This window comes from Oncorhynchus mykiss, chromosome 17 (assembly GCF_013265735.2).
Source record: "Oncorhynchus mykiss isolate Arlee chromosome 17, USDA_OmykA_1.1, whole genome shotgun sequence".
NCBI lineage: Eukaryota > Metazoa > Chordata > Actinopteri > Salmoniformes > Salmonidae > Oncorhynchus > Oncorhynchus mykiss.
In genome coordinates, this window is record NC_048581.1 from 28,945,266 (window position 1) to 29,067,161 (window position 121,896).

The 121,896-nt window shown below is 42.2% G+C and overlaps 7 protein-coding genes across 12 annotated transcripts; 2 read left to right on the forward strand and 5 right to left on the reverse strand.

Annotated features, from left to right (window-relative positions):
- Nucleotides 1-25,838: 25,838 nt before the first annotated feature.
- Nucleotides 25,839-42,197, reverse strand: LOC110493651 (nicotinate-nucleotide pyrophosphorylase [carboxylating]-like). 4 transcript variants are annotated; one of them, XM_021568047.2, is made up of 5 exons: nt 42,041-42,197; nt 27,307-27,598; nt 26,731-27,041; nt 26,341-26,472; nt 25,839-26,101 (listed from the first exon to the last, which is right to left on the reverse strand). In XM_021568047.2, the coding sequence occupies exons 2-5, from the start codon at nt 27,557-27,559 to the stop codon at nt 25,886-25,888; spliced, it is 912 nt and encodes a 303-aa protein (XP_021423722.2). In that variant the 5' UTR covers nt 27,560-27,598; nt 42,041-42,197; the 3' UTR covers nt 25,839-25,885. The 4 variants fall into 4 exon arrangements, with proteins under 4 accessions (XP_021423722.2, XP_036805542.1, XP_036805540.1 ...); XM_036949647.1 differs by having other exon boundaries at nt 42,094-42,173; XM_036949645.1 differs by lacking the exon at nt 42,041-42,197 and adding an exon at nt 41,531-41,659.
- A 310-nt stretch (nt 42,198-42,507) lies between these two features.
- On the forward strand, nt 42,508-54,566 carry LOC110493652 (protein phosphatase 1 regulatory subunit 12C). 2 transcript variants are annotated; one of them, XM_036949643.1, is made up of 20 exons: nt 42,508-42,994; nt 43,515-43,689; nt 43,800-43,930; nt 44,217-44,335; nt 44,621-44,780; nt 45,002-45,146; nt 45,517-45,591; nt 45,911-45,990; nt 47,006-47,115; nt 47,222-47,286; nt 47,469-47,602; nt 49,205-49,292; nt 49,418-49,535; nt 50,924-51,033; nt 51,560-51,624; nt 51,718-51,757; nt 51,977-52,081; nt 52,562-52,612; nt 52,807-52,857; nt 53,310-54,566. In XM_036949643.1, the coding sequence occupies exons 1-20, from the start codon at nt 42,771-42,773 to the stop codon at nt 53,394-53,396; spliced, it is 2,133 nt and encodes a 710-aa protein (XP_036805538.1). In that variant the 5' UTR covers nt 42,508-42,770; the 3' UTR covers nt 53,397-54,566. The 2 variants fall into 2 exon arrangements, with proteins under 2 accessions (XP_036805538.1, XP_036805539.1); XM_036949644.1 differs by having other exon boundaries at nt 42,511-42,994; nt 47,472-47,602.
- A 5,937-nt stretch (nt 54,567-60,503) lies between these two features.
- LOC110493655 (rho GDP-dissociation inhibitor 1) lies at nt 60,504-74,420 on the reverse strand. Its single transcript, XM_021568054.2, has 6 exons — nt 74,265-74,420; nt 67,391-67,582; nt 66,644-66,727; nt 65,725-65,801; nt 64,722-64,785; nt 60,504-63,370 (listed from the first exon to the last, which is right to left on the reverse strand). Exons 2-6 carry the CDS (start codon nt 67,578-67,580, stop codon nt 63,171-63,173), a joined length of 615 nt encoding a protein of 204 aa, XP_021423729.2. The 5' UTR covers nt 67,581-67,582; nt 74,265-74,420; the 3' UTR covers nt 60,504-63,170.
- Nucleotides 74,421-75,438: 1,018 nt separating this feature from the next.
- Nucleotides 75,439-78,395, reverse strand: LOC110493654 (THO complex subunit 4). The gene is made up of 6 exons (XM_021568052.2): nt 77,989-78,395; nt 76,658-76,816; nt 76,394-76,541; nt 76,218-76,287; nt 75,911-76,106; nt 75,439-75,745 (listed from the first exon to the last, which is right to left on the reverse strand). The coding sequence occupies exons 1-6, from the start codon at nt 78,220-78,222 to the stop codon at nt 75,731-75,733; spliced, it is 822 nt and encodes a 273-aa protein (XP_021423727.2). The 5' UTR covers nt 78,223-78,395; the 3' UTR covers nt 75,439-75,730.
- LOC110493657 (anaphase-promoting complex subunit 11) lies at nt 77,170-81,228 on the forward strand. Of its 2 annotated transcripts, XM_021568056.2 has the most exons (4): nt 77,170-77,886; nt 78,805-78,899; nt 79,106-79,225; nt 80,882-81,228. In XM_021568056.2, the coding sequence occupies exons 3-4, from the start codon at nt 79,117-79,119 to the stop codon at nt 81,025-81,027; spliced, it is 255 nt and encodes an 84-aa protein (XP_021423731.1). In that variant the 5' UTR covers nt 77,170-77,886; nt 78,805-78,899; nt 79,106-79,116; the 3' UTR covers nt 81,028-81,228. The 2 variants fall into 2 exon arrangements, with proteins under 2 accessions (XP_021423731.1, XP_036805544.1); XM_036949649.1 differs by lacking the exon at nt 77,170-77,886 and having other exon boundaries at nt 78,839-79,225.
- Nucleotides 81,229-82,128: 900 nt separating this feature from the next.
- On the reverse strand, nt 82,129-85,254 carry LOC110493656 (protein phosphatase 1 regulatory subunit 27). The gene is made up of 3 exons (XM_021568055.2): nt 84,118-85,254; nt 83,696-83,846; nt 82,129-83,198 (listed from the first exon to the last, which is right to left on the reverse strand). The coding sequence occupies exons 1-3, from the start codon at nt 84,347-84,349 to the stop codon at nt 83,057-83,059; spliced, it is 525 nt and encodes a 174-aa protein (XP_021423730.1). The 5' UTR covers nt 84,350-85,254; the 3' UTR covers nt 82,129-83,056.
- A 160-nt stretch (nt 85,255-85,414) lies between these two features.
- Nucleotides 85,415-100,644, reverse strand: LOC110493653 (protein disulfide-isomerase). Its single transcript, XM_036949648.1, has 11 exons — nt 100,316-100,644; nt 98,131-98,337; nt 96,224-96,357; nt 95,775-95,912; nt 94,168-94,272; nt 93,760-93,885; nt 93,296-93,496; nt 92,470-92,590; nt 91,490-91,671; nt 89,677-89,793; nt 85,415-87,038 (listed from the first exon to the last, which is right to left on the reverse strand). Exons 1-11 carry the CDS (start codon nt 100,452-100,454, stop codon nt 86,970-86,972), a joined length of 1,539 nt encoding a protein of 512 aa, XP_036805543.1. The 5' UTR covers nt 100,455-100,644; the 3' UTR covers nt 85,415-86,969.
- Nucleotides 100,645-121,896: the final 21,252 nt, after the last annotated feature.

Consider the following 121,896-nt stretch of genomic DNA (forward strand, 5'->3'; position numbering starts at 1 on the left):
ATAGGTACACTTCAACTATGAGAAGAAAAAAATCCAGAAAATCACATTGTAGGATTTTTAATGAATTTATTTGCAAATGATGGTGGAAAATAAGTATTTGATCAATAACAAAAGTTTATCTCAATACTTTGTTATATACCCTTTGTTGGCAATGACAGAGGTCAAATGTTTTCTGTAAGTCTTCACAAGGTTTTCACACACTGTTGCTGGTATTTTGGCCCATTCCTCCATGCAGATCTCCTCTAGAGCAGTGATGTTTTGGGGCTGTTGCTGGGCAACACGGACTTTCAACTCCCTCCAAAGATTTTCTATGGGGTTGAGATCTGGAGACTGGCTAGGCCACTCCAGGACCTTGAAATGCTTCTTACGAAGCCACTCCTTCGTTGCCCGCGCGGTGTGTTTGGGATCATTGTCATGCTGAAAGACCTAGCCACGTTTCATCTTCAATGCCCTTGCTGATGGAAGGAGGTTTTCACTCAAAATCTCACGATACATGGCCCCATTCATTCTTTCCTTTACACGGATCAGTCGTCCTGGTCCCTTTGCAGAAAACAGCCCCAAAGCATGATGTTTCCACCCCCATGCTTCACAGTAGGTATGGTGTTCTTTGGATGCAACTCAGCATTCTTTGTCCTCCAAACACGACAAGTTGAGTTTTTACCAAAAAGTTATATTTTGGTTTCATCTGACCATATGACATTCTCCCAATCTTCTTCTGGATTATCCAAATGCTCTCTAGCAAACTTCAGACGGGCCTGGACATGTACTGGCTTAAGCAGGGGGACACGTCTGGCACTACAGGATTTGAGTCCCTGGCGGCGTAGTGTGTTACTGATGGTAGGCTTTGTTACTTTGGTCCCAGCTCTCTGCAGGTCATTCACTAGGTCCTCCCGTGTGGTTCTGGGATTTTTGCTCACCGTTCTTGTGAATTTTTTGACCCCACGGGGTGAGATCTTGCGTGGAGCCCCAGATCAAGGGAGATTATCAGTGGTCTTTTATTTCTTCCATTTCCTAAACATTCCTCCCACAGTTGATTTCTTTAAACCAAGCTGCTTACCTATTGCAGATTCAGTCTTCCCAGCCTGGTGCAGGTCTACAATTTTGTTTCTGGTGTCCTTTGACAGCTCTTTGGTCTTGGCCATAGTGGAGTTTGGAGTGTGACTGTTTGAGGTTGTGGATAGGTGTCGTTTATACTGATAACATGTTCAAACAGGTGCCATTAATACAGGTAACGAGTGGAGGACAGAGGAGCCTCTTAAAGAAGAAGTTACAGGTCTGTGAGAGCCAGAAATCTTGCTTGTTTGTAGGTGACCACATACTTATTTTCCATCATAATTTGCAAATAAATTCATTAAAAATCCTACAATGTGATTTTCTGGAGAAAAAAAATCTCATTTTGTCTGTCATAGTTGAAGTGTACCTATGATGAAAATCACAGGCCTCTCATCTTTTTAAGTGGGAGAACTTGCACAATTGGGGGCTGACTAAATACTTTTTTGCCCCAATGTATATAAACGCAACAATTTCAAAGATTTTACTGAGTTAAAGTTAATGGAAGGAAATCAGTAACTTGAAATGCATTCATTAGGCCATAATCTATGGATTTCACGACTGGGCAGGGGCACAGCCATATTTTTGTTCAGTATATATTTTTGAAAATATATACAGCACCAGTCAAACGTTTGGAAACACCTACTCATGCCAGGGTTTTTATTTTTTACTATTTTCTACATTGTAGAATAGTATTAAAGATATCAAAACTATGAAATTACACATGGAATCATGTAGTAACCAAAAAAGTGTTAAACCAAAATACATTTAATATTTGAGATTCTTCAAAGTAGCCAACCTTTGCCTTGATGACAGCTTTGTACACTGTTGGCATTCACTAAACCAGCTTCATGAAGAATGCTTTTCCAACAGTCTTGAATGAGTTCCACATGCTGAGCAATTGAGGTTGGGTGATTGTGGAGGCCAGGTCATCTGATGCAGCACTCCATCTCTCTCCTTCTTGGTCAAATAGTCCTTACACAGCCTGGAGGTGTGTTTTGGGTCATTGTCCTGTTGAAAAACAAATGATAGTCCCACTAAGCGCAAACCAGATGTGATGGTGTATTGCTGCAGAATGCTGTGGTAGCCATGTTGGTTAAGTGTACTTTGAATTCTAAATAAATCACTGACAGTGTCACCAGCAAAGCATCCCCACCTCCTCCTCCATGCTTCACGGAGGGAACCACACATGAGGAGATCATCCGTTCACCTACTCTGTGTCTCACAAAGACGCGGCAGTTGGAACCAAAAATCTCAATTTTGGACTCATCATAACAAAGAACAGATTTTCACCGGTCTAATGTCCATTGCTCGTGTTTCCTGGCCCAAGCAAGTCTCTTCTTATTGGTGTCGTTTTAGTAGTGGTTTCTTTGCAGCAATTTGACCACGAAGGCCTGATTCACGCAGTCTACTCTGAACAGTTGATGTTGAGATATGTCTGCTACTTGAACTCTGTGAGGTGCAGTTAATTGCCGATTTCTGAGGCTGGGTTTATGAACTTATCCTGAGATTGCAGAGGTAACTCTGTGTCTTCCTTTCCTGTGGCGGTCCTCATGAGAGCCAGTTTCATCATAGCGCTTCATGGTTTTTGCGACTGCACTTGAAGAAACTTTCAAAGTTGTTAATGTTCCAGATAGACTGACCTTCATGTCTTAAAGTAATGATGCACTGTAATTTCTCTTTGCTTGTTTGAGCTGTTCTTGCCATAATATGGACTTTGTCTTTTACCAAATAGCGCTATCTTCTGTATACCACCCCTGCCTTGATTGGCTGACTGATTGGCTCAAACGCATTAAGAAGGAAAGAAATTCCACAAAGTAACTTTTAACAAGGCACACCTTAATTGACTACCTCATGAAACTGGTTGAGAGAATGCCAAGAGTGTGCAAAGCTGTCATCAAGGCAAAGGGTGGCTACTTTGTAAAATATATTTGGATTTGTTTAACATGATTCCATTTGTGTTATTTCATCGTTTTGATGTCTTCACTATTATTCTACGATGTAAAAAATTAAGAAAAACCCTGGAATGAGTAGGTGTGTCAACTTTTGACTGGTACTAGAGTTGAAGTCGGAAGTTTACATACACTTAGGTTGGAGTCATTAACTCGTTTTTGCAAGCTGAAGAACACCATCCCAACCGTGAAGCACGGGTGTGGCAGCATCATGTTGTGGGGGTGCTTTGCTGCAGGAGGGACAGGTGCACTTCACAAAATAGATGGCTTCATGAGAAGGAAAATTATGTGGATATATTGAAGCAAAATCTCAAGACATCAGTCAGGAAGTTAAAGCTTGGTCACAAATGGGTCTTCCAAATGGACAATGACCCCAATCATACTTCCAAAGTTGTGGCAAAATGGCTTAAGAACAACAAAGTCAAGGTATTGGAGTGGCCATCACAAAGCCCTGACCTCAATCCTATAGGAAATTTGTTGGCAGAACTGAAAAAGTGCGTGCGAGCAAAGAGGCCTACAAACCAGACTCAGTTACACCAGCTCTGTCTGGAGGAATGGGACAACTTATTGTGGGAAGCTTGTGGAAGGCTACCCGAAATGTTTGACCCAAGTTAAAGAATTTAAAGACAATGCTACCAAATACTAATTGAGTGTATGTAAACTTATGACCCACTGGCAATGTGATGAAAGAAATAAAAGCTGAAAAAAATCATTGTCTCTATTATTCTGACATTTCACATTCTTAAAATAAAGTGGGGATCCTAACTGATCTAAGACAGGGCATTTTTTACTAGGCTTAAATGATGAAAAACTGTACACGTCGATCCAGAGCTTTCCAAACATGTTCAATGGGTGACATGTCTGGTGAGTATGCAGCTTAGAGGAATTGTGTACAGATCCTTGCGACATGGGGTAATACATTATCATGCTGAAACATGCTTCAGGATCTCGTTAGTATCTCTGTGCATTCAAATTCCCGTCAATTAAATACAATTATCTTATGCCTGCCCATACCATAACCAAACTGCCACCATGTGGCACTCTGTTCACAACATTGACGACAGTAAACCACTCGCCCACATGACGCCATACACGTGGTCTGCGCTTGTGAGGCCGGTTAGAAGTACTGCCAAATTCTCTAAAACAACAGAGGTGGCTTATGGTAGAGAGATGAACATTGAATTATCTAGAAACCACTTTGTTGGACATTCCTTCAGTCAGCATGCCAATTGCACACTCCCTCAACTTGAGACATCTGTGGCATTGTGTTGTGTGACAAAACTCTGCATTTTAGAGTGGCTTTTTATTGTCCCCAGCACAAGATGCACCTATGTAATGATCATGCTGTTTAAACAGCTTCTTGTTATGCCACACCTGTCAGGTGGATGGATTATCTTGGCAAAGGGGAAATGCTCACAAACAGGGAGGAAACACATTTGTGCGCAAAATGTGAGTAAAATAAACTTTTTGTGCGTACTGAAGATTTCTGGGATATTTTATTCCAGCCCATTAAACACAGGACTAGTTTTGTCCCAACAATTTTGTTGGGTGTGACAACTCCACCAGTCCTATTTGTGATATTTTACAAGGTTATGCCGTTCTCTTATTTTTTTTAATCATTTTGTTTTCATAAAACCATTAGTATATTTGAAATAACCATAATGTTGCAATATTTGTTGTATTTTCTGGTAGATTAAACTAAAATTGCAACCAGCTTTCTGTGGTTTGTTTTAAAAATAGCAATAGCAACCATTTTATTAGTAAACTACACAGCAATGTAAAGTTGTATTTCTTAGCGATCCAATACGTAATATGGTGCATTTATCATAATTCTGTTGTGATCCAGAGAGGTTAGAAAAATTATCTAGATCCTCTGAGGCCATGTAGCGATCCAAATTGCGAACTTAAAAGAAAACGTGAAGGTTCAGCATATAATGACACCTTTGATTTTAAACCCTGGATTTCTAGCCCATTGATATTATTGTTACATCTGATTTTAATAGCTAACATTTAGATCTCCATAATAAATAGATATGGCGATAGTGGACAACCTTGTTTTATTCCTCTTGACAGTTGAATACTTTCTTAGAAGTAGCCATTATTTACTATTTTACACCTGGGGTTACTATACATAACTGTAACCCATTGTATAAGAGATTCTCCTAAATTAAAAAGTCCAGGCATTTATATATAAATTCCAGTAGTACTTTATCAAAGGCCTTTTCAAAGTCTGATATGAATACCAGGCCTGGTTTCCCAGATATTTCATAGTGTTCTAGTGTTTCCAGTACTTGTCTTTTATTATCTCCAATGGGCTAACATGTTGCAGAAAATAGTCGATTTGCGTGTCTTCACAGATCTCATCAAGCAATCCAAACTTTTGCGTCTGGAGAGAAAGAGAAGATGATGAGGCCTAAAAGGTGTCAACTGGATGGATGGTCATCAAAACATCTTAGCATTAAGGCCAGGAAATTGGTGCACAACGCAGCTGCATTTTGCACCTCCACCCAGTACAGCCAGAAGAGGACTGGCCACCCCCCGGAGCCTGGTTCCCCTCTAGGTTTCTTCCTAGGTCCCTGCCTTCTAGGGAATTTTTCCTAGCCATTGTACGTGCTTGTGCATTTGCTTGCTCTTTGGGGTTTTAGGCTGGGTATCTGTAAAGTACTTTGTGACAACTCCTAATGTAAAAAGGGCTTTATAAAATGTATTTGATGGATGCACACTGACTTCAAGTCAGGTGTCGATAGCGTATAGTATGATTCTTCCAAGGTCTTTGGCGGTCACATTGAAATGTAGAAATATGTTGTTTTGTGTTTTATTTTTCCACTCATCTATGATTTATTGGCCGAGAGCACAAATGAACACTGGAGGAGCTGGTGCTTTGTTGAAAATGTTGTCTTGTTGCCCATTTGAGCCACCTTTACTGCACTAATTTCTTATGGTGGGAGGGATGTCATTCGTGGCTGTTTAGGGCCGCCGGCGATGAAGATTGGTAGAGAGGGGGAGCAAGGGAATGAGATTAGATAGGGACATGGTGTTAGGAGTACTAGCCCTCTCCCCTAATTTATGTTTGAAGCTCATCTGGAAAATCTGCCAAGTACACTGTTACTTGATTTCTAACCAAAAGGTGAACTCTGCATTCATTTAAAAGATTGTATAATAAAGTTTTTTTTTTTGTTCATACCATGGTTGTGTCTTGACCACTGACGGACCATAGCGATTCATTTAAAGGTGGTGGCAGCTTGCACACTACTTTACTCAGTCCAGTATTTTGGCTCCACGATCTTGGTTTAGGTTTATTACGGTTTATTATCAGTGGACTGGTTAGTTTTCACTTTGTAACCTGAGAAGAAACAAATAAGCATTGAAATAAGTCCTCCTCAGGGTATAGTTTAAGGGAGAACTGGTTTGAGCTAGCTGAAACATGCATTCAAGTGAAACTTTACATAAAGGTGTACAGGGGTGGATTGCCATCTGGCAATCCTGTCAGATGCCAGATGGGCTGGACCATTTTTTTTAGTTAGGTGGGCTAGCCAAAATTGACACACTCGAAAATATACATTTAAAAAAAATAATATAATGTAAAAAGTGACATGGCAATTATAATATATACTTAGTGTACAAAACATTAGGAACACCTGCTCTTTCCATGACATAGACTGACCAGGTGAAAACTATGATCCCTTATTGATGTCACTTGTTAAATCCATTTTAATCAGTGTAGATGAAGGGGAGGAGACATCTTAAAGAAGGATTTTTAAGTCTTGAGACAAATGAGACATGGATTGTGTATGAACGGGGTATGGTAGTAAGTGCCAGGTGCCTCGGTTTGAGTGTGTCAAGAACTGCAATGCTGCTGTATTTTTCAGGCTCAACAGTTTCTTGTGTGTATTAAGAGTGGTCCCCAACCAAATGACATCCAGCTAACTTGACACAGCCGTGGAAAGCATTGGCGTCAACATGGGCCAGCATCCCTGTGGAACGCTTTCAACACCTTGGAACTCTGGGGGCGCTATTTCATTATTGGATAAAAAAACGTTCCCGTTTTAAGCGCAATATTTTGTCACAAAAAGATGCTCGACTATGCATATAATTGACAGCTTTGGAAAGAAAACACTCTGACGTTTCCAAATCTGCAAAGATATTGTCTGTGAGTGCCCCAGAACTGATGCTACAGGCAAAACCAAGATGAAACTTCAAACAGGAAGTGAGCAACATTTTTGAGGCGCTGTTTTCCATTGTCTCTTATATGGCTGTGAATGCGCCCTGAACGAGCCTACACTTTCTGCCGTTTCCTGAGGGTGTCTGCAGCATTGTGACGTATTTGTAGGCATATCATTGGAAGATTGACCATAAGAGACTACATTTACCAGGTGTCCGCCTGGTGTCCTGCGTCGAAATTGGTGCGTAATCTCCAGCTGCAAGTATTCTTCCATGTGATTCAGAGGAGAAACCAGACTTCCACGAACGATATATCATCGAAGAGATATGTGAAAAACACCTTGAGGATTGATTCTAAACAATGTTTGCCATGTTTCAGTCGATATTATGGAGTTAATTTGGAAAAAAGTTTGGTGTTTTGATGACTGAATTTCTTTTTTTTTTTTTGGTAGCCAAACGTGATGAACAAAACGGAGCGATTTCTCCTACACAAAGAATCTTTTTGGAAAAACTGAACATTTGCTATCTAAATGAGAGTCTCCTCATTGAAAACATCCGAAGTTCTTCAAAGGTAAATGATTTTATTTGAATGCTTTTCTTGTTTTTGTGAAAATGTTGCCCGCTGAATGCTACGCTAAATGCTAAGCTAGCTATCAATACTCTTACACAAATGCTTGTTTTGCTATGGTTGAAAAGTATATTTTGAAAATCTGAGATGACCGTGTTAACCTTTCTGATCTCCCCATCCCGGATCCGGGATCGTGAATACAGACTCAAGCTCATTACCATAACGCAACGTTAACTATTCATGAAAATCGCAAATGAAATGAAATAAATATGCTAGCTCTCAAGCTTAGCCTTTTGTTAACAACACTGTCATCTCAGATTTTCAAAATATGCTTCTCAACCATTGCAAAACAAGCATTTGTGTAACAGTATTGATGGCTAACGTAGCATTTAGCATTAGCATTCAGCTGGCAACATTTACACAAAAAAACAGAAAAGCATTCAAATAAAATCATTTACCTTTGAAGAACTTCAGATGTTTTCAATGAGGAGACTCTCAGATAGCAAATGTTCAGTTTTTCCTGAAAGATTATTTGTTTAGGACAAATCGCTCCGTTTTCTGCGTCACGTTTAGCTATGAAAAAACCCCTGTATCCAGGATTGTGTAAATCTATCAGCAAGCTCATTAGCATAACACAACGTTAACTATTCATGAAAATCGCAAATGAAATGAAATAAATATGCCATCTCTCAAGCTTAGCCTTTTGTAAACAACACTGTCATCTCAGATTTTCAAAATATGCTTCTCAACCATAGGAAAACAATCATTTGTGTAAAAGTAGCTAGCTAGCGTTAGCATTTAGCGTTAGCATTTAGCGTTAGCATTAGCGTTAGCATTAGCGTTAGCATCCAGCACGCAACATTTCAACAAAAACATAAAAGCCTTCAAATAAAATCATTTACCTTTGAAGAACTTCTGATGTATTCAATGAGGATACTCTCAGTTAGATAGCAGATGCTCAGTTTTTCCAAAAAGATTCTTTGTGTATTAGAAATAGCTCCGTTTTATACATCACATTTGGCTACCAAAAAAAATCTGAAAATTCAGTCCTCAAAACGCGAACTTTTTTCCAAATTAACTCCATAATATCGACTGAAAACATGGCAAACGTTGTTTAGAATCAATCATCAAGGTGTTTTTCACATATCTCTTCATTGATACATCGTTCTTGGACACATGGTTTCTCCCCTATATCAAATGGAAAAGTACGAGCAGCTGGCAATTGCGCACCGAATTCCACGCAGGACACCAGGCGGACACTTGGAAAATGTAGTTTCTTATGGTCAATCTTCCAATGATATGCCTACAAATACGTCACAATGCTGCTAAGACCTTGGGCGAACGACAGAAAGTGTAGGCTCATTCCTTGCGCAATCACAGCCATATAAGGAGACAATGGAAAACAGAGCTTCAGAAATTCTGCTAATTCCTGGTTGATGCATCATCTTGGTTTCGCCTGTAGAATGAGTTCTGGGGCACTTACAGACAAAATCTTTGCAGATTCTGAAACTTCAGAGTGTTTTCTTTCCAAAACTGTCAAGAATATGCATAGTCGAGCATCTTTTCGTGACAAAATATCGCGCTTAAAACGGGAACGTTTTTTATCCAAAAATGAAATAGCGCCCCTAGAGATCTAACAGGTTAACAAAAGGCTAAGCTTGAGAGCTAGCATATTTATTTCATTTCATTTGCGATTTTCATGAATAGTTAACGTTGCGTTATGGTAATGGGCTTGAGGCTGTATTTACGATCCCGGATCCGGGATGGCTAGTATCAAGAGGTTTTAAACAGCATGATCATTACACAGGTGCATCTTGTGCTGGGGACAATAAAAAGCCACTCTAAAATGCAGAGTTTTGTCACACAACACAATGCCACAGATGTCTCAAGTTGAGGGAGTGTGCAATTGGCATGCTGACTGAAGTAATGTCCAACAAAGTGATTTCTAGATAATTCAATTTTCATCTCTCTACCATAAGCCACCTCCGTTGTTTTAGAGAATTTGGCAGTACTTCTAACCGGCCTCACAAGCGCAGACCACGTGTATGGGGTCATGTGGGCGAGCGGTTTACTGTTAAGGGAATTTTCATCAATGATGACTAATTATGTATACATTTCAATCAGGACTGACTAATCAGAATACTATTATGTTACTGTATATGTACTATTCCGAATACTATTATGTTACTGTATATGTACTAATCAGAATACTATTCTGTATATGTATGAGTTTTCTTTCTTGATCCCAGTACTGAATATAATGTTTGTGAATGTGGTCAAGAGTTAGAACAATGACTATCTGTTCCTTGGTAGGAATGAATGAACGATATCTTCAGACTGGCTAGAATGCTTATCTACACGAGAAGACCTTGGCTCGTAAATTATATTAAATTGGTAGTGAGACAGATGTGGGAAGGCTTGAGATACAGCCTTTGTACTGGAAGGGAGATGGCACGGGTTGGTGCTGAAACTAATGACGGCATTTTCAGTTTATAACCTGTGGTAAACTGTATCGTATTCAGTACTCTCGTGAATAAACTCTGCTGATTGACTTTAAGACTGGGCTCTGTCCATTATTATAGAATAAGGGTCTTACAAATCCTTATGAATTGACAGAGTGTTTAATTTTAATTGGGTATTAAAACATAGAGCAATTTAATTCCTTTAACAAATTGGTCCTTTGAGCCGGATCTAAATATCCGTCCCTGCCATCTGGAGGTCGTACGCCGGATAAATCGTACACGAACGGGTCTGGTCCCGTTAGTTAAAGACCTGGCCTCTGAATTGAGGTTTTAAAAAAACAGGCCGGTAAACATCCCAGACCACAGGGACGGTGACCAGATCAAACGAACAGTGCTTTTCCCAGTCGGCAGCAGGTCAGTAGCCTTTATTTTCGAATCTGGGAGGGATTATTTGAGATATTTTTGATTAAATGTTATAAAGGAGTTTGGATTTAATCAATGATAGGTGCTTGAATATTCTGAACACATACAACGGGTTTCTACCTTGGGTTTTAACCAAAATCGATAGGAAGGAAACAGGTCTGAAATTGACCTGTGGTAAGGTGCACTACCATAAATAAACTAGAGCTTAATAAATCCTGGTTTTGCAAGCCGGAAGGTTATTAAGGAGGGATATAGTACGCATTGGGGAATTAGGACGCTTGTTCCGTGCAAATAGGACAGCCATTAATTCAAAAAACATACCTAAATAAAGTTTGAACCTGAGTAGTCTATCTGTATATGGGAAGTAGTCTGACTATGAAGAAGTAGCAGATAGATATATATAAAACAGGTGAGGATAAATTAGGCTTGGTGAGAAGGCAGGGTAATTCTAGGTGAACAGAATTATTTAAACCTGTACAATGCTGAAAGAAATTAATATCTACGAGATGAGGTTAACTTAGTCTAGAGTAGTGAGATATGAGATATTAACGTTGAAAGTCCCAAGGAGAATATCCTACGGGTGAAATGTAATGTCCGATCAAAAGTCATCTATAGACGTGGTTTCCAGGAAGGAGAAATACATACTGATTATCATTAAAGAGACACACACATAGTCAGACAGAAAAGCAACTAAAGTAACTAAGTAACGGTAAATAGCAGATTTTTAGAAATACACTCACATAGAAGGTAAAATTAAATATAGAAAGGCATAGATAAGTGATTAAATACCATAGCTACTAGTAACGGTAAGGATTAAGAATGGGTGGAAATTCCTCAAAGGAAGTGCCGGAACTAACGGGAGACGAGCGTTATATGGAACAGAGAGACAAGAGAAACATTGATTTCGGTCTAAGATGGAGAAAGAAATATGATTTTGATGGCCGTCTAAATGTAGAAAAGCTGGAATCACTTATGAAACAGATACATAAGGAATGTGGAAAAAAAATGTGAAAAAGCAGAATAAACAGGGGTTATGCACAGCCAGAGTTTGGCTTTCAGAAGCAAAAAAGAGAGTTGGGGGCGCAGAAAATGTTAAATCTAACAAGAGTCAAGATGCGCTGCCCTCCGCTCCCGCAGATGAAAAAGTTAACCAATTGGGTGGAGGTGAGGGTAACAAACTATATCCTTCTCGATTATACCAAGAATACAGAGGTAATCCAGTCAATGAAATAGTGGTTGTGAGAATACGGCTGCAGGAGCTACTTGCGAAATTACCAGCCATATATATGAATCCTGCTGAAGCCGAGGGAGGTATAATGGAGTTAGAGAAGGGAATAAAGTCGAGAAAAGTGGATAAGGTAAGTCAAAAGAAAAAGAGAAAATGTTTTAATTGTAACGAAATTTGACATTTCGCCCGGGAGTGTAACACTCCCTGCAAACGTCGTCACCAATGTTGTAATTTAACTGAGGGGAAGGTCAGAGGCGACAATCGGGTAAAAAAAGAAGGGTCAGATACAAAGAGAATGAGATTAATGAGAATCCTAACTGAGGGAAAACTTTGGGTCGTTAAATTAGGGCTATTTCCTGTTGTCCAGAGGCCGGAGTTACAAATTTAAACAGAGAAAATGGGTCTATTTGCAGAGTATCTCAGTCAGTTCCAGTGTTGGTGGTATAGTGGTGAGCGTAGCAGTCTTACAAACTGCAATCCACGGTTCGGTTCCCAGCCGAGGCGGTTAACTAAAATTGATTTTAGATTGTAATTCATCTATTTGTATGTTTTGCCTGAAAAAATATGGTCGCTAGTGTTTGTAAAAGATATGAACTGAACGTTTAATATGTGTTTTAGATTGAATTGAAAAAAGAAGTCATTAAAAATAATGGCGAGACAATTTCGTTGTAATACACTATTTTGCCCAAAATGATCTGCTAGAATAATGTATTGAGATGGGAGTCGCATCTAAATAAATGTATTATAGAAGAGAAAGTCACCAAAAGTTAAATGTAGGGAGTAACGGAGAGATACGATAACCAGAATGTTATATTTTGATGAATCGACGGACATACGATAAATTTAAACAGAGAAAATGGGTTGTGGCATTTAGAGGGAAAATGCGTGCATTATAGCTTAGAGTTACTTTTCAAAAGTGGCTAAAAGTTACAAATACATTTTTTTTTAAAAGGAGCTAAATATCGTAAGGATAGTCTGAAAAGATGCTACAGCTAGCAACGGAATTGCTAGGCATTCAATGGGGCTATATAGTGCAACGCTTTGGACTATAAAATAGGTAAGAATAGTTTAATCGTAAAAAGTTGTGATTGTTTTCCCGAGTATTGATTTTTGGTTAGGTAACGCCAGTGAATTCGAACAAGAAGTTAACGTATTCTAAAAACGCTATCTGTTTTCATTACGGGGAACAAGTAAATGTCTTATCTTAAAGGGACAGTGCACGTTTATCACAGTGGTTTGAGTGTATGGCAGTGTATAAAATATTTTGGGATGACAATTTGAAGATAGACTGAATGAGTTACATGAAACATCGAGAGATTTAAAACAAATGATGTGAAGGGATTATCATAATTATTAGGTTTCGTTGTTGTAGTAAAAGTTTGTGTTAAAGGGGATTTCCCTGTTACCAGAGACAAGATATCTTAAAGGGGTACACTCACATATGGATTATTAGGAGTTTTAATTAGAGTGTGAATAACGTATTGGGAATAGAGTCGTAATTAAAATGCTAAGTCAAAGACGAGACAGTTACTTAAATCAAAATGAATTCTAAATAATAACGAAGAGACAATTACGATTTATGCCCATCGAAATGATTTTATAAAATTAGCGAATTTAGAGATATTGGTTGGTGTTGTAAATTATAATTCAAGATTTGAACAGATGTGATAAATTAGGTTTGGTTTATCGAACAATTATTTACAATTCATTGAAAGTCGTTACGGATTGGGTCGAGGTTGAGCGCTTGTTGATGACATCACTCGCAAGGCACTTTTGTCGCCACGGAAATTATGTTGTGACTAGGGGTAACGGAGAAAATGTTTGTCTTTTAGAAGGAAAATGCGTGCATTATTGTTTTGAGTCACTTTTCAGAAGTTGATAAAAATGTCCAAAAACATTTTTAAAAGTAGTTTGTGAGTCGTCAGGATAGTCAGGAAAGATGCTAAAAACGAGCAGCTGATTCGCTAGGTGGGCATCATAGATTTGTGGCGTTTATTTGAACTGTATTAGGCTATGAGAAAGGGAGACTGGATGTCTGAATCGTAAAACATCGGGATAATGGATTGTTGTTGATTCCGGGTTTGATTGTTTATGTAACACCAGTGAATTTGAGCACTGTTTCCATTGTTCCCAAAGAACAAACATTCCCAAAGATTGGAAAGCAGCTGCGGTCATCCCCCTCTTCAAAGGGGGTGACACTCTTGACCCAAACTGCTACAGACCTATATCTATCCTACCATGCCTTTCTAAGGTCTTCGAAAGCCAAGTCAACAAACAGATTACCGACCATTTCGAATCTCACCATACCTTCTCTGCTATGCAATCTGGTTTCAGAGCTGGTCATGGGTGCACCTCAGCCACGCTCAAGGTCCTAAATGATGTCTTAACCGCCATCGATAAGAAACATTACTTTGCAGCCGTATTCATTGATCTGGCCAAGGCTTTCGACTCTGTCAATCACCACATCCTCATTGGCAGACTCGACAGCCTTGGTTTCTCAAATGATTGCCTCGCCTGGTTCACCAACTACTTCTCTGATAGAGTTCAGTGTGTCAAATCGGAGGGTCTGCTGTCCGGACCTCTGGCAGTCTCTACACCCACCATTGCATCTCCCACCTGTAGCACACGCTCCAGCAGGTATATCTCTCTAGTCACCCCCAAAACCAATTCTTTCTTTGGCCGCCTCTCCTTCCAGTTCTCTGCTGCCAATGACTGGAACGAACTACAAAAATCTCTGAAACTGGAAACACTTATCTCCCTCACTAGCTTTAAGCACCAACTGTCAGAGCAGCTCACAGATTACTGCACCTGTACATAACCCACCTATAATTTAGCCCAAACAACTACCTCTTTCCCTACTGTATTTTATTTATTTATTTATTTTGCTCCTTTGCACCCATTATTTTTATTTCTGCTTTGCACATTCTCCCATTGCAAATCTACCATTCCAGTGTTTTACTTGCTATATTGTATTTACTTTGCCACCATGGCCTTTTTGCCTTTAGCTCCCTTATCTCACCTCATTTGCTCACATCGTATATAGACTTCTTTATACTGTATTATTGACTGTATGTTTGTTTTACTCCATGTGTAACTCTGTGTCGTTGTATGTGTCGAACTGCTTTGCTTTATCTTGGCCAGGTCGCAATTGTAAATGAGAACTTGTTCTCAACTTGCCTACCTGGTTAAATAAAGGTGAAATAAAATCAAAATAAATAAATTGTGTGGAACCATGTTAGGGTATTTATGTTGAAAAGCAACCTCTATAGAAAAACATAATTGCATATGTTTCGGGAAATTAGCTAGGTTGAATTTGGTTATTTGAGCTTTTCCCCTGATACGTAGACATCTGTAACAGGGGCAAGCAGATGATGATTTGTTTTATTGAGATGTAAACGTGAGTCTTTGGGTAATTTTGTCATCTGAAGCATTATAGTAGTGAGTTTTTGTATAGTTTGTTTTTTGCTGATAAAAGTGGTTTGTTTATTTGGTTACTGGTTATGGTCAATTTTAGGGTTTGATTTAACTTAGTTAAATATTGTATTCTGGTGCGTTTAAGTAGGATTCCTTATTCCGGGACGGATGGAAGTTATCTAAAATATGTAAGTTGAAGGAGCCATGGGAGAATGCGATTGCATTTTTATTAAATATCTGGGATTAAATTACGGATTTCTTACACTGAGAAATGTACGACATTTGCGGCAGAGGGAAAAAGTAATACATTGGATAATAATGTTATCAGGTTAATTGTATCTAAGGATAGCATGTTCATTTAAGTAAACATATACATAGACGATGTTTAAAACTTATGATTAATGATTTGAGTCAAAGGGGAATTATCATTAGGTTTAGTTTATAGTTTACACTTTTGAGTTTCTGAATCGAAGTAGCATAGTGAATGCTAGTTAGGCGTGTTGTGTTCTTCTGGGAAAATTGAGGTTTAGGTGTCTCACTCTTAGATGTTTCCTGGGATTATAATCTTGGGGAGAGTGGGTGAGATAGCGGCCATAAACGACCAAATTGAAAAAGGCCTGGAAGTTTTGATTATCTTAAGGTTTGCAAATATATACACATAAAACTTTTGTTAGGACTATTTGTTTTAGTGCAAAGGTATTTTAAAGAGGCACGCTCACATATGGAACTTTATGAGTTTTTATTTTATGAGTTTTAATTACACAAGTGATTTTTTTTATTTTAAGGATAAAGGGTTCTTTAATATGTCTAAGGTAGTATGAAACATGACTATAAAAGGGTGGTACGACCTATTGACCTTATCATGGCTATCTTTTGGGGTCTGATCATCCCCGGGGGAGAGCCATTTGTATAATGAATTGTGGTCAGTTGGGTTACTAATTTTAAGGTAAATTAATTATAATGGAGGTTTAGTTTGGGGTTTAGAATTATTGTTTGAATCACTGAAGAGAAAGTGTTTCAGGCTTCTGTTTTACAATATTAGCTGTGAAGTTTTTGAATAGGCTATTATGGATTTGATATTACAACAGAAAATAATTATATTTATCATTGAGAATAAATAGGGGTGATAAATTACTGTAGATAAGGTATTCCACACTATGCAACATATATTAAATTCATGTTATTGTCAGATAGAATACTGAGGATCCCTGAAGGAAAGAGCTTGTAAGTGTAGGAAGGATTTTGATATGGTTAGCATTTGTTTTGGCTCTGTTTAACTATTAGTAGTTTTTTTAAATAGTATTAAATTTAACAGGAATATAGGACATCTGTGGTGATTTAGGATCATTGTAAGGATTAAGATAGATTGATTAGAGATTGCCACTTATAGACATGTTTTTTCTAAAATCTATGATTTTAGATAGTCAAACAGTGAGACGCTTAGTGGCATTTTGAGAGATAGGAGAGAAAGGAATTACTGTTTAAATCGGTAAATATATTTAAGAACATATATAAATAGCACAGATACTTCTTAAACTAGATAAGACATTTGACAGAGAATTGATACAGGATTGAGATGAATGGATGCGCAAGGGAGAATTGGACATACATGATAATGTCAGAATATAAGGATAATTTACTAATCCTACCTAAGTCATTATTTAGGGTATATAAGGTTGTTACCTGGGCAGAGTCAGGTATCAAAAGGGGTGGGTAAGTTAGTGACCTATTGGATAAGAAACTAATAATTAAAATTTAATTTAAAATTAGCTAACAAATAGGCATAGAAGTTAAAGATATAATCAGATAAAACATATGAGAAACTGTTTGTTAACCAAGCCTGTATGTCCAGGATTTTATGCATTACAGGTGAACTACAGGTGAAGTCACTCAATCCAGTCCCAGAGGCTTGTTGGGGGGACCATACCAAGGACTCCTGATGACAGCTAGCTGAAAGAGCTAAGAGCTATATCGCACGGCAGGAGGGTAAGACACATTGACACTGTCGAACAATAAACAGTGTTCGAGAGGAGAACTGGAATTAACAGAATTCCGGGGGCCATCTCTCGAATGAAGTAATCCTTCCTGTCCTATCACCGCTGTTTTTGTTCATAGAAGTGAAGGTGTGTCTGGCTCTTGCTAGTGATGTGTTTTCGGGGAGAGGGTGGGGCTTCACATGGAAGCTGTTCGTCTGAGCTGTCTTATCGTGGGTGACATATTCCTGATACAGCACGTCCTACCTGAGTATGCGGAGAGTGGTAATTTGACCCATGGTTTAGACGATGAGGATTTTGTTCCAAACCAAGCATAAGAGATCCCTAGATCTGGGTAGACAGGGAGTTAGAGTAGAGGTTGGGAAGGATCTCTCAATGGAGTTTTATGTAGACCAAATGGGGTCTCTAAATACATGGCAGTCTAGGACTCTGAGCCATTATGGTATATATCGGTGCAGGTTCCCATATTGATCGTGGACACAGGTCATAGCTCATTTGGAGAGAGAGGGCTATATGAATCCACTCACCCAGTATGGAAGGAGGTGGAGTATAGTGAAGGTGAGAGTTTTTGATTGTAATCCGGAGAGAGGGATGTATTGCATAAAGATACGCCTAACCCTTTAAACAGTAATGAAGGAGGATCTAGGGTTGTGGTATGATGGATATGACCAGGTCTTGGTCGACACCCTAGTACGGTTCTGGGTAGAGGAGTTTAGGCCAGTATGGTAAAGCTGTTCACGAAAGCAGGAATGCCAGATAATGACAGTTGCATTGACTTGCACTATTTATATCCACAGGTTCCTCCCTTTACAGTGACCGGAGGAGATTATTACCGTTTGGCCCGGTACAGTACTCTTGGGAAATGATGTCAGGGCGAGGTGTCACCGGCAGATTGGACAGGATTATGCTCCCTTGTACATTTGGGAATGCCTTTCACACTCATTCAACACCGTGACATGAAGTTTAGCCAAATGGGAGAAAAAAGCTATTCCATCCGGGTCTCTTGATGACAAAGTATACATTGATAACATTGGGGTTCCACGGGGGGTGCCAGATGAGTTCAAAGCAAGAAATCAGATCCTAGCAGGATTAGAGTTAAGCATTTCCGGGTGGTCTACTCTCAATAAGAATGTGGACTGGATTAATTATATTTATTATAATCAACAGAGCTTTAACAATTATACCAGAGATGCTATTAAAGGTTTTGCAGAACAGACTGAAGCAACCAGCCTGATGGCTTGGCAGAATAGAATTGCATTAGATATGTTATTGGCTGAAAAGGGAGAAGTATGCGTGATTATCGGGACCATGTTTGTGCTTACATCCCAAATAACACAGCTCCGGACGAGTCAGTGCCCGAAGCCTCTGCTGATTTGACCACCCTGGCTCACGGTTTGGCAGAAAACTCTGGGGTGGATACTTCTCTGACTAATTGGTTTGATAGTATGTTCGGAAAATTGAAAAAATATTATGATCACTGTATTATGGGCTGCATTCACCTGTGTGACTGTTTTAGTTTTATGGGGCTGTTGTCTAATTCCCTGTGTACGAGGCCTTATTTCCAGGACTCTGGAGAAATCGATGACAATAGATGGTGAGGTACCAGTGGATTCCAGGTTCTGACCCGTGGAGTGAATGCATGTCTACAGAACAAGCGGACGAATCTGGATCCTTCATTTGCGGGGAATTTATGTTTGAGGAGACCATTTTTGATGTGTAGGGAGGCTAGGTTGTATCCTGTTTCAATATTAGACTGTTTTTTTATGAAGATTGTAACGAAAATCCTGATAAGAAGAGATATGATTCTGATGTAGGCCTAAAAAACAGTCATGGCGAATGCAAGTAGTGGGTTATGTTTAGGTGATGTTTTGATGACAAGAAATATCTCTAATAAAAATAGAAAAAAATAGGCTTTTTAATATTACAATACAATACATGTGTGATTGGATGTATAATATTTAATCAAAGGGTGGATATGTTAAGGGAATTTTCATCAATGATGACTAATTATGTATACATTTCAATCAGGACTGACTAATCAGAATACTATTATGTTACTGTATATGTACTAATCCGAATACTATTATGTTACTGTATATGTACTAATCAGAATACTATTCTGTATATGTATGAGTTTTCTTTCTTGATCCCAGTACTGAATATAATGTGTGTGAATGTGGTCAAGAGTTAGAACAATGACTATCTGTTCCTTGGTAGGAATGAATGAACGATATCTTCAGACTGACTAGAATGCTTCTCTACACGAGAAGACCTTGGCTCGTAAATTATATTAAATTGGTAGTGAGACGGATGTGGGAAGGCTTGAGATACAGCCTTTGTACTGGAAGGGAGATGGCACGGGTTGGTGCTGAAACTAATGACGTCATTTTCAGTTTATAACCTGTGGTAAACTGTATCGTATTCAGTACTCTCGTGAATAAACTCTGCTGATTGACTTTAAGACTGGGCTCTGTCCATTATTATAGAATAAGGGTCTTACAAATCCTTATGAATTGACAGTGTTTAATTTTAATTGGGTATTAAAACATAGAGCAATTTAATTCCTTTAACATTTACTGTTGTCAATGTTGTGAACAGAGTGCCACATGGTGGCAGTTTGGTTTATGGTATGGGCAGGCATAAGATAATTGTATTTAATTGACAGGAATTTGAATGCACAGAGATACTGTGACGAAATCCTGAAGCCTATTGTCGTGCCATTCATTCGCCGCCATCACCTCATGTTTCAGCATGATAATGTATGACCCCATGTCGCAAGGATCTGTACACAATTCCTCTAAGCTGCATACTCACCAGACATGTCACCCATTGAACATGTTTGGGATGCTCTGGATCGACGTGTACGACGGCGTGTTCCAGTTCCCGCCAATATCCAGCAACTTCGCACAGCCATTGAAGAGGTGTGGAACAACATTCCACAAGCAACAGCCTGATCAATTCTATGAAACGGAAATGTGTTGCGCTACATGTGGCAAATGGTGGTCACACCAGATACTGACTGGTTTTCTGATCCACGGCCCTACCTTTTTTTTAAGGTATCTGACCAACAGATGCATATCTGTATTCTCGGTCATGTGAAATCCATAAATGAGGGCCTAATGAATTTATGTCAATTGACAGATTTTCTTATATGAACTGTAACTCAGTCAAATCTTAGAAATTGTTGCATGTTGCGTTTATATCTTTGTTTAGTATAGTATGTATAAGCTAGAAGCAGACGCCTAAGTATTGTTGTCCATTAGTTTACTCCAATTAGGGGAGGGGTGGTACAGATAAGGGCAAATAAAGGAAAACATATTTCTTTATTAAGATATATACAGTTGAAGTCGGAAGTTTACATACACCTTGGCCAAATACATTTAAACTCAGTTTTTCACAATTTCTGACATTTAATCCTAGTAAAAAATGCCCTGTCTTAGATCAGTTAGGATCCCCACTTTATTTTAAGAATGTGAAATGTCAGAATAATAGAGACAATGATTTATTTCAGCTTTTATTTCTTTCATCACATTACCAGTGGGTCATAAGTTTACATACACTCAATTAGTATTTGGTAGCATTGTCTTTAAATTCTTTAACTTGGGTCAAACATTTCAGGTAGCCTTCCACAAGCTTCCCACAATAAGTTGTCCCATTCCTCCAGACAGAGCTGGTGTAACTGAGTCTGGTTTGTAGGCCTCCTTGCTCGCACATGCTTTTTCAGTTCTGCCAACAAATTTCCTATAGGATTGAGGTCAGGGCTTTGTGATGGCCACTCCAATACCTTGACTTTGTTGTTCTTAAGCCATTTTGCCACAACTTTGGAAGTATGATTGGGGTCATTGTCCATTTGGAAGACCCATTTGTGACCAAGCTTTAACTTCCTGACTGATGTCTTGAGATTTTGCTTCAATATATCCACATAATTTTCCTTCTCATGAAGCCATCTATTTTGTGAAGTGCACCTGTCCCTCCTGCAGCAAAGCACCCCCACAACATGATGCTGCCACCCCCGTGCTTCACAGTTGGGATAGTGTTCTTCAGCTTGCAAAAACGAGTTAATGACTCCAACCTAAGTGTATGTAAACTTCCGACTTCAACTGTAGTACCAGTCAAAAGTTGACACACCTACTCATTCCAGGGTTTTTCTTATTTTTTTACATCGTAGAATAATAGTGAAGACATCAAAACTATGAAATAACACACATGGAATCATGTTAAACAAATCCAAATATATTATATATATTTATTTATTTATTTTACCTTTATTTAACCAGGCAAGTCAGTTAAGAACAAATTCTTATTTTCAATGACGGCGTAGGAACAGTGGGTTAACTGCCTGTTCGGGGGCAGAACGACAGATTTGTACCTTGTCAGCTCGGGGGTTTTGAACTCGCAACCTTCCGGTTACTAGTCCAACGCTCTAACCACTAGGCCACCCTGCCGCCCCAAAGTAGCCACCCTTTGCCTTGATGACAGCTTTACACACTCTTGGCATTCTCTCAACGAGTTTCATGAGGTAGTCAATTAAGGTGTGCCTTGTTAAAAGTTAATTTGTGGAATTTCCTTCCTTCTTAATGCGTTTGAGCCAATCAGTTGTGTTGTGAAAAGGCAGGGGTGGTATACAGAAGATAGCGCTATTTGGTAAAAGACAAAGTCCATATTATGGCAAGAACAGCTCAAACAAGCAAAGAGAAATTACAGTGCATCATTACTTTAAGACATGAAGGTCAGTCTATCTGGAAACCATCAAGCGCTATGATGAAACTGGCTCTCATGAGGACCGCCACAGGAAAGGAAGACCCAGAGTTACCTCTGCAATCTCAGGATAAGTTCATAAGCCCAGCCTCAGAAATCGGCAATTAACTGCACCTCACAGAGTTCAAGTAACAGACACATCTCAACATCAACTGTTCAGAGTAGACTGCGTGAATCAGGCCTTCGTGGTCAAATTGCTGCAAAGAAACCACTACTAAAACGACACCAATAAGAAGAAGAGACTTGCTTGGGCCAGGAAACACAAGCAATGGACATTAGACCGGTGAAAATCTGTCCTTTGTTATGATGAGTCCAAAATTGAGATTTTTGGTTCCAACTGCCGCGTCTTTGTGAGACACAGAGTAGGTGAACAGATGATCTCCTCATGTGTGGTTCCCTCCGTGAAGCATGGAGGAGGAGGTGGGGATGCTTTGCTGGTGACACGGTCAGTGATTTATTTAGAATTCAAAGTACACTTAACCCACATGGCTACCACAGCATTCTGCAGCAATACACCATCACATCTGGTTTGCGCTTAGTGGGACTATCATTTGTTTTTCAACAGGACAATGACCCAAAACACACCTCTAGGCGGTGTAAGGACTATTTGACCAAGAAGGAGAGTGATGGAGTGCTGCATCAGATGACCTGGCCTCCACAATCACCCAACCTCAACCCAATTGAGATGAGTTGGACCGTAGAGTGAACGAAAAGCAGCCGTCAATTGCTCGGCATATGTGGGAACTCATTCAAGACTGTTGGAAAAGCATTCTTCATGAAGCTGGTTTAGTGAATGCCAACAGTGTGCAAAGCTGTCAAGGCAAAGGTTGGTTACTTTGAAGAATCTCAAATATAGAATATATTTTGGTTGAACACTTTTTTGGTTACTACATGATTCCATGTGTTATTTCATAGTTTTGACATCTTCTATATTATTCTACAATGTAGAAAATAGTAAAAATAAAGAACAACCCTGGAATGAGTAGGTGTTTCCAAACGTTTGACTGGTGCTGTATATATTTACAAAAAATATATACTGAACAAAAATATGGCTGTGCCCCTGCCCAGTCGTGAAATCCATAGATTATGGCCTAATGAATGCATTTCAAGTTACTGATTTCCTTCCATTAACTTTAACTCAGTAAAATCTTTGAAATTGTTGCATTTATATATTTGTGTTCAGTATATATGGGGGATTGGAAATGATGCAGACAAATGTGTCATCATCATAACCAGTCCATTTCCTCATTGTGTTCCTCTTCCTGGCAGCAGGTCACTCCCATTTCTTGATCAATCTGTTTTAACAGAAAAAGCCATTTCATGTCCTGTCCATTCCACCCTGTGTGTGTGTGTGTGTGTGTGTATATACACACTTCTGGTGACTGCCCATACCCAGTCCATCTCCTCTCCTCCACAGGTGTAGATGTTGGAATTTTGCAATGAGATCGATAAATCGATAAATACCGCTACAAGGTCATGCATGAAAAAGATGGCCAAGACCAGCCTTTATACTAGCTGATTTACAAATATTTCTGTACTCTCTCTTTCATGTTGTATTGAATGCTAGGGTAACAACCAGGGACCATGCTATTTTGAATGACTAGTCTGGGTGATTTTAACATAGGCCATAGTTGTTGAATAGGCTAGGGTCAGTTGATATGGTGACGAGGTGTATCATGACCTAGTCTAACTTACCCTGTTCTTCTTCTCCATTGTCCCTGGGAAAGTGGAGTGGACATGGTTTCTCAAATTAATTGGTTGTAGACTTTTGGCCCAAATGTTTTGATGCATGAAGTTATCCTGTCATTAAAATTAAATGACTGATTATGACTGTCTGACATAAAAGCACCATCTTCTTTGCGTGAAAATTAATGAAAGTATACTTGACAGAAGATGACTTATCTGACAGTGGCACTCGAGCCGGTCATCCGTGGCTTTTCAGCCGATAGTGTAATTTCAATCCCTATCGCGTAAATTCAGTGTTACATCAAATTTAAAAGCATTGTTCCCGTGTTGGCGTAGACTGCATTTATGGTAAATGCTGCAGATGCCATCACAATAGGAAATTACTCTATTTGTAACACTTCAGCGATACAGATTGAATAGAGCCTTGAGTATTATTCACATAACACTTCCTGTATTTTCGTTTTGAACCGTTCATTTTACATCTGCTAGCCGTCTCAGATTACCATAGCACGCTTTCCTCTAGGTCTAGTCAATTGGAGCTTCTTGGTGTTTCTGTAATGAAGCTGGCTGCAATAGAGGAGAAAAATAATCTACTTTGACTTTTTTTCTTCTATCAGTTTAAGGATTAAATGCAGCTCTCCTTTATGGTCCTGCCACTCCTGGTGGTTAGGAACCAGAAAAGCACCACCTTTAGGTAGACTGAGCCCAAAATATCTTCCTGTTTGCAAAATGTATCATCCTATTTAGCACCTCACCATAGATAAATACTCGTCACTTTTGACATTTATGGAGCCAAAATCAACTTTGAGTTTCTAAAGTCAAAAGCAGATTGAAGCAATGTTTAAAATGTAGTTAAATGTAGTTCTATATGCCAAAATGTATGGTTACTTCATAGTTTGTTACTTTAATAATTACAAATGTGAGAAAAAGCAACAAATAGCTAACAAAATCTAATTTACCAACAAGCAACATGTCTTGAAAGAACTCTGGTTATAAATGCCAGATAATCTCTACCTAAATGAACTGATTTCCTGAAACCCTCCCATCTTTTATGCCCTAGCCACCCACGTCATATCAGGGAAATGGTACAGGTTAACCATAATCTAAACTGAAACTTGTTTTACAGTTACATGCTGACCACCCCGCGTTGCAAAATAAATTGACATGCATGTTACTCAATCATTGCGCCAACAAGCGTCTGCGTTGCCAAACGCTAAAATAGAAATCCGTGCTATTAGTGACGCTGAACACGGTGCAAGTCCTACCTCTCCCATCTCCTCATTGGTTTATAGAAGCAGAAATCCACGTGCAACCTCCTCATTGGTTATACCCCCGTGGGTGATTGAAAGATGACCTGAGGTCAGTTGGTCAGTCAGCTGGTCAGTCAGCTGTGGTAATACACCTTATGAAAGTTAGACGCCAATTGCCATATAAAGTCCAAAGAAAAAGAAGCCTGGAAGGAGGAGAGATGACTAGAAATGAGTCGGTTGACCGTTTTATCTGTGGATTAATTGTCGGAGTAGAGGACCTTGTCCATTTCAAGTAAAATAACAACCCAGGACAAATTAGCTAGCAACAGAATGCTATCTACCTAAATTGCCATAAATGTTTGCTTTTTGACCTGTCGCCAAATTAAAATAATTTGTTCAGAGTTTGTTTTTATACTTCAACCTGCATGTCGGGATTGCGTTTGGTGTGGGGGGACAAAATCAATTTGAGGACGCGGTTTGGGCATGATATTATTAGGCCTAAATAATGTCTACTCAAAGATGGTGATTTTATGCATGTTTAACTTCAGTGTTTTGAAAACTGATATCTGATTTATTAATTTGACAGGTGATGGACTTTTAGTGGTGGAAGTGCAGTGTGTTTTAATCCATACGAAGCTTTAACAGTATAGTGACTTAGTTACTAATTTGTCATCTTTTCTCCTGGTGGATCAAAGATTAAGGATTTTAAAGAATATCCCATATAATAGATGATCACTATGGGACAAAATAAACTAAGGGAACTGTCTTCACAGTTTTAATAATGATTTCTAAATTAGTTGTACGCAGCATAGAAATTATACAGTCACCTCTGAATGTTATAATGGATTTTTTTCTTGATCATCTCCTGGATGAAAAGTGAGGAAATTGACCGTTGCTTTTTATTTTCACTTTATTAACAAAAATCCTGAATTGCCACAGTTACTTTGATTGGAAAATAATTGGAAAGGGAACAGGCTTTTGAACCTTGAGGGAGAAGTCTACCACTGGGCAGCCCTGGGTGATGCAGCCCAGAGAGATGATGTCCACATGGGGGGAGAGATACTGGGGCAGGGAGTCTGGGGTCACCCCTCCACTGGCCTCGATTAGCACAGAAGGGAACTCCTCCTTCAGAAGCTTGGCTGCCGCATGGAGTTCCTGAGTGAGGAAGGGACAGAGGAGGAATCGAGGCCGGAAGAAACGAGTGCGGGAAGAGACCGTGAAGGAAAGAGATTGAACTAAATGCACAGCACTGGAAGAAGAATATTACATTGATAGTCCAATGTACATGAATGTCCAACGGAATTATGTCTTCTGCTGTATCACAAGCCCTCCAGTACATCTCTACCTCTTCTACATTACTTCCCTGATGCCTTTGGGAAGTCCATCAGTCTCACCTGTGGCTTAAAGTTGTCCAGCATGACGATGTCGGCGCCTGCCGTGGCCGCCTCACTGCCCTCCTCCCGGCTGCCGCACTCCACCTCAATCTTACTGCTGAAGCCACACACCGAGCGGGCGTCCCTCACCGCCTGGAAGACCCACAGGTAGGAATTACATCAAATCAGTTCTCTATCAGAATGCTAAATTAATTTATATTCAAAATGCACAGAGGGAAAACTTCAGCTCTCATATTAGAAAAAGGACAGATCTAATGGTACATCTTGGAATATGAAAGACATACATGTATTCTTGCACTCTGATTTTCATGCATTTCAGAGGAATCGACAACCACAACATAGTATAGGTTGATGTCAAATGTACAGTTTGAGACATCCACCCTTGCCTACCTGTGTGATACTCCCTGATGCCCATATATGATTGTCTTTCAGCATCACCATCCCACTCAGGTCCTGTCTGTGTATGGACACGCCGCCCACCAGCATGGCATACTTCTCCACCAGCCGGAACCCAGGGGTGGTTTTACGCGTGCCAGCCACATGGCCATGCCAGCCTGCCTCCCTGGCGATGCTCTGTAGCTGGGAGCAGCGGGTGGCTATCCCAGAGGCCCGGGCCAGGCAGTTGAGGGCCGGTCTCTCCCCGAGGAGGATACACCTTGCTGGGCCTCTGACCACAGCAGTCTGGGTCACCGCATTTGGACCTGGTGGAGGTGAGGTCAAAGAAGAGTTTACCCAAAAACACGTGAGTGATCTGCATCTAAAATAGTTAGATGGTCATCAGTTGGAATCTATTCCAATGGAATTTTGTGAATGCCAAACTCGAAGCTCGTTTCCACAATACCTTCTCCAAATGAATTTGGCAGTGTGATCAGAGTTGGTGTATTGTCATCACATTTGTGAGGCATCTGTGTATTCTCTTAAACCTCCACAGCATGCTTTTGACCAGGTTCATAGTTGGTCTCTTACCGAGCTGTGCTCCCTCTTTGTGCGCCCATTCAACAGTGCAGCTGAGCTCAGTGAAGACAGCAGTGAAGAAAGGCCTGCCTGCCAGCATGCTGCACGGCGTTTTACACAACAACCTGGCCTCGACCTCATGTGACCCCACACACAGCCCTGCAGGGTCAAAGTTTGGTGTGTCCTCTGCCAGCCACTCCCGTGCCAGTCGGGTCAGTGTGTGGGGAGGGAGCGTGTTTGACAGGTCATACTGAGGAGTCGTCATCTTGAGAGGGGAGGTAAAACGTGATGCCGGAAATTTGTTCTGTTAAGAATGGAGAAAGGGGTTAGTTCCAGTGCTTTAAATCTGGCTATCCACTGATAGTTAAGTTTGTAGTTTAAATTGTACCCTACAAAATGTCCTGAGTTCTGGTATGAATGAATCCCTGCTCTCAATGTGCTTTTTCGACCACTTGCTTTGTAACAGTGTCAGTCTTCAGGTTAAGATTCACCACAAACAAAGAACGCTGGTGTGGTGACCTCAAGGGGGCCAATGTGTTAGAAATGGCAGAGACGATTTCTGATCCCAGTCTGCTCCTGCGGGTGTGGTAATATAACTGGAGTACAAATAACGAGTGCAGATTTCAAAGAGCGCTCTGTAAGCCACACCCTAGTGGGCGGAGCTAGGCATGTTTGTGCACATTGTAGTAAGGAGATATCATACGGAGATAGAATCTAATTTTACAATGGGTCTGCGGTGGTTCTGTGTAGTTATGCTTAATATATGAGTCAAGTACATTGCAGTCAATTTTATCTATGACCTAATAAGTAAGATCTTAGGGATGCGCTCCCTAACCCCTCTTTTCTATTTCTCTGAGGACAACGGCTGAGGGCACCCTAGCCGACACGGGGGGGGGGGGGGGGGGGGGGGGGGGGGGGGCAGGCACGTCCATCTGCCTGTTGCTGCCTTCACTGTTTGTCTCCCCCTCAAGTCACTGTGTCAAGTGTATGAAATGCAAATTACAATGAACTAACAGCGGTCTTGATTGTATGTTTTGTACAGTCCGATTTGGGAATTCTGCTCATTGACAAGACAGCCCTGGTTTTTAAATTTAAAAAAATAATAATTTCACCTTTATTTAATGAATGAGGTAAGGTCAGTAAAGGCAATAAATAGGCCATGGTGGCAAAGTAATTACAATATAGCAATTAAACACTGGAATGGTAGATGTGCAAGTAGAGATACTGGGGTGCAAAGGAGCAAGATAAATAAATAACAGTATGGAAGTCTTCATTGTTGTCAATAAGACCTTATCGTGAACCTTGTCCTGTCTCTGTACATTACATACAATCATCCAAGTTGGGAAGAATAAATTACTACTACTAGGGTTGAGGTCAAGTCCATGGAAAAGCAATGCAGAATCATTTGAACCTTGCCCATCATAACCCAAGAGCTAAAGCTGTATTAGACCCTCTAGAAATCTGTTTCATGACTTTGAATGGTTATATTTTTTCCATATGTTGCAATAACGGAATAAACATCCTTTATTCTGTTGGTGTGTGTACCTTTGTGCGCTTGTGTGATGGATGGGTCAATGTTTATAATAAATTGCTAATAATTGAATGACAATTCAGCCCAGTGGATCTTTATATTCTACAGATTCTGAACAGTCATGTAACAATTGGAAGTGTTTTTGTTGCCATGTAGGCCTAGTATTTGGTCTTTGTTGGGGTTAACCAAGGGGACTGTAATTCCTTAGGTGCTGGTAGCTGAAGATGTGTTAGCTCCCAGGTGATGAGGCAGTGAGTGACTCTGGACACACATGTACACTGTGTTCAACACAAAGTGTCAATAAAATAGATAATTAAAGTATCAAAATTCCTAAATACTAAAAGTAAGTCAACTGTGATTTACACGGTCTAGCATCTGTGCAGTCCCGTGTGGCTCACTTGCAACGTTGTGGATCTGATTGTCATGGGTGGACCAGTATGAAAAGGTATGCACTCACTACGTCGTTCCCATAGCTCCCCCCAACAGACTGGGTAAAGGGGTCAGCATGCTTCGGTTCGGCTTGCTCCTAGCTGTACAGAACGAGTGTGCTTGAAAAACAAGAAAAAAATACCTGCAAGAGTACGGTTTGTCCATTTTGAGATGCCGTAGCCAGTATACACTTCCTTATAATTAATCTAAAATAACTCAAAATCAGTCATAGATTCAGTCAAAAAAGTCAAAATTGTACATGTAACTAATATGCTTGGTGCAGTATTTCTCAATGAAAAAAATGCATGAAAACTAGTAGTCTCTTGTTGAATGACAGACTTTGAATAATCCTTATTGTTGACCCATCACCGATCAAGGGGCGTAGACGTCGGTGAGGGTTTTCAGCTGTTCGGGCACACAAAACCAAGGTCCAAAACAAACGTCACAAAATGCCATCATAATATACGCACAAACTCTTCCGAACTGTTTCGGCTGGGAAGCATGTGGACGCCTTAAGGCACATCTCTGATATCAAGAGATCTCAACCTTTAGTCACACTTCCAGTTAAATCAGTTTACATAGTCTTTATTTTACTTGCTCTACAACAGAACAAAATGTCCAAATCAGACTGTACAAAACATACAATGAAATCACAATGGCTTTTTTGTTGTGAAAAAGTACAGTGTGTCTATAACAAGGGCCAATTACAATAATGCGAATTTCATGTCAACCAGATCTGTCTTGTGAACAAGCAATTTATTCCGAGCACTGGTGGTCATTAGATAATCCAAATAATTGTTAAACAGCGCCCCCCTGAGGCAGAACATTTTCTATTGAGAAGTGTTTGGGACTTGTTTCCGTTTGCTACTCAAAATATATTTTACATAAGTCAGACAAAATTAACTGCAATACATATGTTCTGAAATATTAGATTAACTAAACACAACCACCGCAGACCCATTGCAAAACGACAGGCCTCTCTCAGTAATAAAATGTGTCCCAGTGCACAATCAACATGCCTAGCTCTGGTTTACAGAGGTTTACAGAGGACTCTTGGCAATGGCAGTGTTCGATTAAGGATTAAGCTGAAGCGAGGTGCACCAGTCTATGGCCTGCGTGGTGAACGGGCAAAAGTGGTGAGGGAGAAGCGCTCTTCTCAAATCGAACCGTAATCTGCGCTGTTCTGGTCATGTTGTCAACAAGGCAGCATGGTCTATCGTTCAGAAATATACATCTCTTTTCCATAAAAGGCAGATAAAGCGTTTATCAAAGACAATCACTTTTGCACGTGAAAACCCAGAATCCTACTCATTACAGGGCTGCCAACATTTGAACAAAGTTTGGAGTGAGATTTTCAATTTGAATTTCATTGCCGCAACCCCTAGTTGGGGGACTGGGGGTCCTCCCCCCAAAAAATGGTACTGTTTTAAAGCTAATCCCTGCAATTTGACATATTTTGACATGGTTTAGGCCTATGACCAGGGATTTTTTTTAACAGGTCAAGTGTATTCAGAATGCTTTGAACATTAAATGAAAATGAACACTCAAAATTCAACAACTTTGTTACTTTGAGATTTTTGGGGAGATGAAATGTAAAGAACACTAATAACAAAAAAATCGTACATATTTTTGGGGTGGTTTGACACTATTCAGACAGTAATTAAATGAGATCGGGAGACAGGCAAATGCTAGAAACCGTGCACCAAAGGCTCTGCACAGTAAATTGTAATATTAATGGTTGGTGGCAGTGGTTAACCAAATCATAGATTGCAGTCTCATTGTCCATAGAATGCTTTCAAGGTAGGGACACAAACATTTTGTATCTTAGGTGAACTCGTTCTTGAAAATAGGTCTGGAAGAAAATCCTGCTTGCTCTCCAGAAGGGTTGGCCACCCCTGATCTATGTTTCCCAAGTGCTGGTTGTTTGAAAATGTTATAACAATCGTTTCTCCAAATCACCCACAATCTTCCCCCCCCCAAAAAATCTAATGAATATCAATATTCAGGTTGTTTATGTCTACTAGTTGAAGATCCTTGCCATCGTCTGACTATATATACAAAATTATGCATTTTAGGAGTTGAGTCCCCTTGTCATCTCTGCCTAGCACAATACTAAAATCTCAAATCATATTGGCTTCATGGAGCATTTAATATCAAATGCTTATTTGTATGACTTATTCAAAACTGTCCATGAAGGGCAGCAATAATGTATAGCCTAATATAATTCATTTTCAAAGACAAGTAGGCATATCATATTTTAAATATGGGATTTTTTAAATAAATAAATAAATAAATAAATAAATAAATAAATAAATAAATAAATAAATAAATAAATAAATAAATAAATAAATAAATAAATAAATAAATAAATAAATATATATATATAGATATATAGGCCAGTTGAGAACAAGTTCTCATTTACAACTGTGACCTGGCCAAGATAAAGCAAAGCAGTGCAACAAAAACAGTTACAAATGGGATAAACAAACATACAGTCAATAACACAATATAAAAATCTATGTAGTAAGGTTTGGGAGGTAAGGCAATAAATAGGCCAATAGTGGCAAAATAATTACAATTTAGCATTAACACTGGAGTGATAGATGTGCAAGTAGAGATACTGGGGTGCAAAAGAGCAAAAAAAATATGTTGGGGATGAGGTAATTGTTGGGTGTGCTATTTACAGATGGGCTGTGTACAGGTACACGGATCGGTAAGCTGCTCTGACAGCTAATGCTTAAAGTTAGTGAGGGTGAGATACAAGACTCCGGCTTCAGTGATTATTGCAATTTGTTCCAGTCATTGGCAGCAGAGAACTGGAAGGAAAGGCGGCCAAAGGAGGAATTGACTTTGAGGGTGACCAGTGAATATACCTGCTGGAGCGCTGCTACAGTGACCAGTGAGCTGAGATAAGGCGGGGCTTTACCTAGTAAAGACTTAAAGATTACCTGGAGCCAGTGGGTTTGGCAATGAATATGTAGCGAGGGCCAGCCAACAAGAGCATTCAGGTTGCAGTGGTGGGTAGTATATGGGGCTTTGGTGGCAAAATGGATGGCACTGTGATAGACTACATACAATTTGCTGAGTAGAGTGTTGGAGGCAATTTTGTAAATGACATCGCCGAAGTCAAGGATCGGTAAGACAGTCAGTTTTACGAGGGTATGTTCGGCAGCATAAGTGAAGAAGGCTGTTGCGAAATAGGAAGCCGATTCTAGATTTAATTTTGGATTGGAGATGCTTTATGCGAGTTTGGAAGAATGGTATACAGAATGTTGTCGTCTGTGTAGAGGTGGATCAGAGAATCACCAGCAGCAAGAGGTGGCCCAAGAATTGAACCCTGTGGCAACCCCATAGAGACTGCCAGAGGTCTGGACAACAGGACCTCCGATTTGACACACTGAACTATCTGAGAAGTGGTTGGTGAACCTGGAGAGGGCAGTCATTTGAGAAACAAAGTTCCTGCAAGTTCCTGCGGGAGCTGTTGGCCGTGGTAGGGGTAGCCAGGTGGAAAGCATGGCCAACCGTAGAAAAATGCTTAATGAAATTCAATTATCGCAGGTTATTCGGTGGTGACAGTATTTCCTTGCCTCAGTGCAGTGGGCAGCTGGGAGGAGGTGTCTTATTATCCATGGACTTTATGATGACAAAACTTTTCGGAATTAGTGCAGTGTATATTGGTTCCCGACTTCCCCTACCTGAGCGTTTTTTCCCCTTCATATTTTAAAACATTCATAAAAGGAATTGGTTAAAGGTAAATTAATCCATGAACACATTATTTAACATTTCTTAAAAATGACCCAATTTTCATCAATTTGATTATATAAGCTGAAAGCCCATTCAAAAACAGTACTGGACTTGGACCAGGAAGTAGGCGGGTATGTGCTCATGACCTTTCAGTTCGCACACATTTTGTTGCATATGCGAGTAAAATGGTTGCACTGTAGAGCCCTGCAAGTGTCAAAATATGAAGTGTTAAGCATTTGCATAATGGATCATCAGGTGCAATAAGAACATGGAAAAGTCTAATGGTGCATTCAAAGCTAGTGGGAACTAGGAACGCCAAAATGTCCGACTTACTAACTGGTTGCACATTCTGGCTGTTTTGTCCCGCCTATTTCCTGGTCCAAGTCCTGTATAACAACCCCCAGTTAGTAAGTCAGAAATGTCAGTTTCCAAGATCAGACTAATACGTTTAGGTTAAAGGTTAGGTTACTCTTAGCTATTTTACAGTTCAATACAGCCAAGGGTGCCTCCATCCAATGAAATTACACTTCCCGAGTTACGCTTACACAGGTGTTCGCAGTTGTGTAAAGTACTTAAGTAAAAATACTTTAAAGTACTACTTCAGTAGTTTAAGTATCTGTACTTTACTATTTATGACAACTTTTAGAAAATGTACTTACATTTCCCCAGACACCCAAAAGTACATTTTGAATGCTTAGCAGAACAGGAAAACTGTCCAATTCACACACTTAAAGAGAACATCCCTGGTCATCGACTGTCTCTGATCTGACGGAGTCACTAAACACAAATGCTTTGTTTGTAAATGATATGAATGTTGGAGTGTGCCCCTGGCTATCCATCAAAAAAATGCTGCTGTCTGGTTTGCTTAATGAGGAATTTTCAATCATTTATACTTTTGATACTTAAGTATTCTTAAAAACCAAACTACTGGGTGACTTTCACTTTGGGGTAATTTTCTATTAAAAAAAAAGGTATCTTTACTTTTACTCAAGTACAAGAATGGAGTACTTCTTCCACAACTGGGTGTTCCTAGTCTTCGGTCTGTTTTCGTAAACAAGCGCTGTAACATTGAGATATGGCCATGTGGGAACATTAACCCTATCAAGGTGTGTATCAATTTAACCATATACACATACACAGTGCCTTGCGAAAGTATTCGGCCCCCTTGAACTTTGCGACCTTTTGCCACATTTCAGGCTTCAAACATAAAGATATAAAACTGTATTTTTTTGTGAAGAATCAACAACAAGTGGGACACAATCATGAAGTGGAACGACATTTATTGGATATTTCAAACTTTTTTAACAAATCAAAAACTGAAAAATTGGGCGTACAAAATTATTCAGCCCCTTTACTTTCAGTGCAGCAAACTCTCTCCATAAGTTCAGTGAGGATCTCTGAATGATCCAATGTTGACCTAAATGACTAATGATGATAAATACAATCCACCTGTGTGTAATCAAGTCTCCGTATAAATGCACCTGCACTGTGATAGTCTCAGAGGTCCGTTAAAAGCGCAGAGAGCATCATGAAGAACAAGGAACACACCAGGCAGGTCCGAGATACTGTTGTGAAGAAGTTTAAAGCCGGATTTGGATACAAAAAGATTTCCCAAGCGGCACTGTGCAAGCGATAATATTGAAATGGAAGGAGTATCAGACCACTGCAAATCTACCAAGACCTGGCCGTCCCTCTAAACTTTCAGCTCATACAAGGAGAAGACTGATCAGAGATGCAGCCAAGAGGCCCATGATCACTCTGGATGAACTGCAGAGATCTACAGCTGAGGTGGGAGACTCTGTCCATAGGACAACAATCAGTCGTATATTGCACAAATCTGGCCTTTATGGAAGAGTGGCAAGAAGAAAGCCATTTCTTAAAGATATCCATAAAAAGTGTTGTTTAAAGTTTGCCACAAGCCACCTGGGAGACACACCAAACATGTGGAAGAAGGTGCTCTGGTCAGATGAAACCAAAATTGAACTTTTTGGCAACAATGCAAAACGTTATGTTTGGCGTAAAAGCAACACAGCTGAACACACAATCCCCACTGTCAAACATGGTGGTGGCAGCATCATGGTTTGGGCCTGCTTTTCTTCAGCAGGGACAGGGAAGATGGTTAAAATTGATGGGAAGATGGATGGAGCCAAATACAGGACCATTCTGGAAGAAAACCTGATGGAGTCTGCAAAAGACCTGAGACTGGGACAGAGATTTGTCTTCCAACAAGACAATGATCCAAATCATAAAGCAAAATCTACAATGGAATGGTTCAAAAATAAACATATCCAGGTGTTAGAATGGCCAAGTCAAAGTCCAGACCTGAATCCAATCGAGAATCTGTGGAAAGAACTGAAAACTGCTGTTCACAAATGCTCTCCATCCAACCTCACTGAGCTCGAGCTGTTTTGCAAGGAGGAATGGGAAAAAATGTCAGTCTCTCGATGTGCAAAACTGATAGAGACATACCCCAAGCGACTTACAGCTGTAATCACAGCAAAAGGTGGCGCTACAAAGTATTAACTTAAGGGGGCTGAATAATTTTGCACGCCCAATTTTTCAGTTTTTGATTTGTTAAAAAAGTTTGAAATATCCAATAAATGTCGTTCCACTTCATGATTGTGTCCCACTTGTTGTTGATTCTTCACAAAAAAATACAGTTTTATATCTTTATGTTTGAAGCCTGAAATGTGGCAAAAGGTCGCAAAGTTCAAGGGGGCCGAATACTTTCGCAAGGCACTGTGTGTGTGTGTGTGTGTGTGTGTGTGTGTGTGTGTGTGTGTGTGTGTGTATATATATATATATGAAATATAAGGTCCTTATAATTCCAAAACAGTACCAAAAGCGATGCATGTTAAGGTTCAGACCGAGCATCTTGGATCTTAAATCCCCACCCCATGATCAAGGGCTAGGTTGTTCTGAACCACAGCTGTTTGCATCCTATTGCACCTGTTGCATCAAAGGCCTGTTTGCATCCTCAAATGGCAGCCATGATGTGCTTATCAACTGAAGACTATTTTAGAGACTTGCAAAAATGATTTTGATAAAAAGTATTGTACAGTAAAAAGTAATTTTGTCTGCAGCAATTATCCATTGTAATACCATTTGGGCCACAGCAATGGTTGTGTATAACAGTGGTTCGCAAACCTTTGAGTTGTATCTCCAATCACATTTAGCTCCGATCCAAAATACCCCCTTATGTGCAAGTTCTTACGCATCTCAGGACCTACCGCAACAAATGTTATAGTAATGTCTACAATTTGTGTACTTAAACACTATTCAACAATACAAATACAATCAATCAAATATCCAAATGAAATTATGAATATGGATACACAATGGGCTACAGAGGAATGTTTACTCACCACAAAAGTAACAAAGTTCCTCTTTTCTTTATTGATTTGATTCATCGATTGTTTTTGACATTCAAAGCCGACGACACCAGAAAAGTGGAATTTGCTCCTTTGCTCATGATGTAATGTTTACAAGCTAAGCGAAGAATGTGAAAATCAGTCACATTGAGTTACAGCTTTGAAAGAACTATTATTCTTCTTGTTTGTTTTTTTTTAAACCAGACAATCGGCGTAACACAACAGTTCTCTGACATTTCGAGTTTGGGATGTCAAACGTCAAACAAAAATACAAAAAGTAATGTTAATTTACTGATATATATATATATATATATATATAAAATTCTGTTGGAATATTTTTCATTCAGACAAAGATCTTCACTGACATGTCAATTTAATTTCAGAGTCCACCTTATCGGTCCCAAAGCCTTAAAAGTTGCAATCTTACTTCTGGAACTATAAGTTATTCTAAAGCACAGCAGATGTCACTTTCCTAAATGCAAAGTGGTGGTTTGGTTTCGGACATATTCACCTGAGTGTAGTGCAATATGCCGTTCTGACAAGAAGTGAAAGGGATGCAGGGCTGCCTTAAACCTACAACTTATAACACTGCACAATATAAACAGAGATCGTTTATGATGATGTCAGACCACTCTTGCGCAGCACTGCACAGACGGGATGCTTTCAAACATCCCGTAGGTTCACTAGAGATGGAAGAGCAAGCAAAACATCACACGCTCCATTTTTGCCCCCCGTTTCATATGCTGTATAGTCAATTAACTAGCTGAGCAGACCAGACCATCTTGGCACTCACCCACCATTGTAAAAAATATTTGGGAACCTATAGAAATTCATTAATGTCTACATTTGTTTTGCCAAGTTTATTCTATTACAGACACCTTAATGCACTTTTCAATTATATTATCTGAGCTACATAAATGTAATTCTGTCCTTGATCCATTTCATTCAAAACGGCTTCTTCTGAGGAGTGCCATTATGGCTGACTGGTGCTTTCAAAGCCTCTCATTGGCCAATACATAGCATCAGCCCTTGATCATGACTCTCAGTTCCATACAATACCCATAACAACTGGGATCTCAGACTTACAACTTCAGTGTGTTCAAGACAGCTGGGAAGTGGAGAAAAAAATAAACTAGCTCCGTCTGTGAAAAATCTTTTTGAACAGACATCCAACTCGGAATTCCAACTCAAGATCTCTGGTCTCTTTCTAGAGCTTGGACTTTGACCTGAAGATCACTGACGTCATGATTTAATCTCGTATTTTTTCCAGAGTTCCCAGTTGTCTTGAACGCACTATAATGCATTGGTCTACAATAGTAGAAGTCATAATACCCATAAAACCTAGCGGTCGAAACACAGAAATGGTTGCAATCATTTTTACACCATTCAGTCATAAATAAGGTTACATAACATTGCCCATACGAATGATCTGCAGTCCAGAGGGTAACAGCAAACACTGTTTTCCCAAAGTAAACACACTTGACTCGAGAGGATGAATCAGTCCATCTCTGAAACCTCAAAGCCAGACTAAAATAATTCAGCTAGCTAGGGTAGCTACAAGTCAAGTAGTCCTTGAAGTAGGCTACCCACCCCTCACCTACAGACACAAACATTACGAGTCAAGGATCATATCACCTCCACCTTACCGGCCACCCTAGACCCACTTCAGTTTGCATACCATCCCAACAGGTCCACAGACGACGCAATCGCCTGCACACTGCCCTATCCCATCTGGACAAAAGGAATACCTATGTAAGAATGCTGTTCATTGACTACAGCTCAGCTTTCAACACCATAGTATCCTCCAAGCTCATCATCAAGCTGGAGGCCCTGGGTCTCAACCCCGCCCTGTGCAATTGGGTCCTGGACTTTGACGGGCCACCCCAAGGTGGTAAAGGTAGGAAACAACATCTCCACTTCGCTGACCCTCAACACTGGGGCCCCACAGGGGTGGGTGCTCAGCCCCCTCCTGTAATCCCTGTTCACCCACGACTTTGGCCATTCACGCCCCCAACTTAACCATCAAGTTTGCAGACAACAGTAGTGGGCTTGATTACCAACAACGAGACAGCCTACAGGGAGGTGGTGAGGGCACTCGGTATGTGACAACGTCAACAAAACAAAGGAGATGATAGTGGACTTCAGGAAACAGACCCCTATCCACATGGAAGGGACAGCAGTGGAGAAGATGGAAAGTTTTAAGTTCCTCGGCGTACACATCACAAACAAACTGAAATGGTCCACCCACACAGACAGTGTGGTGAAGGCGGCGCAACAGTGCCTCTTGAACCTCAGGAGGCTGAAGAAATAAGGCTTGTCACCCAAAACCCTGACAAACGTTAACAGATGCACAATTGAGAGCATTCTGTCGGGCTGCATCACAGCCTGGTACGCCAAATGCACCGCCCTCAACCGCAAGGTTCTCCAGAGGGTGGTGCAGTCTGCACAACGCATCACCAGGGGCAAACTACCTGCCCTCCATGACACAGGAAGGCCAAAAAGATAATTAAGGACATCAACCACCCGAGCCACTGCCTGTTCACACCGCTTACCATCCAGAAGGCAAGGTCAGTACAGGTGCATCAAAGCTGGGACCGAGAGACTGAAGAACAGCTTCTATCTCAAGGCCATCAGACTGCTAAACAGCAATCACTAACTCAAGAGGCCGCTGCCTACATTGAGACCCAATCACTGGCCCCTTTAATAAATGGATCACTAGTCACTTCATACAATCCACTCTAAATAATGCAATTTTAATAATGTTTACATATCTTACATTACTCATCACATGTATATACTATATTTTATACTATCTATTGCACCTTGCCTATGCCACTTGGCCATCACTCATCCATATACATATTCTCATTCTCCCCTGTAGATTTGTGTGTATTAGGTAGTTGTTGGGGATATGTTAGATATTACTGCACTGTCAGAACTAGAAGCACAAGCATTTCGCTACACTCGCATTAACATCTGCTAAACACGTGTATGTGACAAATAAAATTGTTTTTGATTATCAAGAATACCTAGCCATAGCTTCCAAGTTAGCTACCATGCTAGACTGTTGGTTTAGAAAAGCCAAAGAAATAAACTTGTTTTTATGAATTTCTCATGCATTTAAATGGCTAGGCAAATAGCCTGGCTAGATGGCGAATAGTAGTCTAATGTTGCTAACTAACTGACCAACCATGAGCTACCTAGCTAGATAACAGGCATTTTTAATTAAAAACTTGCCCAAGACAGTTCAAAGAATTGTCCATTTAAACAATTTGAACCAATTTATGAATTACTAAATTTAGCAGTTAATCCAGAGATTCTTAACTTTGCCTCAATTTCCCTGGGGCACAGTGGAGTTGTCATAATACCCATAAAACCTAGTGGTCACACAGGGAAATGGTTCCAACTGTTTTTTCACCCTTAATTTTATCCATTGTGGATTTTCATGAGTAAAGTTTGATTTGATTGATGACATTACAGCTGTAGAATATTTAACTGTCATTTTCACATGAGGGCAAGTGCAGTTTTTCATTAAACATTTAATTGATAACACTTGACACACTAATCAAATAGTGGGAAGGATCCTATAAATCAAGACTGTGAATGCATGTACCACTGAATAAATAAAGCCTTTCAAGATTGGTTATGAAACTACAATACACACTACACTGGATGCCTAAACAATTCAATTCTGGATGTCAATAGATTTTTTAGATTCAGTCTCATGACAACATTCTAGGACAGAGTAATCACTCACTCATCTAAGTCTTTCATCCGGGGTAATCTGATGAGTGATACAGTGCATTCAGAACGTATTTCAGAGCCCGTGATTTACCCCCACATTTTGTTACGTTATAGCCTTATTATAAAATTGATTAAATTGTTTCTTCCTCTCATCAAGCTATGACAAAGCAAAAAACACATTTTCTGCAAATGTATATTAAAAGAAAAACGATCACATTCAGACCCCTTACTTAGTACTTTGTTGAAGCACCTTTGGCAGAGATTAGTCTCAAGTGTTCTTGAGTTTGAGGCTACAATCTTGACACACCTGTATTTTGAGAGTTTCTCCCATTCTTCTCTGCAGATCCTCTCAAGCTCTGTCAGGTTGGATGGGGTGCGTCGCTGTACAGCTTTTTTCAGGTCTCTCCAGAGCTGTTTGATAGGGTTCAAGGCCAGGCTCTGACTAGGCCACTCAAGGACATTGAGACTTGTCCCGAAGCCACTCCTGCGCCATCTTGGCTGGGTCGTTGTTTTGTTGAAAGGTGAACCTGAGCGCTTTGGAGCAGGTTTTCATCAAGGATCTCTCTGTACTTTGCTCTGTTCATCTTTCCCTCGATCCTGACTAGTCTCCCAGTCCCTGCCGCTGAAAACCATCCCCACAGCATGATCCTGCCACCACCATGCTTCACCCTAGGGATGCTGCCAGGTTTCCTTCAGACGTGACACTTGGCATTCAGGATAAAGAGTCCAATCTTGGTTTCATCCGAATAGAGAATCTTGTGATCAGTCTTTAGGCGCCTTTTGGCAAACTCCAAGCGGGCTGTCATGTGCCTTTTACTGAGGAGTGACTTCCGTCTGGCCACTACCATAAAGGCCTGATTGGTGGAGTGTTGCAGAGATGGTTGTCCTTCTGGAAGGTTCTCCCATCACCACAGAAGAACTCTGGAGCTCTGTCCCTTCTCCCCCGATTGCTCAGCTTGGCCGGGGCGGCCAGCTCTAGGACATGCACTGGCAACTGTGGGACCTTAGACAGGCGTGTACCTTTCCAAATCATGTCCATCAATCAATTTAATTTACCACAGGTGGACTCCAATCAAGTTGAAGAAACATGTCAAAGATGATCAATGGAACAGGATGCACCTGAGATACATTTCTAGTCTCTTAGCAAAGGGTCTGAATACTTATGTAAATAAGGTTTCTGTTTTATAAATGTGCCAAAATGTCTAAACCTGTTTTCACTTTGTCATTGTGGGGTAGTGTGTAGATTGATGAGGAAAAACATGGATTAAATTCATTTTAGAATAAGGCTGTAATGTTAAAAAATGTGGAAAAAGTCGAGAGGTCTGAATACTTTCCAAATGCACTGTGTAATTGATAAAGTAGCTCTTCCCTGTAGAATGTTGACAGCAGTATAAAACATGTTTTTTTTTTTACTCACTGACACAGGATAAACTTTATCCCTCATGGCCCTGACCAAACCGGTAAATTGCCCGTCACTCTGGCTGTACTTCTCCACATGGCCAGGCTTATAGTGGTCTTCTCCCTTTTTAATGCTCTTATGCTTATCCTTTAAAAATGCCATAAAAGGTCTGAAATAGACACCACAGTCGACATACTGTACAGACAATTATCTAGGCTAAGTAATACAAAATGATTTTATGATCTACTGCTCTGCTAGCTGAACAATTATCTAGGCAAAGTAATACAAACATATGTTCTAATCTACTGCTTTGCTAACTAGCTAGCTAAAGTGTAGTCAGTGGTTAACTAAGACAGAGAAAGGGGACAGAATAATGTCTACACTTTATTAAATGAATTTAAATACAGCACATGGAATCATCTTCGATTGGATACATGTCTCTGATTGCGCTTGCTGAGTTCTTCTATGCTGGTAATTAGCGTTTCGAATGTGAGAGTAAATTGAGGCAAATATATTGATAAAACTCACCTTATCTGAGAGAGAATTAAACGGTTGTCAAAACCTACACCAAACACACTTACTTTAAAGTGTTTGTAAAATTCCCAACGTGAAAAATGTATGGAATTATTTCCATGTTTTACCGCTAGGTTTTATAGGTGTTATGACCCGCCCACTGTGGCTGACTATTGGGCAAAACAGACAGGGTTGGCTTTGATTGTGGACAACATGTAAACTATATTTTGTCTCCAATGTTTATTGATGTTTATTGAAAACATAAATACATTTGCCCAATGAGCACTTGTCTCTCAAATACATAGTTACATTGTTCGTTAATTAGCTAGTAAATTTTTGTCACATTAGCATAGACATTGCATCAGTCTAAACACCCCAACACAATACATGGTATCAATAACAAGATTAAACTAGCTGAAATGAGCCACCTACGATGCCCCAACATGGCAGCTTCTTGTCATTGTTGCTATCTGGCCATCCAGAATCACAACAACACACAGACTTCTGCCTCCATTGAAGCGTGAAGCGTTTTCGTTGCCATCTACGGGAGAGCCACTCCTTAAGCAGACCGGAACTGTGACACATTTTTTCAATGGTTAACGGCCTGAGTGGGACATCTTCATTTATGCACCATCTTTGGCTTCACACCCAGTGTTTTGAATAAGGAAGTGAAACTATACACATGGAGGGTGTGTCTTTTCTATCGAATATATATTTTATTGAATAAAGTCCTTGTCGGATAATAATGGGGGACACAGCAAAGGATAAACGGCAGGAACAATTGAAGCGCTGGTCCGGTTCAAGCACCGAAAGAGAACCGGCTGTGCCCAGGCGAAGGTGGCGGGGCGATGTCGAGGATGTAGGCGGCTCGGAGGCCGTGAACAACGCCGTTTCAAAGGACCATTCTCAGGATGTGGAGGGAAGCGGATCGACCACCGGGGAAGCCCATAGTATTCTACTCAAACGAAGGTACTGTATTGTCAGATTGATGCATTACTACACAGCCAGCTAGCTAGGTTCTCGCTAGCTAGCTAGTACTATACCGGATGCTATTCAGGAATGCTGTGCGTGGGCTAGGCACTTGCTAGCTAGCTTTACTGATACTTGAATGTTTATCTCGCTAACTAGCTATGTCTGTAATCACAACAATGGCACTTTCGTGTGTGCTTGTCTACTAGTAGATTTAGAACAGTTCTCTACAGTATTCGACGGGATACTATGTAGCTAACACACCTACATTGGCTGGCTAGTCATTTTGGAAAGCTAGCAGGCAGTTAACTAGTCAGCCAGCATACATATCTAGTTATCTACAGACTGCCACTGTTGTTGACAACCTCTGGTTTTAACATGGACTATTTGGAAGAGGGGAATATTATCTGCCTTCCATGTATGCAAATAATGAGGTTTGAGTAGCTGCCATGGAGTGCTGGTAAAATATAAACTTTTTAATATCCTGAGTATTGTCACTAAATGATGACCTCGACTGTAGGAGGCGAGTGCGGTTTGATACTGCTGCAGAGTTCCTGGCAGCTTGTGCCAGTGGTGACACAGATGAGGCCCAGGAGATGCTGAAAGATGCAAGAGAGACGGAAGGCAAAAATGGAGACTATCAGGGAGAGGTTGTGAATTGTGCCAATGCTGACGGAATCACAGCTCTTCACCAGGTAAGGACTTGTGGTAAATGAGTAGAATCTAGTGTCTGTGGATTGACTCTACAACCTATAATCATACTGGAGCTATGAATATCATCATCCTCTCTCCTCATTCACTGTAGGCTTGTATAGATGGGAGCATGGAGGTGATGGTCTTTCTCCTGGCTCAGGGTGCCAACATAAACCAGGTGGACAGTGAGGGCTGGACTCCGCTGCATGTGGCAGCCACCTGTGGGAATCTGGAGATTACTGAGTATGTACAGTATAGTATATCACTTCAACATCAGGCAATAGAATAGGGGCTACATATGAAAGCTTTCTACATTCCTCTGTTATAATGTTGGGCAGTCGTTGCAATTGAGTTAACCCGATTTGGTAGCCTTAGCCTCCCTGTGCCAATGTTTCTCCATTCAACAATGCTGTATTGTTGTCTGGTATAGCAGGGCCTGTAATGCTGGCCAACTGCATTTAGTTTACTCTTGGTTATGTGGCCTGTTTCTCTCTTGTGGATGGTTTCAAACTCTCTTTCTATATCTCAGTTTCCTTTTGCAGCAGGGTGCATCTCTCACTGCTGTGAACTGCGATGGCGACGTCCCCCTAGATATAGCTGAAGACGAGGCCACTGAGTCGCTCCTGCACCAATACATGGTGAGACAAGGTGAGTACGGTGCTACCAACACAGGGAGGAAACAAAGGAGAGATTCAGGGTGATAAGTGTTGTGGTGTCTGATTTATAAAGACTTACTTAGGTACAGAGAAGGAAGCGAAGCCAGGGCACACTCTTAGCCAATTTTTGGCTTGTGACGCTGTCACGTTTTATATCGAGCTAAACAAGAATAAGGCTCCCCCATTTTCAATGGAGTTGAGAGAGGAAAAAGCTTCGACTACCACTTTTTCAACATTCTTGTTCAGTTATTGATTATACATTTCATTCCTGTGTCAGGTGTGGATGTAGAGGCAGCTAAGCGGGTGGAGGAGGAGGAGATCATGAAAGATGCCAGAGCCTGGCTGACAGAGGGGCTTCCCTCAGAACTACGGCATCCCAAAACTGGGGCCACTCCCCTGCATGTGGCTGCAGCCAAGGGCTACCTGGAAGCCATCAAGTGAGTGTCCATGACCGTGTCCCAATTCTCTCAAAACCCCTATTTTTCTTGTGTCTCCCTCACAGTCTCCCTCACAGCCACTCTGACAAGCTCAATAACTCTTGAGTTTATGGAAAAGTAGGGCATTGTTAAAAAACGAAGAGACAAAATGAATTAACTCAATTGCATAGGCTTTCTGCTTTGCTCTCTGTGCTAAGCCACTCTGTGTTGTTGTGGTTCAGACTGCTATGCCAGTGTGGTCTGGACGTGTCAGAGATGGACTGTGATGGCTGGACACCTCTCCACGCAGCGTCACACTGGGGGCAGGGAGATGCCTGCAGGATACTGGCTGAACAGCTCTGTGACATGGAGGCCTGCAGCAATGGGGTGAGACCGACAGACCGACTAGAGCCATACACATGTATACCAGTGGAGGCTGGTGGGAGGAGCTATAGGAGGACGAGCTCATTGTAATGAATGGAATTAATGGAACGGAGACAAACGTGATTTCAATATGTTTGTTGTGTTTGATTACTGTTCCATTTATTCTATTCCAGCTAATTACAGTGAGCCCATACTCCTCAAGACACTCAATGTACTGGGAAATATTGTCGACTGCTTGTATACCAGGTCTCTGTAGTATTTGTTACTACTTTATGAAATGCTAGGCTGATATAGCTTCGCCATGTGTTAGGAAGTGTGATACCACATAATGTCTTTGTGCTCTATTTTCATTTTTGTAACGTCAACCCTGCAGGGTCAGACTCCGTTTGATGTCGCTGATGAGAGTGTTGTGTCGCTGCTGGAGGAGCTGTCACAGAAACAAGCCAACGTGAGACTTCCCTTTTTTGTCACTGTTCATGTGTGCAAAATATTTATCTAGATGGCCAATACAAAACTGCCTGATTTGAGAAATATTAATTGTAGATTTCACATCTTTTCAGAATAGTATAATTTGACTAGTTGCCATATTTGCCATGTAATATTAGGCTGTTCTGCAAAAGGCAGTCTTCCTATGTTTCTCTTACTGATGAGTGATGCTGTCATGACACTTGCTACTATATTTGCCTTGCAATATTATTATTATTATGTGCGTTATCTAATGACAGTGGTCATATTTTTGTCACTGATGACCGGGTGTCCCTTCACAGTGGCGTAATGAGCAGTCCATAATGGACAGACAGAACCCTGCAGGCTCTACTGCTGCGAAAGCTGATAACAAACGACGGAGGTCAGTAAATGCCTTATTATTACTGCATCTGATAACAAATGACGGAGGTCAGTATATGTCTTATTATTACTGCATCTGATAACAAACGACGGAGGTCAGTATATGCCTTATTATTACTGCATCTGATAACAAACAACGGAGGTCAGTATATGCCTTATTATTACTGCATCTGATAACAAACGACGGAGGCCAGTATATGCCTTATTATTACTGCATCTGATAACAAACGACGGAGGCCAGTATATGCCTTATTATTACTGCATCTGATAACAAACGACGGAGGCCAGTATATGCCTTATTATTACTGCATCTGATAACAAACGACGGAGGCCAGTATATGCCTTATTATTACCGCATCTTATTTTCTCCTGTTTCTTTTCCTCTTCTGATCTGTAGTAGTTATTTTGCAGTTAGACTGTAGTTGGAATAAATTTGCACCTTAGTTGGAGTAAATGTGGTGTGCTTGGCCTCATGCAGAAGGATGGTTTTGTCTTCCTTAGAAATGTAGATGAGATACAATTGGATAGTTCTTCACTTGACTGTTATTTTACAAAGATGGCTGACTATAAAAATGTTATTGTTTTTTTTTTACCTTTTTAACTAGGCAGGTCAGTTAAGAACAAATTCTTATTTTCAATGACGGCCTAGGAACAGTGGGTTAACTGCCTGTTCAGGGGCAGAACGACAGATTTGTACCTTGTCAGCTCGGGGATTTGAACTTGCAACCTTCCGGTTACTAGTCCAACGCTTTAACCACTAGGCTACCCTGCCGCCCCAGGGCGGCCTAAATAATAGCAGGGAGGATTGTGTTGGACAGTGTCAGAACTGGATGCGTTCCTGCAATGAATTTCATGGCTACATTCCGATCATTATCTCCTCCCATGTAAGCACCAATCCAAAGCTTTTCAATGCACGGAGGGGAGTGAACGAGAGCACACTTTGGGAGAAGGGTAAAGAATATTAATGCAGCCTATTTCTGTGAAACGCTGATAGTAATCATCTCCGTGTGTTTCAGGACCTCCGTGTGCAGGATGAGCAGTAAGGAAAAGATGAACGTGCAGGACCAGTCTAAAGAGAGGAGGTCTGAAGGCCTGGAGCTCAGCGAGGAGAAAGAGAGCAGCCCTGGTATAAAATATGGCTGATCTCTCTCTCTCACACACACACAGGCATTTTGAATACCCATACATGATTACCCACTGACCAGAGTACACCTCCTGTCTGTCTTTCTTAGAAGGCTCCACTCTATCCAGTCCAGACACAGAGAGTGCCACCTCCACCGTCAGCCCCGCTGAAAAGGTAAGACATGCCTCAATGCATCTTAAGCTGTACTGTAGATGTTGTGTAGTCTACCTGGGCCTGTCGTGCTTTACACACAGAAAAATGTGAATCATCAGCCTGGCAACAGTGACTCGATTACTGTCAAGAGGAATGTTATTATTTCTCTGTATCAACGTGGTCCTGTTTTGCCTGTGGTCCAGCAGACTCCAGAGGAGAAGGATGTGGAGGAGCGAGACCAGGACAGAGCCAGTCGTACAGCCCGGGTCCAGCCCACCCCCCAGAGGAAAGACCCCCTGGCTGATAGTCCCAACAACACCAACCCAGACAGACGGAAGTAAGAGCCACATGACACACAGTAAACACACATTAAAGCTTAGTGGCCTGGCACAACTACCGGAAAGATACGTGAATAGTTGGCAGGAGGCAGGGTGTGGCACATAAGAAGGAAGTGATGATGAGAGCTAATGAATGAAAGACTCAACACACAGGCAGTTGTTTAAGTACTATCAATGTGTTTTAGTAGTGGAGTGTGTGTCTTCTGCTGTAAATTAAGGGGATGTGCTTTTATGGAGGTGTTCTTATGGAGCATTCTGAATATACATCTTCTAGTGGAGCTGTGTGGATGTGTTTGAGCATTCAGAATATACATCTTCTAGTGGAGCTGTGTGGATGTGTTGGAGCATTCTGAATATACATCTTCTAGTGGAGCTGTGTGGATGTGTTGGAGCATTCTGAATATACATCTTCTAGTGGAGCTGTGTGGATGTGTTGGAGCATTCTGAATATACATCTTCTAGTGGAGCTGTGTGGATGTGTTGGAGCATTCTGAATATACATCTTCTAGTGGAGCTGTGTGGATGTGTTGGAGCATTCTGAATATACATCTTCTAGTGGAGCTGTGTGGATGTGTTGGAGCATTCTGAATATACATCTTCTAGTGGAGCTGTGTGGATGTGTTGGAGCATTCTGAATATACATCTTCTAGTGGAGCTGTGTGGATGTGTTGGAGCATTCTGAATATACATCTTCTAGTGGAGCTTAGTGGATGTGTTGGAACATTCTGAATATACATCTTCTAGTGGAGCTGTGTGGATGTGTTGGAGCATTCTGAATATACATCTTCTAGTGGAGCTGTGTGGATGTGTTGGAGCATTCTGAATATACATCTTCTAGTGGAGCTGTGTGGATGTGTTGGAGCATTCTGAATATACATCTTCTAGTGGAGCTGTGTGGATGTGTTGGAGCATTCTGAATATACATCTTCTAGTGGAGCTGTGTGGATGTTGGAGCATTCTGAATATACATCTTCTAGTAGAGCTGTGTGGATGTGTTGGAGCATTCTGAATATACATCTTCTAGTGGAGCTGTGTGGATGTGTTTGAGCATTCTGAATATACATATTCTAATGGAGCTGTGTGGATGTGTTGGAGCATTCTGAATATACATCTTCTAGTGGAGCTGTGTGGATGTGTTTGAGCATTCAGAATATACATATTCTAATGGAGCTGTGTGGATGTGTTGGAACATTCTGAATATACATCTTCTAGTGGAGCTGTGTGGATGTGTTGGAGCATTCTGAATATACATCTTCTAGTGGAGCTGTGTGGATGTGTTGGAGCATTCTGAATTTAAGGGTTCTAATGGAGCTGTGTGGATCTGTTCATCGAACCAGCGACATTTCGGTTACTGACCCAACGCTCTTGTTAGTCTTGATCGCCAAGGTGATAATGGCTGGGGTCGTTTTTGCTGTTTTCCAAATAGCTTTTTAAACTTTATTTAATTGTATATAAATGCGAGAAAAAAATCCTCACTAAAACCCCCAATCCTGGTTACGGCTCTGAATCTAAGAGTTCTAATGGAGCTGAATGGATGTGCTCTTTTGGAGCATTGTGAATCTAAGGGTTCTAATGGAGCTGTGTGGATGTTTGCCCCTCAGGTTCCAGGCCCCTGTAAGAGACGAGGAGTCTGAGTCTCAGAGGAAGGCACGATCACGCCTCATGCGCCAGTCTCGCCGCTCCACACAGGTACTGGTCACAATAAACCATCTCTTTACGTCTCTTACAGAGGACTTAAAATGGATCTGGTCACCTTAACTGACCACCTTTCAGCATAAATAATAAACATGATTTTTGCTTGTTTCCTGTGACAGGGTGTGACGCTCACTGACTTGAAGGAGGCAGAGAAGAGCGTAGCCAAACCGGCTGATCCACCGCCTAGCAACATCCTGCATGTCAGCCCTATAGTCACCATAACACCTGCTGAGAGAGGTGAGTGGGACTGTGGTGGGAAAAAATGTGCTGTTTTCATGTATTAATAGTAATGCCATTCAGGAAGACAGGATTATGAATCCTAGTTTTAAAAGTTTAGTGTCAGGAAAACATCAAGATGGCAATATCAAATGCATCCTCTAGGCTCTAGCCTTAGTGTCTGTTAAGGGCTCAAAATTGCAACCAAAACTCGTATTTGCAACCGTTTGACTTGGCAGTGCAACACACATTTTTAATTGGACTCTAGGGTGCCAGTTGTTTTTTTTTTTCACGTTACTTTTTGGTTCACAATTTTCAGCTTTTTAAAAATGTATTATAAAGGTATGCAACAATGGGTATGCAGGTATTCATAAAGTTTGGTCCGAAGTCTTGGTTTAATCTTTGCAAAGCCAAATTGAGTCATGAGCTGTTTGAATGAACATTCCTAAAGGCTTTCCCAAAAACAAAAAAACTTGCCAATTAAATACCTGGCTGAATGATATCTTGATGATTTGTAACAATTGCAAGGCATTTGTTTATAAAACTGTGCCATCACATGTAGCCTACATTGTACAGAACAAAAAAAAACACTAGCCGAACACAATGGCCTCTTGCTAGGCGCACAATTGATTTGAAGGGCAACTACACCCTCCAATTTAGTTTTTTATTGTTCCCAGATCTCAAAAGTGTTCTCCCGATGTGGTTTAAGCATTGTTGTGGACAGGGAACATCAAATTTGAGGAGTTTTTCAACCCCCAAAATATGATTTTTGCGAGTGAAATCCTGAGGGAAAACTAAAACGTATATTTTTATCAGGCCCTACAATCGCTAGCGATAACACCCTTTTTAAGATTGCTCAAAGATTATTCTTTTTTTTATGGAGGGTAGGTCATTATAGGCCAGGGCTTTCCAACCCGGTTCCTGGAGATTTTCATTTCAACCCCAGTTGTAACTTTCCCGATTCAACTTATCAACCAGCTAATTATTAGAATCGGGTGCGCTAGATTAGTGTTGGCGCGAAAACCTACAGGACGGTATCTCACTAGGAACAGGGTTGGAGAGCCCTGCTATAGGCTACTTACGCAGCCTGCAAATGAAACATTTTAATAGATGCGCACATCATCAGTGTGCCACTGGCAAATTCATCTGAATGTCAAACCCTGCAAGGGCATGCTAATGTAAAAGATGACTAGTCATTATTAGCCTGGTTCTGTATGGAATGCAGGCACACTATGAGACACCGGTCAGGTCGTTATCAGCACGCAGCGGCAAAAAATGGGTGCGACCATATCATGTGCTGGTGCCGTCAACAGGAAGAATTGTGCCACCGGTGGAAAAAGTTAGTTTAGAGCCCTGCTGTTGAATGCCTTTTGATCTATCAATGTCGTTCTGTTCCAATTGTATTGTAGACACCGACCCAGTGAAGGAGGTCGGGTCCGAGGGAGAGACGCGGCTAGGAGTGCGGGACCGACGGAAGGGAAGGAGAGAGAGACGCTCCACCGGGGTGGTTCAACTAGGGGTAAGCAGAGGAACCCCTTCATACATATTCATAGTATTCGTGCTAGAGCTATTGTTGTCTTTGTTCTAATCGTTTGACCATTTCCTCTTTGTATAAACTGATTGAACTTTAATTTGACTATCAACCAATATCACTCTTTCTTGTCCACTTCCAACATGCCACAAGTACAACGTAAATGTTATGTCCTACAAAGACAAAGAGGAAATGCAACAGTATGTTGTAACCTTGTACTCAGAACAGGAACTCCATACCCCACCTGAAATGTTCTTCCCCCCCCCCCCCCCCCCCCCTCCTTTTTTCAGTTGTGTAATTGCTACATTTCTGCATTTTGACTGCTTAATAGTGTAGACCTGAAATATAGGACTCCCCCTCCTCCCCCAAAATGTTGGAATCTGATGGTTTGTCACAAAAGTGGTCTTGTATTACAATGCCTGGTCAAATCTTAGTGGTCAATGTCAAACGTGCTATTGTCAACGTGGTCTTTGTTACAATGTTCATTGTACACTGTATCTATTTTTCTTACAAGAATGAACATTTGGATGCAATGGATGAAGCCCAACAGGATGAAAACCATCGTCATAGTTCACCCAGGTAACTGTTTTTTCATTTCTATACTACAGTATACTGAATTACTAAACCTCTTTTGTATTGCATAAATCATGTACTCTATGTCTATCTTTGCAGTGAGCCTCAGTTGGGAGATTCTTCACCAGAGTACAAAATGGTATTGTTGACAACTCCCAGTGATTTTTAAATACACACATTCTTCAGGCACTTGAAAGATTGAAGCTAAGGTTTTAATAAGTGAGAGAATAACATGCTCTGTTGGGAATGAATGGATGCAGCTAACTAGCTGGGAAATAGGAGTTTAAACCGCTTAAACGGAATGTATTTAGAACTGCAGAGGCTATGACCGGATCCCTGTATTTGTGTCGCCCCCTAGCTGTACATGTCGGTGCTGCAGGAGAACAGCCTGCTCAGAGACAAGCTGCAGGAGACCGCGCTGCTGCTCAGCCAGAGCAAAGTGGAGCTGGAGAGACTCCGACAGGTGAGGATATGATCCGGTCTAGATTTTGATGACCATGGTTCAAGATCCATGGCGTATAGCAAAGCCATGTGCCATGACTCTTTTCCTTGTCTTCTCTCGCTCATAACTACAGATAGGGAACTACAGATAAGTCTGGATATGATTATCAGGTATTCCATTTCAATATATTAGATCCACATAGCAGTGGAAAGGAGGGAGACGAAGAGTATTGGGACATTGTCAGTCTGTCAGGGAGGCAGATCCTAGAAGTGCTGTCGCTGGTCATGTGGCGGGACCTGACAGTGTTCTGTGTCCGCCTCTGGCAATGTGGAGAGAAGTTACGTTGTGTAAGACAAACAGTACACAGTATTGTTAGGAACACAAAGATGGATTCCAGATAGCACACAGAATGTGTTGGAATTTATCCTGCTCGGCTTCTGTGTTGAGCTGTGCATGTCAATCACTGGCCCTGTTGTAACTGTGTCCGTGTCTCCATTGCAGAGTCAAGAGAGCAACACCGAGAGGCCGGCCCTGCTGGAACTGGAGAGATTTGTGAGTCCCCTCTTAAACTGTCTGTGTTCATGTTTTAGGGTCCATTTCACTGTTAGCTTCCCAATTCAGGAAATTATTTATTTATTGGATCAATTGAGGTCAAATGGAATATAACCTAATGTCATTAGCTGTAAAGGCTGCATACCTATGTGGGAGTGAGTTAAAAAAAAATCTGTGTCTGTTTTTACTCGCAGGAGAAGAGAGCACTCCAGAGAAAAGCAGTGGAACTGGAGGATGAGCTGAAGGTATAAGGGAATTGTTCAGTCACCGGGGCTAGCCTATTCAACTTGTCTGTTCAGACTTGAATTAACCTGCATAATTGTTAGCATTGATGATGTGCTTTGGGATCCTACTGACTACCCAAAACAACCTCAAACAACCCAACATACTGACCCCCCCCCCCCCCCCCCCCCCCCAAAAAAAAAAAATAAATAAACTACTGAAAACATTAACCACATAAAAGTACTCAAACCAACTCCAAATTACACAAACATTAATGACAATCTACCCCAAACACTATGTAAAACAACCTAAAAACTGTGTTTTGAGAATATGGTTTTATTCTGTACTGTTCTACATTGCATTATCTGTAACATACAATAACCAATAGATTTCCATCAACTGATCACGATGATAAAAAAAAACATCTATTTGTCCCTGATGTTGTCTGTCCTCCCTGGTTATCGTGTATTTCCAGGTGCTGGTGGATCTCCGAGCAGACAACCAGAGGCTAAAGGATGAGAATGCCGCTCTCATCCGTGTCATCAGCAAACTTTCCAAATGAGCCTCATCTCCCAAACCTCTAGACGGAGAAAAGTGTTAAAAGGTTCCTGTCTCTTGCCCAACTCACAAGGCACATACCGGGAACAAAACCCAGCACCAAGAAAGACTGTGTTCTGCTCTGATAGAAGACCAACGATGCATTTGTTCAATGACATTTTTGGATTTATAACTGGAAAGAATAGTTTTTGCAGGGTTATCATGCGCCTTTGGTTTGTCTTCACTCATTACTCGATCTACTGTATAACAAGCTGAACTGCACCTCCTATGGATTCACAGGGTACTGTACGGTGTTCCTGTTCAAATTCTTTAAACGTTTTTTGGTTGTGTTTTTCTGACCTAAATATTTTGTGCTTTGCTTCTGAATTACCATGTTTAAGGATACATGTGTTTTTTAAGATATTTTAATAACCATGCAAAGTGAGCGCTTACGATAACGACATGATCTTACTTCAGAGTACATACCACTAGACACCTAAACAGGACTGGGGGGAGCGATGCAAACGGAAGGTGCTTCGGTTCTGAGGAGAGGCGGAGAAGGTTGTTATTAGGTTTTGACATGCATATTCCACAAAAATGTGCCAAAACACCCCCCATTTACGGCTTGTTTGGCATGTTGTTTGGGGGAAAGGTGAAGTGATTGGTTTGTCTCTCTCAGGACGAGTCTGGGTCAATACTGTACTTGAGCTGACTACTGTTAAAGTTGGACCAAACTGTATGTGCATGTTAAGTGTTTTTTGAATGTATATTTATGTGTATATTTATGTACAGGGGCCCTCTCCTCATCCAGTGATGTAGTAGTAATGGTCTCTTTGATTTAGGAAAGGACGGAGATGCTGGGTGCTCATACTGTGACGGAGACCTGTTAGTTAGTAGACAGGCAAGATGGGTCAAGTCTTTTGAATGTTTACTCTGTTTTTTAATGCATGCCAAATTGTATTTTGACAATGTGCCTTTCTATATATATTTGTAATTAATATTTACACAACGTCAAATAAAATACAGTATGGTAAATTAAGCTCGCCATCTCCCGCCACAGTCCCTGTGTGGCGAAGAGAATAAAACTCATGATCAACACCTTACCTAATGGAGACATTAGGGAAGCACTGCATGTGGAAGTCGATGCTCATTTTATTTATATTGTGCTTTTCATTAAAGGTCCAATGCAGCTGTTTTTATCTCAATATCAAATCATTTTGGGGTAACAATTTAAGTACCTTACTGTGGGGGAGTGTGGAGAGGGCAACTGAAAACTAAATGTTTAGAACTCTTTCTTGTTGGTCTATTAACTAATTGAACCACCTGGTGACGTCACCAGGCAGACCAAAACTCCATCCCACCAAAACAGGTTGCAATTTTAGGCGGTCTTTTCAAACAGCTCTTACACTAAAAGGGCATTATCATATTTGCAATTTCACTGTATTATTCCAACCTCAGTGTGGAGATATAACACAGGAAAATCACGTTTTTGACTGCACTGGGCTTTTCAAGAGGAATCTTAGTCGGTAAAAAGACAAAGTCAAGACCAGGATACATTAATAATTACATCACAATCAGTAATGACTCCACAGCTGAGTTCTGAATTTCCTCTTTTTCTGCAACACTTGCAAGTGTATCATTTTACAACAGACAAAATATCCACTAGGTCAAGGCTCTCCAACCCTGTTCCTGGAGAACTACAGTCCTGTAGGTTTTCACTCCAACCCTAATCTAGCGCACCTGATTCTAATTAGCTAGTTGATAAGCTCAATCAGGTTAGTTACAACTGGGGAAAACCTACAGGCGGGTTGCTTGGTCGGAAAGTCCTGCACTAGATCAATATATCCACTTTCATAAAGTAGTCACATATCCACTATACAGCTTCACATGGAATAAAGCATATAGAGCTTCATTTTATAGAAAATGTTGCTTGAATGTGTTACCAAATCTAAGTTCTTAACTAAAGTAACTGTTAAAGGGATTATTTGAAATAAATAACAAATAAACAGTTTCTTTTAATACCCTTCGGTTCTTTCATTTATATCATGGTACTACTATGGTACTTTCACTTATACCATGGAAATGTACCATGGTTTTAGCCTTGAAGTATGAGGGTCTACCATGGTACTGCACAAACTGTCAGAGTTTCTGCACAAATTGTCAGAAACTGTCTCAGGGAAGCTCATCTGCGTGCTCGTCCTCACCAGGGTCTTGATATGACTGCGGTTCGGCGTCGTAACCGACTTGTGGGCCAATGCTCAGCTTCGATGGCCGCACGCTGGAGAAGTATACTCTTCATGGTTGAATCCTGGCTTTAAATGTACCGGGCAGATGGCAGTCAGCGTGTAGGGCATTGTCTAGGCTAGTAGTTTGCTCATGTCAACGTGGCGGTGGGGTTATGGAATAGGCAGGCATAAGCTACGAACAGAGAAAACAATTGCATTTTATTGATGGAAATTTGAATGCACAGAGATACCGTGACAAGATCCTGAGGTCCACTGTCGTGCCATTCATCCTCCACCATCACCTCATGTTTCAGCATGATAACGCAGAGCCATGTCGCAAGGATCTGTACACAATTCCTGGGAGCTGAAATTACCTGCATACTCACCAGACATGTCACCCATTGAACATGTTTTGGAGTGCTCTGGATTGACGTGTACGACAGCGTGTACCAGTTCCCGACAATATCCAATTAACTTCACAAAGCCATTGAATCAGCCATCATTCCACAACATTCCACATGCTTACAAGCAACAGCCTGATCAACTCTATGCGAAGGAGATGTGTGGTCACACAGATACTGATACTCCTGTCATGACGTTGCCCTCTTTGGGTACAGCAAGCTCATCCCCCTCTCTCTGTCTCCTACACTCAGGCTGCTGCGTGCCCAGGTCGTAAATTCCTGGAGGAGATTATCTCCTCATGGCCACAGTATAGAGAGAGAGTGAAGTTTTCATAGAGAGAACAAAGGAATTTCTTCCACCTCACAGAACTTGAGGTCCGAACAACATTTATGTTCTGGAGAAGGTATAAAAGATCGGTGAAGAATCCAGCTACGAACTGGTCCGTTTGGTACAATTTTGTGAAACTCATGAGAGGCAATATGGCCACATTACCATAACGCTGTTTATAGAATAGCCTCAGTTATGAGGCTTGCATCTAATTGCTGTACAGGATGAATGAGGAAAGATTACACTATTTGTGAAATGATGGGATGCTATGTAATGATGTAATGTGAGAGAATTGTATTTCTGTGTAAAATTTCACTTAAGTCACTGGCACGCCCCCATGAACACAGCCAGGACCTGGCTTCATGAGACAGCCTTTTTCTGCTCTTCAGAATAAAACCCCCACCTTGAGAATTTCTCAACAGACCATGTTTCTCTCAATTACGAGAGGACAAAGGTTGCAGACCAGCTTACCTCGATAACGAGAGGGCCAAGGTTTGAGACGATTGCTGAACTATCGATACCGACAGAATAAGAACAAGTCTTTGATATTAATTACTAGTCTGCAGCTAGGAATTCGGTATCATTGAACGCGAAGACCGCTATTCTATAACAACATGAATGAATGTCACTCTGAAGTACCCATTCTAACCACGACAGAGAGAGAGGACAGACAGACTCTCCAACAGAAACAAACTTTTCAACAGGGATCCCGACGACACACTGAGCGTAAATATATATATTGATTGCAATTATTCGCGAAAGAGTGAGCGTTCATGTGCGAAGGATTAGCATTTCAATTGTTATACTTATCAATTGTGTGTTGTCTTATCTCAGTCGACCCCCACTTCCCATTTGTACACCAAGCCGCGATACCAGTTTATCCTACTAGGGAAACTCCGTTATCATTTCCTTGTACAGTCGTATGAAAAAGTTTGGGCACCCATCTGAGGCTGCATAATAATTTACTCTGTCGTCACAAAAAATTATCACAGTGGCATGCCATTCATTTTCTAATAAAAGCTGAGTACTGGGGTATTGTCCAGACAAAGATTTTTAGTGTAGCAATATTAAGTTGTATGAAATTAAATCAGATGTGAAAAATAAGCTATGCAAAAATGTGGGCACCCTTGTCATTCTGTTGATTTGAATACCTGTAACTACTTAGCACTGATTAATTGGAACACACAATTGGTTTGGTGAGCGCATTAAGCCTTGAAATTCATAGACAAGTGCATCCAATCATGAGAAAAGGTATTTAAGGTGGCCAATTGCAAGTTGTTGTTCTCTTTGACTCTCCTCTGAAGAGTGGCAACATGGGGGCCTCAAAACAACTCTCAAATGACCTGAAAACAAAGATTGTTCAACATTATGGTTTAGAGGAAGGCTACAAAAAGCTATCGCAGAGATTTTAAGCTGTCAGTGTCCACTGTGAGGAACATAGTGAGGAAATGGAAGACCACAGGCACAGTTCTTGTTAAGGCCAGAAGTGGCAGGCCAAGTAAAATATCGGCGAGGCAAAGGCGAAGGATGGTGACAACGGTCAAAAACAGCTCACAGACCACCTCCAAAGACCTACAAAATCATCTTGCTGCAGATGGTGTCACTGTGCATCATTCAATAATTCAGCGCACTTTGCACAAGGAGAAGCTGTATGGGAGAGTGATGCGGAAGAAGCCTTTTCTGGGGATAGAGGGAGGTTGTTAGAGTCCAGGATTCTCTTTCCTTTAGTTTGAGCCTCCCAAATGCCTCATTGATCCCCAAAGAGGCTCATGACTTGGAATACTTTGAGGTGCCATGACAAGCAGTCTGCTGCCTTTAAAAAATATATATACACTGCTCAAAAAAATAAAGGGAACACTTAAAGAACACAATGTAACTCCAAGTCAATCACACTTCTGTGAAATCAAACTGTCCACTTAGGAAGCAACACTGATTGACAATAAATTTCACATGCTGTTGTGCAAATGGAATAGACAACAGGTGGAAATTATAGGCAATTAGTAAGACACCCCCAATAAAGGAGTGGTTCTGCAGGTGGTGACCACAGACCACTTCTCAGTTCCTATGCTTCCTGGCTGATGTTTTGTTCACTTTTGAATGCTGGCGGTGCTTTCACTCTAGTGGTAGCATGAGACAGAGTCTACAACCCACACAGGTGGCTCAGGTAGTGCAGCTCATCCAGGATGGCACATCAATGTGAGCTGTGGCAAGAAGGTTTGCTGTGTCTGTCAGCGTAGTGTCCAGAGCATGGAGGCGCTACCAGGAGACAGGCCAGTACATCAGGAGACGTGGAGGAGGCCGTAGGAGGGCAACAACCCAGCAGCAGGACCGCTACCTCTGCCTTTGTGCAAGGAGGAGCAGGAGGAGCACTGCCAGAGCCCTGCAAAATGACCTCCAGCAGGCCACAAATGTGCATGTGTCTGCTCAAACGGTCAGAAACAGACTCCATGAGGGTGGTATGAGGGCCCGACGTCCACAGTTGGGGGTTGTGCTTACAGCCCAACACCGTGCAGGACGTTTGGCATTTGCCAGAGAACACCAAGATTGGCAAATTCGCCACTGGCGCCCTGTGCTCTTCACAGATGAAAGCAGGTTCACACTGAGCACATGACAGACGTGACAAGAGTCTGTAGATGCCGTGGAGAACGTTCTGCTTCCTGCAACATCCTCCAGCTTGACCAGTTTTGCGGTGGGTCAGTCATGGTGTGGCATTTCTTTGGGGGGCCGCACAGCCCTCCATGTGCTCGCCAGAGGTAGCCTGACTGCCATTAGATACCGAGATGAGGTCCTCAGACCCCTTGTGAGACCATATGCTGGTGCGGTTGGCCCTGGATTCCTCCTAATGCAAGACAATGCTAGACCTCATGTGGCTGGAGTGTGTCAGCAGTTCCTGCAAGAGGAAGGCATTGATGCTATGGACTGGCCTGCCCGTTCCCTAGACCTGAATCCAATTGAGCACATCTGGGACATCATGTCTCGCTCCATCCACCAACTCCACGTTGCACCACAGACTGTCCAGGAGTTGGCGGATGCTTTAGTCCAGGTCTGGGAGGAGATCCCTCAGGAGACCATCCGCCACCTCATCAGGAGCATGCCCAGTCGTTGTAGGGAGGTCATACAGGCACGTGGAGGCCACACACACTACTGAGCCTCATTTTGACTTGTTTTAAGGACATTACATCAAAGTTGGATCAGCCTGTAGTGTGGTTTTCCACTTCAATTTTGAGTGTGACTCCAAATCCAGACTTCCATGGGTGGATAAATTTGATTTCCATTTATCATTTTTGTGTGATTTTGTTGTCAGCACATTCAACTATGTAAAGAAAAAAGTATTTAATAAGAATATTTCATTCATTCAGATCTAGGATGTGTTATTTTAGTGTTCCCTTTAAAAATTGTCTTGAGTACAGGTCATAAGCACAGCACAAAAAAATAATGTAATACATGTACATATAATTGTAATAAAACCACCATTTAATGGTAATGTGGCAGCCATATTGGATTTGGAGTCAAATCTAGGGGGACCCCCCTAACGTAATTGCAAGAGTAGTGGCTAAACATGTGAAATTCACAGAGGGACCTTTGACTGGAAATAAATTCTAGCTACCAAAAAAGTGAAGTTTAATCAGCATAAATATTCATGATTGACATGTCGCCCTATTGTATCTGTGTGCTTACATACCTTACATGCTTTAAGATATCCTAATGCCCTTGATGTGTCTATGTAGAGCAGACCATTGATTACTTGTATACCAAATTATAGCAATATCAGAGCTTGCAATTTTGGGTTACATGAGCTTAGGTAGCTCACTCCCCCTCCAGCCAGACATTATTCTGCACTGTTTGAGTTAAGGTTGTGTGTCACCATATCTTTCAATTTAACCACTTTCGCAATAGGATTATTGTATATAACCATCCATATATGGGAGAACTTAAGAGACATGGAAAAACATGGTTGTGCTTTGTTATACCTCAGGTAGCGTTCTCTAAAAAAATGTAAGCCTGTTTTTGAAGATTAGCAACTAGCCTAAAAAGATCATGTGTCTAGTAAAAATATTTTGAGAAGTTGTCAAATGTGATTGCTGAATAGATCAGTACTGGAAATAATGGTTTCACTTATTTTACCCACAAATAAACTTTGCTACTTTGAAAACCAGAGACACTCTGTACACAACAGGCCAAGTTGAGCAACATCTTTATTGTCCAAGAAGAGCAATCACAAATGATCAAATATTTATACAACCCCACCAGCATGCCAGCATCTTCATTGAAACTGTACAATGTGTGAAGGAATGTATGGGAAAGCATAAGATCATTCACAATATCTGAAACACTTTTACATCCATATGCTTAGGGTACAGTACATGTCAATTCCACTTTCTGATCCAAAATCCCTCCCTCTTAACATACTCAAACAGTATCACGCATTTTCTGCTAGCACATCCTACTCTGTGCAAACGCTACAATTTTTCCATCAACGTCTCTTTCCGTCAATATGTCATTGGGCAAAGGCTGGGGCCTGACTGTGGAGGTGTACATCTTAACCCTACCAGCTCCTGTTCCTAATGAGAGTTGAAACACCGTCAATGTCTCCAGCAGCAGACGGTGAGTCATTCTCTACTCCTGTGCTTTCTCTGGTACTTGTCATCTCATTTGACCTCCGACAGCAGGCTCTAAGGGTCGTAACAAAATGTGAGTGAGGGGGGAGGAGGGAAATTGGATTTGGGATTGATGTACATTAAGGCAAAAAAAAATACAAAATCGTGGTCTTTCTTTTTCACGCGATCAAAGTCGACGATAAGGCCTCATGGCTAAGGAACACAAGTGTGTTATCAATAATGATGACGTGGCCTGCTGGGGTGGGCAAGGAAAAAAACACATTGGTAAATTCTAGGTGGTGTATTCTATTCTCATTCTAACTACCATGTTTACTTGTGTTTAGCGGAGGTTGAGTTTAGACAAAACAGGCCAGGAGCAGCATGTGTGTAAACTTTACAGGGAGAATCACAACTAGCAAAGAGATTAAGATGGTGAACAGTTGATAGTACAATATGCCCTTGAGTGAGTCTACCTGATGGCAAGCACCACATGAAATATACAACATACAGCCCAAGTCATGCACCATCTGTTAGTGCACCACCATGATAACTGCGCAAGAGTAGTAAACTGATTATTGGTGAGTTAAACTGATTATTTTGATATTTCGGTATAAGGCAGCACTAGGGCTTACGCCCTTTTTTTTCATCCAATGTTATGATATCTTTCACTTCCTTGGCCCTAGCCTCTGCCGAGTCCCCAACAACTGGAAGTTCCTGTTTTCAGGGTAAATGGACTTCCGCTTTTGGACATTAACAAGGCTGCGGACCTCGTAGGGTAAGAGTTGAATACCCCTTATGTAGGAGATCTAGTTTCAGATGTTTTTTTTTACACCTGCTACATTAGGTGACCGTGGCCCAAATCCCCATGTAAGAGGAAATGGTTAATACATTTAAGGGGGGTTGGAGGAGCTGAAGTAAAGTAGCTCATTATTAATTCACTGTATGTTTAAAAGACATGCTCCAGAACTTTTCTCCCTATATTCACCCCCACTTGGGCAAGCCCCTTAGTAATTCAAGTTTCAGCCAATGAGCTTCAGCCCCTCACCAGTGACGGCTAGCAAGACGCACACACAATAGAGCGAGAGAGAAATGACGTAGTGCACATATCTGCACATTTGTGACACATGCAATTTTGGGGATTACTTTTGGCTCATGGGTGCTACTTTCAGAACCACTGGCAAAAAAATAATACAAAAGTTCAGGAGAATATCTTTAACAAGGCAGGTCTTGGTAAAATATATAAAAAAAACAACTAGCAAGGAGGCAAGCAAAGGAATGCTAAAAGGGGGCAGAACAAGATGGCGGGGAAGGAATGACCATAAAAGCTGATTAATATCAACAGTGACATGAACAAAGCCACAGTATACTAGTATTCATATATATATATATATATAAAAAAGGCTAAAGTAAAGGTGATTGTACACTTGCTTTTCCACGTGTACTTCTTACTGACAGGAAGACCATTTAGGGAGCAAAGGGGTGTTTAATCTCTTCAAGCAGGACAAACCATGAGGGGTGGGGGGTTGGAGGACAGATCCTGGGCAGTACAGCTATGAGAGACTTAAAAAGGTCCAATTCAGCCGTTTTTATATATCTATTCATTTCTGGGTAACAATTAAGTACCTTACTGTGATTTTAATTGAAAACAATGGCCAAAAAAACCAAAAATAGCTTCTTAGCAAAGAGCAATTTCTCAAGCAAGAATTTGGCTAGGGCTGTCTGGGAGTGGCCTCAGTGGGGAAGGCAAAACTAGCTGTTATTGGCAGAGAGGTTTGGAACTCTTCTTTATTGGTCTATTAACTAATTTACTGACTGGTGAAGTCACCAGGGGGCCAAAACTCCATCCCACCAAGGCAGTCTTTTCAAACAGCTCCAACACTGAAAGGGCATTATCATAATTTTAACAATATTATTCCAAACTCATAGTGTGGATATATATGTATATACAAAACACGGCAAAATCACATTACTGACTGCACTGGCAGGTTGAGGACAGTGAATCAATTATGGTGGACTTTGTGCAACCAATGAAAGCAGAGGGGGGGGATGGACGGACAGAGGGGGCCGTTGCTTCTGCTGCTGCTACTAATGCAGACGGATAAATGGGGAGAAACGTGGGAGAGACGAGAGAGGGATGGAAGGGTCGGAATGAAGATTGAAGACACGAGGATGGGATGAAGTAGAAGAAAATAAACTCATGGAGAAATGGGGACATGGTTGTGGGGTTTGGTTTTGAAGGCCTCTTTCTTAGTCTTTCCAGTCTTTCTTGATGTTGAGGTTCCACTCCCAGGAAAGGTGGTCGTGCTTATCGTCGTCGGTGAACTTGGACTTGATGTTGTAGGTGCCGCGGGCCAGCATGCCTTTAGGAGCCTCCTCCAGCGGGGTCAGGAAGTCGTACTCATTTGGCCTCGGCCCATAGCTCCCCACCATGTAGTCTGACTTGTCAACTACAGAGACAAGAGAGAAAAGAAGGGCTGTTTGAATCACCAGGGAGGACAAAAAAATACAGGGTGGTGTTCATTAGGCACTAAACAGAAAACTGAATGAAACAAGGAGTAACTAGTAACTACTATACTAGCTCTCTGGGAAGAAAGTTATCAATAAACAAGACTAATGAAAAAAATGACTAATGACTATTTTGCGACAACTTATTGATTTTTTTGGTACTTTTACCCCTTTTTCTCCCCAATTTCATGATATCCAATTGGTAGTTACAGTCTTGCCCCATCGCTGTAACTCCCCTACAGACTCGGGAGAGGTGAAGGTCGAGAGCCATGCATCCTCCGAAACACGACCCTGCCAAGCCGCACTGCTTCTTGACACAGCTCGCTTAACCCGGAAGCCAGCCGCACCAATGTGTCGGAGGACACACTGTCCAGCTGGGGACTAAAGTCAGCTTGCAGGTGCCCAGCCCACCAGAAGGAGTCACTAGAGCGCAATGGGATAATGGAATCCCAGTCGGCCAAACCCTTCCCTAACAACACCGGGCCAATTTCGCGCCGCCTCATGGGTCTCCCGGTCACGGCCGGCTGTGACATAGCCTTGGATTGAAGGCGTCTGTAGTGACGCCTCAAGCACTGCATAGCAGTGCCGTAGACCGCTGCGCCACTCAGGAGGCCTGCTCTAATTTATTTTTAATCTGTCGATTTCTCAATAAGCCTCTCAAACACGACTCACTAATAAAGCAATTGACACAACAGGCTGTTTTGTGCCTCAACTTGCATCCAGTTTCAAACAAACCTGCCCTTTTCTGCTCAGGAAAAATCTAAACAATCTCTCAATAATATCCTTATTGACAGTGTTGAGTCTGTTTTTCAGCCTTGACTTGTGCATCCGGTTTGAAACAATATCTCAATTTCAGTCCCTGGCCCTTCTGCCGGTTTCTCTTGGCAGATTAAAAAGGGAAGGCAGTGTGTGGGCCGGGGCCGTCTGTCAACGTCATTAAACAATGGTAGTCTCCACAGGCCATAAGTGTTTACAGCTCTTCATTGAACTAATTCATTTAAACTGATTCCCTTATTGTCTAAAGAAAAGGCATTGATGTGGCATTATGCCACTTATCTCTTCAATTCTGTTAGGACCAACATTTGGAAACCATGACAATGTATCACCTAGTACATTCCCATAACAGAGAAATCTGTAGAAACTGATGGCGGTGGGAAACTTCAACGTTGATGTCAACATTCGCTTGAGTCTAGGGCATAATTTCCCACATTTAGTATGGGAGGAAGGCCTGTGAGGTTGAGATGGAGGTCAGGAGGGAACAAACAAGAGGGATAGGAAGCAGCAAGCACTCACTTCTCACTCCTTTCCTGTGGGTCTGCTGGACATACTTGAGTCCCGAAACAATCTCCTTGTTCACCTGCAGAGAACAATAAATTGTTAGTGGCATGGAAAATCAATCTAGCTTATCGCAAGCGCATCTGACAGAAATAGGCCATTTAAAGAACTATTGAACCATGAAATCTGAAAAATACAATACCTACAGCTAAGCCAAGTTCATTAACAGCACAACCTGAGTGTTTGATTTCTAGTGGGGGAGAAAAGTATAGCCACCACCTTTTTATGGGGAAAGTGAAAGGAGGATACCTGGCCAGTTGAACAACAATGCATTCAACTGAAATGCGTCTTCTGCATTTATTAACTGATGGGGTCTTCATACAAAAAGCTTTCTATTCTAGTAAATTTAACTACATTGATTCTCTTTTGAGAGAATCAATGTAGTTCCATTTAATTGTTTTGTGCAATATCTTACATATTGTACAGGTAACTGCCAAAATAATGGAAACACTTCAGTAAATGAGGGATACAAAGTATATTGAAAGCAGGTGCTTACACACAGGTGTGGCTCCTGGTTTCAATAAGAAATAAACATCCCATCATGCTTCGAGTCTTGCATAAAAATGCTGGGTGGCGATTATTTTGGCTACCATGGCTATGCCCTATAGGATAACAATGCCCCCCCATCCACAGGCCACGAGTGGTCACTGAATGGTTTTGATGAGCATGAAAACAATGTAAACTATATGCCATGGCTGTCTCAGTCACCAGATCTCAAACCAAAAGAAAACTTATGGGAGATTCAGGAGCGGCGCCTGAGACAGCGTTTTCCTTCACCATCAACAAAACATAAAATTATGGAATTTATCATGGAAGATTGGTGTCACATCCCTCCAACCGAGTTCCAGACATTTGTAGAATCTATGCAAAGGTGCATTGAAGCTGTTCTGCCTCGTGGTGGCCCAACGCCATATTAAGGCACTTTATGTTGGTGCTTCCTTTATTTTGGCTGTGCTCTCACTTTGAAGCTGATCTTTATTCTGTACTCCACTCCCTCCTTCAGGATAAAGGACTGCTTCTTAAAGGCCTCCAGATCTCCTGTTAGAAAGACAACGAGGGAAAAAAACAGTAAGGTTTCTCCAACACACACACTAACTAACTAGGGCATGCAGCAGGGGACTGCCATCCACAAGGCCCCAGTGTGGAGTGTGAAAGCAGGATGTCTTTAACAGTCATGTAGAGTCCTAGGCAGCTCTGACAACTCAGCGAGGGTCATTATCTCAGCTCAGCGGTGGCACTGCCTCATTAGCACACTTAATCAGGGGTTTTAATACTGCCTTCTAGCTGTGCTGCAGCACAATCCCTCAACATCTAGCAGTGTAACAAACTGGACTGGGGAAACAGAAGCAATACAGCATTCTCCACATTATTCCCCCCACGAGGAATGGGTCGAACCAGTTTTTACCCCAGAATTTGCCATACGTGCTGTACATGGAAAGACCATGAGGTAAGGCTTTGAAATGTTCAAAAGACACCCAATTTATTCCTATTCATTCACTGTTTAGTGCATGTTACCGCTGACACGAGTGTCTGTGTTATACTGTTCCTCAGGAACCCTTTCTGTGTTAGTTTATGACCGACCAATAATCACTACAAGTACATACGAGTATGATGCACGCATTCTTTTACTGGCACTGGCCTGCGTCATTCAGGATAACTCAGGTCATTCTGTTCAGCAGCACAAGGTCTCCTGCTCACCTCAAGAGAGTCAGGTGACAGTAGCAGGTATTTTCTTAGAACACGGGGTAACATATCAGTTTGTCAGCTCCAGTTAGTTACACACTCGGAACCATTTCCCCCATGTTTTGGAGACACTCGTACGATAAGATGTCAATTTCTGGGGATTACAGTAAACAAAGTACTACAGTATTATGGCTCACCTTGGAGGTCCAGGGTCAGTGGGTTCGGGGCAGTCTCACACATCAGTGTCAACCGTGTCACCTGGACGTTGGGAACGCTGGGATCTGTAACAAGACCAGACAAAGAACATCCATAAGGATCACGTAACTGGCCCACAGCAACCTCACACCCTACTTACTTAACCATAGGTTTGTATGATATGTAATGTTTGTAAATGGTTGGTTTCAGACCTTTAAACTTAATAGGCCATTCAGTGTGAAAATACAAACATATTTTATAATCTGACATTTAGCACAAAGACATCACTTAAATGTATTTTTATATAATTCTGCATTTGTGTCTGAATGACAACTGAACTGAATACATCCAAGTGTTGATATATGTGAACTTCTGGCCCTTACCTAGGCTTCCATTTAAACATTACAACTTTTAATCGATTGTACAGACCAAGACTTCTTAGAGGCCCTTTTCTTAGAGGCAACATTGAGGAACGAGGACTGCATGTATACTATCAGTAATAACCAGCTGTCCAACGGTCTCACCCAGATGAGAGCTGAAATCATGACAGCTATCCATTATTTGGAAGGGCCCCAAACATTAAAGAAGCATTAGTTTATTCTGAGATAAACAGTCTCTGGGCATTAGCTATAGCCTTTTCCCAGATCTAAGCAGTGTCTTATTGACCCGTAAAGATACTAAGCAGGCGCCAGGCAGACACGCATTCAAACACAAACACAAGTATTGAGAGAGAAATGACACACACTCACCAGCGACAGCAGCAGCTCCGGCTCCTAGCAGAACCTCCTTGTACTTCCGGAGGCTCTCGTCATCCTGGTCCAGCTCCTGGATCTCCTGCAGGGTCTTCTGGGCCGGGGGCTTGTAGTTGACCGTCTCGCCCACGTCATTTTCCGCAGCGATGGCTGCAAGCTGCTCCGGAGTCAAATCATCCTCAGCCATGTCTGTGGCGAGAGTGAGAGCGAGGGGAAGAGGAAGAAGAGAGGGAGAGAGAGGAGGAATGGTACGACCAATATTGTTGGCAAATAAATAGTTCCATTAAATCGCTACTCCTCGCATGTGGTTTCTTCTCAGATGTAGTATATTCTACTCAAATAAAAGGATGACAGCATCTCATCAATTACTATGAAATGCTGCTATGACATCACACAAGGCAACAAACAATGAACTAAAATGCAAGAAAGGTTCCCTGATCGGAAGAACCAAAAAAGGTGCAGAACTAAAAAAAAAAAAAACACCTTTTTTAAAAAATTTTAAAATAAAGTGTTGATCATTGAGTGAGAAGTCCACTTTTACTACCAATGACTTAATCCTGGGACAAATGTGAAAAATCTGGGCACACTGAAACAGCGTCAGCACTGGTGGGAGACCATCACCATCGAATGAGGTCATGTGTGAAAAGTCGCATGACACGGGCCCCTAACACACACACACGATTGAAGTCAGAGGAGCAGGGGCTGTGTTCCTTAGCATTAAGGGAACCACCAGAGGGGTTGTTCTAAATACAGACCAATCAAACACAGTCAGTTTCTCAGAACCATTGGTCTCCAGTAGAGGTCGACCGATTATGATTTTTCAACGCCGATACCGATTATTGGAGGACCAAAAAAGCCGATACCGATTGATCGGACTATTTTTTTTTCCTTTTCTAATAATGACAATTACAACAATAGTGAATTATTTTAACTTTATATAATAGATCAATAAAATCAATTTAGCCTCAAGTAAATAATGAATGTTCAATTTGGTTTAAATAATGCAAAAACAAAGTGTTGGAGAAGAAAGTAAAAGTGCAATATGTGCCATGTAAGAAAGCTAATGTTTCAGTTCCTTGCCCAGAACATGAGAACAAATGAAAGCTGGTGGTTCCTTTTAACATGAGTTTTCAATATTCCCAGGTAAGAAGTTTTAGGTTGTAGTTATTATAGGAATTATAGGACTATTTCCCTCTATACCATTTGTATTTCACTAACCTTTGACTATTGGATGTTCTTATAGGCACTTTAGTATTGCCAGTGTAACAGTATAGCTTCCGTCCCTCTCCTCCCTGGGCTCGAACCAGCAACACAACGACAACAGCCACCATCGAATCAGCGTTACCCATGCAGAGCAAGGGGAACAACTACTAGAAGGCTCAGAACGAGTGCCGTTTGAAACGCTATTAGCGTGCGCTAACTAGCTAGCCATTTCACTTCGGTTACACCAGCCTCATCTCGGGAGTTGGTAGGCTTGAAGTCATAAACAGCGCAATGCTTGACACACAACGAAGAGCTGCTGGCAAAACACACGAAAGTGCTGTTTGAATTAATGTTTACGCGCCTGCTTCTTCCTACCATCGCTCAGTCAGATACTTAGATACTTGTATGCTTGCTCAGTCAGATTATATGCAACGCAGGACACGCTAGATAATATCTAGTAATATCATCAACCATGTGTAGTTAACTAGTGATTATGATTGATTGTTTTTTATAAGATAAGTTTAATGCTAGCTAGCAACTTACCTTGGCTTACTGCATTCACGTAACAGGCAGTCTCCGTGTGGGGTGCAACGAGAGAGAGGCAGGTCGTTATAGCGTTGGACTAGTTAACTGTAAGGTTGCAAGATTGGATCCCCCGAGCTGACAAGGTGAAAATCTGTCATTCTGCCCTGAACGAGGCAGTTAACTCACCGTTCCTAGGCCGTCATTGAAAATAAGAATATGTTCTTAACTGACTTGCCTAGTTAAATAAAGGTATAATAAATAAATAAAAACGTCAAATCGGCGCCCAAAAATACCGATTTTCGATTGTTATGAAAACTTGAACTCGGCCCTAATTAAATCGGCCATTCCGATTAATCTGTCGACCTCTAGTCTCCAGGGGCCTCTTAGCCTGACTTATCAAAACAAGCTCACACCAATCTACTTACACCGACTGTCATATGTTAAATAATGAAAGCAAGACGTCACTGTATCAAGTGAGTTCAACTACGCTGACAGATGTGGTCAAAACGATGTTGACATACAGAATTCACATGCTCCTAAAATAGACCACATGTAGGCTACATTCTTTAGATCAATGCAATCAATGAACAAGGTCCTTAGATGTTGTTGTTGCCTGTTTGCCCCAGATCTGTAATGGCCAACTCCTAAGGTGGTTGTAATGACAAAACTTATGTTTGGATCTGGGACAACTTCCAGGCTTAATTTGTGGGGCTTTCCTCAAGTAAAATCTGAATGAAACGGTTCTTGAAATTGCTTCTCAAAACTCAACCTGTCCACCTCTGTCCTTTGAACTCATGCCGACTTCATTTGATGCCAACTAAAAACTGTTTGACAGCAAGCCTAATGGCATTCACAACAAACAAGATGGCCAATAAAACACACTCCAGATGCGTCATTGCTATCCAGGGGTTATAATTGGAATGAGAGGCCTCTCCTCAAAATACTCGAGTCACGACAACTGGAGGGGCTCACAAAAGCAGGAAGAGTTGTGTTTATGCCAAGAAGAGTCCAACATTCCCAATAAGGCGTTCTCTCCCACAATAGCTTAATCATGAATCCTCTGTCTGTGTCTGCCACTACTACTGCAGAGCCAGTGCTCGGAATGGAGCTTCAGTTCCATCAACGACCATGTGTTTTAGGCTAATAAAGTTATTTTCCACTTGATGTTGGTGACCTATCATTCTTTGCTGGGGCTTGGGAGAGGGAAAGTATTTCAATGTTGGCGTTTAGTTTTAAGAGTTAAATACACACCTGTATCCTTGTTAATCAAAGAGTGTAAGACTTAAAAATCTGACTAGCAGCCTGGTGTGGGACTTTGATTTGGAGGAAAATGGAGCAGGGAGAAAGAATGATGCAGTTCGTTTTGGAGTTTTGTATGGTGTACAGTGCATAGTACAAGTATTAGGAAACTAATCCCTCACTAAAGCCAATCTACAGGGGAACAAAGATAAAGACAAAAAATACACCATAAAACAAAAGAAAAATGGGAAAAAAATAAGTACTGCTGCGTCAGCGTTTCCGGCTTTTGGGAAATACATGTTTTCTTTGAAAAGCCAATGAATACAATTGGCACTGGCCAATTGCCCAGAAGGAGGAAATAAAATCCCATTGCGAAATAATGCTTTTTAGCCTATTCATTGATGGAAATACCAGTCAATTTAAATACATTTTACTGGTCACGCTTATCGGTCAAAAAGGTTAATTGACATTTTCTGTTAAAATGAATTACCATAACCTAAACGGGATTTGTGTCTTACTGAGTTATGTGGGTGGACGCGCTAATTAGGTTACGCATCCGATGCATATGGGTCCAGTAAATCAAAATACACTTTCCTAACGGAAACCGTGTACTGAATTTAGAGTTGTTTCTAATGTGTTTATGTGAGCTGGCCTCAAGAGTTTCACAGAAGCCCACCCTCTGTGTGACAGCGTCATAGTTCCACCATTGACCTAATGCCAGTACTTTACCACCGCCCATATACAAGAGCAAAACAACAAGCTGTTAGAAGAGGCTAAAGGGCCGGTACGACGGCGAGGCAAACCGCCCGAATCTGCAAGTATGATTCCGGCCTAATATGAAAGGCGTGTCATCTCATCGTGACGACAACTTGGAACCTTGACGGCAAACACTCCAACTAATTGGACGAATGCATTCTACTTTTGTATTTAAAAAAAAGCCCTTCGACGCATCTATATTAACAATCTATTTGATGTTAGATTACTGTGAGAGTTTGTAACATGAAAACTGTAGCCTATTTCACAAAAGGCTAGTTTGCCTTGGAAACAACTGCTCACAAAACATCTCTCATTGTGCTAGGGGCAATAAAAGGCACCTAAAATGTGCAGTGTTGTCACAACACAGATGTCTCAAGTTGAGGGAGCGTGCAATTGGCATGCTGACTGCAGGATTGTCCAACAGAGCTGTTGCCAGATAAGAGAAATAGACATTCAATTATCATAAGCCGCCCCCAACGTTGTTTGGCAGTACGTCCAACCGGCCTCACAAACGCAGACCACGTGTACCCACGCCAGCCCAGGACCTCCACTTACGGCTTCTTCGCCTGCGGGATGGTCCGAGACGAGCCACCCGGACAGCTAATGAAACTGTGGGTTTGCACAAGTGAAGAATGTCTGCATTAACTGTCAGAAACCGTCTCAGGAAAGCTCATCTGCGTGCTCGTCGTCCTCACCAGGGGCTTGACCGGACTGCAATACGGCGTTGTGACCGGCTTCAGTGGGAAAACGCTCAACTTCTCTAGCGTGCCAGTGGCCATCGAAGTGTGCTCTTCAAGGATGAATCCCGATTTCAACTGTACCGGGCAGATGGCGTTGTGTGGGCGAGCAGTTTGCTGATGTAAATGTTGTGAACAGAGTGCCCCATGGTGGGCAGGCATAAGCCACGGACAACGAACACAATTGTATTTTATCGATGGCAATTTGAATGCACAGAAATACCGTGACGAGATCCTGAGGCCCATTGTCGTGCCATTCATATTTACCAGACATGCCTGTATATTTACCAGACATGTCACCCATTGAGCATGTTTGGGATGCTCTGGATCGGCATTTACGACAGCGTGTCCAGCTCCTGCCAATAACCAGCAACTTCACACAGCCATTGAAGAGGAGCGGGGCAACAATCAACAAACAGCCTGATCAACTCTAAGCGAAGGAGATGTGTCGAACTGCATGAAACAAATGGTGGTCACACCAGATACTTACCGCCAATAAAAAGAAAAGATTAAGATGGGCAAAAGAACACAGACACTGGACAGAGGAACTCTGTCTAGAAGGCCAGCATTCCGGAGTCGCTCAGTTGTGCACCGGGGCCTCCCAATCCCCTTTTCTATTCTGGTTAGAGACAGTTTGCGCTGTTCTGTGAAGAGAGTAGTACACAGCATCTTCTTGGCAATAGCCTTAATTTCTCAGAACAAGAATAGACAGACGAGTTTCAGAAGAAAGTTATTTGTTTCTGGCCATTTTGAGCCTGTAAATCAAACCCACAAATGCTGATGCTCCAGATACTCAACTAGTCTAAAGGCCAGTTTTATTGTTTCTTTAAATCAGGACAACAGTTTTCAGCTGTGCTAATATAATTGCAATTGGGGTTTTCTAATGATCAATTCGCCTTTTAAAATGATAACCTTGGATTAGCTAGTACAACGTGCCATTGGAACATAGGAGTTATGGTTGCTGATAATGGGACTCTGTATGCCTATGTAGATATTTCATTACAAATCTGCCATTTCCAGCTACAATAGTCATTTCTAACATTACAATGTCTACATTGTATTTCTGGTCAATTTGATGCTATTTTAAATGGACAAAAAAATATATATTTCAAAAACAAGGACATTTCTAAGTGACCGCAAACTGTTGAACAGCAGTGTTTATTCATTGACAAATAATGAGAATTTAAAGCAATTTCCAAGTAAATGCTAACTTTATGGATGCTCTATTTAATGAGCCGTGATGTTCCACTGTACAGGGCTCAATCAATGTTATCCTGGCTTCCAGTCTGAAGGGTCCACAACACCCCGCCCAGTCTGAGATGAAGATGTCAAATCTTTCTAGCAGACAGAATGTGGTACTTAAAATTCAGGTTGACAGAAGAAACTCAAATCTAACTACATTAAAGAATTTCCTTTCTCACATTCACCAACTAGAATTTGCACCAATAAACATCAATGGATGAAATTGATTATAATTGAAATAATGAATAATAATTCATTCAAACTTGCGAACAAAATGTATTGTACTCTGCACAGGTGCAGAACAGTCTCCTTCCCCTGTGCAATCACTGACAATACTATACACAGCCACCAGCTGTAAAATTATAATTTGTGCTGCAATGAAACTGGGTATGCAGTGTGCACTACATATCAATATAGTACGTAAATACAATTGTTATCTTATCAACATCGCGTTATGCACCTGTGTTACTTCCTGGAAGATAAACAGCTAACAAAGAAATCTCATTTCCATTCTTTTGTTGTCTGTAGGTGGCTAAATAGCTTGAGCTTTAGCGTTAGCTTGCTGCAAAGAAAGATTGCCCGGTTACTGTAGTTACTGACAGGGACAGGTGCCGACTTGGGAGTATCCCAACGAATAGCTAAATAATAAGCTAAACATGTGTTAAACTAGCTAAGAACAAAGGTTGCCTAATCGTCGAATTTAGCACTGTTTTGGGCGACAAAGTAACCAAACGTCAAAGACAGCCAGCTAGCTAATGTGTTAACTGTCTCTGACCGGCTAGACACTGCCGCAAGTCATCAAGCTGCACGAGGATTGCTAGCTGGCTAATTAGCAACATGGGTGTTGGACTCCCTAGCTACCTGCCACCCAATTAAACTAAACTACGCTTTTACATAATATTTTGCTCTGCTGCAGTGGAACTTAACAGTAGACCAACGTTTATTTCACGTTTCCCTGGCGACAAATGGGCACTGCTGCAGCCAGGGTGTGAAGTATGTAGATACGTTGGCAGGCTAACGTTACCGTGGTTGACATGCTAGCACAACTCAGCAAATTGCTAGCAAAGTTGGGAGGAAATGACACCAGATACAAAGTAAGTCTAAAACATAATGAACCGTCATATGCTTGATTGGTAACTACTGTATAGGTTGTGAAAGCATGTCTTTACCGTTTTCCTGCTGCTTTTTCCCCAGGCGCTTGAAGAATAAGTGCTTCTGTCGCTCTGCTCTGTGCAAGTATGGCGAACAAGGAACGGCGCCGCCCCATACAACTCGTTTCCGGGAACTATGCCGCGGCGCGCACGCTCAATGCAGGTGGCGTGCAATTGCTGGTGCCGCGCGCACTGAATTGATTTTAGGTGGGGCTAGTTTGAAGTCTTGAACAAGTAGTGCTAGTGTATTTAACACTTCATTTTAATAGTTAAAATTATATATTATTAGGTCCCCATCCTTCATTGCTAACAGAAGACTAATCAACTGGTCCGTCTAGTTCTTTGACCATTTCAAATAATCGAACAGGTCAGTGATGTTAGTTTGAAAATTAATATAATACCTTACATTTTAGTAACCACAATAGTATGAAAAGTTATTACACATTGTGTTTGACAATCTCACAAGTGTTGCGCATGTTATAAATGGCTTTAGCTTTTTACAAGCATTTGATATAGCAGCAGTAGTAGTTGTTAGTTGTTAGTTAGATTACTTGTTATTACTGCATTGTCGGAACTAGAAGCACAAGCATTTCGCTACACTCGCATTAACATCTGCTAACCATGTGTATGTGACAAATAAAATTTGATTTGATTTAGTAAACTACCATTGGAAATTCAATCATTTCCACAATACCCCTTGAGGTCTAAAAGCCAATTAATGCTTGAGGTGAAAATGTGGTCTGAGGCACCATGTGGATGGTGTGACATAATTGGAGCCTCCAGAGGCACGCGGAGGCCAAATTGAGCTCCACACCACATCACCATCCTCCTCAAATTGAGTAAAAATGCGGAGGGCTCCATACAACTCCTATTTGACATGATTGGTTGAGGGCGGAAGGTCCTGTAAAAAAAAATAAACTCACTTCACAAGTGGTCTGCGCCACAAAGCACAAGTAGTATGAATGCCCCAACTTCTGCAGAGGCTGTATCACCATAAATGATGCACGGCCAATGCAGACGTCATATTGACCATAGGCTTTTAGGACCGGTTTCCTGGACACATAAAGCATAGTCCAGGACTAACATAAGCTCTTTGGAGAACATACACCAAAATAGTTTTAGCCCATGACTAAACTTAATGTGTGGGAAACCAGCCCATAGTGTTGTACAGACCTTCAACAAGAGGCAGATGAACTGGAACATTTTGTTTTGTAGGTTTATTACAACTATGCACAAGGAGAAGGGGAGGCAAAAGGCCAAAAAAAAAAATCTCCCCCTCAAAAACCTACAATTGTCCCAAAACGGTACAAAAAGTGTTCATAATATTAAAAAGGGAGTAAAGCAAGATCCAGCCACACATTAAAATGATGCCAAATAACAGTAAGTGTAAAAGATCTGGTCCATTTCAGGTCCAAGTCCACAATATCAAGCTTCAGATCCGACAGGATGAAGATGAGGGATTCAAATGAGTGCTTCTGGGAATTCTAACTGGTCTCCATCTGCAATAAAAAGCAAGTGAAAATTAGGACTGTATTCCAGCTACAAAGCTCAAGCCACTTACATTGAAGAATTTATATTTCTATACTTTCCTGCCTTTGTCAATGTAAATAAGAATTTGTCCTTAACTGACTTGCCTAGTTAAATAACATTTAAAAAAGACGTACCTTAGCATTGTAAGCATCCAACTGGGCATCCAGCTCTTCAGCAGACAACTGCTGCGGTTTGCCTCCACCACCACGTCCGCCTCTACCCCTCCCCCTGGAGCCTCTGCCGGCCCGCCTGTCTCCACCTCCCCGTCTGTCTGAGAAATTGGGGCGTCCAATTCTGTCTCTGTTGAATCCACCACTGCCTCCGTTTGAACTGCAAACAGATTCAAAGACAATCAATGAGCTACAACTGGGATTAACTAGATTTAAATATATATCACATATCATACATGACAAAATAAAGAAAGCTTATAGAACCACATACCTCTGTGATGGTCGTCTCTGGTTATCGTCTCGAATTTGTGACGTGACGTGCTGAATGCTCATGGCGCGGCCTGTGAGCAAAAGGAAAACAAGATTAGGCATCTTTGTTCAGAAGAGTTACTCAATTACTACAAGCTTCAAAATAATAGCAATCAACTAATTCAAATTAAAGCTCACCATCAAGTGGTACATTGTTGTACTGTTTCATGGCTTTGAGTGCATCAGCCCTCCTCTCAAAGTGGACGTCAGCAGTTCCCTGGCTGCGGCCAGACCGGTCATAGTGCACAGCCGCTTTCTTCAACGTACCGAATTCCGCAAACAACTCCTGGAAAAAACATTACAAAGGCATTAAGAAACATGACCGGTACAATTCATGTATAACGTCAAAACAGTTTGGCGAAAAGGCCCGACATCTTTGTAGCAATTGACTGTAGAAATTACCTGGATATCAGCGTCAGACACACCGAAGTCAAGGTTTGAGACAAGAAGCTTGCCACCAGTCTCCACACCGCCACCTCCTGCTCCCCCACCACCGCCAGCATTACTGCCGAAGCCACCTTCGAACATGTCGTGTTGCCATTTGTCCGGCAGCTCTCTGGGCTGTAAAGGTACAATGAGAAAAATGCAGCTGCTGACTTCTGGTTCCCCTGCTCCTGCTGATCAGACTGAGCACATTTGAGTCAGTTGCTTAGGCAGGCAGGGGAATCTTGCTTCATTACTACCATTAGACACATTGGTCTATGGTGGATTCATGGTCAGTGTAACAGCACACATGATTTAATAAAAACAATTATATTAATATAGGAAAGAACCAAAACTAAGCTAGTAGGACAGATGGCAGGACTTCCAACTCAAAATGGCTCCTGCCCTACAGGTGGTTTGAAGAATGTGTAGGTAATTAGAATGGCAGTGCAGGGGAAAAAAACTGACTTGAGCTCGATGGCAAGGACAGCATCCAGATTCTGCTTCAACTCCAAGTGTAGAAAAAGTCCATCCAAAGAAAAATCCTTAATTCAAAAGTTGTGAAAGTCATTTCGACATGCTCCCTTAACCGACCATGGAAAGTTCAATAAAGTTCTTTGGGGTGCTTTGCAGTCTGGATCAAAATATGAAACAAAGAAAAAAAAAAACTCAGTTGACTGAACATCCATTTTGAGTGTCGCCATTTTGTTAGCTTCGTTGCATAAAAACAGTCAAATTTTTGATAATTAGACTAATCTGGAACTTAATTTAGGGCCAACGATGCGCCAGTCGACAAATTAAGAATTTGTGGACTACTAAAAAACCCACGAGGTACATGTTTTACAGACCAAATGTGAATATCTGGAGCAGCTCACATTCACACTACACAAACAAGTGTTAACTAGCTAGTTTATGAATGCGGATCAGCTCCGTTTTGAAGCGGCCCACGAGGGTGAACATGTTAGCTAGCTAGTTAACGTTCACTCCCAGAAACGTGGGACATGACCAGTAAAATTCAATAGTGCTAGCTAGTAACTGTTTGACCTGAAGCGGGGAAATGCAATGTAGACCATGGGCCCACAAACACGACGTTGTACGTCATTAAAGGAATACACGTTTCCGAACAGTGGTTTCTTCTTTGAGTTGTGCCCTATAGCGCACTTCCCATTGATAAATCCACGTCCATCAGCAACTTTGTGAACTACCTGGTACGTGTCGCAGCACATTTAACAAGATCAGCTAAACTATTTAACATTCGTCGTCGTCGCCTCTGCCATTCCTCCTTTTTCTGTGATCCTCCGTGTTCCTACCCTGCTGTATGGCGTGGGTCTGCTGTCGCTTCTGTCTCCACTGAAGTTCTGTCGACTCCTCATGGGCCCGGATCCGCCGGTCCGGCCTCCAGAGGCAGCTCCACCGGGTCGGCCTCCACTCCCACCTCGACCCGATGATCCTCGGCTGCGGCCTCCTCGATTTCCGCGGCCACCTCCGCCTTTCTTACTTTGTTGGATAATGTCATCCAAAGACATATCCATCTTATCAGCCATGGTGGCACTTGTCGTATTAAAGATCAACAAATAAATGGAAAATTTACTTTAAGAATGACGCTTTTGGTAGCAAAATCTAGCCGCTTTCCTCGGTGCTGATCAATGGCGAATAGCTTGAGTGACGTGAGTGGGCTTAAAAATAATTGTAGTAAGTGACGTGAGTGTATTCTTACAACCATTTCCGTTGGATTTTGCGCTTCTTTCACCACCAACGTCCTCTCTGCTGCTGTCTAGTGCCTCTATCCAGCATTGCAATCACAAAGGTACCGTTGCAGATAAACCAAAGGAAATACGAGACAGGCTCCCGAGTGGCGCAGGTGTCTAAGGAACTGCACATCAGTGCTAGAGGCGTCACTACATACCCTGGTTCGATTCCAGGCTGTATCACAACCGGCCGTGATTGCGAGTCCCATAGGGCGGCGCACAATTAGCCCAGCGTCGTCCGGGTTAGGCTGTCATTGTACATAATAATTTGTTCTTAACTGATTTGACTAGTTAAATAAAGGTTAAATTAACAAATACACACCTCTCTGGATGGCAGTATTGTATCTCTTTTGAAATACCTATTTTTATCCTCCACAGGCATGGGTGGCGATATTTTCCCCGATTCGAGGATGTGACGTTAAATGTGTCGGAACTCTCAGGAAATGTTTTGTGTCTTCATTTTAAAATCCAAGGTAGGATTTTAGAATTGCAATACATTTGCCATGTTACTTACTAGCTAGTTATTACAAATGTCAACAGCGAAGTAACATCATGTGGTGCACCAGCTTTCTAGACGAGCAAAGATTACGTTAACTACTGTGTATTGCTCGCTAGCTAGCTACTAAGCTAACGTTAGTAGTTAGCCACCTTGAACATTCATACAACGTGTGCCTATCAGGTACACGGGAGATGAAGGTTAAAATCAAGCAGTGGAACGGCGTGGCATCCTGGCTGTGGATGGCCAATGATGAGAACTGTGGGATCTGCAGAATGTCTTTTAATGGCTGCTGCCCAGATTGTGAGTTTATATAAAAAGCTGCTTACTAACTAACAACTGAGTTATTCGACATGTCTCATCATTTGACCAACTCCATGAAATGAATGTATGCACAAACTCAATATGCTTCTTAGTGCATGTACATTGCATTCGTGAAGTTTCCAGACCCGTTGACTTTTTCCATATTTTGGTAAATTACAGCCTTATTCTAAAATGGATAAAAACATGTCAAAAAAGATCCTCACCAATCTACACACAATACCCCATAATGACAAAGTGAAAACAGGTATAAAAAAACGAATGCCTTATTTACATAAGTATTCAGACCCTTTGCTATGAGACTCGAAATTTAGCTCAGGTGTCCACCTGTGCTAAATTCAATTGATTGTACATGGTTTGGAAAGGCACACGCCTGTCCATATAAGGTCCCACAGTTGACAGTGCATGTCAGAGCAAAAACCAAGCCATGAGGTCGAAGGAATTGTCCGTATAGCTCCGAGACAGGATTGTGTCGAGGCACAGATCTGGGGAAGGGTACCAAAAATTGTCTGCAGCATTGAACGTCCCCAACAACACAGTGGACTCCATCATTCTTGAATGGAAAAAGTTTGGAACCACCAAGACTCTTCCTAGAGCTGGCCGCCCGGCCAAACTGAGCAATCAGGGGAGAGGGGCCTTGGTCAGGGAGGTGACCAAGAACCCGATAGTCACTCTGACAGAGTTCTAGAGTTCTTCTATGGAGACAGGACAACCATTTCTGCAGCATTCCACCAATCAGGCCTTTATGGTAGTGGCCAGACTGGAGCCACTCCTCAGTAAAAGGCACATGACAGCACGCTTGGAATTTGCCAAAAGGCACCTAAAGGACTCTGACTGTGGGGAACCAGATTCTCTGGTCAGATGAAACAAAGATTGAGCTCTTTAGCCTGAATGCCAAGCGCCACGTCTGGAGGAAACCTGGCACCATCCATACTGTGAAGCATGGTGGTGGCAGCATCATGCGGTGGGGATGTTTTTCAGCGGCAGGGACTGGGAGACTAGTCAGGATCGAGGCAAATATGAATGTAGCAAAGTACAGAGAGATCCGTGATGAAAACCTGCTCCAGAGTGCTCAGGACCTCAGACCGGGGCGAAGGTTCACCTTCCAACAGGAGTGGGACAAATCTCTTGAGTGTCCTTGAGTGGCCCAGCCAGAACCCGGACTTGAACATCTCTGGAGAGACCTGAAAATAGCTGTGCAGCAATGCTCCCCATCCAACCTGACAGAGCTTGAGACGATCTGCAGAGAAGAATGGAGAAACTCCCCAAATAAAGGTGTGCCAAGCTTGTAGCATCAAACCCAAGAAGACTCGGGGCTGTAATTGCCGCCAAAGGTGCTTCAACAAAGTACTGAGTAAAGTGTCTGAATACTTATGTCAATGTGATATTTCCGTTTAAATTTTTTAAATAAATTAGCAAAAATGCATAAGCTGTTTTTGCTTTGTCATTATGTGGTTTTGTGTGTAGTCAAGGGGTCTGAATACTTTCCGAATGCACTGTATGTCTATCGATTCCTTCATATCTTAACGGTTATGCATAAATTGTCCTTTGATATCATGACGTGTTCAACATTGTGACAGCGTGGACACTTATCCTCCATTGAGGGGAGACCTTTCAGCAACAATGTCTACTTTCCAGGTAAGGTTCCTGGAGATGACTGCCCATTGGTCTGGGGTCAGTGCTCCCACTGCTTCCACATGCACTGCATCCTCAAATGGCTCAACTCCCAGCAGGTCCAGCAGCAGTGCCCCATGTGTCGCCAGGAGTGGAAGTTCAAAGAATGAGCTCATCCGGAGAACGTCACTTGAATGCCTTTCAAAGACTGACGTGTCACAGAGGATTGTAGTGTTTCGGAATACATATGCTTCTGTTTCTTGTTGTACATTTCCAGCTACTTTTCTGAGGCTGTCAAAGTTTGTATTCTGTGGAGGGGTGTGTGAATAACAATGAATGTGAATAAATATGTGATTAGGATTTAAGCTTGAGCTGCTACCGATTTACATTTCATATAGTGGTTTTCTCAAACTCAGGATTTACATTGAATGAGAGTAACTCTCCTCTTTAACAAGCTAACCAATGATTCATCAATGCAAATTCATTGAATTGGTATCAATAACCCCTGAGATTTACAGTGTACAAAACATTAGGAACACCTGCTCCTTCCATGACAGACTGACCAGGTGAAAGCTTTGATCCCTCACTGATGTCACTTGTTAAATCCACTTCAATCAGAGTAGATGAAGGGGAGGAGAACAGGTTAAAGGATGTCTAAGCGTGTCAACTGCAGTGCTGCTGAGTTTACGCTCAGTAGTTTCCCGTGTGTATCAAGAATGGTCCACCTCTCATAGGACATCCAGCCAACTTGACAACTGTGGGAGTCAATGTAGGCCAGCATCCCTGTGGAGTCCATGCCTGACAAATTTAAGCATTTGAGGGCAAACTCAATATTAATAAGGTGTTCCTAATGTTTTGACAGTCAGGACCACACAGAACAAACCAAAAGTGGAGCCCCACCCAAAGTACATAGTACTTGACACAACAGTATCAGCTACATACAGCCCACTAATATGTTAGGGGTTTGATGCTAGACGTGGTGTACGGGGAAACTTCCACTCTTAATACTGATGGGTATTTTCTTGTGGCTAAAGCACAACCCTAACTTGGCTTTAGATTTCCTCAGCCGCCCTTTTCCAAACTCGTCTCTCTTAATCCATCAGAAACCAGCACCTCAGCCAATACTGTACAGAGGCATGTATAATCACCTTCCTGCAGAGAGCTGGTCCAATTAACAAGCATTAAGTTGATCCCCGGCCAGAGCCATCTTACTTGGAAAGCCTACCGGGAACTGAACCTTGCTTCAATGTTGGAAATGCTTCTCAGTCCACCAAGGTTAATTGGAACCAAGATTGGTTACTGTAGTTTGAAATTAAAGTCAAAATAATTTATTTTCTTTCCCTTCAAACAGTTTTGTCAAGTTGATGAAGACCAAATAGATCACCACTAAGTTGTTTTTGTATGAAACTATTTTAATGAAAAAATGTATAAAAAGGCAATTATTTACAAAGCGGTGTAACCACAATTGATTGCACACAGTTTGTTACAAATGATTGTAAAAGCAATTGTAAACACACAATTAGCCATTCCAGTGGTGTTTGCAAAAGTATAGAATAAAAAAAAAGTATAGAGGTAAAGCGTTAGACTAACAACATTCATGTGGTACATTTTAGAGTACATACAGTATGCAGGGTCTTTGTTTCAAATTGAAAAGCTGTAGGGTGTAAATGACAAATCTTGAACTATAAATGCTGTCAGTAGGTAGAGTTGACCTATCACATTGGTTTACTGCGGTGGGCAGTAAGTGCCCCAATTTAGAGTGGCCCTACGAGTCAGAGGACAACCACAGATCCATGTTTCACAACTTCCAAAAAAGCTTTCACACATCAACTATAAAGTAATTAGAAAAGCTCATTACCATACTGTTATCTAATTCATTCCTGTGCTGTTCACCCTCTATAAAAAAAAAAGTACAAAAGCTCAAACTTCTTCTCCTGCAAACAGCATTACAAAGCGATGCCTGCTGAGATTGCCTGGGAGGAGCCCCTTTCCAGCAACAGTTCAGTTCACTCTCAAAGGCAACCATCTACTGTTGGCTGGCAGCCTTCCTCCCACCAGACCAGATATGTCTCCAGGACGTCTACAATGAGGGCACAGAATGACGATGTTCTGCTGATCTGCCCATTTCATTCCATTGGGGAGGGTCAACCGGGAGGCCTGGGCGAGGAAGGTGACTGAAGTTTCAGTGACGTTTTAAGGTTAGATGAGAGCTCCGTCATCCTCCACCCCAAGCAGCCCCTGCAGCTCACGAACCCCGGTGCACTCTGGGTCGATGAGATCGGCAGGTGTCTCCCCACACTCGTTCTCCGCCTGAGGGTCTGCGCCAATAGAAAGCAGGTACCTAATGGGAGAAGCAGGGGGAAAAAGCATTCAGTCAAAGAAAGTATCCAAATGGTATGTGCCGCGCAGAGATAGTGAACCGTGAGATTCTACAGAGGGTTAGAGGAATGTGGCGGATCCTCAGTGTAGCTTACTGCTATTGGCGTATGAGTGCTACTCAAAATTCAGCCAGAGCGTGTTTTGGTTTGTCTTCCTTGCAAGCACTTGACACTGTAAACCGGCAGTGTGAGCTGCAGCTTAGTGACATTCAAAATCGGAATCTTCCTCTATCCTGAAGTGCATTGAATTCCTGAACTTCAGGGATGCTGCATTGACATGGTATGGACAGCAGCATAAATACGAGTTAGTCAGCAGTCAAGGCTTCAAGTTGATGTTAACAGTACATCGGCTCAAGTCCCACTTGTGCGAGAGACCACTGACCTATCTTAATGTGTGTGGATAAAAAACTAAAAGCTAGTGACTGTAGATGTTGTGGGTATGCTAGGTGCGTTGACTCACTTGGCAATGTCAGGGAATCCGTCACTGCAGGCCATGTGGAGAGGTGTCCAGCCCTCCTCGTCTCTCTGGTGGATGTCTGCTCCGTGCTTCACCAGCAGCTTCACACATTCCAGGTTCCCAGAGAGGACAGCCTCATGGATCGCTGCCATACCTGCAGAGCAGTCAATGGGAATGGACGGCAAATAGCATCGGTACAGGTTCATTTTAGGGACATTGAAAGGAACACTCAATGATCAGTTTATACTGAGGTATTATTCCAGTACTGCACGTGCCACAGAGACAGAGGGATTATAAATTATCAAGTTTTTGGAACTGTTAAGCCCATTTGAAATCTAACCAGAGTCTGAAGACACTTCTGATGCTTCAAACTCTTGAATGGATTAAAATGGTTTTCATGTTGTTCTGATTTCATGGTGACTCACCAGAGTGGTAGATGGTTTCCAGGCTGACCCTCCTCTTTCTGATGAAGAGTCCGATCCTGTCCAGCTCGCCCTGCCGGACGTAGTCCTGGAACACAATGTCGTTGGGGAAGTGGACGCTGCGGACTGGTTTGATCTGTGGAGAAGAGTGGGCGCAAGAGGAGCTGCTGGACTCCTTGGGGCCATAAGCCTGGATGCCCATGGACTGGCAGACTGGGTCCTGGTAGTACTTCATCCTTATAAAAGTTCAGTCTTGCTCAAAGAAAAAAAAAAAAAAAATCTGTTGAAAATCTTCAAGCCTTTTTCAATGGTAAAATTATAAAGCAAAAGGCAGTGAAATGATTGAATTAAGATATGTCCTTCAAAAAAGGCCTTTCCTCTTGTCAACGGCTCTCGTGGTGCAGTGAGTGTCCTGTATGTTTCAGACAGCGGGGCAAGTCCTGTTCTGAAATCCAGGGCCTGCGTATAGACCGCTATATACTCTGCAGGGCTATTTTTGGTTCAGTCACCTGACAGGTCAAGTTCTAGAATTGGATGAGTGACCCTAAGAGGCAGGACCCTCCTACCATCCTGTCACAAGCACTGGACACAGCTCATGCCAGCCATGACAGTAGCAGTAACCACAGCTTCTGTTTTCACCCACCCCCCCACACTTTTGAACTTAACCCCTCCAGCTCCCAGATGCTCACCATTCAAGATGCATGACAGCCACTGGTCACGCACCACTGAAGGGGAAGAACCTTCTCGTAAACAGGACATGGAAGGGGTGGGGGGGGGTCAAGTGTAATGACTGGGCTGTTGAAAATAGCAATGTTGATAAAGCGTTTCAATTAGACTTCAGCAAATTAATCTGTCAGTCATATACTATGCATACCTTTAACGTTACAGAAGTGTAAATCAGTCAATATGGCTTTAGTTTGGTTGTCGTGGGAAATTTACTGCAAGAGACTAATCCAGTAAGCATGACTTAAAAATTGGCACTTTGTTCATTGAATCATAGTTCCAGACAGGAGTACTGACTGTCCATGTGTTATAACCATTAGAAGCATTGGGCCCTAGTTACAGCCCATTTCAAATCCATTTTTATTGGTTATACGTTATTGCGGGTGTAGCGAAATAGATGTGGGAGCTAGAAGCACCGCTGCCCTGTCTGTCAGTGCCATCTTAATAGCATAAGTACTATTTACTGGCATACGTATGTTATCATGGTAGGCAATCCAGTTTTGATAGTCTCCCTTTAAAACTCCACAGTATTGATATATTGAAACAATGTGCTAAAAAGTGCAAGAAAAAAAATAGCTACTTTTTCATATTTTTATTTATTTGGCCACCAGTTTTCACTTTTCCACATCAAATTCAATGTGATGGAATGCGTTTGTTTCCAAGTCATTTCCCCCCACCCCCTTGAACAGCTGCTGTTGAACCTCACCCCGGTCTGCCCTACTCAACCCTCCCATCCCAGCTAAACATCAAAAACATTCACAACCTTGTCCCTGGACTTAGAAGAAAAAAAGCAGATGCAGTCAATCACACACCACCAGGTACACAAACATCTCCATGGGGACAATAGCGTCAGTTAGAGCCGAAGCCAGAGGGATGGGGGCAGTACAGGTACGGTGGGGCTGTTGCACTGTTCCCCACCTCCCCAAAGACAACCAGGACAGAGACCGCGCTAAAGAGTCGCAAAACACAGTTCCTTTTAAGTATCCAACCCCTCATACAGTAACCATGTGGAATCTGACGGCATAAACACAGTAGCCTGGTCTCAGATCTGTGTGTGTCATCTGGTCAAGACTATAGGAGTTGGCGAGACTGCACAAACAGATCTGGGTCCAGGCTATGAACACAGTGATACAAACAGAAACCGTCCTGGGCCTCCCCACAAATCCCAGGTCAAACAGAGTCAGAGGGCCAACTCTACCCCAGCTTAAAACTTTAGCTGGGCATTACTGGTATACACACATTATTTAATGACAGGTTTTAAAAAAAATATATTGAATGAAAATACAATTAAATAAAACAAGCTAATGCCAAAGTATCTTTTTTCTTTCTTTAAAAAAAGTCAGTAGCCATGCTGAAATGAGGGAAACTGAACTGAAAAACATAATTTGCAGACTTAGAGGGAATGAAGGCAGAGAGAGAGAGAGAGAGAGAGAGAGGAATACAGCAACCCTCAAGATTGGTCTCAGCTACAGATGCATATATTGCTTTCCAGGGGCCTCTGCTACACGGAACACGTTTCTTCTTTATTCTGTTACTCTTTACAAAAAGACAATAGGATGGCCCCGAGTCCATACATCCCACCATATAACACCTCTGGCCCTCAGAAAGCCTAGCAGAGGAACAAGGACATAAGCAGCCCCCATCACCCCACCCCTAAAAACCAGCTACACCACAAAACTGTACCATCCTCACACTGAAGCAGACTGGGGGAAAGTAATTTGACAAGAACTGACAGGTACATAACCCAATTTGTGATTCCAACTGGATATGTCAAGCACAGTATCTTAATGCCATTTAACATTTTGGCAATACAACTCCATCATTTGACTGATGAGGAACGTTGGTAATGAAAAAAGCCGTTAAGACCACGAGGTGCCGTTCTGCTCTGTTGAGTTCCCACGACAAGGGGACAGACGAGTCCATCTGGTCCAGCGGGAGGGAGAAAGGGGATAGAGGTTGTCGAGGTGGCTTCAGGAGGGGGGCTGGCCGAGGGTCCTGCCACATCTGCTGACAGACTGACTGAGGAGCAGTTAAAGGAGAAGTATTAGTGTTCACAGAACAGGGGTGGAAGTGATGGTGGTTGGTTGGTAAAAGGGGTGGGGGTTCGTCTCTCCTCTCTCCTTCGCCGGGTCTTATAACTCGTCGTGGTCGCCACCGTCGGTGTCAGAATCACTGTCCTGTTCGTCCAGGTCCTCCATATCCTAGGAGGAGGAGAGAGGAGATGGTCTTTAACACCTGCCTGGAGGAAGCTGCTCTCTGAGTCTGCCCTGACTGTGCATGCAGTTCTTGGGAGTAGAAAGCTTGGATGCTATACGGAACGTTGTGGTGGGAGGATACTACGCGGCTCATTTTGTGTGGCTGTCCTGACACATTAAACCATATATGTTCAAATGTTTTTATTTTATTTAAAAATGGGCAACATGACATGCTTGAAAGGTTGTTGAAAAAAACGTGACCTGGAGAAACCCATGTCCATCTATGGCGAAACATATGTACATAAGAAAACAACGTAAGGACAAGACGTGCGGGGCACTGAGGTTTAACTGAAAGGCCCTCCATGCCCATTCATCACTCTTGTAAGCCTGCATGAACAAATACAGCATGGTAACCCAAACAGTATGTCATTAATAATGAATAACACACTGTTTTACTAACTTCGTATGTATGTACTGCATTGTAGACAATGCATATCCTATTTAACTAGTGCTGTACATATACTATTCTTCACATATCCATCCATCTACACAGTGCATTCAGAAAGTATTCAAACCCATTTAACTCGATTGTTACATTAGCCTTATTCTAAAAAGGATTAAATTGTTAGTTTTTTTTCAACAAAGAACTGAGTAAAGGGTCTGAATACTTGCATAAATGGGATTTCAGTTTATTTTTTTAATGAAACCTGTTTTTTTGCTTTGTCATTATTGGGGGGGGGGGGGGGGGGGGGGAATTATGTAATCTATTTTAGAATATGGCAGTGACATAAAATGTGGAAAAGTCAAGGGGTCTGAATTCTTTCCGAATGCACTGCACATTCTATCCACGTTGTCTAAACATCAAACACTTCGGACTCAGACATTGCACGTCCTAATATTTATAGATCCCTTAAATACATTATTTCACCTTTTAGATGCATGTATTGTTAGATTTTACTGCACTGTTGGAGCTAGGAACAAGCATTTTACTACATTCGCTATAACATCTGTTAAATATGTGTATGCAAACCAAAGAAATGTGAAATGACGGTCTTGCAAAGAGGCCATTCAGTCACAGCTGCCGGGGGGAGGGACACTTGACTGAAGGATGTGGGGGTGAGGAAGTTGGGGTTGAGGATATTGACTTGCACGTTCGGACAGGAGGTCTGGTCCCAAGGGACAGCCTGGTAAACAGCAGCGACAGCTGTAGTTGGCATTAGCGACCGCAGTCGGGGAATGGTCTGCAATTAGACTTCTGAGAAGGGAGTGTGGTAGGTGGGGTGTGTGGTAGTGGGATGAGGGCCTTCAACTAGTTTGAGCTGGATCTCCAGTGGGTTTTGGATACAGGCCCTGGTCTTAGCACCCAGTTCGGTGCCAGGGAAGGAGCGAAACCCCACCCGCATCTCAAAAAGCCACCAGGCTTTTTTTATAGAAGCATTAGAGAGATGTGCAAGAAGTCTTGGATGACGACATGATTCAATTTCTCAAAATGTCTTACTCCATTTCGTGCATTACCCCATACACCTGGGCATTAGGGAATATCCTGGTATAAATTCTATTAGTCAGAATTATTACAATCTTAGGTCAGGATTTTGAGTGGGTAAGGTTTGTCATCTCCTTCATTGATGACAGACATGGGCTGCTGGACTAATGACTGTCTATGCCTTAATGGGTCATGTATTGAGCGTGTCTGTCTGGCTGCTTGCTGTGCTTGAAGACTGAGTTCATGGAAGTCTTCGTCAGCTTGACCTACATCTCCACTAGAGCCCGTTTCCTCCAGGTTGGATTGGAAAGTGAGATGGGAAAGACACCAGACTTCAACACTGACAAATAAATAACCATGCAAATACCCATTACAACGGTTTCTGCATTGTCCTGAGGCAAAGAGTAGGCTTCACTTCTATTTATTTTATTTAACTAGGCATCTCAGTTAACAACAAATTCTTATTTACAATGACAGCCTAGGAACAGTGGGTTAACTGCCTTGTCCAGGAGCAGAACAACATATCCTTGTCAGCTCGGGGATTCGATCTAGCAACCTTTGTTACTGGCCCAAAACTCTAACCACTAGGCTACCTGACTTTTAAATCGACTTAAAAAAAAGGTATGTAGGCATGTGACCCAAATCTTCAGGAGAGGTGGTCCTGTGGGTCTATTCTGGGTGACCTACAGGATACTGACTATCCCCCCAAAAAAGACACCTTGCTTGCACATGCACAAATCTTGGGACAGTTTCTGGGGAGAATTCAATTGATCAGGATGCGTTGCACCAAAAGTTACACCTTCTCCAACATTGTTGTATTCTCCTGTCCACCAATGCATTACTCTTACTGGATAAGGTTTGGCTGTAACTCAAACGCATCATTTTTTGACCGTTTGAAAGCGGCCTTGAGCAACATTCACATTTCAGTGTGTACTCAGCATATGACCGCGTAAAAAACAAGTCATTGTGAAAAAGGTGGCTGTTTTTAGATCAAAACTGCATGTAAAACGAGTGGGCTTTGAAAGAGTTTGCACGATTTCATTTTGACCGTATAGCAATGCCTTGCGGTTTAATGCAAATCTGTCATGCAAACATAATTGTAGTGTCTGCTTAAGCATGAAGACAAACCGTTTTTCATACCAATCCAAGGGGTGTACTTACATCAATCCCCTCATCCTCCTCCCCTTCCTCTCCAGCCGGTGCTCCGCCATCCTTGCCTCCGCTCTCCAGGAACTTGGTGAAGCCCTCCAGTGTCCTCTCACCATTGTAGTCGACCACCTGCATGGAAGAAAATCACATGCATCAAATTTCTATAGCGATTCAAATTGATATATTTCCATTGCTTATGAGAAGAAAATGCTCTAACCAAGCCAGACTGCATGCACCACCAACTATCAAATGGGGCAAAATTGGAGCTAGAAAACCCCAAGAAACTCCAGTGGTCCATTTGTCAAATAACTACTGAAATCTTATCCAAATGTCTAATTTTTCAAATCAGCCTGTGGGGTCCCTCAACAACATGTGCTAATTTGAATCTGGAGCCAAAAACCTTTGATGCCTCCAGCCATCTTCAGATCTGTGCCAATGAGCAGTCAAGAGGAGATACACAACTATTGATGGATGAGAGAAGGCCAAAGGTGTGTTGTTTATGGCCCTTCTCAGTTACTATAGGACTGCCCTTGAGATCGGTCTTGAGGACAGTCGCAGAGCTCTGCCTCCAGACCCATGTAGTCTTAGCCAGTCCGTTAATACAGAGCATAGCGAGCCAACAGACAGAGGCGGAGCCTGGGGCTACTCGTGCAGCTGCCTACTTCCCTAGCCATCTCTGGCTCTGTCACAAGGAGGAATGGCTCAGGGTCAGGGTAAACCCCAGGGCTCTTCGCAAGGGGAATCCCAACACAAAGCTCCCAATTAAGGCTGCCAACCTCTTCCAGGAGGCTTTCTGTAGTTGACCACTATGGGCTATAGTTCAGCAGGGTGGTTGGCATGCCTCTGAGGGGGGGGGGGGGGGGGTTGAGTGCCAGGGTGGTCTTTAAGAGCAGATGTGCATTTAGTCATCTTGAATCTTGTTCTGAAGTGGTAAAATCCTAACCACACTGCTAAACCTATTGCCTAACCTGAAATTAAAAATATATTTTTTAATATAGGCCAGCTGAAATGTCAATTGGCTATCTAAGGGGAAATGCTCAGCTCTGCCTCTAAGACAAGACTCATGACAATAAATGCCAACCTGCTCTTTAAGAGCTGGGGTGAGGGTCTCAAGAGTATCCCAAGAGGGTGAGGGCATTATCGGGCTGCCATAAAAAGAGGGGTTGGGTTTGGTAGAAGTGGTAAACACCACCACAATGGCCGGGTCACTCAGAGGGCCAGCAGGCTTGGGTTTCTGCATGTGTGGCTGGCGCTGCTAAATCAACCCTCCTAGTGAGTGTGGCAGCTACTTAACCTGATCATAATAACCGCACACCCACCTATAATGCTGTGAAATGAAAGATGATATTTCAGTAGGGTGGATGGATGGGTGTGGGTGGATGGTGGGTGGCCAAAAGCCATGCTTCTGAGATGTTTACCGAAAGAGTCAAAGCCCAGAATGGGTCGTGTTACTAACCGACAGGGGATTCAATATTTCTTGCGAGGGCTTGGTTTTCAAGTGTGAGACCCGTGCTCAAATGCCAGGCAATTTAACACTGGCTATGTTGGGGAAATGAGCCAATTAAAAAAAAATATGTTGTCATGTTATCCAAAAGTGGAATTAGACCTTGGCCATTCCAAAATGGGGTTGTAGTGATGCAATAATCACATTTGGGTATATAGCAGAGCCCCTCCGTCTCACCTCAAACTCCATCCCCTAGTGTGGGACAGAGGAACTGACCCATGTCAATGAAAACATCAAGATATACATTTGGGAGTCAACTGCCAACAGTTACAAATGGCTGCTAACACTGACAGACATTCCAGCTCGTTTCAGTAGACTGACCTTGTGCTCGTCGCCTGCAGGGAAGAACTTGAGTGTGGGGAAGCTGTGTACTTTGACTGTCTCCATCTCGTTGGCTGTGGAGTCCATCTTGGCCACCACGATATCGGCGCTGTCCTGGTACTTCTCGCCCAGTTTGGTCCAGATGGGGTCAAGCTGTTTGCAGTGGCCGCACCAGGGTGCATCTGCAGTGGGGAGAGCAGAGGAGCAGTCAGGGACAAGAACATTTTCATGTCCCATACAAGCTCATTGATCATCACCTGAATACTTAGGCTGGTTATTGTATTGCATGATGTTACTTTGCCCTCCATTTATACAATGGAAAGTGACTGGAATAGGGGAATGGCTTGCCAAGGGCCCATTAATTCAAGCCTGTGGGCTGTAGTTGCCGAGGTTGGCAGTTAGGTTTACGACAGCTGTGCCTCTCTACAATGCCATCCTGCCCCGGCAACCCAAACACTGGGACACTTCACATGCAGAGAGAGCATAGCACGTGCGCCCCCAGCTAATCGCCCTCGCTCCCCTCAACCGACTAGGAAATACCCTCCAGTCGTATGAGAACCTGACCCCCCGCCCCCTGTCAGTGACCGTAAGCGACTTTACATTAAAGCCCAGGGATGGAAAATTCCTCACTCTGGCTCACCACAACAGTGGAGGAAAGTTTAGTAGTTGTGAGCTATAAAAACTCCTCTCGAGACTACATTTATCCCAATGTTTCCTTATTCAGTCTTGGGTTACACGTCGATTCGTGTGGAGGGCTGATGGAATGATCTTAGGTCCCGGTCTCTTGTACATCTGCTGGGGCTTAGCACAAAGGTGCAGGGGGCATCGCCAGGGCTAGGAGAAAGACTCCTGTTTCAGACTCAGGATAGCTTCCCACCTCCACGTGGGCGGTGTAATCAAAAGAGCGCACCTCAAAATATATCAGGGCCATCGACCCCTGGGGCTTACATATGGTATTGATGAGAGGGAGTAGTACTTACAAAACTCAACGAAGACGTTCTTTTTGGGGTCGAAGACGACCTCCTCAAAGTTCTTGCCGACCAGGACTCTGACAGGGTTCTTGTCCCAGTCTTCAGGGATGTCCTGGCTCATGAGGTGGGGCTGTGGGGGGAGGAGACACGAAGAGGAGAGATATACGATGGATTACATGACTTTTGCAAAACTAAGAATGAGCAGTATATGTTAGTTCCAAACCAAGCAACACTAGAATTATGGGTCATTCCTCTACTGAATGGTACAGAAACATGATTCCCAAGTCATGAGGAAATAGAATATAGAATGGGAATGATGCAAAACCTGCACAGCGCAGACACTCAAACCACTAAAATAAATATGGAGTCTAACCAATACTTCCTAGTTCAGGTTTGTGATGCAGGCCCACAATTGGTTGTCTCCCTAAAAGTCCTAAAACTGGCACTAAACCCTATAATCTGTCATTTGTCAATCTGTCATTAATCTATAACCCTATAATCTGTCATTTGTAACACTTTCTGGCACAGCATGTCAGCCTACATCTGCACCTTCAAGCCACTGCCATTGACGCCCAGCCATCGAGGTATGATGACTGCACTGCAGTGACCTAACAGTGACTGGTTCATCAATGTCTACAGTAGGGCACAGCTGTTCTCACCGTCTAGGCTGGGCTGTGGCCTACTGTACTGTACTTAGCAGTCAAGGGCACCCCAATGATCTAGAAACCCCAGTAACAGCCTAACCCTGTAATCTGAGTAACACTATGTCCTAAAAACACACACACGGAGCATGTACACTTGGAAAGTCTGTAGTCATTGTTAGGCCAACACACACCTTGAGTTTTCCCTCTGTGAAGAGTGTGCAGAAGGCGACGATGTTGTCGGCGGTGATGGCCTCGCTCTCGGGCCTGTACTTGGTCATCTCGTCCTCCAGCGTGATGAGGCGGATGGCAGGACACTCTTCTTTCTTCAGCCCAAAGAACTCCAGGATGCGCTGGTTGTCGTCCACCTCACTGTCGATGAAGATGAACAGGATCTGGGGGAGGCAAGGAAGAGGATGAAATACAAGGCGTATGTATCTAGCTTTTAGTCTAGGTAGGTATTCTATATTCACTCCAGTACAGTCTCAATGGTACATACCGACAGTGCTGCGCATGCAGTAAATTACTTTAAAGGCACTGGATGAAAAATAACTCTCCCTTTCTCATAATAAATAGATCAGGAATAACGAGCAAACTGCCTTTACTGGAGATCGGGTACAATGAATGAAGGTCGTCACTTTCAGTCTGGTCCACCCACCTTGCCCTTGAATCCCTCTGATGCCTTCTTGAACTCGACCATTTTTTCGTCGAAGTCGGAGGCAGCCTTGGGCACGAACATGAGGATGTGAGACTTGATTTCTCCTCCGAAGATCTTGGGGGCGGTCTGCAGAGAAAACACAATGTCATGAAGCACGAATGTCAGACACGGGGAACAAAGCTCGGGATATAAACGCTTGTATTATAGTTGTGGGAACGGCACTGAAGGTTCTCGTGACAGCCGTCATAGGGCCTTGGTGGGGATGAGGCTGTCAATAGAATCTGTAGCTTAGTGTGACAGAGGAGAGAGCGTTCATCTGGAAAAATGGGTATTTTCTGAGTGCGTGAGTCAGTGGATATTTGAGAGCACATCGGTTTCAGTTTCAGCGGTAAAAAGCACAGCCATTACCTGTTCGGTAAACTCGATGACCAGGGGCAGCTGGTTGGCCTTGATGAAGGCCAGCAGGTCAGCCTTGCTCAGCTCTCCATCAAAGGTGTTACGACCCTCATCGAACTGTAGAGAAGACAGATGGAAACATTAGTTAGAAGCCAAACCTGTTAATACGTCACCAACTTCCCAGTTTAGTCCTATTTTATTATATTCTGCCTGTGAACTCCCCACAACACAGATTTACCAAACAAGCTCATTTAAATCCCTTTGGTAACCCCAGCTGAAGAAGTCAACATCAGGCTAAATGGGGTTTTATTGAGTGTTAAGAATAGCAGTAGTGTGCCTGTCAGCCCTTACTGGTACACAAAAAGTTGGGAGACCACAGGAGTGTCTGTGTCAAGGTTGAATCACACACACACACACACAGAGAGAGAGAGAAAGCAGACAATAGTGGGGTAATATGATGACTGATGAGTAGGGGGCTTACCGGGCGATAAGATGGAGGGATCCCATCCATGTCTCATTAGAGGTGGAGGGTTAAGCCTTTGAAATGACAGGCAGAAATCTAATGAATTGTGACATGTAACGAACGGCCTGCCGTTAAGCTGGCCCTCCCTGACCACTAAAGGGCAATGATATAAAAGTAGGATAAAAAAAGATTCTCAGCCGATAGAGAGATGGAAACAGGTTTACAAGTGTGGTCTGGTCTAGTCTTGTCCAGCCATGAATATCCAAAGGCTTATGGGTGACATCTGTTTTTAAATGTCAGATGGGAATCTTACTTCTGCTGAATAGGAGCCAAATCCTAACTTGAGATCTAACACACATTTCCTCCCATAGACATCATCAGTGCCTTATTTCTCAAGTTTGATATTCAGCCATATGCCTCATACCGGGAAGACTTTCAGACCATGTTTACAACTACTCAACCCAAACCCCCACTAGCGGCTGGCTTCTTTCCTTGTTGACCCAGTGATGACTTATCAGGTGAAAGGAAGACTGCATTTGACATAATGTCTAATTCTCTATGAAAAGGCAGGAATGCGGCCATAACATGTCGCATAACAACTAATGGAAAGTCCATGTGGACTGTGACCTAGTTCAGGGCAAGTCTGTTTAATCTGATAAGATTTGGCTTCGAAATAAGGATATCCAATTACCACATCTGGTCCTTTTAAGTATCATTGTCATTTGAGGGAGGGGAGAGGGTAAGACCATTACATGTCGGAGCCAAATTTAATGACCAGTTAACCTTCCCTGTAAAATCTCAATGAAGAGGAATCCCTCATCTTGCTATTACCGGGGAAATGCTTGTTGAAATGAGTGAATTCCTCAGACAGAGACTTGAGTGTGAAGGAAGAATCTCAGGGGGGCTATATCAAAGATCACTTTCCCCTTCTTTTGAACTGTAAAGCACTGCACTTTACTTTAGAGACCAGCCAATGAGACTAGCAGGGGAACCCTATGACCTAATACAGTCGCTGCCAGTAACCCATCAGTGATCATCTAGGCGTGTCTAGCTCAATGATCATGGTTACACCATGATCAGGGTAGTAATTTTGTTTGAAAGAGATGAAACAATTTGCGTGATTACGTCAAACTGAATCTAAGTATTCGCTCCGTACCTTCTTGAAGAGGACTACGCCATCCTTGGACACCTCGAACTTAGAGTAGACGGCGTCGTTGGAGGTGATGCCAAACGGAACATCATCGACGGCCTCTGCAGCATTCAGGAAAGCCTTGGCTCCCTCAGACTCGACATCCTGGAGGACAAAGAGACGCTTAGCTTAGATGCAGTCATACATGAACCGTAAGACTCATTAATGATTAACACATGCCCATCTATGCCTTGATGACTCATTTGAACTGTGAAAATGATTTGTATGTATTTTTTTTGATAATAAGCCAACCATTTGATCAGTACTGAAAAAGTAAGAAACTAGCTGTCTAGTGGGAAATGGGACTTAGTTGGCACTAAACTTTCCTTCAAAGAATCCCTAGAGATTGACCTTGTAGTAGCACAGTAACCGTGCGCAGCTAGGCCAGAGTAGTAGGTCAGAAGTCATCGTCTCACCTTGAAGAAGCCGATGACTGCTACCTCGTTGTCGGCAATCATGGACTCCGCCTCGGCGACCTCCCCCAGGGTGGTGGCTGCTGGTCCAGTGCGCTTCTTCAGCCAGTTGACGATGTCATCAGCCTGTCTGCCAGCTGCAGGGAGGGAACAACAGTTCTAGTAAGTCACTATGGCAGCATTCAAACATGAATAATGTATGAGATTGATTCCCTACTTCCTTTGTTTGTTGTACTGTAATGTATTCACTGAGCAGACAAGGTTGGCCATGGTAAACAATACAAGAGAATGGCAAGCCTACCTTCATGTTTTCTAATCATGTACAGATCAGAGATGACGGCAAGGGCGGACGCAAGGATTCATTTTTAATATTGGAACAGGGCCCAGGTCACATGACCAGGGCTGGCTGAATAGAGACTAATGGTACGGGCCGACACAGACAGATCAAACAAAGCTTCAGGCAGAAAAGCTAATTTACTCTGCCACGACTGTGGTGTACTTGAGTAAACACAGCTCCAAGTATTGCTGCCATTATTCTACTTATGACGGACAAAGGACAGTTTAAGATCTCTCATTTAACAAAGTATTTCTTATCTTATTTGGTCACACCAGCACTGTTACTGGCAGACAAAGGAAAAAGGTAGCAACATTCCTCTGCGATTCGTTTGCCCCACCAGAGAAGACTTAAGCTCTCTAAGAACCAACGTGTCCCAATTAAGTGGACTGACTCATGATTAACCTGCATGTTATTACAAAAAGAGCCAATGACGCAACAGCGGAGCAACACCGCTGAGCGACGCTGCAGCCAGGCCAGACAGACAGACAGACAACTGGAGAAGGGATACTGCTGCCTGTGGCCTTGAGTGCTCCGCTTTTAGTCCAGAGAGAGCAAGTACTGGAAGTTAGGGCTGTCCTCTCCCTCCCCCCCTTTAAAAAAGAAAACACAGCCAGTCAGTGAGCAAACGTGAGGAACTGCACATTGCCTGGCTGGGGGGATGGGCGGGAGAGAGAGCATGGATAGAATGTGTGGAGGAGGGAGGGGCCCCTTCATTTAGTCATAGTTATATGGGGAAGAGTGAATGTGCCATTGGCTAACACACACACGGCTGATAAGATCACATAACCAGCATAAGAAAAGGCAGTACTTTGTGTCTGAGCCATCCTTCAGAAAATAATTACCTGATCATACAAATGATCTATGGCAGATGATCATAACCAGACAACATGACACATCTTATCACTTTGTTGGTAATAGTTGTCCCAGTCCCTGAGATACTTAGACATTGAGTAATTAGGTTGTTCCAGATTTAGTCATTGAGATGACAATAATTTACAACAGAATAATTTGGCAGTTGATAATCTTATTTGATATAATTGGATATTTGAAAACAGAAAGAAATTTAGGGTAGATCCTTGTCCAACTGACTTGTGAAAGTGAAAAACGGGGCAACATTTTTTTGATTATGGAATTTAAGGTTACGATTTTCATGCAAAGACACGGTTATCATAATTAACATTTTTTGTAAAAAAATAAATAAGTGTAGCTTATAGACCAATGCATTATAGGAAAATTAGTTACAACATACCTAATGAAAACACAGCTTTGGAGAACCCCCCCCCCCAGTCTGAAAAACTGGTGGTTTTGACCACTTGGAACTTTTGGAAATAAAGCTTCTCAACATGTGACATTCTGCTCATAAAATGATGAAACTTTAAACACTTCATGTAAAAATGAACTCCTATTGGGTGAACTGCATCTCCTTAAATATGAAGTTCAACACCCCCCTCCCTTCTCCTGAAATTAACAGGGTACGACGATTCTGATTGGTATTTCTTTAGTTCACAGTTATTGACGGTTATACGACAATCGTGCCAGCCCACGCTGTAACATACATCTCTCCACTACACACCAGAGTACTCTTTGGGCGACTCCTTGTCTCCCCCCTTGAAGAACTTGATGGTAGGGTACCCCCGGACACCGTACTCCTGGGCCAGGTCTGCCTCCTCTGTGGCGTCCACCTTGGCCAGGCGGATCTCTGAGCCCTCTGCCTTCAGCATGCTGGCAGCTTTGGCATACTCCGGGACCAGGGCCTTGCAGTGGCCGCACCACGGGGCATCTGGAGCAAGAAAGAAATCGTAGAAATAGAAAAATTAGACCACACAGCTTCAGTTGAGAGATTCACACCGACGGGTGAAGTAGATGCAAATACTGTAGTGACTGTTGATATACTACCTTAACATTTGAGTGTTGCTACATGTTTGGACCAAAGGGATGCTTTCTAATTACTAAACAAACACCAATATTGGTACAATGTTTGTATGGAGGGAGACGTGCGTATTTAGAATTTCCAGTTAAGTGAGAAAAACATTTATATACAGTAAGCTATTTAGAGGGCGTGGGAAAGTTCGTTTTCAATGAGCTCACTGAAAAGACTAGTCTTGGGCTATAACTAAACTAGTGAAAAAGTTGCCTGAGAAGAGGTGGATTTCTATTCTGACTTCTTATGGAGGACATAGAATGGCTTGTAAAAGTTCTGAATGCATGAAACCTATGAAAAAACCCATGAAAGTTTGAACAAACTTAACCTATTGACTGCCTGTGATGGTGTGATTAATGGGCCTTGAGATGTCAAGATATCACCATAAGCTTGACAAGTCCATTAAGCTTGGTTGTAAGTTCAAAGTCCAAACGATACTTCCTCAAATTATAAAACAGTCCTACAGCAATTATTTTAACTAAATATGTTTATCCTTTCAAAACTTCAATAAAAAAATGAGTTGGTGCGTTTTCATTGCAGTGTTTTAGTTACAGTGGAGAAAACCCCCAAGTTCCATCAGCCAGGAGAGTTAAACTAAAGTTGAACAGATGATTGAACTTTGAAGTACACGTCAACTGAGCATCTCATGCAACCCTTCAGGTCCAGCCAGTCCGTGAGATACGTGAGCAAAGAGTTCAGCCCTCCCCCACGTCGCTCATTGGAATGTCCGAGTCGTGGAGTCCTCCGATTGGTCTGCAGGCTTGTCAGCTAAAAGTTCCGAATACCTCAGAGTTTGACAGTTGTAGCAGAACCTGCCTGCTGGTAACGTCAAAACTATTTATTAAAGAAACCCATTGTACTTAAGAAAAAGTGGAAACCACCAAGTTCACAAGTTAATAAGCATTTAACAAATGTGTCGCAAAACCACTGCAGCAACTTATGTGAATGTCAGTAAACCTAAATCAAAACAGCTTCTAACTGATCCCGGAGTAGAAAGTGTGCATGACCAGGAAACGATATCGAGCAATCGAAACTCAAGTGGTGAATGAATCAAACCATACACGTCACTCTTGCAACTAATGGAGTCTGCTTGATGCATTCACACGACTGAATGGTGTTATCATCACTCAAGAGATGCTTTGCCGGCAGTGTTGCACATAGCTGGAGTATTCTAAATCATGCATTAAGTATTCTCTCAAGGGTACACAGAAGCACAAGCCATCCCTTGTAAACTAAACAAACAATAAGCTGTAGTCACGTTTATAAACTTCTAGATCTATGAAGCAACCAAGGCTGGTAAAGTAACCGGCACTTTCACAAACAAGAGGTCACAGACGAATGTGACTTCAGTTTTTTACTTCTCAGTCCTGTGACTGCTAGATCGGGATTCACTGAATGCTCAATTTGCCTGTGCAAGGTATACTACCTAGATAGTTAGCTAAATGCAACAAAGTCCCGTACTAGTAAGGGTAATCAAATGTGCAGTAACTAGTTAACGTTAGCTAGCTGGGAATGACATTGCCTTAGATTCCGTCAAAATATATATAACGTTACTACTTGAAATACAATGGCCAGCAGTGCAATCAACAGTTAATGTATGACACAGGTCTAACGTTAATGAAATTGGTCGCGAACTAGCTAACGTTTGCCCAGAAAACCAATCAGGAAAGCTAGCTAGCTGACGTTGGAATGCCATTCCACCTTTGCGGTAGCTGAAGTGAAGCTGATAACACAACACGACAAGCGAACTCCGCTAGCATAGATGCGTGAACAAATTAGCAGGCAAGCAAACAATTTAAGTTGTCTCAGCCTTTATATGATCAGGTAGTTTACTTACAGAATTCAACTAGGATGTTTGGGTGAGCTTTCAAAGCCTCCTCGAAATTACTTTTCTTCAGCACCAGAACATCATCTTCTTCGCCGATATCAGCCCGGCTTAAAACTGCCAGTGTGCATAGTAGGAACAACTTCAACATAGTTGCTGTAGACTGCGGTTGCTAACAGAAAATGTGTTCGTGCTACAAGTGAATGGGCTAACGACTGAAAGTGGTCTATTTATGTATTTGCTCGTTTTACAGTTAGAACTGTAGCTTGTATGTTGTGTCTACCGCTACTAACGTCGTGGCATTACGCGCAGGAACCAGAAGGGTCAGCCGTAGTGCGCAGGCGCATTTATGAGCTTGAAAGCTGCTCGTGTTGAATTGTGACTGGACCACAGCTGAAGGTACCTGGAAGTGAATCCAATTTGTCAATGGATGTGTATTGAAATCGATTGAAATTCTTTGCGGTCAGATTCTTGCTGATATTTCAGATTTGTTGAAAAAAATAACTAAAATGCCTATGAATGAAGGCTTAAGGTTTTATGCAGAAAAGGTGTTGAAACAGTATAATATTCTGGGAGGAGACGGCAGATGGAATGGCGAATTATACCTTATTATTCAAGACTGCAGTAAATGTGTTTTCAGTTTGCATATTGTTTTGATATTCGGGGGTTTGCTCGACAATACCTCATCAACATAAGGTCCTATGATAATTAGGGTGATATATAGCAAGATACAGACTTTATTTCTTAAATGGGGGAATATTAAGGGCGCTATATGGTCAATTCGTCAGCTGCATTCGCCATGCAGCATTTACGGTGATACGGCCTCTGCAAACGTCAGGACATTCATACTTCTTGCGCTTTGCAGAGCAGCATGGAGCTGTTGTGAAGGAAGTACTCAAGGAAGTGATTTTGTTTTTATACAGGACCTTCCGCCCCCACCTACAGTCAACCAATCATGTCAATGCAGAGCTGTTTGGCTCCCTTGGCATTGTTGAAACATTTGAGGCGTAATTTGTAGCTCAATTTGGCTTCTGCTTGCCTTTGTAGGCTCCGAATTGCGTCTCACATGGAGCCTCCAACCACATTTTTTCAGATCAAGCATAAATTGGCTTTAAGAATTCCCTGAACTCGACAGAGGCTGTATCCCCTTAATAATGCAGATGTCAGGTTGAGCATGGATCGCCTTTAAAGAGCCGTCTTAAAACTGCAATCAGCCAAACTTGGTGTTTACAGAAACACTTAATTGTATCAAATGATCTAGAGATCTTAAACATACTTAGTTTTTCCCCCACAACAATTAGATTTTTAAATAATTTTACATTAATATTCCTTGTGATAGGTCTAAATTTCAATTGCTCACTGTCCATATGAGCTGTAGCTCTAGACACGTGTGGTGGGTTCCTTGGCACCTTCTATTTTTTCCCAAAGTTCCTCCCCTTTGATTTTCGATAAATATTTATCATATTACAGCTGTGGTTATTAATTCATGTAAAGATTCCAATCCATATGACATATACATCGAACCACTTGATGTTAGGTCACTGACCTCCCTCCTCCATAGTACCTCCATTAGAATTGCACATTTTTTATCTAACTGATTTCACATGAATATTTCCTGTGAGGTCTAATTTTCAGTACCTTCCTATCTATATGAGCTACAAGTCTACAGACAAGTGCGGTGGGTTCCTTGACCTTTCTTATCAATGGTACACTTAAAATAAATATTCCTGCCCTTGGTCCTATTGGAAATATTTTTTTCAGATTACCACTTTGGTTACTAAGTCACATACAGATCTACTTTTATGTCCAGATGGTTCTGAAATCTAACTGAAAATACTCTCTGATTCAGAGAGGTTGGGTTAAATACGGAAGACACATTTCAGTTGAATGCATTCAGTTGTACAACTGACTAGGTATCCCCTTTCCAATATTATACACATTTAACATAGTCACCAGTTTATTAGGTACACCCATCTAGTACTGGGTCTGACCCCCCATTTGCCACTAGAACAGCCTGAATTATTTCAGGGGATTCTACAAGGTGTCGGAAACGTTCCACAGGGATGTTGGTCCATGCTGACGCGATGGCATCACACAGTTGCTGCAGATTGGACAGCAGAACATTCATTCTGTGAACAGCCCATTTCATCTCATCCCAAATATGCTCTATTAGGTTAAGGTCTGGGAACTGTGCAGGCCACTCAAGTAAACTGAACTCGCTGTCATGTTCCAGTCTACGTTTTTCCACTCCTCAATTGTCCGGTGTTGGTGAGCGTGTGCCCACTGGAGCCGCTTCTTGTTTTTAGCTGGACAGGAGTGGAACCCGGTGTGGTCGTCTGCTGCAATAGCCCATCCGTGACAAGGATCAATGAGTTGTGCGTTCTGAGATGCCAAACCACTGTTGTACTGCACTGTTATTTGTCTGTTTGTGACCTGCCTGTTAGCTTACTCATTAATTGCCATTCTCCTTCGACCTCCTACATCAAACTGTTTTCGCCCACAGGACTGCCGATAACTGGTTTGTCGGTAAACCCTTATGCATTATGCAAATTGCACGGAGTACACAGAAAATGGCTGAAAGGGACCAAGTGTAGAAACACCCTTAGGCCATTCCTCCATACATAATCTTTCCATATCCTTGATATCCTTCATCTGCGCTTCAATTCAAACCACAAGTTTTCAATGAGGTTCAAGTCCGGAGACTTAGATGGCCATTGCAAAATGTTTATTTTGTGGTCAATTTACCATATATTTGTGGATGTTGATGCGTGCTTGGGATAATTTTCTTGTTGGAAGATCCACTTCCGGCCAAGTTTCAGCCTCCTGGCAGAGGCAACCAGGTTTTTGGCTAAAATGTCCTGGTACTTGGCAAAGTTCATGATGCCGTTGACCTTAACAAGGGCTCCAGGACCAGAGGAAGCTAAATAGCTCCAAAATATCAAAGATCCACACTATATTTTACAGTAGGTAGGAGGTACTTGTCTGACCATAGCACCAGTTCCAATTCAAGTGCCAATGCCGTTTAGCATACTCCAGCCGGTGCTATGGTCCGATGACAGAAAATAGAGCTCTTTGGTTACACGCGCCAGTGATTACCTCATACCTACTGTAAAATATGGTGGTGGATCTTTGATGTTATGGGGATTTTTTTCTTCCACTGGTCCTGGGGCCCTTGTTGAAGGGGAACTGCACATGCTGATTTGGCCCTGTTTTTTGGCTTGCTCCTCAAGAAATCCTGGCGGCCATGACCAGTGGTGTAGTGCAATTAAACAATGTAACCTTTATTTAACTAGTCAAATCAGTTTAAGAACAAATTCTTATTTACAATGACGGCCTACACCGGCCAAACCCGGACGATGCTGGGCCAGTTGTGCGCCGCCCTTTGGGACTCCCAATCACGGCCAGTTACGATACAGCCCGGAATCGAACCAGGGTGTCTGCAGTGACGCACGCATCTAGTACTGAGATGCAGTGCCTTAGACCACTACGCCACTCGGGAGCCTAAATGAGAGCACTATTTTTTTTAATGACCTCATCATTTCTGAAAGTCTGTATCGGCAGATGTGGCCTATTGAATATCATTGTAGAATAGGCATAAAATGCATCCTCCAATTGCAATGTCTGCCTACGCCCACAAAGGCCTATTATCTCAAGAAAATGTTCAGTTTTTAATACCCTCAAACACCAAGTTATGCACACAGTGGCAAGAAAAAGTATGTGAACCCTTTGAAATTACCTGCATTTCTACATAAATTTGATCTTCATCTAAGTCACAACAACATACAAACTCAGTGTGCTTAAACTAATAACACACAAATGATTGTATTTTTATTGTCTTATTGAATACATCATTTAAACATTCACAGTGTAGGTTGGAAAAAGTATGTGAACCCCTAGACTACTGACTTCTCCAAAAGCTAATTGGAGTCAGGAGTCAAATCAATGACACGAGATTGGAGATTTTGGTTTGAGCTGCCCTGCCCCATAAAAAAACACTCACAAAATTTGAGTTGGCTATTCACAAGAAGCATTGCCTGATGTGAACCATGCCTCGAACAAAAGATATCTCAGAAGACCTAAGATTAAGAATTGTTGTCTTCCATAAAGCTGGAAAGGGTTACCAAAAGTAACCTCAACCCGATTGAGATGCTGTGGCATGACCTCAAGAGAGTGGTTCACACCAGACATCCCAATAATATTGTGGAACTGAAACAGTTTTGTAAAGAGGAATTGTCCAAAATTCCTCCTGACTGTTGTGCAGGTCTGATCCGCAACTACAGAAAACGTTTGGTTGAGGTTATTGCTGCCAAGGAGGGTCAACCGGTTATTAAATCCAAGGGTTCACATACTTTTCCCACCCTGCACTGTGAATGTTTACACCGTGTGTTCAATAAAGACATGAAAAGTAATTGTGTTATTAGTTTAAGCAGACTGTTTGTCTATTGTTGTGGCTTAGATGAAGATCAGATAACATTTTATGACCAATTTATGCAGAAATCCAGGTAATTCTAAAGGGTTCACATACTTTGTCTTCCCACTGTACCTCATTTCAAAATAGGTCATCACTGTCAATCGTGAAGAACAATTCTTCCCGTTTTACTGGTTGAAAATGTCCAAACTTCATGCCAATAATTTCATCTCAATCAGTTTCATGGGAATATGCATTTAGATCTTCTTGAATTACTGTTTTGTGACCAAATTAAAGCAGATAGTGTTGAACTACACTGCTCAAAAAAATAAAGGGAACACTTAAACAACACAATGTAACTCCAAGTCAGTCACACTTCTGTGAAATCAAACTGTCCACTTAGGAAGCAACACTGATTGACAATACATTTCACATGCTGTTGTGCAAATGGAATAGACAACAGTTGGAAATTATAGGAAATTAGCAAGACACCCCCAATAAAGGAGTGGTTCTGCAGGTGATAACCACATACCACTTCTCAGTTCCTATGCTTCCTGGCTGATGTTTTGGTCACTTTTGAATGCTGGCGGTGCTTTCACTCTAGTGGTAGCATGAGACAGAGTCTACAACCCACACAAGTGGCTCAGGTAGTGCAGCTCATCCAGGATGGCACATCAATGCGAGCTGTGGCAAGAATGTTTGCTGTGTCTGTCAGCATAGTGTCCAGAGCATGGAGGCGCTACCAGGAGACAGGCCAGTACATCAGGAGACGTGGAGGAGGCCGTAGGAGGGCAACAACCCAGCAGCAGGACCGCTACCTCCGCCTTTGTGCAAGGAGGAGCAGGAGGAGCACTGCCAGAGCCCTGCAAAATGACCTCCAGCAGGCCACAAATGTGCATGTGTCTGCTCAAACGGTCAGAAACAGACTCCATGAGGGTGGTATGAGGGCCCGACGTCCACAGGTGGGGGTTGTGCTTACAGCCCAACACCGTGCAGGACGTTTGGCATTTGCCAGAGAACACCAAGATTGGCAAATTCGCCACTGGCGCCTTGTGCTCTTCACAGATGAAAGCAGGTTCACACTGAGCACGTGACAGACGTGACAGTCTGGAGACGCCGTGGAGAACGTTCTGCTGCCTGCAACATCCTCCAGCATGACCGGTTTGACGGTGGGTCAGTCATGGTGTGGGGTGGCATTTCTTTGGGTGGCCGCACAGCCCTCCATGTGCTCGCCAGAGGTAGCCTGACTGCCATTAGGTACCGAGATGAGATCCTCAGACCCCTTGTGAGACCATATGCTGGTGCGGTTGGCCCTGGGTTCCTCCTAATGCAAGACAATGCTAGACCTCATGTGGCTGGAGTGTGTCAGCAGTTCCTGCAAGAGGAAGGCATTGATGCTATGGACTGGCCCGCCCGTTCCCCAGACCTGAATCCAATTGAGCACATCTGGGACATCATGTCTCGCTCCATCCACCAACGCCATGTTGCACCACAGACTGTCCAGGAGTTGGCGGATGCTTTAGTCCAGGTCTGGGAGGAGATCCCTCAGAAGACCATCCGTCACCTCATCAGGAGCATGCCCAGGCGTTGTAGGGAGGTCATACAGGCACGTGGAGGCCACACACACTACTGAGCCTAATTTTGACTTGTTTTACAGACATTACATCAAAGTTGGATCAGCCTGTAGTGTGGTTTTCCACTTTAATTTTGAGTGTGACTCCAAATCCAGACCTCCATGGGTTGATACATTTGATTTCCATTGATATTTTTTGTGTGATTTAGTTGTCAGCACATTCAACTATGTAAAAAGAAAGGATTTAATAAGAATATTTCATTCATTCAGATCTAGGATGTGTTATTTTAGTGTTCCCTTTATTTTTTTGAGCATTGTATAAGCCTTTCTTGTAGGCCTATTGTCAAAGCATTTTTCCTGCATAGTAGTGTGTGCTGTTGAGTTTTGGCCACAATGAGGAAAAACATGACTATTTAGCTTCAGACAAGAAATGACTGAAATTTTTTGGTGTAACATATTTTTTATTTAACCTTTATTTAACTAGGAAAGTTAGTTAGGAACAAATTCTTATTTACAACGACGTCCTAGGAACAGAACTGCCTTGTTCAGGTTTTTACCTTGTCAGTTTGGGGATTCGATCCAGAAACCTTCCGGTTACTGGCCCAACGCTCTAACTACTAGGCTACCTGCCGCCCCAGATAGGCCTACTATATTACAGTATATGATATTATATTCAGTTCTGTTATGTCAAATACTTATTAATCATTATGTGATCTTGTGAGACATTGATTAAGCTTTGATCTAACTTTACCCTCTTAGGCCTCACTCCCCCCTATCTGAGATATCTACTGCAGCCCTCATCCTCCACATACAACACCCGTTCTGCTAGTCACATTCTGTTAAATGTCCCCAAAGCACACACATCCATGGGTCGCTCCTCTTTTCAGTTTGCTGCAGCTAGCGACTGGAATGAGCTGCAACAAACACTCAAACTGGACAGTTTTATCTCAATCTCTTCATTCAAAGACTCAATCATGGACCCTCTTACTGACAGTTGTGGCTTCCTCTATGTATTGTTGTCTCTACCGTCTTGCCCTTTGTGCTGTTGTCTGTGCCCAAAAATATTTGTACCATGTTGTGTTGCTACCATGTTGTTGTCATGTTGTGTTGCTACCATGCTGTGTTGTCATGTGGTGATGCTTTGCTATGTTGTCGTCTTAGCTCTCTCTTTGTGTAGTGCTGTCTTTCGTTGTGATGTGTGTTTTGTCCTATATTTATATTGTATTTATTTTTATTTCCCACAGGAGACCTTTTGCCTTTTGGTAGGCCGTCATTGTAAATAAGAATTTGTTCTGAACTGACTTGCCTAGTTAAATAAAGGTTAAATAAAATCAATTAAATTACTAAATGAGCACCATTGTGAATCTATTTCTAATCATAATTATAACAATAATAATAATAATAATAAGTGATGAGTAGAATATTAGAAGTAGGCAACAGACAGATCTCGATGAGGGTTATTTAAAGCGTATGAGAGCCCTTCGAATTGCGGCACTGAAAGGACAGCACCCTAATCAAGTGGTCACATACTGTATTGTTCTGGGTTCCACTGGCAAGAGGGGTCCATGCAATGCCGCGGGAAGTAGGGGCGCTGAGGGTGCTGTAGCACCCCCTAAAACAAAAAATATATATATTTACATTTTAATTTAATTTTTCACAAAAGTTGTGCACTGGGCCTTCAATATTCCTGTATTAGCAGACTGATATAGCCATCTACAGTGATGACATAGCACCCCCAAACTACTTTCCGAGGCTATGGGTCCATGGAGTACTATGAACATCAAGGCAAACATGCAGGGATTTTATTTTCTCATATTTTTGTTGTTGTACTTTAAAAAAAAATTCGCCCCAATTTTGTGATATCCAATTGGTAGTTACAGTCTTGTCCCTTCACTGCAACTCCCCTATGGACTCGGGAGAGCGCCATGTGAGAGTCATGCATCCTCCAAAACACGTCCCTGCTAAGCCGCACTGCTTCTTGACACACTGCTCGCTTAACCTGGAAGTCAGCCGCACCAATGTGTTGGAGGAAACACCGTACAGCTAGCGACCGAAGTCAGCTTGCAGGCGCCCGGCCCGCCACAAGGAGTCGCTAGAGCGCGATAGGAAAAGGAAATCCCGGCTGGCCAAACCCTCCCCTACCCTGGACCAAATGTGCACTGCCTCATGGTTCTCCTGGTCACGGCTGGCTGTGACACAGCCTGGGACACTCGGGAGGCCCACACGCGGTGAATTTGGATCCTAGATCTTGCTGGTGGGATAAGGTTCATGCAGTGTATCAGTTTGTTTCTATAGCACTCTGACAGTAGGGTTAAAGTGCATGGTACATGTGCCCTAAGTCCATAAACTGTTTTGAGGACAGCCATTCTAGCAACCCCTGGTATATTTTTATGTCTGTGGCTGTTCTTATTACGTTGGATTTGGCCAGCTCAAAGTGACCACGCCTCCGACCTCTGCACACACGCCTACAGTTATTCATCATTCGCGCCACCACCAGAGAGAGAAAACAAGGAAGAAACCACCATTTACCTACCTAGAGGCTACTTTTGCCTACATATGTATTTAGTTTGTCATTCTACTGCGGAATATTTATGGTAATTAAATATCATTTATTTAGAATTGATCAGAATAAATTTTACAACAACATCCCTAGCCATGACAGAAGCCAAACATGAGTTGGATTGGGGGTGTGGTTTGATGTGGGTGTTTCATGGGTGTGTCCTTGGTACCACCAAGACACACCCATCTGTCAGAACCTTGCCCGCAGGTGTTTTCCCCCACTCAGTCACAAACAAACCTCCTTCAGGTTGAATTCAATAACTAACTACATGCAGATGTATGGTGAGATGCCAGAAGAGGCTTTGAATAGGTCAGTAGCTTACAGAGTAATATGAGAATGCAATTACTGAATTTATGTAGATATTCTAAACTAAGTGTTTTGATAACTTTCAAACATAGTATCAGGTCCATGTAAAATAGACAACCTTTTACATCTGGGGTGTCAAACACATTCCACGGAGGGCAGTGTCTGCGGGTTTTAGTTTTTTAAAAGACTTTCACAACCAGGTGAGGGGAGTTCCTCAGTCAAGTACAAGGGTGGAGCGAAAACCCGCAGACACTTGGCCCGCCATGGAATGAGCTTGACACCTCCTTTACATAATACCATAGAAGCTGTGTTCTGATAATATAACAATGTGCACCTTTCATCTTTCATTGTCATTCCCAGCCAATACAGACAATGTGCCTGTCGGCATTTTGCCTGGTGGTAATGGGGCTACTTTGGCAAACATATCAGAGAGGTCATACCTTCCTGTGCAGTGTGTCCCCCTATCAGTAATTCCCTGATCCTGATGCAGAATAACAGGGTTTCATCCCCTTCATTCCATTCTATAATAAAAAATACAATACAAGTAAAAGTTTTGTCTAGAACATTTTTTATTCCGAGTGCCAGGTCTCTCTCCATTCAGAGACATCAGTATCAAGCCCGTCTGCACTTCATCACAGTCCATACACGGAGACAAAGGATATCAAGGATCTAGAAAGATTCTGTATGGAGGAAAGGTCTATTGGGAAATAGCCATGACAACTGGTTATTCAACGTATTCAGTGCAGCGTCAGCATAGTGATAACCCTGAATTGGACAAAATAATTATGATGGATGCTGATGGCTCCTTATTTGGGATGAGCTAGCTCCTGTGGGATGAGCTGGCTCCTGTGACCTAACCATCGCAGACTTTGTACAGTACTTCCTGAACACGTCACACAACACTTACTCATACCAGGTTGTTATTATGGCCAGCAATGTTGTAATTCATTAAATTCAACTCAACACTGTCAGTTTAGGGAATTAATATAAGTCAATTTCATGAATTGAAAATAACAATGAACATTTTTTAAATTCATTATTGGTGTTTCCATTCAGTAACCCTGACATTTGATGTTATACAGTACAATATAAAATTAGGTAAATAATATAGTATTATGTTGTTTACATTTACAGTAAGCTAGCATAAAACCTTTTACACAATGTTTGATACTGTCAATGTTTGATACTTCAAATCAATGTTTATTTGTTGTCTACACAGATTTGCAGATGGTAAAGCAGGTGCAGCGAAATGCTTGTGTTTTTAGCTCCAACGGTACAGTAATACCTAGTAATAAACCAAAAAAACAAAACATTTTTTTTTAATTAAGAAATATCAGAACGAACAATGTCAGAGACCAGAATATAAATAAACAGTATATGTATATTGGTGTGTATAGACAATATGGACAGAATATGAATATAGAATTGACCCTGTATAGCTTCTTACTTTCTTGTGTTCTTATTTCCTATTTTTGTGTTTTTGTTCTACCTTATGTTATTTTTAGCGCTACATTATATTATTGTATTGATTACTGCATTGCTGGGTTTGGTGTTTGCAAGAAAAGCATTTCCCTGTACTTGTGCACGTGACATTCAAACTTGAAACTTGAAAAGGTGTACACAGCAGTAGTTATACATGCGTGTTCCGAGACGCGTCCCTCGTCCATAGTAGGCTATTAGAATTTAAATGTTTTATTCAACTGATTTTGGATGACTATTTCCTGTGATAGGTCAAATGTTCTATATCTACAGACAAGTGCTGTGTGTTCCTTGACCTCGTATCGAAGGGACACCTTTCATTTTTCATTCCTCACCTTTGATTTTTGACAAACACACTACTCTACACTGAGCCTTTTTATTAAAAGATTTATGACATTGGAGAACACATTGGGAGGGATCTTAGACCTTGTGATCTTTTAGGCATGATTGTGACCTTGTGCTGGTGATGACTAACAAAACCTCTTGCAGCTAATTGCCTATGTATTGCCCTTGAGTGCACTGAAAGCTAGTCACAGTATTGGTCAATACTGAAACACTGATGACATACATATGCTACAACCGAGTCAGTCATAAATTGTGCATTTTCAGTATATATTTAAATAAAGATGGCTTAGGGCAAATAAAGCTTACACAAAGTCCATTTTAACAGTTGAGCTGAATAAATGCAAATAGACCAGATAAGGACGTACAAACAATCTAACTGCCAGCATACCTGTGACAAACTGGTATTCTTTCACTGCCCCGTGGGCAAGGGCAGACAGGGCACTTCTTTCAGACAGGTTGCAGCCTTTGTTAAGTTCTTGTATTCATTACTATTGCCCACAATTTTATTTTGAACCCAGATGACAATACTTTTCATCGACCTTTCAAAGAAATAACATGCATGGATCTAAGAGGTGTACTTCACACCTGTCTATTAGTTACAGTGCACGATAGTCCGTTTAATTGAATTCCCTTGCTTAATTTCAGATAACAGAATTCTTAAAATGTTTGGCACCGTAATGCCGTTTACATAGATGTATTTTCCTTCCAAACAAAGGCAGATAAGCAGAAAAGTTGTGAATTTGTGTTATGTGCAAATACTAGCAGGTGTCATGACTAACATCGCATTAAAGGGTGCCAGCTCTTCTCACAGTCATCTAATCTGTCACACGATTGGCTGACAAACTGATTTGACAGTTGCTCTGCTCACACTTGGTTTGTCCACACCATCTCAACTACCATCATGCGAGTTAATTCTTTTCCGCCCTGTTTTCACAGTCAGTCCAATCTACTTCCATTAATGCAAACACACTGTAAGTACTAAGTAGGCTACTCTGTAATGACAGATAGACAAAACAAATATACATGTTTCTCTCCACACCAGTATTAGCAACACTCACAGTGCCTACAGGGCAGGAACAATAGTACTGGGCCTGAAGGGTGGCCAGATGTTTATCTATTGTTTTATTTGATCTGTAAGTCAATATGCAAATTATATTTCAAATACAAGGATGCATGAGCACTGTAACTGTTACCCTGGTCCCTGCCATTTCATTGGGCCAATGATGCTATATGTTTGAGCTAGAAAACAATGCTACTTGGTACATAAGTCATATTACTGTCATATTATAGGCTACTCATCTTGTCTGACCCAGCAAAACATATTATTCCACTTCCCATTCTAGATGTGAAAAATGGTGCGCACAAATTAACCGAATTTATTCATCCAAAAGCACAGCTTCATGATTACATTAACACAAGGCCTGCTATCGAAGCACTCAAGCGATGTTATGGCCATTCTGCTAATGTCCTTTAATTAGTCTTCTGACCACGATGACACACACACAGAGAGCGAGAGAGAGAGAGAGAGAGAGAGAGCTAGGGACATTATGTAAATAGGCCTAAGATCGAAGAGCGTTTATTTGTGGTTGCCATGCCAATGGTGTAATTGCAGTTCCACAATGGCCTTGAGGTTATCAAAGAGAGGAAATGACGATTTAGATAGATAATTGAGGTATGTTGTCGAGACAATGAGAGATGATTACGAGAGTATGTCTCGTGTTAGCTGACAGATAGGTAATTGACTGTAGGTTCTGTTGTCGAGACAATGAGAGATGATTACGAGAGTATGTCTCGGTGTTAGCTGACATGTTCGTTAACAACACAGAATAGACATCATGCACCGTACTCGAGGAAGCAAAACTCAATGGAGGGCTACGAAGACGTCACAGTTGTATCGACGCGTGTTTATCTGTTTCTATGAAGACAGAGTTACTCTGCAAGAGCTCTAAGTTTAAGATGGCATAGGCCTAAATATATTATAGTTTCACAAAAACAACCAAATAGGATTCTCCTCTCCAAAATAAACAAAAACCGAATTATGTATTTGACACACGTCTCAGAGTAGGAGTGCTGTCTGAGCTAGTTTCAGTTATAGCTTTTTTTAAATCATAAAAAATAACATTATGGAAAACCTAGATCAGCTGATAAGCTGAGAATTGGAGATACGGGCCCTTATCGCTCGTATGACTCGAAACCATCTGACACATACTACTTTTAGTCACAAGATGGCGGAACCGACACAACAATAACTCCCCACAGCGAATGTCTGTGTGGAGGATAAGGCAGCAGTAACTTTATGGTACACACATCACTGTATTTTTAAGAGGATGCTGCCCTCTACTGGCCATGCTGAATATTACAATAATCATAGACCACTATATTAGATATGGTTAACTTTTTTATTTAACCTTTCAGAATACCACACTGTATTTCACCAAGGCTCCACAGAATACTACACTGTATTTCACCAAGGCTCCACAGAATACTACACTGTATTTCACCAAGGCTACACAGAATACTACACCGTATTTCACCAAGGCTCCACAGAATACCACACTGTATTTCACCAAGGCTCCACAGAATACTACACTGTATTTCACCAAGGCTCCACAGAATACTACACTGTATTTCACCAAGGCTACACAGAATACTACACTGTATTTCACCAAGGCTACACAGAATACTACACTGTATTTCACCAAGGCTACACAGAATACTACACCGTATTTCAGCAAGGCTTCACAGAATACCACACTGTATTTTAGCAAGGCTTCGCAGAAAACGAAACAATATTTCTCCAGGGGTAGCTGCACACATAAAAAAAAAACCACAATGAAATTCCTTTATCACTAAAAACCACCTCCCCACAATCATGGCTGCTCCTCCATTTCCATCAAGGAGTGAATTAACTGTCTTAAGTTTAGACCATCATGTCATATCCTGACTCATTATGTCAAATTCCCCACAGCCCACAGAGAGAGAGGGAAGGAGGGAGGGAAAGAGGGAAGGAGGGAGGGAAAGAGAGAGAGAGGGAAGGAGGGAGGGAAAGAGGGAGAGAGGGAAGGAGGTGGTGTGCCCCGTGGCCTTGATTCTGTCACTCCTCACCCTTTTTGTCAGCTGGAGGAAAGGTCAGTAGTTGTTACTGAGTGTGTTAGCCGTGTGCGTTTGTTTTCACAGTGCCTCAGTCACAGACAGTAAAATGTAAGACACGGAGACTCAAACTGTACTTACATAGTGGTAATGGTCACCGGGTGCACCTGGGAAAACAAGACCCAGGATCAGGGAAGAAGGACAACCTCTAGACCATTACAGAGATGACAGTGTATAACCTGTGTCTCTGTGTGTGTACTCTTTCATTTGATAAAGGAATGAGGGACTACTCCTCCCCAGTGTGTTAGAGGGCCTCCCATTCCTTTACATGTATTATTTATTATCCCAGCACCAGTATTCTCAAGTTCAGGATGTGCGTATCACCCTCCCTTTCCTCTTTCATTAGAACACATTCGGAGGGGCATTGAATAATAATCATTCTCTGAATGTATTCATCATGATGACTCATTTGACAGTTATGACGCCCAGGCCCAGTTGCTGACGCATTGGTTCCCTTGAAACAGAGCCCATTGTTTTATCACAGCAGGGGTATAACTATGCCAAAAAGCAGCAAGTGCAGTCCCTTCCCTCTTCCTATAAACTCACCCTCACCCTATACGCTCACCCTATACGCTCACCCTCACCCTATACGCTCACCCTCACCCTATACGCTCACCCTCACCCTATACGCTCACCCTCACCCTATACGCTCACCCTCATCCTATACGCTCACCCTCATCCTATACGCTCACCAATTCACCAGAGATGAGAGTTACAAACAAAAGGGTATGTTAAGTGTTGTATGTTAAATTTGGGTTGATAAAAGGTACATTTCCACATGGACTGCTTCACTGACAAATTCAACTTGGATCGTGTCTAAAAACAGGAACTTCCTGCGAGCAGCAAGAGGAAATAGTCACCTTCATACAGAGCCCGCTGGTCCGGCAGGTCTGGATACAATAATGAATACTTCACCTTCTACCTCCTTTTACTCACTGCTGGTGGATGAGGTGAGTTATCCCCATGGCAACATCACGTGTTTTGAGACCTAGTTTAAAGCACTTTATAAATGTAACCCATATTTACAGGGTGTTGGAGTCTCTGGTTGGGGAGTTCTGGACTTCACTGGACACCGTTTCTGTCCCTTTTCTCAGGGGAACTGCAGAACATAAAAACAATGTAACAATGTCTAATTGTTACATAATTGTACCACTTAATCATTGCTCATGGGCACACACACACATTAGATAACCATCATCACATATCACTTCATTACAACTGTTACACATTTACTTGTTTGTCTCTTAGCAGATGCTCCCCATCTCTTGGCAAATTATTGTACTGGATACTTAAGGACAGGGGCGTAACTTTCACTGGGGACGGGAGGGCATGTCCCCCCCCCCCTTTCCACCAGTTTTATCATTGGTATGTGATACAAAAGGAGGCAACTGTGTGCTTTAGGACCATGCGGTCTCCGAGTGGTCACGTAGGCTGTTTAGTGTTTATCCAACTGGATAATAATAAAAATAAATATTATGCCACCCCCCAACCCCACTTCTAAAACCAAAGTTGCGCCCCTGCTTAATGATAAGCCCAACCAACTGCCATAGCAAACCCATTGGGGCCAACAGAGTATACTAATTGAGGGGGGTTGGTACCATAGAGAGTAGCCTGGCAATTAGTTCAGCTTCCTTCCTGTTTATTCACCAGAAGATGTTTCTGGAAGCCTGATCACCATGGTTATCACAGGTTACTGAAGAGACGGCTTAATTGTGGCCAATTAGACCCCTCCCCCAGGAAATGCCGCTGAGTCTTATAAGCTGAATAATGACGGCAAAGCAAACCCTCTTGTGATGATTCGATATGAGTGAAGGGACAGAATGAGAGAGGGAAGAGGTAGAAAAAGCACTATGAGCGGGAGAAACGGGGAGCAAGATAAAGGGAATAAGAGGGAGAGGTAGCCAGAGTGAAACACTGGTGTGTGTGTGTGTGTGTGTGGTCACCTCTGGCAGGGTCCACAGGTTGGCAGCGTACCACTTCAGTGTACTCCACATCAGGCTCATTATTAGACACTGCACTGCTCTCCCCCTCACTGCCTGCACCAGGACAAGATACACATACATTCCATCACACAAAACAGCCCAAGACAGAGGCAGACTTTAGACAACAGCTTGAAATCTATATGCAACTTAAGTTTATAACCCTCTTTATGAATCCTCTATGAATGTACTCTGTGGGTCTCACCTGGGCATCCACTCCAACGACAAGACACAAGCACATAGATGCACACAGACATAAAGCAATGCTCCCTGACACAAGCTAGGAGATCTAATGATCCAAGATTCCCAGTGAAGTTACTGCCCACTGAAGCTAAATGACTGTTAGGTGTAACAGGAAATTGAGACTTAAGGTCCTAGTAAATTAAAACCACCAACCGGAAAGTTCTGGGGGGAGGTAAAACAATAGTTATGTCTATTGTTTCACAAGTTGAATACTATTCCAACGCTTGAATGAATTTGAATTCCCCCACAAATGTTTTGTTCAATTGATTGGAGCCTTCAGTTGTGACATTATAACAGGCTGCTGAGCGATTAGAACACCGCAAGAGAACATACTGTAACAAACGAGAAGTGGATATCAGGCCTCCATTTTGATTTCCACAGAGCTGTTCCGGTGCCTTATGCACCCTGGCTACTGTTTGGTAAACAACAGGAACACAATAGCTCCCTGCAAAAACAACTTCCCATTCGTTTATGCGATCCCAGATTCTATTGAACCTCAGCGGGCCTAATCGATTAATTTAACAAACACCCTTTTATAATTTTTGTTTTGGCCAACATAGGAAATGAACGCAGACGCTATCGTTTCATTACTCCTTCAAGGCAGCCTTAGCTAGTAAACTCCTTTAAGGATGCTGTGTCTTAAAAGTACTTTAGCCAACATATTAAGATGGTTGACAAAGCATCAAACATGGCTTACATATACTGGCTAAGTGTACAAAACATTAAGAACAGCTCTCTAATATTGAGTTGCATTCCCCCCTTTTGTCCTCAGAACAGCCTCAATTCATCCAGGCACAAGGTGTCGAATGCATGCCATAGTTATGCGTGGCCCATGTCGACTCGCGCAAGTTAGCTTGTGGGAAGAAGGTGGACCATTCTTGACACACAGGAAACTGTTGAGCATGAAAAACCCAGCAGCGTTGCAGTTCTTGACTCAAACCGGTGCGCTAGGCACCTTAAACCATACCCCGTTCAGAGGTGTTATATAAATATTAATACACATAGCTCATATAAACAAAGACATTCCATCGTAAGAACACATACACCCAGTCATAAGACTGACCCCCTCTGTTCTCTTCTTTCACGACCCCCTCTGCTCTCCTGTATCAGATTTCCAGACACACAAATATCTCCTTGTATAAACACACATCTCATCCCCTCTGCTGGTCGGGTGCTCAGGATAAGGCTCTGCTGTGCACCAATGGGGCTTCTGCTCTGGCTAGAGCAAGGCCCGCCTCCAACCCTTTGTAACCAACCAGTCAGAAGACCGAAACGACAGGACTCCACCTACTTTATTCTATGTATAAAAATGAATGTAACCGTTGTATAAGGCCTCTTTTTCACCTGGCTCCTTGCCGAGTTATATGAATTAGATCCGTGCACGTAAAACTGCGGGACAAGATATCTTTGACTCATTAAAACTGTCTTTTGTTACAACTGAAATCCACTCTGTCCAGCGTCAGTGATTTGGTCTCAACTCTCCAGTATTTAAACACTAACAGAGGCAGTTAAATATTTTGTCTTGCCCATTCCACCTCTGAATGGCACACATACACAGTCCATGTCTCAATTATCTCAAGGCTTAAACATCCTTCTTTAACCTGCCTCCTCCCCTTCATCTACACCCTTTCTTAAAGTATGGGACGCGACGTGTCAGTGTACATTTATAATTGTTTCATTAATTACTGGAATTGATTTGGCCAAGTGCAAACTGCGCTTTCTGCTTAAGCAGCGGCCTCTGCTCAGTTTGGCAGCTGAGCGAGTGTGAGAGGGAGATGAACGTGTGCTTCGCGGTTTACCGGATCTTTCGCTGTCGTTCAGGCAGCAGATGACGCGCTCAGCCACTGACTTGTCATTCCCACTCGCCATCACTCACCGTTGTCATCAAACGGACTCATGCCAGCCACAAGTTCTGACTGAGCTCAATTGTCATGAAACGCAAATACAGCGATAGGTTTCTGTCTCTTTCATACAAACGTAGAACGAGGAGCGCCCACAATGTGTTTTGTGTGGGGAAGTGCTTAGTAATGAGACTCGCATAATGAACAAATTAATAAAACGACACGTCCTGACCAAACATCCACAACAAGACTGTAAACCCAGGGAGTTCTTTCAGAACAGGGCAGAATGCTGCAGGAAACAGTGCTTCGACAGTGGAAGTCAGCTAGCAAGGCATTGTTGTCATTTTATAACAGATACGCAGTAATAAGGGAGTACTAACTAACTCATTGTAGTGGATGTGAGTTTCTCTTTCAAACAATCCCCTGGCCTTGTACACAGCTAATAGCTAACATTCCCCAAAGCAGGCTAGCTACTGATAGTGCAAATCTAAGTAACAGTACAGACGAAGATGAAAAATGCAGGCCTACTGTACATCTTACTGTAGAAATTGTTGAAAACTAGTCTAGGTTGGAACTGTTGCTGTTAAAATACAATAATAATTGTTATTCTTATCTGGAATAAACTGATTGAAACAAGATGCTTTTTGGGGCAAACACACTTCTGGGTTGCTCATCTACAGCAGGAAGCAGTCTCCTGCCTGACTGAGAAAGCAGTAGATGTTCTGGTCCAGTTTGGCACCACATACCTATGTGAGTCAGGGTTCTCAACTCTGACATACTTAAAAAACAAGTCCAGAAACAGTTTCAAGGCTGAGCATGACCTCTGTGTTGTACTGTCAATAGACCTGCTCTCATTAGGACTGTCTGTTTTCTGGTCTACAGATGTGATCAATCACTTTATTCCAGTTCAGAATAAAAAATATGTATTGTATTTTAACAGAAACAGTTCCAACCTTGACTTTCTTTCAACAATTATTTCTACAGTAATGTACAGTAGGCCAGATAATTTTTCATCTGTACTGTTACTTCGGGTTGCACGATCAAAAAGCCTGTGTGTGTGTTCTGATATTCGTCTGTGTGATGTGATCAATCCGTTTATTCCAGTTCAGAATGAACATTTATTAATTATTGTATTTTAACAGCAACAGTTCCAACCTAGATAGATATGTAAGAATGTTTTAATGGGGGGGGGGGGGGGGGGTGAATAAACATTAATACATATTTCATTTAATTGTTATTTGTTTTAGGCATAAGGGCAATGACATGTACCCATGTATAGTTGCATATTTTCCTAAGCTTGAGTCCCAGGAAAACACAGAAATTCTTATTTGGGTCCCAGGCTGAAAAAGTTTAAGAACCCCTGATCTACTCCGATTTGAAGTGGATCATAGCTTTCACCATGATTCACCTGGTCAGTCTGTGTCATGGAAAGAACGGGTGGTAATATTTGGTATACTCAGTGTAGCTACACAGCATTACAGACATTCATTGGTATCACACCAAACAACATTTGCGCTATTGACACAATGCAAAAAAGATTAATAATAATAATTATTAATAATAAATCAATTAACCAAACCCAAAATATATACACACATTTCTATTGATGATGGACTAGTGTACTGTATATACAGAATCAGATCTATGCATTTAGACACGCACACATTGTTTTTGGACAAACAGACTATTAGACAAATGGGCTAGTTCCATCATTCGATAGACATGCAGTCAGACAGGCAGACAGACACAGTGAGGTGAGAACACAGGAAAAAGACAGTATGTTGATAATGACAGGAAAGTACATCTCTTCCAGACAGCAGCAGGAGAATGGGAGCAGCGGGAGCAATGGGGCCAGTTCAACTGTCTGTCACTGGGACTGATGTTGACAACAAGCCCCTTGGTGTCAACCATATTGTTTACACTACACCTGTACCTTCTGAAATTACATCTACAACACATAAAAAAGTAGTAATATTTTCTCAAAGGAACACATTTTGGCCATTTTCCCCTCTCTAAAATGTCTGTGGGGATTTTTTTGTTTGAGCCATTGATCCAATTGTTGTCATCCTTGGTTTTCCTCCCACATATCCCTTTATTCAACCAAGTGGTGCAAAATGTTGGTTATTTTTTGGTTCAAACCAAAAAAGTCCCTCCCTCTGTGGGGTTTCTCTACACTGTTGCTGGGAGACTGTAGCTGATGACTGTTGCTGATGCCAGCAGGAAGTAATGCCACACTCTTGCGTCCCATTGGTCGCTCTTCCCTCCATGCCGTCAAAGGGTGGCGCTGCGTCTGTAATAAGATGATATGGCCACTCTCAACACCACAATCACTACTGAACACAGCTGCCCTGTAGCTAGCTACATCCTGCAAACCACTGCAGAATCTTCACATCTAATGAGGCATGTTTGCTGAAGTAAAACATCAATTGTTAAGACCCGTATCGATTTGTATATAAGGAACTAAGCTAAATACACACACACAGCAAGCCTCTCTGCCATGTCCTCTCTCATGCATTCTAAGTTGCACAGGATGTCTACAGCTGGACGGTAAGACAATGCATTTTTGTTCCTCTAACAGGAAAATATGAGAGGAGATGCAGAGAGTTAAGAAGTCACCTAAGGTCACCTCAGAGACCCCTATATGCACACCGTATGGGTGTCATGATATGGACTGACGTTAGGATGACAACTTCTGACACCAACATGCTACAAGCAGCTTGCATGCTAACGGCTATCATGAAATGGAGCACACGTATGGGGGGTGAGACGGACGTGGGCAGTTGAACGTCGGTTATGGTTCAAAGCATGACGATAGGTCAAGACGGGAACACACAGGAGAGAGTAGGAAAACGGGATACCTTTGGGCAGGTTATAAACCTCCACTGTGCTGTGGATAAGACTCACTGTTAGAGAGTCATCTGATTTAGGGCTCGAAGGCTTTCTGAGAAATGGTGAACATAAAGTCAATGTTGGCAGTGACACAACAAGAGATAATGTCTTAATTCTAGGACCCTTAAAGCGTGTGGCGAAATCTGCTCGGAGCCTTCACCGTGCGCTGCCACTTTAAGAGCGCATGAGCAGTAAGGAAGGAGGAAATAAAGAGAGCTCGTTCAGCTCTTTGGGGAGGGGCTCTTTGGTGGCGCGACAGTTTGATTGTGTGTGCTGTGCTGCAGAAGTTTTGTTTGTTTTCAGCGTGTGTAGTTTATAGAGTATTTAACTCAATCATCGGTGTAATCGCTCTAGGTTGTGGTTGTTTTCGTTTGGGACCGCGGCCGTTATGGATCGCATGGATTAGTAGCAACATTGTTGCGAAGCTTTAACATACAAACCAACAAACCATCGGACAGTCAGACAGTACACCTGCACGCCTGAAGACCACAGCTAAGATCTCTCTTGTTCTCTTTCTCTTCCCTCTATCGTTCCAGTGCTTTACCCTGCAACAGACTCTCTATTTTTCCAATGCACTTCCCATTGAAGTTCATTAGAGCTGGACTATTATTGCCCTGCCAGAAGTATTTGGACATTTTAGTTAAAAGGGAGGTTGCTTGCAAGTTGTGTATTGTTATGTGAACTGTATTGAGGTGTACTAATGACATGTGGCCGAGAAGACTGTGGACATTTTTAAGGCCTTTGTTGTGTCGATGAACACCCCCCACATTCATACCCTTTGCACTCATCCACTAGAAAATAATACAGATTATTGCAAATC

Excerpts from the sequence above, each read along its gene's own strand:
- LOC110493653 (XM_036949648.1), bottom strand. The coding sequence starts at position 100,454 with ATGTTGAAGTTGTTCCTACTATGCACACTGGCAGTTTTAAGCCGGGCT. Across the intron at positions 95,913-96,223 it reads CAGTCATCGGCTTCTTCAAG|GATGTCGAGTCTGAGGGAGC; the intron begins GTGAGACGATGA and ends TTTGTCCTCCAG. Across the intron at positions 91,672-92,469 it reads GAACGTCTTCGTTGAGTTTT|ATGCACCCTGGTGCGGCCAC; the intron begins GTAAGTACTACT and ends TCCCCACTGCAG.
- LOC110493657 (XM_021568056.2), top strand. The coding sequence starts at position 79,117 with ATGAAGGTTAAAATCAAGCAGTGGAACGGCGTGGCATCCTGGCTGTGG. Across the intron at positions 79,226-80,881 it reads TAATGGCTGCTGCCCAGATT|GTAAGGTTCCTGGAGATGAC; the intron begins GTGAGTTTATAT and ends TCTACTTTCCAG.
- LOC110493656 (XM_021568055.2), bottom strand. The coding sequence starts at position 84,349 with ATGAAGTACTACCAGGACCCAGTCTGCCAGTCCATGGGCATCCAGGCT. Across the intron at positions 83,847-84,117 it reads GGAAACCATCTACCACTCTG|GTATGGCAGCGATCCATGAG; the intron begins GTGAGTCACCAT and ends ACTGCTCTGCAG. Across the intron at positions 83,199-83,695 it reads GGATTCCCTGACATTGCCAA|GTACCTGCTTTCTATTGGCG; the intron begins GTGAGTCAACGC and ends TTCTCCCATTAG.
- LOC110493652 (XM_036949643.1), top strand. The coding sequence starts at position 42,771 with ATGGGGGACACAGCAAAGGATAAACGGCAGGAACAATTGAAGCGCTGG. Across the intron at positions 43,690-43,799 it reads GAATCACAGCTCTTCACCAG|GCTTGTATAGATGGGAGCAT; the intron begins GTAAGGACTTGT and ends CATTCACTGTAG. Across the intron at positions 47,603-49,204 it reads ACCAACCCAGACAGACGGAA|GTTCCAGGCCCCTGTAAGAG; the intron begins GTAAGAGCCACA and ends TTTGCCCCTCAG.
- LOC110493654 (XM_021568052.2), bottom strand. The coding sequence starts at position 78,222 with ATGGCTGATAAGATGGATATGTCTTTGGATGACATTATCCAACAAAGT. Across the intron at positions 76,817-77,988 it reads GACCCACGCCATACAGCAGG|CCCAGAGAGCTGCCGGACAA; the intron begins GTAGGAACACGG and ends GTACCTTTACAG. Across the intron at positions 76,107-76,217 it reads CAGAGACGACCATCACAGAG|TTCAAACGGAGGCAGTGGTG; the intron begins GTATGTGGTTCT and ends ATCTGTTTGCAG.
- LOC110493655 (XM_021568054.2), bottom strand. The coding sequence starts at position 67,580 with ATGGCTGAGGATGATTTGACTCCGGAGCAGCTTGCAGCCATCGCTGCG. Across the intron at positions 66,728-67,390 it reads CGGAGCTGCTGCTGTCGCTG|ATCCCAGCGTTCCCAACGTC; the intron begins GTGAGTGTGTGT and ends GTCTTGTTACAG. Across the intron at positions 65,802-66,643 it reads ACTGACCCTGGACCTCCAAG|GAGATCTGGAGGCCTTTAAG; the intron begins GTGAGCCATAAT and ends TCTTTCTAACAG.
- LOC110493651 (XM_021568046.2), bottom strand. The coding sequence starts at position 36,408 with ATGAATCAAATCAATAAAGAAAAGAGGAACTTTGTTACTTTTGTG. Across the intron at positions 27,042-27,306 it reads CAAAGAGGGAGCACAGCTCG|GTCCAAATGCGGTGACCCAG; the intron begins GTAAGAGACCAA and ends CACCTCCACCAG. Across the intron at positions 26,102-26,340 it reads TGGACAACTTTAAGCCACAG|GAACTCCATGCGGCAGCCAA; the intron begins GTGAGACTGATG and ends TTCCTCACTCAG.